The sequence below is a fragment of the Chaetodon trifascialis genome, chromosome 1 (assembly GCF_039877785.1).
Source record: "Chaetodon trifascialis isolate fChaTrf1 chromosome 1, fChaTrf1.hap1, whole genome shotgun sequence".
NCBI classification, from domain to species: domain Eukaryota; kingdom Metazoa; phylum Chordata; class Actinopteri; order Chaetodontiformes; family Chaetodontidae; genus Chaetodon; species Chaetodon trifascialis.
The window spans coordinates 3,394,426-3,521,146 of record NC_092056.1 but is presented as its reverse complement, the minus strand read 5'-3'; the positions used below and the strand labels follow the sequence as shown (position 1 = coordinate 3,521,146).

Below are 126,721 nucleotides of genomic sequence, written 5' to 3'. Positions count from 1 at the left end.
TTAATTGGAATAATCAAGTGATGAACAGACGGGATGTGTTATTTTCTCCCAAACAATTATATGTGAGCAGCCGTGCAGAGCGGGATGGGATTAGATGTTTTTGTCAAACTGAATTAGAGCTGTTATCAGACTGTTAAATTAGAGGAGATGAGGATGCAGAGGAAAACGCTCACAGAGCAGAAGTCCCTGCAGCAGAGGACTCTGTTCACTTCATGGTCTGTCTTAAATTATCCCTTCGAAAAGGTTTTCCAGGAACCAGCATGAAGCTTTTCAGGTTGAGATGCAGCAACGTGATGGACTTTCTGATTTATCTTCCAACACCTTCAATACTAACAGTAATAATAACAGTAATCATCTCTGGCCAGGACAGACAGAAGACTTTCACATGTGGCGGTCGATGCACAGACATGAGCTTTCTGATGGAGCTGAGGGTGAAATCAATGCTGCTGCATCTAACGTCTCCTCTTCTAAACACAACTCTGCAGCCAGTCTGGTGAAACTCTTTAATATTCAGCTGTTTCTGAGACTGCCGGTCACTGCAGAGTATGTCCTTTGTGGTGTAATGCAGTGAGCGGCATGTGTTGACGTGTTCTCCACGCTGCCACTGTCATCGTCGGCCTCTTGCAGCTGGATGAAGAGCAGATCTCTGTGACTGCCATGGCATGACTCTGCTGAGACCCCTGCAGGTGGTGCATGCTGTCTTAAAGCTGACTGGCCAGGTGGGGGCAGAAGAGCTCCACAGGCACAAACACTGACAGCATGACAGCGTGCTGGCAGTTCACTGCTTATGAATCCAGCACACACACAACAAAATAATCATTTTTATGAAGTATATATGAGATGTATTAAGATTCATCCTGAGAATTGATTTGCAGTGTTAAAGCTAAAGAAGGGAGCAGCCATCAGTGGATTAAAATGAAGCACTAACAGCTGATGTTCACATGGTGTCATCGGCAGGTCAGCTGGGCTCCCTTTACAGGAAGCCAGACACAATCTGGAAGCAACCAATCACCTCAGCGGACAGCCTGCCTCCTGTTTGGATCCAGATGTGCACACACCTGACGTGTCACACAGTCTGTATGCGAGCTTGTTTTGTAAAAAGTCGAACTACGGACAGCTGAAAACTACAACCTGAACCAAACAGTAAATGTGCTGTAAAACCAAAACTATGAGCTAAAAGAGGCGAAACTGCCCCCCCCCCCCCCCCAGGAGTCCACCCAAAGCCAGTTAAAAAGACAGGCACAACATTGCTTTATTGAAGTACTATAGTGGTCATTGATTATTAAACACATGCAACTCTTACAAAAGTCATAACTGTTTTCCATGTACAAAGATCCTTTTTTTCCCAGAACAGATCATAAAAAATAGGCTTGATGTGTTCATAAAAAACATCTCAAAACTTCAACTACAATTTAGGCCTTTAAAGGTTCATTTGACCCAAATTTAAACATGTTGTGATTTCACTTACGTTGGTCAAGTATAAGGCAGCAGCAGTCTGTACAAAGAGCAACCGATTTCTTTGCTTTGTGTTCCCCGACTTCTGATATTACATAGAAAAATAAATAAATACACTTTGTGCTTTTGGTCCAGAACCACTGTAAGAGACTGAGCCTTGACCCTGAGCGAGGGGCGGCGGGGAGGTCAGACCATGTCGGTGTGTCCGAACGCGGGCTGGTCGCGGCTGGGCGGGAACTGCTGCGTCCAGTCGATGACGGCCGGTTTGAAGAGGCCACAGCAACGCAGCTGGAAGAAGGAAACCAGGTTCCGCACCACGCCCAAACTGCAGACGGACAATCAGAGAGCATTCAGAACGCCGCTTTAGCACATCAGACGCCTTAAGTCATTTCATTCATAACCAAACTCGCAGCCCAGGAGAAGTCCAAACCTCGAGCTCATCAAACCAGATTTCATGCAAACACATTAACTTTCTTTCCGCTGAAGTCCACGTCCCGGGAAAAGTCCCATCAGTTTGACTCCCAGCAAACTAAGAAACTCATAAAAACTGTGTCACCTCCTATCAGACACCTCAAAGCACTTTGAGTTTTCCAGATGTTCCCATTCTGGGCTTCAAAGTTCCCGGCTGGCTCGATTCTTCTTTCAATCCATCATTGAATGCAGAATGAAATGAAACCTGAGAAGCAGCTCATGTTTCATGTTACTGATACCATTTCACGTTACTCTAGGTCAGACTTTGAGACATGCTGAGAACGAGTACTTATACTGTAACTGAGCCACTTTCAGATCCAGGTACAAACATCAGCTTGAACATGTTCGATATTATTAGATCCAGGTTTTCCATAGAGACGAACATCAGGTTTGGCACGATGGCATCAGTAATAAATCAAGCTAATGCACAACCAGACGTTCATTAATGCACAAGACCATGACTGAACAGCATAAGCTCGCCCTGCATCATCATTACAACACAGACATTAACTACAGACATTAATCCTCTGATGTCAAATATTGATCGACCCACTGACATAAAGGACAGAGCAGCATAGAGCTGCACTGATGTGCAAAATAAACTTTGATTTAAAAGGCTGTGAGCTTGCAGTCAGGCAACAATATGGATGCCAAAGACGAATTAGTTTATCAGATGTCCAAAAGTAATGCACCAAATACAGACGTCGCATCAACTCACTTGTATGGATTCTGTCTCAGGGAGACGGATTGTCGGAGTTTCATTTGGTGGAGTGTCAGGTTCATGCGCTCTGCCGTGGTCAGTCCCAGGAAGGCAATCTGCTCCGGCACAGAGGAAACACATCGGTCAGAGAGGACAGAGACGTCAGAGAAGGCGAGGAGGATGCTCAGGAGCGTATAAACACAGCAGATCAGTGGACCGTAACCTGACGCTCATAAGCTGAGCAGGTGGGTTTCCATGACTGGACAAGTTCAGGGACAAAAAGGGGCTGAAATAAAAACAATTCCTTATGTTTCATGCAATAAAGGTGGAGAGAAAGTTTCTTGACACAGCTTGAATCCTGCCTCATTTCCTCAAATGACCCATCGTGAGAGCTTTAGGAAGCGCTTGGCAGAGTCACCTGGTAGAGCTGCAGCACCAGGGTCAGGCCGGACCAGCAGGTGTGATAGAAGGCCAGCAGGAAGATGCTGAGCAGCCAGGGCGAGCAGCTGACCAGGCCGGAGACGACGCCCCACAGGCCCTGCTCCTCGTAAGGCAGCGCGCAGCGAGTCGACCAGTCTGAAAACACACACAGCGCAGGCGCGTGAGTCCAGCGTCAATGTAAGGCTGATTCTGTTACTGCCGCCAAGTCACTCACACACGAGACAACCGTAGAACATCCAGGCCCCCATCAGCATGAGGGACAGCAGGAAGAGGACGAAGTAGTGGTGGTTCCTCGCGCCTGGAAGACAACAAACGTGTCTGATGAGAGATCGACTTCAGTGCAGCTCGACCTCAATAATAATGAGTCACATCCTGATAAGTCAATTGGACAAGGAACGCATATTTCTTATTGTTAGGGATCAAATATTGCAAAACCAGACATTTTCATTCTCCTGAACTCATTAACTTAAAGGACCAGCGTGTCTGATTTAATGCCATCTAGTGGTGAGGTTGCAGATTGCAACCTGACTCTGACAGAGTCCCACTCTGGTGAGGAAATATTTTCAGTTAATTCGATCAAATGACAAGTTTTGAGGGTCGAAAGCCGCTTTTCCTGTTGCGATGTGTCATACCGATGCAGCCGTTGGTCCACATCGAGTGGTGGTCCTGCTTCGCCACGCAGGCATCACAGGAGAAGCAGTGGTTGGCTCTCACCGGTTTCTTTGTCTGTGAACGAAGCGGTTCGTTAGCATGCAGGCCGCCGCAGTCTGTGTTATGGAACAGTGAAGGCTGTGGGGTTAAATCTCACCATACAAGACGTGCAGAATATTCTGGGGTCCAGACAGCCGGCCTCAGCCAACACCAACACATTCTGACGACACAAACCAACAAAACTCCACTCATTCCTGCACTAAACATGTTCACGTAACATCATTTAGAGTTTAACTTTTAATGCTCCTCCCACCATTTTCTTCTCTTCTTCGGTTGCCTTCACGAAGCCCGGGTCGGTCCGGCAGGTGCGGAGGTAGTAGTAGAGCAGAGCGGTGGCATTCAGAGTGAACAGGACCTGAACTGTGGCGCTGTGCCCATGTGGGGTCAAAGGTTAAGAAACTCATCCTTCATGAGATCAAAAGGCAAACACACCACACATTAAACTGAAGGAAAATCAGCTGCTAGGTTTGCTGACTGTTGATCACAGTGAATATGTTGCTGCACTTTCATCCAGCGGTGTTCATTCAGCTGTCTGATCAGTCCTCTAGAGGCCCGACCAGACAAGAAGAACCCTCGTGTGCAGGGAGAAAGGATATCAGGCAGGAACCAGAGGCACCAGGTGACGAGCATCCAGAAGACCGACGCCATGAGAGCTGTGGCAGGCAGGAGGGACTGAAAGGCTGGACCTGGGACGTTCCTGTTTGGACACAAACATGTCTTATTAAAAGGCTATTAAACTCAGAGTGGTCAAGAGGACAGCTCAGCGGGAATGCGTCCTCACCTCGAGGCCACATTGATCACGCCAATCACACAGGCCAGCAGGATCCCTTTGAGCAGCCAGGACTCTGAGTTCATATCAACAATGGCGCCCACACTTCCAAACATGGCGGTGCAGAGCAAAAACTGCAGAAAGACCTGGAAAACGCAAAGAGGATGAGGTTTCTAGAGATCACTGGAGACTTTTTAAGTGTGACTGGACGTTTTAGGCAGGTCTTTAATAAGCGCACACCCTGTATCTGTTGATGATCCGCAGGCAGCGCGAGTTGACGCGAATCCTCTCCTGTTTGATGTGGTTGAGCATGTGGATGAGCAGCGGGCTGTGCACCTGGTGGGCCAAGTCGATGGGCGTGTGACCCTGAAGAAGAAGCATTAAACACACCACGGAGACAGGCATCGTTACTCACGCCATTCAAAATGCAAGGAAGCAACGAGTGTTTGCGATTGTGCTGCTTCTGAACACGCTGTGACGAACTGAACCGGTGGGTCGCCCTGTCATCCTACCCAGAGCTCAACTCTCAGATTTAACGTGACATTTTAGGTGCACTCAGATTAGCGAGCTGTCATGGGTGTTAAACTGAGATTTGAGGCGAGCACAGAGAAGCGTGTCGGCTGCAGCAGAGCGTGAAAACAAACGGCCTCGTAGTGTCAAACTGTGCTCGCACAGCTCAAACATCTGAGTGAGGCAACAACTTTTTATCTCCCTTTTTATCTCTTTCAACCCAACTGTCACAACTGTGACATAAAACCAGAGCTTTTGGGAAGATGATTCCCATAAGTGTTTGAAATAAGAGTCTCTTGCAAAACGTTCATGGCTGATGCCAGATGGTCACACCAGCACAGCGACGTCCACTGTGTCGCTCAGACTTTCTCTGGTGCTGACTGCTGGCGTGTCGCCCGCAGCGTGACAGCAGACTGACACCAACACTCCTGCAGCAGGAGTTTTGTGTGGCTCACATTGACGTTTTCTGCGTCTACGCTGGCCCCGGCCTCCAGCAGGATGTGGGCGGCGTCTACGTTTCCTGCCAGCACGGCGCAGTGCAGCGGAGTGTTCCTGTTCACTTTGTCCACAGCATTCACAGAGGCGTTATTTTTGATCAAGAAGTTTGTGGGTTCAGGCCTGCAACAGAAGAACAACGTGTGCTGTTTGCTTCTTAACCCAAAAGGCATTTTTTATTAATACATGATGACTGAAACATGCGGACAGACGACAGAAAATCCATCCATCACTGTCAAAACTCAGCAATACTTCACATATTTTCTTACCCAATGATCTTCTGGGCTGCTAACATCAGCGGCGTTTGCCCGTTGCAGTCAGGCCCATCGACTTCCTGCAGGCAAAGAGGCAAATGTGAAGATTACCAACCAGGAAAGTGAAAAGAAAATAATGTAATGCAACGAGGAAAGACTTGAAACAAATAAAGGTGTTGCAGAGACAGAGTGTGTGGGGTCTGACCTGCCCCTTTGCCATGAGATAAGCTGCTATGGCCATGTGCTGGAAGAGGATGGCCAGGTGGAGCGCACGGTAGCCTTCTCCGTCCGCGATGGAGGGGTCGGCTCCATACCTCATCAGCTGGATCACCATGGGGAGGTGGCCCTGCCTCATCATTGACAAAAGCCACAGACAGCTTTAAGGAGGAAGCACTGGACTGACGTGTTTCACAAAGCGCTTCGGCCAATCAGAAACAAATGCGTGGCTCGCCTTATGTTTCATTTATTTATTTTTATATAATGAAGAAGTACCTACTTATTCATGACAAATGCTTTTGGCCTAAAGCTGCTGAAAATACATTTTAACAAACTGAACCCGGATTCATTAAAATGTGGAACAGCAGAGCAAAGCAAACCCAAACAACGAATCCCTTCACGGTCATTCAGTCACCTTATGGCCCAGTGAAGAGGAGTCGAGTTCAGGTCTCCTCCAAGCTGGTCCACGATCGCTCCTTTAGACATATAATACCTGTCAGGAAACAGCAGGGAAGACACAGAGAGCAAATCAGCTTCAGCTGTTCTGAACGCAGCGTGCTGGAGGTTCTCGCATTTCAGTTCAGTCGCCTCGATTTCTTTTCTGGATGATTTTATGAGGCAGCGTGTTATTGATCAAAGCACTGTGCTTCATCTAACTATGAAAAATAAAAGAAATTAAGCCCCGGAGGGACCGACTGCACTGAAGCTGTTGAACCGACAGCAGCAACACTAATCCATTTCATTTAATTTACTAAATTCATGCCATCTATGCTAACATACATTACAGATTGTGACATGAAAACAGCTAAAATGATACTAAATAATCAAACTGTACGTCTGAACAAATCAAAATGCAAGAACGATCTCCAGAAATGACGGAAACTTCATGGGCGTGGATACAAAAGTCTCATGAATTTACACCCAGAACAACGCCCCAACATTACTGACATAATGACAGCTACTCAGGCCAGACGCCTCTTGCTCTGAATGTGGTGAGTAAGCTGCTGAGGAATGTTTCTGCGTTCAGGTAACAGGTTCCTCGAGTCTCTCAGGGGAGTCAGCTGTAGTGAGATGGAGGTGATATGTGCACGTCTTACTTGACCAGCTCTAAGCGGTTGTTGATGGCCGCCCAGTGCAGCAGAGTGACGTTCTCTTTGTCCGGCTGCCTGATGTCATATCCGGCTTCCACCAGCTCCTTACAGCGCTCGAGGATGCCGAACCTGACAGGATCGCACAGAGAAAGGAACACACCGTTAGCCATAACCAGCAGACTCACGCTTCAGGCTGCACTGTGCTCCAGTAAATAATACATCTGAGGCAGGGAACAATTAATGAAAAACTACAAGCCAGATGACAGAGAATAAACTCTCAACTGTGAATGAATGAAGCTCATTTAATCACAGTTTCAGACCGTTAATAATAAGTTCCAGCACTTGTGCACAAAGCTCCCGCTGCACTAACAGACCAGACGGTGGCATGAACAGACGGACAGGAACGGCTCAGCAGAGAAGGGCGACCTTCGCTCTGCTGCACCTCGAGCCAGTACTTCAGTTACCTTTACATACTTATCGGCTTCTTTCAAACTGCACAAACAAATAAGTCATCGCAGTCTGTCAGCTAATTAAACACACAGCGCAGGGAGCCTTTGCACATTGCTTGAGTTTTGTTGCGCAACTCCTGTGCAAATACGTTGGTCAAATACTCGTCACTGCTGATATTCATGTAAAGAAACAACGTCTGTGGTTACGACTGCGCCGCACACTCGAAATACATTTGAAGTTTATATGATCCTAAAACACAGTAAGAATTGTTTTACTATTTTACCACCGTGGAAGCACTGCACAGGCCTCAGCTACTAGGTGAAGAGCTGCAGCACAAAACCTCTAACACAAATAATCAAGGTGAGAGACACAATGTCCACTGTGGCTGCATTGGTTAAAGGGAAGGTTTTAGCATGCTACATCTGAAATATACCTTGTTATACTACTAACTAGCTTGCCATTTGCGAATCAGTCCATCAGCCAACACCACGACGCTCTCAAAGCCAGACCCACGCTGCACAACCAAGCCAAAGTGAGCCAGCCAACCCCAGTTTAGCTTAAGTAACAGCAAGCCAGTCGGCCATCTCTGCCTTTCATCACGCTTAGCTAATAGGAGGTAAATATTAGTTATGCACCTTTACTTTGGACCATGACAACGTTTATTCTTGAAGAAATTGGGCAAGCCAGCGAGCTAACATTTAGATAGTGTTTGCATTGACAATCGTGGCACTGCATGAAATGGACGCACACACTGAAGTGTCCAGCAGCTGGCGCAGAGCTAATGTTCCAGCACTTACTGCGATGCCTTGACGATGTCCCAGCTGCTGCTGTCATCCATGTGCGACCGTTTCTTCGGCTGCTGGCTGAGGTTCATGCCCTGATCCGCGCTTTTGCCAAACTGGCCGTGGAAACCCGTCATGAAGGGGTGCGCCGCTCTCGGCCCGTGACTGTGAGAATGACCTGCATGTCCGTGGTGACAGCTGTCACGCATGTGGCCGTGACCCTGCGACACAGAACACAAAGCGGTCCAAAGCGGTCCATGTGGAGACACTGAATTGGTGGAGAACAGTAGCGTCACCAAGTTAAGTCTTGGTTGAGTGAAAATGAATTTATCTGAGGAAGCATGAGGATGCACAAAATCACCGGATCAAGCCCGACCAAACACCCACCTTTGCTGCACATCTTCCCCTTCGCCCCTCGCTCCCCCCTCATTTCCTGACACCTTCCAACTGCCTCTAAAATCCCGCCATTATACTTAAACCCACCCACCGACACCAGACGTCCAGTTATTTGAGATCTTACACTTCCAAGATTCAGTGGAAGTAGATCAACTACTTGTTTCAGCACAGAGTTTTACTGATGATTGCAAGACCATCAAACACACAGCAGGTTAGTGTCCACAGTGCAGTCCTGTGTTCTCCTATTCCCATAAACTGTATAAACCGTCCATCATGTCAGTCTCCGCAAACAGCTGGTAGAGCCTTATCAAACCTCTCTGCAGCAAAACAACTGCAGTGTTCAAAAGTAATAAATAAGGTAAAAAAAATGCTGACAGCTCCAAAACATCTGGATTAGGCAATGTGACGACATACGTGACAATGTGCAGTTTTACAATATATCAATATAAAATTCAGTGCTGAAACAATTAGCAAAACTGATCAGTGACAATTCTGATTATCGATTGAAAAACTGACGGCATCTCATTGGGCTTTATGGTGACAGAGGAAAATATTTCACATTATTCTGGAGCTATAAATAGAATTATGAGGAGGCGCATACGGAAATACTAGAGGTATACTGCTGTGGTCGGTGGTTCTACATATTTCAGTGTAAATTTTACTGCCATGGATGTGCTTTAATGAGTTAATCTTGTATTTATGGGGTGTCTTGGAGCTTATTTTTTTTCAGTCTGGCTGTTGTTGGACATGCTGGGACTAAGCAGCCACCCTCCGGACAGATGGCTAACTCAGCAACATATGGCACAAGCTAACCGCTGTAATGACTACAAACACATGTGGATGTGGACAAACACACGCAGCTAATGAGCTGCTATCAGCAAAAAAACAAAAACAAAACTGAGTTAAGCTTTAATCGAGGATGAGAAAGGTAACTGCGCCGTGAAACGGTTAAACACACGTCGGCTGTCAATGCATCATCATGTCAATCAGACTTATCAAACCGACTTTCCATTACGTGGACATCGATACCTTTTAGCTACACGTAGATCATTAGCTAAATCAAACCTATGAGCGTGATGACAGATTAATTAGCCAGCGCTGTGTCACATCAGGTCACTAGCAGCAGGCTAGCTACACCCACTGAAGCTATCTGACTAACTGACAGTTGGTTCGTCAGTGTCAGTGCGGACAGGTTATTCCGCCTTACACCAACTTACCGACGTGCTAACATTAAACACTAAGCTAGCTAGTTAATGCTAACAACCTGCTAAGCTAAAATTACGAAAAACTACGACAACCAGGTCTCCAGCAGATGACAGAATGAGCCCACAACAGGGGCAACAGAGAAAGCAAATGAACATTACACCGACTTACACTGTCATCCTCACTCCAGTCCATCTTGTTGTGAAGGAACGAAGCGAAAGTTCCTGCCGCCGGACAGGCCAGAATCAACGTACAACTTCCGCTAGTGGTTTTTCCAAAGTAAAAGTCGCGATGAACCACTGCGAGATAATTTGACGGTGAAAGTGCAGGAAGGCACATTCATGGATTCTTCAGAAGTTGATAAAAAAAATTATTTCTGCAGTATTTTTGTGCATTCATTAATGTCGCCTTTTTGTTGGTGGTGTGTGCCCGTATGTGCTGCAGGTTTAGCTTTGTAGAGTCCAAGATTTGTCATTAGTGTGCTGTGTGGTTTCTGCTATTTGCATTACAAAAATTTCAAAATCTTGTCAACAGAAGAGTGAATGCTGCTGTTGCATCATCTTGAAGCCCATGGTTGATTGAAATAATAAGGCAGCCACTACTGCCACTTCTTGTTAAAATAATGCAAAGTTGATGTTTTATTTTGAAGGCACAACCGTCAAACAGGAAATCTTGTTTCTGGCCATTTTCATTTCCTTGATGAGTTTTTCTTACTCTTTTCTTCCTGGAAATAAAACGGTGCTTGTCATTGGACCATTGTTTTCCTCCCTCCTACAGGCCTTTGCTGCTGTCTTGCATTATTCAACAATGAAAATCAGATTTTAAAGCTTCAGTGTCCCAGTGGAAACACAGAGTAAACCAAGGTTTGTTTTAGTTGGAAGAAACAAAACATTTGTATTCATTAAGGAAAACTCATGAACGAGATGGTAAATTCATCAGAGACATTTTGGATCTTGAACTGTCTGAAAACAAATCTGTGCAAATACAGACTTTCTCATAATAAATTTACACTGAGGAAACATGCTTTGGTGTTTTGAGTGGATATCTAATCGAATAACTAGCAGTTTCTGTTTGTAAAATCACCACTTTTTAATATTTTCTCCTGCTTGCAGAAGATGTCCTCTCACATTTCAACAACTAATAGTTCAATCTGCTGCAGTGCATTGACTTTGAAACCGGGATATTAGAGACACAGTATTACACATTTCTGCAGTGTGAAACATAATGCAGCTGAGATCCATACATGGACATTTAATCCAAACCTCTGGAGGCAGCAACGGCAACAGTTTGAGCTTTAGTTTGGGAGCCAAGAAACTGAAACATTGAACGGCATAAACTGAAATTTACAGTGATGAAGGCTTTCAGTTATGGTTATAAAGGAGACTTTTAATGAAACCGTTAGTTTAGAGTTCGATGGTAAGCAGACAAACCCACCCACATCACAAAAACCTGTTAGTCACTCAGTGCTACAGGATGTCAGCCCCTTCAAGTGTCATTCACACCTTCATTATAGATAGGATTGAAATTAGATTAAAATACAGATTGAATTACCAAATGCCCCTTCAAAGTCAGACTGAAATTTGGCTAAATGCATATAAAACAATGCACAAAACAACTACGAATATGTCCATCTGATGTAGTGGCGGAGTCATAATAACACATATTTACTCAATATAGAGTCATGTAGCTTCGATGAAATGTTAGAACACCATAAGGAAAGGAAAGCCTTAAACCTCATTGCTGCAAAGTAAATGTTCCAGTCAAAGATTAAGATTAAGATTAAGATTAAGGATGCGTGAATTTTTAAAACAGAAAATGCTTCCAGAAACCTCGAATGCCCGGTCTTGCACTTCCAGGTGAGATGCAGCAGATGGCGCCATCATTCAGTCCGTGTTGTGTTTGTGCGTCAGTGTCTGTCCTGACATGATCATGCTGAAGACAGTTTTTATTCTGTGGTGTGACAAATGAAGACATCACACTGAACGTCAGATCTGCTTTAACTGTCACATTGCTGTTGCATGAGGACGCAGACTGATTTGAGACGTCTGCGCTGTGTTCCCGCCCGGCTTTCAGGCCTTAAAACCTCATTCCTGTTCCACTGAAACTAAGAAAAAGGTAAACATCAAAAATATCATAGAAAGCTTTGCAGCAGATGCTGTTATTGTCTAAAAGAAACCAAACAGGTGAAACACATTTCAGTGTGTGCTGCCTTCAAAGACAAAGCGCGGTACATTTTATAATTTAAAGAGATTTAGTCTCAGAGTGACTGACCTGGTTAAAGAATCACTAAATGAATAAGTAAATAAATACATTCATAAAATAAGACGCCACCTGTCACGTACTCTACCTTCTCATTTCACCATCCATCTGAGTATTATCAGCCATCTTTTTGGATGATCCTGCCCAGAGTTGTTTTGTGATTGACTTTTAATTAAGCATTTTTTCTGTTGTTTTTTCTCTTTCTCAAGTCTTCCAAGACTTGCTCCTGAGATAAGGTGAGCTTAAATTTAATTACAGTGCACAAAAAATGCCAAAAAAATAAAATAAAATAAAATAAAATAAAATAAAGTTCATCTGTCAAATGCTGATTTTTGTTTCTTGTTAACAGGATAAAAGTCAGAGTTGACACAAAGAAAACATTTTCCTGCTGATCTGTGCCACTCTGAGTATTCATTTTGAACCTTTTTTGCAAATTTAAAAGAAAAGTTAGTTTATATTCATTTAGCTTTCCAACTAAAATCTGTGAAATACACACGGCGTACACCTAGATACTACAGAGCAGCTCAAGTGCATGTGCCAAGCAGAAGTAATTGAGCTGTCAGGAGGAAGTTATAACTGTGAAGAGGACTAAGGGTCAAGCTTAGATGTGAAAGCAGAAGCTAAATGAAAAGGAATTACAACGTTTTTATGAAAGGAAAAGGAGGATTGCACATTGTCATCAACACATATTGGGCTTTTACCTTCGCCGTGGGTCCGTGTTCTTCAACCAGCCGACACCGGGGTCACGAAAAATGGAGTGATTAAGGAAGCAATGCCGTCCAATGATAACATGTAGAGGATGTGTGTTTCTCAGCTGATAGAGCTGCAGAGCGGATCTGTGTGAGCGGACTCTGCTCCTCTTAAAGCCTTTGTGGAATAATACAGATGTGTGAAAACTTCATTACTCCACTTTGGTGGATATTTGTACTGTTTGTTGACCTTGTGAAACCCTTTCAGAAGGTTAGTGAACCAACCTGTCTGACATCAAAAGCTTTTCTTAAAGGTCCACATTGAGTCAGGAATGGAATATAACAGTCATAAGTACGTTTTCATTAGTTTAAATGAAAGGGAAGGTGAGGCGAGGGCTGTTCAGCTGGTTGCAATCTGCAACCTCACCACTAGATGCCACTGAATCCAACACATTGGACCTTTAATGCCTGAGCAGCTGACATTTTGGAGATGCGTGCTCTATCTTTGAGTGTGAAATGATCAGACGTCCTGCAGCTGTGAATGTACGGTCCTTTTAATCCATGTAAATATCTTAAAAGCTGCATTTACTGATGCTTTGGTCATAGTGGGGGAAGCAAGGGTTTTTCACCCCCAAATCATTTCCACTGTTCCTTAATTCAGTTTGCACTGTCAGAATTCAGCACAGGGGGAAATGTTTGCAAGTTAAGAGCAGGTGGAGTCCTCCGACCTGCCTCACGACAGAAACCTTCCCAATACCAAAAACAAAAATATACACACAGTCTATTCACTAGACATTATACAAGCAAACAGATATTTACATAGCGTTTGCTTAAAGCAGCTGCATGATGAGAGCGGTGACACCGAACATTACATGAAAAAACAAACACAATGAGCTGAAAGAGGCTAAAACGCTCCGTGGAGCTGCGGGGAACAGTCATCCTGCTTCACGTTACATAGCGATCTGATTCATTGTTAATGTAAAAATATTGCTTTGTGCATTCTCAAGAAGACAAAGCTCGCTGCTGTTTCCCCTGATGAGACTAAAATTGAAGGGATTTATCATTTTTCAGAAGGATCACAGTTACTTGAGAGCACATCTCATCGTGAACTTGACACCAGACTGTTTTCTCATAATGAGAATGAATAAATCATCAATATGCTGAGCAACCTGCTGTGTTCACACTGAGCTTTGCTCAGACTCTCCAGAGATACTGCAGATATGAAAGTGAGAAGACCCCAGCTGATGGAAGTTAATTATGGTAATAAAGTGTGGTGGCCGGTGGGACTGAACGCCGCAGCTCTGTCTGTTGTGGCTGTCGGACTCTCTGTTAGTCGCCTCGTAAAACAAAGGAGGGAAAAGAACCTCAATGCGTTAATTTGACCGGGAAGAGCATCAGAAAGTCCGTAAAACTGAACCAGGACTGTGTGCTTCAGTTTCTTCAGGATGAGTCACTAAAATGTATCATATCTTTTCTGATCTTAAAGGGAAAATCTGCTCCACAATAGGCTCTGAAAACAGCTTTTGGTTGAAAGAGATGTGAGACATTTGAAGCCTCCACAATAGACCAGAAGAATCTCAGTAATATCTAACATCACTCACTCCAAATCCAAAAGCAGAGGTCTCTTCCCAAGCTCGAAAAACTGTCTCTGCATCAGATCGTGCAACACCCAGTGCTACCATATGCCACCATAGTTTATTAATTTCCAATGCTAAATTGGCTTGAATTATACTAACACACTCAAGTTGCTTAATAAGCACCGTGATGCAATTAGTGAAGTCGAATTCAAGCAAATTCATTAAGATTAGAGAGACTTTCTGAAAGAAATGAGTCCTTTAACCAAGAGGACGCTGTTTATTCCATTCGGGACAACAAGTACTAACCTTTTATACACAATTAATTTGTTTTGTCAGATATGTTTTAATGGGAAATGTAATTGCAGTCTGAATTATGTCCACTGGCAACAGCATTTCCAGTGAGAAAGGCGGCGTGGTTTTTTAAGGAGGGGGTTGGGGTGCCTGGTTAGGTTTATCCCGCTTTGGTTTTAAATACCCAGTCTTCCTACGTCGCTTTGATAACTACTGTAAAAATCTTGATATGATCCATATAAAACAAACAAATTTAACATATCTGCAGTCTGCAGAGACGTCACACGTCAAGCTTTCATTCTGCTGACTGGGCTGAGCTTCATCTCATTTCCGCTAAAGGAGAGTTGCTTGCGAGCTACTGCTGTGCACTTGCACTGTCCATACATCCACCTGTAATGGACTGCAGCTGAAACACATTCCTTCTCAGGGCATTCTGGGAAATGTAGGAATCTACAAACTGAAATAGAGGTAAGACAGAAGTCCCTCCTAAATATCTGACTGGATGAATAACTAAACTCAGATGTCGACGGCGTACGGTGGAACAATGAGAGCAGAGGCAGCGGAAAGATCAGGTACTGTAGTCTGTTCCTCTCACCCTGCCCCCCCTCGCTGCCACTCCCCCCTTTGGGAGTTCAACGGCTGGGTCACGGTCTGCATTTGAACCCGAGGAGCAGCGGTATTCAGGGTCAAAGGTCGGCCCCGAACACTGCCAACTATAAGAGCGAAGGTCACTAACTAAAACCCTGCTTGACCTCTCCAGCGCCCTGCATGGTAATACTGATGGAGGGCCGGAGGTTGGGGGGGGGTCGTGATGCTTAAAATGAGCCTGTTTTAACAGACAGTTACAGACACATGCAGGAGTAAATCAGTGTGAATGTGGGACGTTAAATGTGCGTGGAATGAAAGATTTACAAGGCCAGAGACGATAAATGAAGCCAGAAAATCAAGACACTTAAGAGTGACACTGGGTGGGAGACACTCAGGGCGTCAGCCAGGGTTGGGGGGGGGGGGGGGGGGGCTTTGTTTGGCTGTTTTTGCTCTCTGAGTTCAGGGACAGAGTCAAGCAGCAACATTACACGATGGGTATGATGGGATAGGATAGGTCAGGGAGCGACACTCAACAGAGGCTCCGGCTGCCGTAAAACAAAGGCTGCTGCAGCTAAATCAGATGCATATCAGCTCGAACGCGAAGGTTAATACGTTCCATCATATTGAAGAAAGACGCATGATGGAATCCACTTTAACGGGCGGCTGATGCTCTCTGTGGTGTCACATCTCAGCTAAAGCAGCTGCGAACAGTGAGTTTGTTGCAGGTCTTCATCAGGAAACAGCCTGATCACCCGCCGTGGGATTGTGGATGATCAGATTTCGCTTTATTTCCGAGCATTTCGAGGACTTCTCGTCCACGTTGGACTGAGGAAACTCCATCTGCTGGTGGCGATCGTGTCATATGATCAGAACAGCTGCTAAACAGACCCGGCGGTGAGTTTGTTTTCTCAGGCGGTAACTGTATTTTGCTGCTATGTTTGCATTCTGAACGATATTTTGGTGATAACATACCATCTGTGAGAAGTCTGAGGAAAAAAAGGCACAAGAAAACATAAAAAACTCATCTTGAATTTCTTTACTTGGCGGCAGGGTGTCTCAAACATCTGAAATTTTCAGGAAAGTTGGCAGGCAGATCGGCCCCCCGCCAGCAAACCAACCATTTGATTTTGGACCCGTGATTTGTGCCGTGATTACGAAAGCGACAGGAGAGACTTGACTGCAAACCCTGAGAGGATGTCTGCAGATCCGAGCGATGGATTCAATGTGAAAATAAAAACAACAGCACTGATGTGTTCGGCCGTCGCAGGAAGCTGAATCTCATTTGCTTCCTAACCTTCAGTTACATTGGTGATATGAATCACATATTGACGCAGACCTCAGAGCTTAAAATCTCACCTCTGTGCTTCCATTTTGATTCACAGGAAATCACTGAACGCCGCTGGCTTTAACCTGGATTCACCTCGTCATGTCCTTCATTAAAGAGAGAAAACACCTCCATTGTTACCGTCCGTGTGTGTTTGGCTGAATTTGCGTGTGCTGTGAAAGGGAGGTTTTCTGCTTTCAGCCAGCCAGTGGACGGCCTCTCTGTAGCGGTGCCAGGGCCGGACGGGCGGGTGAGGAGGTGAGAGGAGGGGATGCCGTGGGAGGGGTTGAGTTGGCGAGGGACGGACATCAAAACAAAGGTCGGCGGGGGCGATAATCCCACCTAATGCCCCCTGTCTGCCCCATGTCTGCAGTGGCTCTCTGGTGAGTGGCAGATTGAGTGCACTCATGCAAAAGGTTACTTGGGTGATCAAGTGCTCTTCTCAGGGGTGGGGGCAGCACGAGGCAGCACGTCTTCAGCGGCCGCCGTGGGCCTCAGAGCAGCGGCGGCGCTTTTCTGCCGCTGATTCAGCAGAGCTCGGCCCGCCATGTCGCCGGTGGTCATGCATTATGTAACAGGCCCTGTGCTGTCTGGACGGTAAACGCTCGCAGACACGACACTCGGGTAGGTCAGGGATGAGGCTGTGGAGGGAGTGTAGTCCAGTTTACACAATTATTGATCCTTCAGCTTGAAGCATTCTCTGTCTTCAGTCTCTGTTTACCTCCAGCCGTCCTGCTGTCACATGAATACCAGAGGAAAAATTAACCTTTGACGCTTTAACCCTGACGGTCTGTCTGTGGTCCTGGAGACCCCCAGCCCCTCTTCAGCAGCTCAAAACACACACTTAACGTTGTTTTACCACAAGAATACCTTTTCTAATTTCATGAGAATTACTTACAAACCTGATTTTGTACTTATCATTTTAAAAAATCCTCTATAGAAAAGGACATATTACTTATAGGGAAACCTGCATCTCTGCTGTCTGATACTGGAGATTAATAACAGGGAGTTAAAGCTCTCTGAGGTCTAACTGACCTAAACATAAGGAAATACATGTTAATTGACATGCTGCACAACGTGAATGACATTTTGGTAAACAAAGAGAAAATGTATTTGAAGATGAAACGCCCATATGCCATAAAAACATGAGATATTTATGGTGTTTGTCACCTTCAGCAAATGTGCAAGTTCAGTTTGTGGCAGTTTGTGGGAAACATTTATAACCAGTGGACACAAAAAACTGTATGTGCCTTCTTGGTATAGCACTGAGGATATCAAGTGGTTAGTGAAAGGCATTCTGGGAAATGTAGGACAGACATTGCAGGCTGAGTGAAAGCAGGTAGAAAGAAAATTAAACATGGCTTCTAAAGTAACTTCTGGAGCAAAGTGTTTTCATTCCCACGTCGTCAAATAACGTTCACGTCACATCGGTCGGCATCTCATACTGACGCAAAAGGTGCATTTGCAGCCTGTCTGCCAGAAAGCCTTTCTGTCAGAAAGCCTGTCTGTCAGAAAGCCTGTCTGACAGAAAGCCTGTCTGACAGAAAGCCTGTCTGCCAGAAAGCCTGTCAGAAAAGAAAGACACAAACGCCGATCTCGGGTGAAAGTCCTGCGTTTTACCCGTATATCCATGCCGAATTCTTCTTCATGAAATTAAAGGAGCATGTGAGCAAACTTGCATCTCCACTGCGCGACTGTACCTCGACTTTTTCACTTTTTAAACTACGTTTAGCTCTGAGCCTTTAATGTTGCTGTAGACAGGTTTTCACTGCAGTTTGCTGAAATCCTGGTGCGTCTCACATCGATGCTAAAGGGCACCTTGTGCATCTGCATGTACGAGACGCTGAGGGGTGTCTGATGACCAACAAACACCTCACACCGATGACAGCGCAGTGCAAACGTCACCTGCTGCAACCTACATAACAATCTTTAAATCTATGTGTTGATAAACAGCTCATTATAAGGCCGGAGGACATGAACCCACTCAGTGACGACTCCCATTAACACGCGAAGCAGCCAGAGATGAACCACATGACACTGTTGTCATATTGCTGCCTCGTCTGCACGACGTGCTTTGAAACAAGCTTCGTTTTGTGGATATGTAAATCCTCTGCAGCGGAGCAGACTGTGCGTATGAGGTGAGCTTAACTCGAGGGTTTTTAAATGCTTTCTGTGAGATAAAGGAATTTTTAGCTGAACGATCTCAGTGAAGGTTTGGCAACTATCTTCGCTGGGCGGCATTCAAGTTGTGTTTAATCTGCTCATGTGAACTCGGACGCCGCGGCCATCTGCCACAGCCACAAAGGCAGAGCACCAATGCAGTTCGGTGAAATATTCAGATTTCTCACATCAACACCAGTGGTTTCATGAAGTGGATGTTTTCTGTCATTATTCCCTCGCCCACACAAACATGGAGGCTTTGTTTTGGCAACTAAAGGAGAAGCGAGCCAACGCTTTTCATGGCAGCGTAACACTGCCATTGTCGTGCAGAGAAACACACGATTTTGTGAATAAGATTCACATCATAGATGTCGTTCAGACCGAGAGCAGGACAAACTGTGGAAGCTGTCAGGCTCAGGTGGAAAATGAAAGCAATACACTTGCAATACTGGTATTTTCTCTATTTATATAACATTAATAACATCATTATTTTAGCTAACAGAGAGAGAAACAAGGCAAAAATGAACAGTTTGTGTTGCTTCCCTCCTTCAGCTAACTCTTGCTAATGAAAATGCCAATCAACCAAAATGCTAAAAATTAGCAGCTCACGCCTGTTTCCTTACTGGTGGATCAAAGTAAATCAATATGTTTTCACATGTTCAGCAGAAACTCGGTTAAAGTACTGACAAACTGAGCTTTAGCATCAATGCTGTCTGTCGTGGTCAAAACACACGGATCACTAAACGAAGCCGCGCTGATCTGCTGAGTTTATATTAGCAGCTGTGTTTCCATCCAGAGGTGGAGGAAGTACTCACATCTTGTACAATCAGTGTAGAAGTACTCCGTTAGAAGTAAAAGTCATGCATTTAAATCCTTACCTAAATTAAATTTACCTAAATTACAAAAGCATGAAAACACATCAAAAGTACCAAAAGTAAAAGTACTAATGATGCATATTATTGGATTATAAGCACTGATGCATTCATGTGTTCATCCCTTTCATGTTGAAGCAGGTAAAGGTGGTTTAACTACTTCATGTGGTTTATCTGCTGGGAGGCTTGTGAACTTCCCTCAGTGATCGATAAAGTTTTATCTTAATCTATAACACTACATCATAACTTATTTGTTTTTTAACATTAAACTAAAATGCAAAGTAACTAGTAATAAAATAACTCATCAAATAAATGTAATGGAGTAAAAAGTACAACATTTGTCTCTGAATTGTAGTGAGGGAAACGTAAAAAGAGGACAAAATGGAAATGCTCAGGTAAAGTACCTCAAAGTTGTACTTAAGCACAGTACTTGAGTAAATGTACTTAGTTACTTTGGACTGGAAGGGAGGGAAAAACTGAGCGGCCAGTGATTAGCCCACCTCAACTTAAAATATTAATTTTTTTATTTCAGATTTGGTATTTTCTGTTGCTTTTTCTCCATTTTGACTCCTGCGTTGCAGACTCTGGTATTTCCTGGAGGTCTGCAGACCAGCAGTGTTTCTCAGCGATGGGGCGAGGCTGCCGGAGTCAGGGGAGCCGTAGATTCTCACTCCGGCCACGACTCTGCGACTTCAGGCCATAACTCCAGAAAACAGAGCAGCCAGAACATGGCCGCCGTGTCCTTGATGGGTGGCTCGCCTCCACCTGGTGAGGCGCGCAGAGCGGCACGCCGTGGCACTTTATGGCGGATCGAAGGTGCTCAAGTTTAATGTGTTTGTGGCTGTCGCAGCTCTGATAAAGGGTGCAATACATAACAGAGGAGTAATAGAGGAGGACAAGCCAATCAATACCCAGAGAGGCTGTTTGACCCGCGCTTTAAGAAGACAAATCTCCAGCCGTGCATCACCGAGAGCGTCTCTGCTTTCAGTCAACAAGGAGGCAAAATAACCAGAGTGGATGCGAGGAGGCCTACAGCTGACGTGTGTGTGTGTGTGTGTGTGTGTGTGTGTGTGTGTGTGTGTGTGTGTGTGTGTGTGTGTGTGTGTGTGTGTGTGTGTGTGTGTGAAATCTCCATTTCAGGTTCAATCTCAAAAAGTCCAAACTGGCGGTAAGAGTCTTGTAAGTAAAGACTGGGGCTTCACCTGTGAAAGAGGCTTTTGTCGAAGCCGCCTCCTGTTTCCTGGCAGATAAAGCACATCTGCTTTAGCGGGAGATAACACCGTGCATACACTCACACATCCCCTCTCGCTCTCACGCTCACCTTTTCTTTACCTTTCCTGCCTCCCACCTCTGCTCCTCATTCATATCTATTTCTGTAATTCCCTCCTGCCGGAGCGCTCCCCTCGTTTTCTTTTCTCCCTCCTCCCCTCATTTTCTTCTCCAGTCATGTACCGGAGCTCCAGCTGCTCCTCGCCGGCGTCGCCCGCTCTGTGATAACGTGCAGCCTCTCCTGCAGTGGCCTGTCCTGGAGATCAGATGCAGCCTGCAGGATCAGACCCAGAGTGTGTTTTTGCTCCGGGGCATCCAGATAAATCCCTCAGAGGAAACTACCTGCTGCTGTTTGACCCGCTGAATGAAACCTCTGAACTGTGGGCCTTTTTTCTCAAACTGTTTGTCCTGTGATCAAACCCTAACAATTCATACTTTGCATTTCTGAAACTCAAAAAGTCAAACTTATTTTGCACATTTTGTTTTATGTTTCAGCTCTTTGTTTTTGCCAGTTTTGCTAGTGTTTGCTAGCTAGTGTTGCTAATGCTAATGTACATATACTTTGTGCTGCTGTAGCATCCCTGTATACATCCCTGTACTTAGCTTATCTTAGATGAATCTTATTTAGAATGAGTCTCTTTTTAATTAGAATTAGACTTAAATGAAAATGCATGTTTTGAAGCAACAAATCATTTTTAACCAAGGTGTTGTTTCAACTGCAAATTCATCAAATCACAGATTGAAGGCAGCAGTAAAATGTTGCTTCCTGACATCAGTGCAACCACATACTGACATTTCATGCTTGCAGGGTGGGGAGTTTGATCACCACGTAATTAAGATCATTTGCATCGTCCATGCATCCTCTTTGAGTTAGTTTACACTCTACTGCAGTGTGGAAATAAACGAAAGAACAAAACAGGAGCAATCACTTATGGAAACGTGGACTTCCAAAGCAATGAGGTATTTTGAGAATATCCAAAGAAGTTAACACCTGCAGCAGGCATAGAATTGTATCATCTGGTAATCAGGTAAAAGATATAATCTGTGGTCTGATTTAAGAGAGCGATAAGAACATGGCGGCCGCAGTAAATCCTCCCGAGCTGCAGCCCCTCTGCAGGACATTTACTATCAAGCTCCTTTTCTAAGAAATATCTCGTCTGATGCGAAGCAGCAGCTCGTCTTTTTGTGAAAAAAACCTCCTGTCCCGCTCCTCCTCCTGCTTTGTGCTCGGTATAGATTAAAGAGGGAAATCAATACGCTTTTGCCTGGATTCACCTCATGTTGCAGCATCTTGTATTTTAAAGAGCAGATTCAGTAACACCACCAGGGTTTGGACTCTGGAAACTTCCGCTTCTTGCAGAATTAGCCCACGTTTCAGCTCACGTATTTTAAGAAAGAGGAAAGACGAGGACGTACTGGTACGCTTTGTGAGTTTACTATTGGTCTTAGGGTCAGCGCAGGAAGATTTTACCTGAGTTTTACCCATTTTGACACCAAAAATGAGGCTATAACATGCAGACTGTGACAGACATGAGGACCTGCTGCGACACCACAGTATGTCTGCTTTGATCGTACAGCGAGCATTTATAATTTGGTATATAGGTCAACCTTTTCTGCTAATGACGTAATGGAAGCATTTTTCATATTTTCCTCTTCTTCCAGCAGCATGAATATTCCAAATGCGCTTTCAAGTGAAGCTCATCGTGGGTCAGCGATGAAGTCTGGAGTCGTTTCAGGGCACTTGATTTGATTTTTCCCGCACAGAATAATTTATGTTTTTCTAATATTGCCAGAATGATTTGGCAGAGTAACACGCATCTAAAATTGATGGACTTCTTTTTCAAATCTCAGCGTGTTTCAAAAGGAGAAATACGGAAACGGTTTCTCTTTGCCTCGTCTGAGGAGAAAGCTACAGCAGGGGACACAGAGGGACATGTCAGATAGAATAAACGCAGCATCAGAGCATAACATTGATTTGACAAACAAGACAGAGGCAGAGCCATTGATTAGAAAATCCACTATTAATGACTTTGCTCAGCACAGTACACAGTGTTACTGCTGCAGAATCACAAGAGGAATCAAATCAGACAAAAGCAAACACAGTTGGGTTTGAGTGACTTTCACTTTCAATAAATATATATGTTCATATTTAAATGAGAAAGTGTCTGTGCAGCAGTCTTATCGCTCACACTGCACGGGATTGTGGGTACTTGGCGTCTTGCTTTCACTGTATGTAAATACGTTTTAGTGTAAATGCAGGTACTGCAGGCTTCCTGGTGTACGATGTTGTGATGGGGGATGGAGAGAGGGCCAAGTGTGAATGGGAGGGGGGTTGAAGGTGGTACTGGGGTGGGGGGTGGGGGGGTGGTTGGAGAAGCTCATTCATCAAGTCATTACGGGAGGTGGCTCCTGTGGTATTTCAGCCTGTCCATCAGAGGAGGAGGAGGAGGATGGGGAGCGATTCCCAGAGGAGGGCTGGGGCTCCGTCGTCCTTCCTCCATCTTCCTGCGCTCCCACTCCTTCCTCCCCCCACGGACGTCCCTGCCCTGCTTCTCTTCTGACAGCTCACCTTCTGACTGCTATTACTCCCCCTTCTTCCTCTCCTCCATCACACGTCTTCCACTTGATCTGCCACCTCTATTACATCTCTCTCTCTCTCTCTCTCTCTCTCTCTCTCTCACACACACACACACACACACACACACACACACACACACACACACACACACACACACACACACACACACACACACACACACCATCCTCCCTCCACATTCTCAGTACTTCCCTCACTCTCTTCCTTTTTACATTTCTCCCGGGAGGCAGCCCTTGACTCTCAGATGTCCCTCGCATGCCAAAAATTACTATTGACATTTCAATTCAGTGGGGTTTTTTCTCTCACTGCTCTCCGCTGATGCCTTATAGCAGGAGGACATTTACATGTCAATGGGCCAGACAAAAGAGAGGCAGAGTGTGCCCGCTCCCGTGTCCTTAACACAGTGGCTGTAACACTGAATTTGTGGCTTCTGCGGTGATGAAGAGGCTTTTTGTGCTGGATCTCTGCTTTATTAAATGGATTATTAAAACATAAAGTGTTCAACTGGCCCACAGTGCAACACCACTTCCAATAAAGTATCATCAGCAATTTGTGGCTTTAAGTTTGTGAATCACATTTAGCAAAACATCAAACTTTCAGAAGGAAAACCAGAAGCACAGTACGGCAGCAAAAGTACAAAAACAGCAATTAAATTAATTCAAACTTTAAGAAAAATTAAGGTTCGGGGGTGTCCGGGTTGCACATGGCTAAAACTCTTTTCAGCATTGTTTGTCTGAGTTTGTGGATGGCAAGCCGGTGAGGGATCATGCTCTTGTTCCTGTGCTGTCGACTCCTGCAGGTCGGTCAGGCTGCTTACAAAGACGTATCAGGATCTGAGGGGAAAGTATTGTCCTCCCACATGTCTCAGCGACGCTTCTTGCCGGCAGGTGAGAGGAAGAAGCAGCAGGTGTCACAGAGGTAGCACGTCCATCTGCAGCCCCCCAACAGAAGAGCAGCAAAGTGAAGCTGCCTGTACGTTTGCATGGCAGACAAATGGACATTCACACCCATTTCATGCAGCAACCGGTCAGCTGTGTGGAAGTATCCCATTATCCCCACATGCAACGATGACACATCTCCTCTATGACTCTGTGACAGCTGGATTTTGACAACAGAAGAGCTACTGTATGAACGCCAAGATGCAACCACGATCAACACTTTGACTCTTCCACATGGCAAACATGCAGGAGGAAATAAAGAAAGATGGAGGAGCCTGAACGTGACACAGAACGGTTCAGATTTGCACAGAGATTCTCAATAAAAAGAGAAAATAAATACCTGCTCCAACCTCTGAGGGAGGTTTTACAAATAAAAACCTTTGTGGAATAAAAAAAAAAACATCATTCAAAGGGTAATGATTCACCTTGTTTGCAGTGAGACATGTCCAGTCGACAGTTTGGTAGACATCTTTTTAATAATGGTGGTCTATGGGGAAAAAAGCTTCTGTTGCAGTACCACGGTTCACCTTTGGGGCTGACTGGCTGTTCCTGTTCCTACGCTTTTCAGACCTGCTCCTGGTGGGAAGCCAGTGAGGGATCATGCACATGTGTATGAAAAACCACCTGGAGACACCGCTGGACTATGTTTGTCCATGTCCCTTCACAGGACAACAGTGGAGACAAGAACTGCTGTGCAGAGGGATTGAGACAAAAACATTAACAGTGTGTCCAATAAAAGAGAAAAAAAAAGCATAAAGCTGAATAAATCACCTCCAATCCGTCTCACCTGAGGCACCGCATGACTTATGTGGGGCAAGATAGGGATTAAAGATATTGATTGCTGGTTGAAGATGAGTCGGGGGTGGTGAGCTGTTTCTAGTTGTGTCTCTGCACCTCAAACATGAGAGGCATGATTGTGCTTCTGGCCTCTTGATGTGGGACTTCAGCTGGTTCCACTGTGTCTTTACCATAGAAATAGCCTGAAATGGGCTGTGTTCATGCATGCGAGAGCGTGTGTTTGCATGTTTCTGAATATGCACGCATATGAGCGTATTTCCCTCACAAGAGGGTTTTTCAGACATGCATCTTCATTTCTAAAGCCCCGTAAGGTATCACCACCTGACTGGTCCCGAGGCGCCCGAGGCTCCTGCCTCGCTGTGATTATCTTAAAGGAGATGCATCGCATATGTAAATGTCCTGTTTTGGAGAGAGCTGGCTGCTGCTCAAGTGAAAGAAAAAAAAGCCCCTCAGCATTGATCTGCCCTTCTGCATTTAGTCTGGGTTAAGTGTTCAGCTTCCATTAGGACCAAATTCATGCAGGGGTTTGTATAATTATGCCAAAGTCAATCCCCATTACTCCTTAGCACTATCGAGCAGCTGCTTTCTTTAATAAAAACACATGTCAAATTCAGGGGGAAGAGCTGCTGCGTGTATCTGTGTGTGTGTGTGTGTTTGCCAGCGTGTGTGCATTTTCTTGTGTTTGCACATAATTTGAATCAATGCACACAGGAAGGAGGCATTAAAGCGACTAACCAGTCGCAGGCGGCAGAAGCAGCAAACAGACCTCGTTCACCAAATGTTCTGTCGACTCCACAATCCTTTCAATCAGTGCAACAAACAACTCTTTCAACATTTGTCTCTTTCTCCCCCAGGACACGATTCCTCTTTTCTGTCTGCTTACTGGAGACCATCAATCTGTAGCTTCTCCCTGTTGCCCTTCTTTCATCATTCCAATTTTTTTTCTTCCAATGAGAGCTTTCAAGCCCGACCTTTGTGCACTTGGGAAGGACTGCTGCGGGTAACAAAGACCGTCAGCCAATCGCACATCGGTCTGAGTGGCCCTGGGTATGTGAGCCTCATTCTTAATGACAGAAGAAAGTTTTTTTTGGGTATCTGGTGCACATGCAAGCACATGCTCAAATTTCCGTCGTACTAAGGCTTTTATTTCAGTGAGTAACTGACCGCGTCATCGTCAGTTGATGTTAAAAATGGTTTATTTTTGTTTGGACTTGCTGTCTCTTCGCCAAGTCACACGGTTTGTGCCATTCATGCATCCAAGTTGACAGCAAGACAAAGAATATTGAAGGACAAGTCTGACATTTTGGAATACACTTCTTGACAGTTATCCAAGATTTCCACTTTCTGTCTGTGACACGTATGATGGAGCTGATCGCCGCCATTCTAGTCAATGCATGCAGCTCCACCAGGTGCAGCGTGTCTCTGTCCCAGAAGCGTCACTCCACTCTGCTCTGCAGAGAATACACGCCGAGCCTCTTTTTGATGGATGAGCAGATCGAGTCATACAGGAAGTCAGACGCAGGAGTGGTGGAGAATCTGGTAAATTTTCAAAATAAAACACCCTGTGAAGACTCCAGACTGTACATCAACAGACTGAGTAAACCATTAAACTATGAAGCCTGCTTTCCCATGGCACAATGATCCACTTCTGAAATGCACTCTGGAGTTTACAGGGGCGTGGAGGAAGAACAAAAACCCGTAGATTTTAGCGTGCAGGTGCGCTGAAGTTCAGGTGATGGAAGGTTCTGAGGTGAGAAAGTAGGCCGTCTTTGAACGTCTCTTTAGCTCGTGCCAGATCATGAATGCCTCTTGAGGTGAGACTGTCTGAAAGTATGCACCGTTATCCATCAGCCTCTCACCTTTGCACCGACCTTTGCACTTTAGTCTTCAGACGGGGGTGCTGAACACATCATACGTGGTGCGTTTGAGGTGTGGCACGGCTCTATTTGCTGCTTAGTCTTACCTAACAAATGTCTTGAGGTTGCCGAGCAGAGGCTGTTTTTACACGAGTCTTCTGTCTGTCATCAAACAAAATCCCAGATTTCCTGTTAACTCTGAACATCAGCTACATCAGCAGTAATGTGATAGTACTTGCATCTACTGTGTTACATTCAGTTTTCAAACAGCCTTATAAAATTTCTCCTCTCTTGAAGGCGAAGATAAAATCTAATGCAGTGTGAAAAATCCTAATTTTCCTTTATGGCGTCACTTTGCCGCTGTGTGATTGATTTAACAGCCGTAACATGCGTATCAGCGCTCAGCTGGCCTTCGGTTGTTTGTGTGGTGTGTTCATGTGCAGCTTTATATAGGAGAAACAAAGTGTTCGGGATGATCGAGCTGCCTCTGTTTGCATGAGTTCTTGAAGGATTTTGTGAAATTTGTGATGATCCTAACGGCTCTTCCAAAAGCATTTTGACCTCCAGATTCACCTTCCTGGTTTCTGGGCTATAATAAAAAGCAGAGAAACAGAGGGGCGGGTATTTTAAGTCCATATGCATGTGTTCAGGGGATTCTCCAGTGCAATATACATCTGGCTGTCTGTGTGAGTGCCTTTGCGATTATTCTAAACTGGTGGATCTGAGAAGAGAAAATTCAGATGTTTTATACATGGAAGCAGACGAGGGAGCGAGCAGAGAGGTTTCCGGGTGAAGCACGTTCAGAGTAGGTGTGTGAGAGGCGTCTTTGTGGGCTCATCCTTCCTCCCTCTCGCCACTGGAGACGGACCTGCATAGAAAGTAAAGAGCAGAGCAGCCGGACTCGCCTGGTTTTTATCCCGCTGCTCCTCCTCCTCCAACCGCTTTCATTCGTCAGAGGTTTGATGCCGCTGACGATGATGATTCTGTTTCCTTTGAGAGGTTTAACTGCAGATTAAGTAAGATGAAGATGAACAGAGCCGATGACCTAAAGGTGAACAGTGTTTGTCATTATGAAGTCGATGTAATAAATCACTACAATCTGTCATCTGTGATCTGTCATTAGGTCAGAAGCTTCTGGAGGTTCTGTCGTTTCCTCGCAGTCAGATTCCCGCCACCAAAACATTGTTTTTGTCAGGCAAATTATTGGTTGTACACATTAATATGAGGAGGCAGAAACATTTCTAAAGTCAGTTTTGTGTGGAAGTCATTTCAGCGTTCTTGTGCCACAGCAGCAGACTTTGAGTTCCTTCAGTGGGTTTTGTTTGTGACGAAAAGGATCATGAGAAAAGGCTTCAAGCAGAAAGGCAGCTGACCACAGAGGCAGGGCTGAGCTCAGACTAACGCTGGCTGTTTCCGACGCCGTGCAGGAGGCAACAAAGGTCAGACTTAAAGCAGATGCAGCAGAGTCTGGACGATAACCTCAGACCTGTCGTCCGGTGCTCAGGGAGAGCTCCTCATCCTCGACTCCAGGAGCAGGACGAGCAATTACTTTACCTCCTCTCACCCATTTTTGTTTTTAACAACCTGATCCTCTTTGTTTCTTCAGGTTAGCTAGCTAAGGCTAATTAGTGAGTTGCATAGCAACAAGAACAATGATGAACGATCCTTCAGCCGTTTGAGCTCCTGCTCGCTCTGTTGCTAGTGAACCTGAGAGCTGAGCTTTGTCAGCGAGGTGGAAAAAAAACCCTCCGATCAAATCTCAGCCATCATGATGGTCATTACACGGTCTCCCCGTCACCCTGCGGCTCTGCCAAGTATGTGATGAATGTCGTCTGCACTCATATAGATCCATACCGCTCCTGAATCTCTCTTCATTTATTTTTTCCTGACACCCTCTGCAGCGCCATAATTACTGGAGATTTAATTAGTCAGAGAACAAAGGCGACTTGACCTTCTCTGCAGGTTCAGGATAGTTGTGTACATCACACAGACAGTAAGCACATGCTTCACATTTTCCACCAGCTTGTGCTTTAACTCAAAAACCAGCTCTGCAGTCCTTGACCAAAGCTACAGATTAGATACTGTAATGCCAGCTCACATCTGAGTTATTTACCATGTTTAAATGAGGAAAAACATGATCTGTGAATGTGAGCATCGCAGGTTTGTTCACCTTCTATGAGTTTCAAAGGGGGGGGGTTATCCTGATCTCCCCTGTGCTCACAAAGAGCGTAATTACACAGAAGGCCATTCAATTAATGGAGGCCGTGCACCTACACGGCTTGTCAAAAAAAAAGAAAAAGAATTATGGCTAATTAAATGATTCAACCCTGGACTCAAGGCCACAGCACTGAGACACAGTCGTAGGCAGAGGGGGGAGACGCTGTGGGGGAGAGCCAACCTTCAGCTGAATGCTCTGATCAGCACCTGAGAGACACAACGCACAAAAAAAAGCAATTAAGAGATTTTTTTTTAGACTTGTTGTCCTCAGAAAAGTGTGCTGCAAGCCTGATGCCACCAACATCGTGCGGCATAATTAACAGGGCCAACAGTCCTGTGGAGGCTGCAGGTGGATGATGATGATCATGAAAGAAAGATACACAAAGATCCGTGTGACGGCTACAAAAACGACCAAGTTTGCCAAAATATATACAACAAGTTTAATGAGAAACGCAGAGATGCATGTAGACTATAAAACACAGGTATGACTCCAGGAGGAGCTGCCAGACAGGTAGAACCTGAGTCACGCGACCTCCTCTCAACCATGGAGGTCTGGAAGGCCACACGACCACAGAGGAGAGAGACATGAAAACCAGAGAGGAGAGGCAGACGAACTCCTGGTTTGCTTATGTGCAGCATTTACTTGATAGAATAAAGAGCTGCTCAAGAAAGACTACTTCATCTCTAATGGAGACTTCAAATACCTTCACATTCGTATTGAAATTCAGCGCGCGTGGTGGAGAAAGGAGAGCTGCTGGATAAACAACTGTGACACAGAGGTTATCATACTCAATTAAGCCGCCATCGGCGAGATAGAAACAGATCTTTTGTCATGAGAAAGCAGAGGGGCCGAGGGCGAGGTGGCGTCTCATGTCGAGTGGCTGCTGTTAACTCCCAGGGCAAACACAATTGACACTGTGTGCCAACTATAACAGCTGTAGTGCGTCTGAGTGAGTGTGTGTGTGTGTGTGTGTGCGCGCCAGGGGTCTGCGTCATCGGGGTAGAGGAAGAAACACTGGCGCCAGCTGACTGTTTCACAGGACAGAATTAGGAATTCCTCAGGACTGAAGGATCCTGCTCAGATTCTCTTATTGCTCTCAAATCGCATTGATTTTTCGTGGTGTTTGCAGCCGTTTGTGTGCGCTGAACTGCTGCTGCGTCGCTCCAGGTTTCAGGAGTGGAATTTTACTTTGACAGTTCCAGGATCAGTGTTTTTAAAAAGTACAGTAGGTTTGCTAAAATGCTTTGGAAGTCCTCGTTTCTGTCTCAGCATGGCCCTGAAAATCAGAAAAAACGAATAATTCACATTTTTTTGACAGGACAATAAGGTCTTAAAATGGCTGTAATGGTACTTGGGTAGTTTAGTCCAATCTTTCCAACCAATCTAACGTCTAATCTTTGCTTTTTTATGAAATGATAAATAATTTTACCGCTTTGAGGCTCAAACAGTAATTTAAATGTGAGAAGTTTAGAGTTGAAATATTTCTTTGCTGTAACTGTACTGCAACTTTTAACCAAATTTTGAGAAAATTGGCAAAAGAAAAAGTGAATGAGAGCTTGTTTCCATCCACGGCTGCCTTTGTGGCATGCTGTAATTAAAAAAGCAGCAGTCGACTGCAACAAAAATGTAGAAAACACTGCGGAAATATGAAATATTTCTATTTGTCTCATGTATAAATGTGAGGAAAGCTACATCAGATCTGTGTGGAGCGATGAGGAGACGTTTTAATCTGCAGAAGCTTCTTGTTTCAGAGTGGAAACAGCTGATCAGTCGTGTGAGTTTTTTCAAATTTAGCCTTTTTTCCATGCAGACTCCTGAGGCAGAATTAGTGCAGTTCACTGGTTTTATTAACAAAGTGAGATGCAGAGGCTTAGAGGAAGGTGAAACAGAGGAGTCAAAACCAGAGAGGAGTCCAACACAAGCCTACAAGGAGCAACAGGAAGTCCAGTAAACCAACAGACAGAATCAAGACATGAGGGACGCAAATGTCAGTGAGAGAACAAAGGAAGTGTCCAGTATGTAAGGCGAGTGGCTGATGATGGAATGAGCTGCAGGTGAGGACGCAGAGGCGGCCAGGTAACTGCAGTACTGATGAGAAGTGGGAACAGGTGCGTAGGAGAGGAAGGGAGGGAAAGACTGAGGGTGTCCGGAGGAAAGGTGGAGGTCCGAGGAGCGGAGGCCTGAGGCTGGGAGGAGCAGGCTGAACAGGAGGAGGCGATGGTGACGATAACGAAACGCTGTTTGAAAAGCAAAGTTCATCATCATCACGTGTTATTTATCACGTTGTTTAAATCTGGTGTGTAGCTGAATACAAATACACAGTAAACAGGGGAAATTTGGGTGAATAAAAAATGACTGTATAAAACTTTCCAGCAGTGGGAAGTTTTAAGTTTGTTTAATGACATTTTTCTCTCATGTTACCATAATATCATCCCGTAGACTGAACGTACCTCAGGCTCGGTGGTTTATTCAGGCTGAGCTGCTGTCACCCTCGATCACGGTGCAGGCTGGGAAACACTTTTCATTTAAAATATCAAGTTTTTGCCAAACCTCCTGCCTCCCCCAGCATCCCCTCTTGACCCTCCCAGTGCTGTGGTTGGCATCCTCCATCCTCGTGCTGGCTGCACCCTCCCAGTCAACGCAGCCATAATGCTCCCCCATATGGCAGACAGCATCTCCCGCTGAGGGACTCCTTCACTTCTATTAATACGCACAGTGTAATAAAGGGCTCAATTGAATTAATCAGCTTGAAGACATTAATCAGACATTAATGAAGTATTGACCTCTGCACCGCACTGCTGTTCACGGTGTCTGCCCGCCTATTTACGTCTGGAGTCGTATCGACCTGCTGAAAGGTTTTCTGTTGATTGTTGAGAATCTCCTGCGTTTCCCCAAACGGACGAAAAGCTGCTGCGGTTTCCTGTACGATGAACCAACAACAACCCCAAAAAACAATACCAAGAGAATCCAGTTAAAGGTGATATATTTGCATTGAGTAGTTTGACAAATTTGACAGATTTTTCTTAATTCTTATGGTGCATTAGACCAATTAGCATAAATGCAGATTGCAGGTTTTTAAATGACAGCAACATTACTTTTCTTTCATTGTTATGTCTATAAGTAAAGGTTATATTTATAACTGTGATCACCTCCTCCTGCACAGAGCAGAACATCTTGTTCATGGGATGGAGGATACAGAGAAGGAGCAAAACTCAAGCCTGAGTTGAACATCATTCAGACATCTGTCCCATCAGGTTACGTCAGTCATTCGAATCAGCTGACTCTTCTGAATTTGTGAACATAGGTGGTGAATTTTGAATTTTGGTGGTTTTCAAGGGAAAATATTTTTGCATTAAATTCAGCAGTATCAAGCTTTCAACTTTAAACTCAGTGCTGATTAGATTTGACAAAAACTCAAATTTTACAGCCTCTCTTGGCTTTTATATGTATGACATCACCTGGAGCAGATCTGGGGATCAGTGAAATGTGAAGGATCCTGGACGGGAAAACGAACTGCAGGAACAGTCAACGCATTCGTGAACACCAGACCAATGAAGCCCAGGTGCTGAAACCGAGCTGCTAGCTGTCAGTCAAAGCGGCAATGCCTAAAATCATGCATAACTTTAAGCCTTAATATAAGTGAGTCGCATAAAAATTCACCTCTGTACAGTAGCAGTAGAGACCAAAATCGTTCTTTGTTCCAGGATATGAACATGTTTATTTCTGCAGTAAAGTTGGGCATTTTAACATGGAAGTCTATGGGAACTGACTTGCTTTTGGAGCCAGCCTCAAGTGGCCATTTGAAGAACTGCAGTTTTTGGTTCTTCCACGTTGGCTTCATGTTACATGGAGAACGAGAGGAACATGCACATACAACACCAACCTTTAACAGGCTGCCCCCACCTTTACATACACACCACGTACAATCGCTTGTTATCACCGAGCTAGCTCCATTCACCGATGAATACTGTGCAATGTGGAAAGCGGTTAAACTGAGCTTTGAGTTGAGGTTATTTGATCACACTTAAAACTACTCTTTACACTACTTTCAATTTTTACTGCCTATTGTTTAAGTCCTACATTTATACGTGAATAAACTTTCTATTGGCCAGTTTCTGTGGACTTTGGAACAATGAGGTGTTAAATCTATGTTTACATCTAATTATCTTCTCCAGCAATGTGAAAATGAATTAACCTATTGTTGGCGCCCAGTATTTTATGATTTGTTGTTGAGGAGATTTTACCATCAGAGGAAAAGCTACACTGACATCCAGTTGTCAAGGATTTTGATTGTCCATTGAGCAATGTTCTTGATTAGTGAATAATGGAATAATGGTGCCCCATAACTGTAATTACGTTCATTTCCCAAACTCCACACAACTAATTAATGAGTCACTTACAAATCAGCAGTAAGAAAAGAGAGAGACAGGAGAGTGGGAATCTGGAAGGAGGTAAATTACGTACCATTGGACAAATGTAGCTTTTGTCTCGGTGGTGATGTAAAGAAACAGCGGAGGTACTAATCATCTCCCGTCATTCAGCCGATCCACTCGTGATAATCATGCATTGTTACCCAGGTTGGAAGGTCAATTCTCTTCCACTTCAATCAGCTCTCAGAGATTCCTTAAAAACTCCAAATGTAAAGAGAAATGACAGCATCAATCTGCTTCGCAGGGGAAATAATTGTGTTGAAAAATAATTAAGAAAGCTCCATCATTAGCTAATGAACTTACAGTTTAATTCAATCAAATTTTACATTTGGAACTGGCTAAATTAAAACTGAACCCGTCTGATTTGCATATGGCTGCGTATATTCACAGTACTGTCACGTTTCTGTCAGAAAACGCTAAATTCCTTCCTGATTTTATAAAATCTCTCCGGAGCTTTTTATCTCCATTTCCAAACATCTTCCTCAAACAAACCCCAAATAATGTAAACTGTAATAATGAAATATTTAGTCTAAAAAGATGTTAAGTAAGACCACATGGGAAAGATGAGCGCATGGAAAGCATGAGTCTGCATGACTCTGATTCAGAGAATTATTTCATAGCAACTCCACTTGTGCCAAATGAGCTCCAGATTACAATAATACTGCTGGCGGGCAATTAAGTCCATATAAACAGTGCATGCAGAGTGCTGGCACCAGAGTAAGCCCCCCCCCATCTGAACACACACACATACACATACACACAGGTTGATATGGGCTCAGACTCTGTCAGCCTTCACCGCGTCTTGCCCCGTATCCATCAGCAGCAGTCGAAGGCTAACCTGACAAACACCCAACACCGCCAGCAGCTGCCTGTGCAGGGATAATTAATACAGCCGGCAATGTGGCCGAGCTATAAACGTCCTGACACTGAGACATGAGAGGGTGACGGATGGAGAGACTATCACTAACAGAGAAGGCAGGAGAGAGAGAGGAGTGCTGATAATCCAGGAAACATGACAGACTGACGCTAATAAAAGCAACTTCATTGTCTCTGTCAAAGGAAAAATCCACAGTTCATTTTAGCAATAGGACTGTTGGGGCACAAGTTTACGAACATTCACTTCTCTTGGTCAAATCAGTGCGAAAGATGCTAACTGTCTTAGCATAATCCAACGTAAAAATCTGTGTCAGTGACGTATTTGGCAGCAGCATTTAAAATGTGTTCAGTTAGCATGTGTGAAAGTTGGCAAACATTTAGCATAATGTTTAGTCTGTTAGCATGTTAGCATTCTGATGTTTATTGTGTAGTTTAAAATGTTAGCATACTAGTATGTTAAGATTAGTTTAAGTTCAAACTCATGCTAATCTTAACCAGTGTTGGTCAAGTTACATGAAAAAAAATTGATCAACTATACATAAGATGCTAAATGTGTTAGCATAAGCCAGCGGATGTAAAAATCTGTCTCTGTGATGTGTTAGCCTCTACAGGTTTGGCGGCACATTTAAGATGCGTTCAGTTGGCATGTTTCAAAGGTTGCAAACATTTAGCATATTTTTTAGCTTGTTAGCACGTTAGTATTCTGATGTTTATTGTGTAGTTCAAAATGTTAGCATACCAGTATGTTAAGATTAGTTTAAGTTCAAACTAACTCACATGCTAATCTTAACCAGTGTTGCCAAGTTACATGAAAAAATTGATCAAATATGCATTAAAACTTATACAAATTATTAACTCAAAAATGTTGAAATGCTGAATTTCAAATTGTAATCCCTTACACTACTGAAAAAAGTAACTGTTTGACTGCCAAACACTGATTTTAACTAACATGCTAATGCTAACATGTCTGCAATTAGCCTGTTAACAATAAGCATGCAATGTGTTTTTAACTTTTAGCTTTTAGCTTATTAGTGGCATGTGTCATATTACCAAGCTAGCATTTCCTGCTTCCTTGTTAGCATGTAACACTGACATTTCTAGCATGTTAACATGTGTACAGTATGCTAACAGTAAGATGTTTAGCATATAACATTTAGCATGTTAGGGTGTGTAGGCTGTTTGTCGCTCTGCAGGGACACAACATGTGCAGCGTTAAAGTGGCCGCATGCATTCACACCCACACTAAGAGCCAGAGCAGCCGTGTCTCCTCCTGCTCATCTGTGGCCTATGTTAATATGATTAGACTGGATTATGGTAATGTGCAGGGGGATCTGGTGGGTGTGGGGCGATGCTTTGCTGCTCTCGTTTCGGGGAATAGTTAATTGGTTGGGTTGCTTTGATGTTGTGGTGATGAGAGAAGGGGGTTGGTGGGAAAGGCTGGCAAAGGCGCCCTACAACTCAAGCCCATTTTATTTTTGGCCTACGAGGGATCTGCGCTGGCCAGCGGTGAAAAGGAATGAAACCTGATGAAACCAGTGAGAAATGATGCAGATCTGCAGGTGCAACATTGTGAGTGTTGAGATCCCAAGTATGGGAGGAAGAACACAAGACGTATATTTACCCTCTCATGCTGAGTGAAGCATGTTGGGTCAACTGTTGATCTGCTCTCATTGAGTTTCATTTATGATCTGTTAAAGGTTCTTTGACTCTAGTATTGATCGGCACAGTTACAGTGGATGAAAATGTCCTCCTGTGCTCTGGTGAAAAGCTTGCCGGGTGGCACGTATCCTCGCTGACAATGGAAAATAATTAGAGATTTTACACCGTATTTTTCTACATGAAAATTAATAACACAAAAACACAGAGCACTGGATATCACATCACCAGCATCTTCAGCTTTGCAGTAGTTCATATAAATAAACAGCAGCCTTCCACAGCTGCAGCTCAAACATCGTCATGTAAATAATTTCAAATAGCCCTCACAGCTGGAGAGGTCAACAATGTGCAAAGACTTTTACATTTCAGATTTAACAGTTTTTATCCACAGTCACAGCGGGGTAACAATGCCGCTCTGCTTTTATATTTATCTGTGGACCAAGACTTTTAAACACGGTGCTCTGCTGGCCTCAATGCAATCAGGGCCAGCAGGTGTTCTGCCTGAAGAGGAGAAACACCTGCTGGGATGTTGGGATGTATACGTACTTTGTAAATAAATATATTAAGGGTGGATGTAAAAATATTATTGATGAAAACGCATGTGAACTGAAAAATAGAGGGAATCTGCTTTCAACATATCACAAGTGTTTTAATTCAATTGGATTTAAATTAATGCATGCATGCATGTTCATCACCTCCAATTTTATTATTTCCTGCTACCTCCAATCCTCATTTAAGTATACAAATGGCTCTCATAAGTAGGCCAAACCTGCTTGCAGCTGTGTCCACTCAATATTGCATGCTTTCACAAATTGTAAATGTACTAATGTAAAAAGAGCAAAATGTCATTGTGGTGGTTATTCTATCAGCGGCTGTCAGGCAACTTGTAGAGAAAACCAGCATGTTTGGCTTCCTTTAAATGGAGGTGCATCAGCCAGGTTTGCCACATGACTCTCATACAGCAGTGTTTTCCAGAGGACGTGCACTAAAAACACGACTTGGACGCGTGAATCTGATGGCTAAATGAAAACATACTCGCAACCTCATATTGACTTTAACACCAGTGAATCATGACATCGTTTGGACTTTAGCCTTCTGACTTGGAAACACGGAACAACATGTCATAAAAGCCTTTGCTGTGAGCCAACTCCTCCTTTCCCCTACAATGGATTCACTGGGAATCTGTTGCTGACAGCAGCCCGTCGTGCTGTGCGAGTGGGAGGGAAAGGTGCGTTTGGCAGCACGGACCAGATTAACAGTCACAGTCAGGTTTAAGGGCTCTGCAGTGGTCAGCAAAAAACACTCGAGCAACATGCAAAACACACCAGAAATTACAAATGATTGTACTTTTGGTCACAGAAGAGGAACAAAGCCCATTTGACTGGGGAAACTCTGAAGCCCCGACAGTCTGAAAAAGGTCCCATTTTGGCTGAAAGCTCATTTGTCCATCAGCAGGTTACAGCCTGTTATGTCAAAAATACACATTGGTCTAATGTCTTTGTGTATTGGAACATGCAGGTTGCAGTTTGGTTAATTTTAGGCATCAAAGGTATTTCGTAAAGAAAGAAAAGGTCGTGGTTTAGGTTAAAATAACGACTTTAATTACGTCAGATAAGTGTATTTATGTGTATTTTGGGGACAATGGGCCTTCAGACCACTGGAGTAGCAGGCTGTTGGACAAATGGACTTTTGGTCCAGTGGGACACTTGTCAGATTTGGGATTTTGGAATAATAAACTGCAAAAATGATGAAAAATTTTAAAAAGAATTCATTATTTTTGTAGAGTTTCTGCAGTCAGTCTAAAAATCTAAAAACAGCATTAAATTTGGTGGAGGACACATAAAGACTCGTGTAGGACTTGTTCGTTAATGCAAAACAACCGCTTTGACCCACCTTTCTTCTTCTGTGGTGGCTTTGAGGATGCAAAAAGCAGCTTTTCTAAAAACCAAACGAAGCACAGCAGCAGCTCAGAGAGCTTTGTTTTTATTAAATAATGTCTTTTGAACCTCAGGGCCACCATACAATTAAGATGGCAGGATTTCCAGACACACTGTCTTCTGAGATTTTCACAACGAGCCAACTTGGTCTGCGGTGCTGAGGAGAAAGAAACTCAAAGCTGACGCTGAAGAGCCGTCTCATTAAAAACCAAGACAGAGCTTGATAAGTAAAAATCTTGCAATTTTATTTGCATATAAAGGCAGCTAAATATATCACAATGAACTGAAAGAGAGAACTAACATTTCCATGAAGAGGGATACAATCAGAGAAAGAGCGAGAGAGGAAGAGAGCACGAAAGAGCATTTACAGCGGCAAAGTTGAGACAACTATTGGCAACATTTTTTTTGTGCTAGCAAGATTGCATTTACACACAGTGCAAAATTAGAAAAAAAAAAAGCAATAAAACACAAATACTATCAGATTTACACTTTAAAGGACAACTTAAGCATGTTTAGGCAGGCGTGCTGTGGGGGACAAGCAGCACCTGTTGGATTGTGACTGACAAATTTTCCTCTCTCATCCGAAATGAACGTCTACCCGACCGAAGAGTCGATAGAAAAACATTAAAGAAACCTCTGAAGAGCATCTGATGGGAACATTAAAGAAACGTGTCAATCATACTTCAGGTGCACGCAGAAAAAAAATGCACCGGATCTTCTTTTTTCCATCAAACACAGCTTTTAGTACAGATGTTTTACAACATGAATATATAATATATATATATATTTTATACATACATTTTCCAAATTAGATCAGAAATCCTTAACGGGATGTTACAAAGTTAATTTTCCGGGTTGTAATTTGATAACTTCCTGTCCCTGCGTTCCTCAGGTGTTGTTTTGCGGGGATGATGGGTAATAAATAAGGACTTTTCTCTGAGCTTGCAGAGAGTGGGGCTCTAGCTGAGAACATTAAAGCTAGTTTAAGGCAGCGTCCCTGTCAGCCAATAAGAAAAGAGGAACTGACGAGAAAAAAAAGACCTAAACACAAAATATCAGATGATACAACATAAAACAATGGCGTCCACTGTCTGGCCAACGCAAACCAAACATGAAGAAATTGTACAAATTCACAAAGCATCATTTATCTTACAGATCTGACCAATATTTATCAAGAGCAAGATTGTTTAACCACAAAATCCCTCTGAAAAAGGAGAATACCGGCGCCTCTCGTAGCTCACGTGGACGTTCCCCCCAGAATTCTGCATCGCATGCTGCACTTATTTATGCTTTAACACTTCAAAATAAGCCAAGATGCGGATGTGATGGTACTGATGTACGGAAGGCCAGGAGGACAATAAACGAGCATTTTTATTTTTTAATAATCATAAAAAGCCAGCAAAAAGTACTTTCCTATCATAAAAAAACTATTTGTGACCTCAAGAATATGAGCTTGCTGTGTTGAAAAGGAATTGAGGGATTATTTCCTGGATGAGGATCCGTTTCTTTCCTGTCTGTCAGGTGATTAACAGGAAGTGGAGCGTCACACCGAGCAGCACTGATATAAAAATGCTTGAAAGCAGAAGATAAAACGTGTCTTCGCGCTGTGGAAGCTGTTTTTAGGACCTGATATCTGCAACTTCGCTGACAAAACTCTGAGAGGGAAACCTGCATCGTTGGCACAAATAGAAAAAATAAAACACCGGTATTCTCCTTTAACCCTCCCAGACAAACTCCCCCCACGCGCCCCCCGCCCAGCCCACGTCTCCAAACCTCCTCAATCTCAACAACAGCTTGGAGAAGACCAAAAGTTTTCAAAGAAACACTTAGAATTTTTTTTTAAACTTGACATATTTATAGAAAAAAAGTAGTTTATCCTGCCCGCGACCCCCCCACCCCCGTCCTCTGGTCTCAGGAGCTGGAGGGGTTGGGCAGGTCGAACACGATGGGGGGGTTGGTGGGCTGGAAGCTGACGGTGCAGGTCGACGCGTTGATAAACGTCGTGTAGCCGTCTGTCATGATCCCGTAGCCTGGGGGAGGAACAGGAGTCAGCGACAGCCAATCACGACCTTTCACCACCTTTACCACCACTGATTGGTGGTAAACAATAAACAGTAATTCTATGGATGTTAAGACGCTGAACATTTTGAATGTTCGAGTAACGTATTATTATAATAAAGAGACAGAGATATGAGTTCAGGAATTAGTTACTTGATGGGGAAAACATTTCCCGTCAACAAGCAGCAGCACTTTGTGGGTAAAAGATCCTTTTCTGTATTTGTAAACCTAAAATCTATGATTCAGACTACAACACCAGCTCCAAACCATCGTGTAAAAGGTGAATAGAAACAGAATTAAACCACAAACGAGCTGCGTGTCTGGTCTGAAGCTCTGGATTTCAGTCTCAGTACCTTCATGAATGCCTCCGAAGGCGTGAAGCTTGGGTCGCACCCTCTTCTGGACCGTGTTGAGCAGCTCCACGCAGCCGACCCGCTGCAGCTCCTTAGGAACCCAGTCTCGGAAACCTACACAAACACACACATTCACATTCTCAGTTCCCCGGACCGCGTCGAGCCCGATCCGTCACGAGCGATGGATGTACAGAACGGGTCGATGGGCTGAGCTACAGTAAAGTTTACTGGCTGCGATAATGTGTCGTCACCCTTTGTTAGCCGTCATCTGAGGCTCACAGACTCCAAGTTTGCTGGTTGAATCTGAGTTGTTATAAAAGGTCCATGTCTGCCCAGACTCAGATAATGAGACTTTGAAGGAATTCAATAAAAGGTATTAAACTGTCGCTATGCTTCATCACATGGTCCGTCATTTGAAGCTCAGTGTTGGCAGAACCAGCTGCAAACGTGGACGCTTCGCACACACGTTCAACCCGGCGGCACGGACGATGTACATCAGCACAGTTTCAAGATCAGAGTCACCAATTCAGGATCTGAAATACGGTCACAATCTGCCTGCTGTTCCTGAGTGATGGTTTGAATAACGGCCAGAAAAGCGTTTCTGCACAACATTATGATGACAGAGTGAAGCTGACCTTTGACCTTTTGGATTGAAAACGTCATCACTTCATCTTTTCACGCTGTGACACATCAGTGTGAAAACGTGTCATAATTAGCATATGGGTTCTTGAGTTATGGCCAAAAATGTGTCTTGTGGGGTCACGTTGACCTTCGACCGCCGAGCTCTAATCACTTCATCCCTGGAAGCTCGTGGACGTTCGTGCCAGACGTAACGAAATCCCCTCGAGGCGTTCCTGAGATATCAGGTTCACAAGAGGGAGGCGGACGTACAACCCGACAACACGATTCCTGCAGACACAGCTGTCGGTGGCATAAAAAACAGGTCTTTATATCTGCTGCAGGAGACGCCTCGTCGTAGTGGACGACCCCCCCCCCCCCCCCCCCCCCCCACCACCACCACCCACCACCACCCCCACCCTGCACTTTAGTGCAAAGACGGTATTTTTGCTGCGTCACTCCATGCTGATCCAGCTCTTCCTGTGGTCCTGTGGTTGTTAACTAAGCCACAGTTTGGGTGCGTTACTGAATGTAAACGGACGTTTTTGAACGCACTCCCAGTATTTGCAGCCTTTTCTAGTTCAGAACCTCTCTTGATAGTGAAGCCTGTAAATAAGCGAAAACCTCACAAATGTACTGCTTTTCATCTGAGTTGAACTGTAATCGAAACACATCCCGGCAGGTGAAACCTGTTCTTGATATTCCTTCCACAGTTGTGCAGTCACAGATTTTGTTTTTCCTTTTTGTCTCTTCCAGTTTTGAAGAGCCACCTACATCTTTAACTGCCCCCCCCCCCCCATAAGCCCCGCTCTGCTCTCCCATGGTCTCTCTCCAATTGTTTGCAGCGTCTGTCACACTGGTGCAAAATCGAGTTTCCATGCAATCAAACGGCCACAGCGGCTGCCGCAGCAGCAACGGCAGCAGCAGCCCTCCGTAGGCGAGAGGGAAGGAAATCACTCAATAAAGCCAGATGGAGAGCGCAGAGAAAAAAAAAACAAGCTGGGAAAAAACAACTGGGGCCAAAACAACTAGAAGGAAAACTGAATCAGTCTGCAGTGAAAAAAAAACAAACAGTTATGCATTTTCTTTTTCATAAAGCCAAACACAAATATTGAATCACAGAGCGTGTTCAGGGTGTTTGCTCCAGACACTGTTGGATTTACATGAAAACAGTGTTGACTATCACACACACACACGCACACACACACGGCCTGCTGCGACGCCTCCGGTGACTTCATACAGGTTTTGAATAACGAGGCACAACCTCATTAGATATGCTGATGTGGGGGCTGTGATTGGTTAATTGGACTCACCGAGCGGAGGTCCGTGGGTCATTAGGATGTCGATGCCTTCAGGGACGAGGTTCCATTTATCCAGCAGAGACTGACCTCGAGGCAGGTTGAACCCCCAGCCGTTGAACCACGGGGTCCTGCAGAGACAGAGGAGAGAGCGCATTAGCTCCACCGTGATTACAGCGAGAAGCTGAATTTGATATCCGGAAGCAAAAGACATCATCTCCTCCTGCATGCCATTTCTTAAAAGCTGCACGTTTTAATGCTTGTTAGCCAGTGCCCTTATTTATTAACTTCAGCAGTTTTCACAGCTTCATCTAATATCTGATTTTAAACCAAACAACTGCAAATGAAACTGAAACGTCTCCACGTGACGGACGCTGATGCACCTTTAGGAACGAACAGGGTTTTTTCTGCCAGGTCGTCGGTGCTTGTGTCCCCGACATGAGCGGAAAAATTCATTAAAATAGCTTAAATCTATACATGAAGAATACATTTAAAAGCATCACAAACTTCACCGCAAAAGGCTGAAAGGTAATGAAACTGGTGATGGCTTTTATTGTGAAGAGCTGCAGGAAGTTTTAAGTTAGCCTCAAACATAACTTTGGTTAGCGCCTGTATTGTTTATCTCAGCACATGCACGCAAGCGTCCACTCATGCAGGTGATGCAACTTGTTCCTGCTAATCTACAGGTGGCGGTAACACGCCGAGATGTGAAACAATACGCCACAAAACACAGAAGAGATTGATGCTTGCTTGATTATAGCAGCTTTAAGGCTGTCAATGGCTGATGTGCTTAAGACTAATAGCAACAATAGATCACCAAATAAGGTTTTCTTGTCTTGTTTCAGCTTAATGTGCATGAAACCTGAAATAAAACGACGCCACAACATGGATGTGTTACTGCTGTACACTTGCAGGTTATCCACACTATGTCGTGACAACACACGAGGTGGTTAATCACCACACACTTGAAACAAACGCCATCGATTGGTCAGACTACCTGCGAATAGGAGCGCTTGGTTTGATGCACCAGAGCCACAATCAAGTTGAATTAAATTTAGCAGCAAAAACTATATGGCTGACTGCGCAGTGCAACTAAATAGAAAAAAAAGTGCATTTCTAAACAGCAGGGAGCCACATCATGTGTCAACCACCATTCCCTCTGCAGCACGGGCTGCAGGTTGATTGACAGCAGCCGGGCCACCTCCGGCAGCCTGGATGGGAGTCTGCAGCTCCAGGGTGACAGGCAGCATCTCAGCCTTCCCCAGCAGACACAAAGAAAGCCTCGATCTGGCTGAGTGGGAATAAGGGATGGATGGATGGATGGATGGATGGATGGATGCGGGGGGTGAGAACAGATGAAGAAATAAAGCGAACCATGCAGAGGTTTGATGTAGGAGCGGGGGTGGGGAAGCCGAGGGGAGAAGAAGAAATCGAGTAGAGGCTGCTTGATAAATTGAGCCTTCATTTATCACAATAGTGGTAATGGCAGAAGAAGGCTGACAACAGAGGAAAGGAAGATAGATTATTGCCACATAATACCTCAGTATATAAGCTGACCTGCTGCAACAAGGCTAGAAAAAATCTTTTAATTTCAACTTGAGTTTAGCAGCGCAGAGCAGCAGAGAGTTAAACACGAAAAGAAGATTTTGGCTTCGTTATTCCCGGGTTACTTTGGGACAGAGCGCTGACTCCAGAGCAGCTTCCAGTCACTTAGCCACGCTGCTGCATTTGGTGTTTGACCGAGGGGAAATCAGGGCTCCACAAATATCAATTGCTTTGTTACAGTGAGGGATGAGGGATCAATACTTCCTGTTGGACAGGAGCGCCGAGCGGGGTGAACCGGAGGCCAAGCAGACTCCAGATGTGTAAAACATCTCAATCTCTGCTGGTTCACTTCAAAAACAAGCTCTTTAAGGACGTCTGCTGAATATAAGGCACAAAAAGAGAGAAAGCTCATTAATTCAGCACGGTGAGAAAGCAGAATTATAATGCGGTCTAAGCCCGTTCGGGTCTGGCGCTCGAACAGTATCGAGTGTTCCTGTGCTCGGGCAAAAAGGCGGCGGTGGCGGCGGCCCTGCAGCTCGCTCTTTGATTTGCTCGCTCAGTCGTTGCCTCGTTCTCTCGCTCGGTGGAGAGCTGAGAAATGAGGTTAAAAATGAAATGTGAGGAGCGTGCAGGGGAGTGAAGGCCACAGACTGAACTGATTAATTAGAACTAATCACACAAATCGGAGCTAATGGAAGTCTAATGGATTACTGGGAAGACGCGCCGCTTCTCACATGGAAATAGCGCTGCGGCGGCGGCCGCGGTGAGGAGAAACTTCGAAAGCAGTGAATCAGAGAGGAGCCGGCCCGGTCGGCTGGCTGCACACTGAAGGCACCGGCAGGGCATTAGTCTGGCTCTAGTTTTGACTAATAGCGACATGGCCAAACTTTGAAAAATGGCCGAACGCATTTATTTTCCCCCCATTCAGAAAAATAAATCGCGGTCTCTCGCAGCAGAAATAAATAAACAGCTGGAACGTTGATTTTGCTCCGTGTTTCACATGTTCTCTCCCGCATAAACACATTCATCTGGGAGATGAAACATAACCCCTGACATGAGCCGCGGATCCGGAGCCAACCAAAAGGTCCTGACTGAATGCAGAGCGGGACGCCGCCGCTCCACGCCACAATGGCCCCATTGTCCGCTGTCTGCCTATGAAATATACCTTCCATGCAAGTGCATTTGTTAACCTCCGCCAAGATTAATGACATCCCGGTCACATAAAGGAGAGACTGTTTCCTGTGTGGCTGTGACACAGGTTTTATTATACTGTACTGCTGAGTGTGTGTGTGTGTGTGTGTGTGTGCGTGGTGGGCAGAGTGCAAGTCCAGCAGCATCTGAGTAGGATGTGTGTCGAACAGAATGTACGCTGCCAGTGTCTCAGTCTGTTCTCAGTGTGTGTATATATGCAGAGCAGTGTGTGTGTGTGTGTGTGTGTGTGTGTGTGTGTGTGTGTGTGTGTTGTGACAGGACTACATTCGGAGCCCGGTCCTGCCTTGACACTCGCCATCTGGAACGCGTCGCCGTGGCAACAAAGGAGAAGCGTCTGGAGGCAGGCACAGTGGGAAGTGGAACAACATCACAGAAATAGAAGCAGAAGTAAGAGAAAAAGAAAAAGGAGGAGGAAGGAGGTGACGAAGAAAAGGAAGGTAAAAAAGAGGGAGGGGGTGGAAAGACGAGGCAGGAGCTTCACCTGACAGACGTCATGTGACTCCAGAGGAGGAGGCGTCCAAGTTAATATCGTCAAAGCTCCCTGCAGCCAGCGAGAAGAGTCAATGTACCAAAGTAAAAAAAATACTGTCTTTAACTCAAACATCCGCAGCTCTGAACAACGCCCCCCCACCCCCGGTGGAAACAGGTTAAAAATGTGCAGCTCGGGCTGGCGGCGGAGGTGAAGCAGACAGAAGCCATTTAGCCCTCGTGTGCAGAACGTCAATATTCAATTAGGCCAGTGGACATCATTAGGACGGCGGCGCAGCGTCTCTCCGGGCCTGACACCGCTCTTAACCCCTCTGCACCCCCCGAACTGCGCTCTGTAGGTCCCTAGACAGGCTAAGATCCCCCCCAGTACCCCCCCACACACACACACACACTGAATGCTTCACTCCTCTCATTACACCTTTTAATTTGACTCCTCCCTCCCTTAATGGATCATTTTAACCATTTTTTTTACACCTCAAAGAATTGAAGGTTTAGAGGATGTTTTTGTATCACTGATCCCCAAATTATTTCACAGGGCTGAGCGATAACTCGACATCTTTTACTGACTACTGATATGATCCATTGTGTTACTGTGTGACCAGATTCTGTTGTTAAATTAATGTGTCCAGTTACGTTGCAAAGGAAAGCAAAGTGGAAACATTGAGTTCATTTTCAGGGGAAAAAACGACAATCGGTTGTTTCAGACGGAGGGCAGGAACTAAAAACTAAGCACTAACTTCTACTCTAGAAACCAAATGAAAACACAGAATTATTAAGGCATGCAACCTTGGTGTTAGCGGTTAGGTCCACGACCTCGCTAGCAAAGTGCTCGTAGCTTTTATTGTCCTGTGGATAAACCGAGCAGCAAACGTTCAGCGCCGCAGTCTGACTGTTGACGTTTACGTTACGATTGTTTGCTTGGTTAACCACTCGCAAAGGTCAGCTGAAAATGAACTTTATCGTCTCAAAACAAGACAGAGTTCGTCATTTACGTTCAGCTGTCTTATGTGAAACCGTCAACGCTGATTTAACCAGCGTTAGTTGTGTTGCTTGTAGCTGTTCCACCATTATCCGACTCGGCTCCTCCAGGGCTGTACGCTTACTTTTTTAGGTGGTAGCACTGGTGCTAGCAAGTTAAAAATGTTAGTAGCACAAAGAAAAATTTAGTAGCACACACAGTCGGACAGTTAGTTAATGTGTTTATTGGCTAAATTAATTTGATACCAATGAGAAATTCTAACAATGTTGAAAAACAATTAAACTGATTCTTTAACCTTCATTTGTCCTCCGCCTGAACACAACAGGTTGAATTTAAACATTTTTAAACACGAAAAATCGACAGTGTTAAATTTTCAACGCGCATCAGTGAACTGACTGTGCTGGCCATCCGCTCGCCTGCCGCCATACAATACGTACAAAACATTGCCTTTTTGCTCTGGTCGTATACAAGCCAGGTGAAATCTTTTAACCACTGAGGGTTGAATCGATTCATTTTTGTATCTGAGGAGACAGGCCGGTCTGACGCGACGAGTGACGAAGATTCAGCGAAGTAGTACTATTTTCCTCCAAACGGCGTCTTTTATCCTCGTTGTCGTGACCTACCGAGGTAGAAACTACAGAAAAATACCTCTTCATTTCACTTGAGTCTTCTTGTTGTTCTTAGTTGTTGCGGTTGGTTTGTCACAAAAAAAAAAAAAAATTTATACAAAAGTCGCGGATTCCCGGCACAGATCAGCGAGGGCGGGAACGTCTATCCCGAAATGTAGTTCTTTTGTATTCGGATTGAGAAGGACAGTACACACAGAACTGCAACTCCCATGAAGCATTGTTCCAGCAACTGACGGATAGGACAAGGGACGGTAATATAGCCTAGTTTTCCCCACTACTTTTTTAGACATGATACCAGTGCAACACCGCCGCACTTGTGCTAGTGGTTGCATGATTCTCTTCGCACAGAAAGATTTTTAGTAGCAAATAAGACGGAAATTGTCGCACTGTACAGCCCTGTCCTCTTGACCGTTTAACAGTTTTTTCCGGCATTAATTTCTTGCATTTTTCACTCTTATGAACAACAGCGTTTGGTATTCAATAGAAGCTCTTCATGGTTTCCCCGGTTTGATCGATCTGAGCCACCTTTCTTAATATTGTGATATTAACGTCCTCAGAAGCACATGACTGTTTCTGGACCATTTTAAAGCTGCACAACCAAAGACCACAAATCCATACTGCATGCTGTTTAATGCGACCAGTATCATCACCCCCATTTGCTGAATTAGTATTTATGTGTTGCTTCTTTGGTATTCATGAACTGTTTGACTCAGTTTCTTGGACATTTTCTACTCCAGATATTTTCTGATCATTTAAATCATGCAGCCATGAGCCCTAACTACTGGTTATTTCTCTGGGAGGCTGTGGGGTTAACGAGCTCAGGTCCACCTCGTTTATCCTGCTCTTGAACCGACACACACTGAGGTGCCTTCGTTTACCTTGTGCAGCGCAGGATGTTTACCAAACACAGTGCGGACTCTCCTCACCTCTGGCTGGCTGACGCACAGCAGCACAGAGGTCGCAACAAACCTTTAGAAAGACGAGGCAAACTGTCGGTATCACTATGCCTGTTAAGACCCTAAACACATTCATTTTAGAGCCGCAAACACAATGCAAAAAGCTTTCAAGTCCTTCAAAGGTCACTGGAGTGAAGGGTAAAAGGTCATTGAACTAATCAGGAAATATCCTCTGGAGACCATGTGTGCTACCTAATGTCACGGAGGTCTGGCAAGCGCTTGTGAAGATAAGCTTCACTAAAGTGTCGGACAGACGCCAGCTCAAATAAAGAGCATCAACGCTCAGAGTTTCGGTGTCAGTCCCTCAGAAGCAAAGGGACAGCCTATTTTTGCGCCCACGTTTGCAAGGTTATACAATCATAGAGGCAGGAGCTCAGAGAACAGCCAGCAACCAGAACGGCAGGAAGTGGACCAGAATGCAATGCAGCCAACCGTAAGACTTGCTTAGATGAAGAGGCTGTCTTCATTATAGGTGCTTATGATCCCCCAACACATAGAAGAACTGCTATTTTCTTTCCTCAATGTCTCACTGTAACCAAATCTGGGCAACGGAGGAGCTGTAAAATGTTACTATCGACGGGAATTATGTCCAAATCTATGAAAATAAGAGCCAGAGTGCTGGACTGACCCTCAGCTAGACCCTAACAAGAGTGAGAACTGGCAGTAAACCTCACATTAGAGGGGTTCCCTGGTCTCTGTGAGCACATTTGGTCTGCAGAAGAAGAGAGCAAGAACACACACACACACACACACACACACACACACACACACACACACACACACACACACACACACACACACACACACACACCTACAAGACATGTTCCTGCAGGGCGAGACAGTGTGTGTGTGTGTGTGTGCGTTGGCCGCGTTCAGAGCAGAGATAAGATCGAAACATGTCTCAGGTAAAGTATGATCCTCCACCTAAAAGCTAGAGAACAACTGCACCCTGGGATATCAGCCCGGCGCTGAACACATGGCGGGACGAACAAGCTGCACCGTGACCAGCCCGGAGATAATAGGAGAGGGAGGGAGGGAGTGGAGAGTGTGTGTGCAGGTCCAGCGATCCATCGTGTCTGACCTCTGAGTCACAGCGGCCCCGGGGTCGGCGGGGGGAGGGGTCTAATTGATCAACCTGTCAGAACCAATGAGGAGGGCCATGTTAATGGGACTTTTATAAGCCCCGCGGGACGTACCACCTGACACTCAGAGCTGTATGAGTATGTGCAAAGCAGAGTGCATGCCCTGCGTGTGTGTGTGTGTGTGTGTGTGTGTGTATGTAATCCCAGAGCCCAGGTAGCCTTATTAAAAGGAGCCAAGTGGAGACTCTGGCTGGGTTTTGACAAATGGCCTCTCAACACCAAGGCCACCTTTGCAAACTTTGGGGACGAGGTAGAAGGCGAAGTCACAAGGGTGAAAGGGGCTATGTGTGTGTGTGTGTGTGTGTGTGTGAATGCTTGTATGGTTGTGTGTGTGTGTGTGTTTGCGTGTGTGCTCTGCTCTGCTCGGCCCCAGCACTAATAACCTGTGCCCAGTGACTGATGGAGTGTGGAATGGATTAATCTCGCTGCAGTCATGCTGCCAAACGCAGAGGCACTAAGGGTTAGCCACCGGACTTAGCCCGCTTAGGAAAGGCTACAACCATGGGGACGGGCTGGTTCTCACACACACACACACACACACACATGCACGCACACACACAAACACACACACACACACACACTCTCCCCAGGGTTTGTCTCCACGCTGAGATGCAGCCAGCTGCAGTTTGACCTGCAGGCCGCTAATGTAAAACAACCGCTGCATCAGCCAGCAGACACTTCGCAGCAAACACAGCTGCTCTCCACGACCCGGCAGCTTGCAGCGATTCACTACACACAGGTCTGAGCGCATGTGAAGACACGGAGGCAGCGGAACGAGTGGAAGAAAGGAAAAAAGAGGAAGAGAAGTGGCCGACATTGTAGCAGGAAATCAAATGAGAGGGGAGATATTCAGTGTATCCTCTGCCATCATGACATCTAAGGGACTTAGTCCTTAACCATCCCCCACTAGCTTCAACACACACGCACACGCACACACACACACACACACACACACACACACACACACACACACACACACACACACACACACACACAGTCTCTGCAGCCGGAGATACACTGGATTAGCACAGACATCAAAGCCATCAAAGACTACAGTAACTGAAACTGCCTGTCTGGAGAGTGACTCTCTGCATCGTGTGTGTGCGTGCACCCGTGTGTGTGTGTGTGTGCATGCATGTCTGCGGCAGCCGAGAAAACGTAGTATTTGGAAACAGGAAACAGATTTAAAACAGAATAGGACTGTAAACACAACTGGAGCAAAGAAAACCATTTCCAGGTAACCAAAGAGCAAAATGATAACAGAACATTGAAACATCTGCGCTGCATGTCTGTACATTTACCCTCACAGCCACCTGACATTTAGCAGACCGCCACAGGTAAGACAGGTGAACATCGCTTTCCTTCCAGCCACATTTTATGGCCATTTTTTGAGACGGCATTGCCAAAACTTACCACCACTCCTAGCTCTGCTCTGAAGCACCTGAAAGCATTACACAGGCTCCAGCAACTTTCACCGAGTTTGTTAAATTTTTCTCTCGTCAGAATCATTAAAAAGTTGTTCTAATCTCATAAAAATCTTTGCATAGAAGCTTCAAGGATGCAGAACAAAAACCACTTCAAAACAAATTGACCCTGTCGCCAAATTAGCAAGAACCACAGGTGGTGAGGAAGAGCTCACAATACCTGAGGCTGGCAGGGTTTTGAGCTTTTGTCCAGGTATTTGTCAGAAACTGCTTTAAAACAAACACTTGAGGTGACATCAGTTTGGTCTCCCTCTTCAGTCGGTTACATAACTGACGAGACATTGACATTCGCTTTTCACAGATGCACCAGTATCAGTTACTAAGTTACTCGAAGTTAGACATGAATTTTAGCATTCTTGCTTTCAAACAGAAACATTGTTATTAGCCTGAAAACTTCACAATCAGCTGAGCTCTAGTTTAACTAAATTCAACAGAAGTCTCAACCTAAGAAAGATTTGAGTGTGGATGAGCTGCATGTGTGATTTAATAAAAGTCTATAGGAGAAGTACTTTTTGTGGTAGCACTAGTACAGAGGTGGAGGTGGCGGGTGGGGTTTGGGAGGAGCAGTGAGGTGCTGTGGGAACGCAGATGCGTCTGCATGTCAACATGGAATCTAAACACTTTGAAATATGGATATGGAGCAGCAGGAAGTCGGGCAGGTCTGAAGAAACTGGAGACCAGGCTGATATAAAGAGGGGGAATCAGGGTCCTATTCAAAGAGCCTGTATGGGGGGCAGGGGCCGAGAACCATTCGACCCGACCTGAGACACAGGGACAAGGGTCCCATTACTCTCTTCCAGCCCCGACCTCCACGAACTTGATCCTGGAGAACAATGTAAGAGGGGGGGAGGGAGCGAGAGGAGGCAGAGGGGAGGATAATATCTCTGGGAAATAAGTGAGCTTTCCTCTGTGACAATAACTGACAGGCAAGGTTTCATTTTCCAGCTCTGCTCCAAGGGCCGGGGCCGCGGCCTTTTTTTTCTATGGGTTTCAAACAGGACAAGGTGATCTGAAAATCGAATGAGCGCATAGGTGTGTCTTTCAGGCTGCTCCCCCTCTTACTGCTATTCTTCCTCGGCACAAAGACTACAGCTCCAGGTCTGCAAGTTAATTGAAAAGAAGAGAGAAATATTGAAAAAGCTGTTTGAACATCTCAAACTTTCATTTATGACGTACAATACTGAAAGCAGAAAAGGGATGAAAGAAAACTATTAAAAAGGACCCTTGTGTGTTTTGGCCTCTGCTCGTCATTGTGCCGATTCGGGCCCAGCGCTGAAGGTCTGCGGCTCTTCAGACACAAGCAGATTTTTAACAGAAAGAAAAATATTCTAAACAAATTCAGACGCTTTGAGGGAGATTAGCCCCGAGCGGTGACATTAGCAGTTTGGGGCATTCAGACATCAAACCTCTGTTACTGTAATAAAAAGCCAGACTGTGTCCGAAATCATTCACTATTCAGCACAAAGTCCACTTTTCTCTCGTCTTCAGTGGAGAGAGAAAGGTTTCATTGTGTTCGCTTTCCTTTCCCGCATTTCAAAGAGTACCCCACCTATTTAGCATCGCTGGCGATGAACAGTTAAAAAGGAAATCAAAATCGATGCAGCAGAACAAGAGACAACGTCTTTTTTACTACACGCATTCTTCTCCACAAAACTTCTGCTACCCACAAAGTCGCGGATTTTATGCTAGCAGCGGCTAACGTAGCCTCGAGCCTCGAGCACAGATGAGGAGCCTTCATTTTCAAACTTGTGCTCTTCAGCTGCAACCGAAGCTGACTCGAGTGACATCACCAGCTGACTCGAGTGACGTCACTCTGCAGTAGCACTCCCCTGTAAACACACTTTTCCTTTAACTATTTCGCCGTATGAGTTCATAAGTGAAGATTAATCTTCAGCAGTTTTAATGCTGTGCTCTGACACCAGAAGGTCCTGGCTTTGTTTCTTCTTGGCTTTCCTCGTCACAGTGCGATGAAGAGGAAAGTACCATCATCAATAAAGGACACGGCAAGCTGCTAAATGTCGTCTGATGTCTGCTCTGCAGAGGGGAATCGCTCTCCTCCTGGGAATTATGAGAAAAGACAGATTTCTGAGGAGCACACCCTGCCTCCGCCCGACATGACAGGCCAACCAGCCTTTGCTGCAGAGGTCAAAGGCCAAGGGGGAGGACGAGGACGGGGCGTTAAAGGCAACAGGAAGGGCCACAGGGTCAAGCCAATGTAGATACGCGGCACTCTGTCCGCGGCCATTGTCTCGACCTTACAACGAGTGCATGCTCGCGGGAGCACGGAGAAACACCGACAACAATAGGCACAGGAAGGCAAACAAACTGGCATTGTTAGCCTCGTGGGTTTGTACACAAAGAGCCGGAACACAGACAAAACCAAACACACGAGGCTGAACAGGGCAGCCTGTACGAAGGAGCTGAGGAGCTGCACCCATAAAATACAAAGCAAAAAAACAGACAAACACAAAGCTAATTCAAAATGCAGGGAACAAAAGATGTTTATGAAATATCCAGCAGCTAACTGGCTGCTAACTGGTGCTACTTTTTAAACACTGATGAATCAATCAATATTAAAATAGCATCTTTTACCGAGAAAAAGTGATGACATTTGCTGGTCATAAAATATGAGGATTTGTTGCTTTTCCATTGCAGATCACTGGGCGTTGAATTTTGGACAAAACAAGCTACTTAAGGGGGGAAATTGTGGCAAGCAATTTAATTTTCAGATATTTCACAGACTTCATGGTGAATCAGGAAGTGATCAATAGATCCACCGAGATTCCTTTGAGTACATTTCCTAAATTACACAGAATTTTGTTTCGACTGTTGGTTGTTTGCCTGACACTCACTGAAGGAGGCCACACCTTTTTATTTACGACGCTTCATCCCCGCTGACACCTGGGTGTTACTACCACCCACGGCGGGTGTCTAAATCCAGCGAGCGGAGATAAGCCGAGTCCCGTCCTTGCCACTGAAGCTGTGCAGAGGTCAGCAGGAAGGAAGGGAAGTGCCGCAGGACGGCGTGAATGCTATCGCCGCTGAGCAGAAACGAGTAGGTAGGCCGCCCTTCTGTTTATGGAGCTGTCGTTAGCGGCGTGATTGATGGCTCGCTGCAGACAATCCACATCTCCCTCACGGGCCGCCCGGCGTTGAGGGAGACGATGTCGGACTGTGGGAGAGTCTGTTTGTGGAACAATCTGGAAAACCAGTTCCAGCAAGACGGAGGTGACGTCCACTTTCCAGAGAGACAGTTTGCCGGTTTTAAGTCAGAACTTTAAATATCAAGTTCAGAATAACTGAAAGGAACCATCAATTAACTGCTGATGTGATCTTGAACATAATCTGCTGCTTTAGCTCCTCCACTCGTCTGGGGAGGCTCCGTTCAGCAGCATCAGTGAGGTCCTTCACCGATGTCTTTCCACTTCATCCCAAATACTGGATGGGCCCAGGCCAGTCACGTCCTTCCACACCAGTCCAGTTCTCTATGGATCTGGTTTTGTGCAGGGGGGCTGAAGCAGGAGAGGACAAAATATCCCTGCACGCTGCAGCTCCCTTAACTGGAACGAAGGGGCCCAAACCATGAAAAACAGTCCTGGACCCAGGACACACAAACGCAGTATATATGGACAGCAGCGTCCACACATATGGTTTAATTATGAATTCAGTGTAAATCCTCACCCGCTGTGATATACAGCATACAGAGGGCCGAGCCTGAAGCGTGGGCTGCTTTAAGAGGATGCCAAGTGCAGAAAATAACACCTTGAACGCTCCGACGGAGCCTTTGCTCATCTTTTCCAATTTCACTCCCTCATCTTAAATCATTAATGTTTTCTTCCCTCTAAAACTTGCAAGAAAAACTCAGTGGAGCTTGCGCCTCTTTTTCTCTCGATCAAAAGCCGTCCAGCACTTAGCATCTCTGCTGTCGTATGCAGACCTGTTGTCGTTGATGGTTTTACTTATTCATCTGAGCTTCAGCTGCGCCAGCACTTAGGTTGGTGACCTTTCACACCAAGCTCTGCGCAGAATAATGGCCAGGACAGTTAAGACACACTCTGAGCTGAAATCTATGTTTAGGCAGAAAAAAAATAAGTCACTATGGTAGAAGACAGCTAATGCAGGGCGTCCGCACCTCAGGCCACAGCAGCTGGGGACGCAGGGCTTCCTCTGCTTTTCAAATATTTATCCCCTCATAGCGTGAGACGCAGCATGGGACGGAAAACAAGATGGAGTCCTGCTGGGCCCGGGATCTGCCAGTGTACACACACACACACACCCGGACAAACAGAGCAAAGGAAAAACAAACAGATGGGCAGATTCAGATGTCAGAGACATACATGCGCCCCCTTTGTAGCAGCCACGGTGAGGATAATGATGGAAACCCGCTGCCGGCTGCCTGCAGTTTTAAGCGTGGTCTCTGCTGAACGAGCAGGTAGCCTGAGGTCGGGTTCAGGGCTAGAGCAGGGGACCGTCTGCTGACAGATCGCCTTTACTCCCTGGCTGGCTGCTGAGCCATCTTGGGCTCCCTTCCAGGGGATTGTGATTGCATTTTATAGCCTCGAGCAGCCTCCTCATGTCATGAATCCCTCCTCATGTCGCAGGCATCTGGTTAGCTCTGGGCTCTTCTGGTCTCCCTTGCGCTCCCCGCTGTGCTAGATCGTTTGATTAAGCCTGCATCGCTCGTAATCAGGCTCAGAGCTCCTTCCATCCCCCGTACCTGCAGACCTGCTCTCTAACTGCCTCAAAGTCATGTGACGACTGCAATTTGCTTCTCTAATTTGACACATTTTCAGTTTAGGCAGGAAGTTCGGGCGGGACGTAAGGCGACTGAAAACAGCCACAAGGAACAATCAGGAAACAAGGTTTTCAATTTATGGCTTAATGTTTTCCAAACGTGTGTTTTTATTTACAAGTCAGACAATGACAGTGTATCATGAATATATTATTAAGGCGCAGGTAACACATGTTGATCGCCTGTTTTTCACTTTGTTTTGCAGCGGCAGCACACAAACAGATCATTCCAGACGCAGCTAAATGCTCACTTTCTGTCATGCACCTCTGTTGTTTTACATCTATTGTAATTTTTGTGGCATCATTGCAAAGGGAGCCTGCTCTCGACGTCCATCCCTTGTCTGTCGTTTTTACTCGTGCAAACACATTTTCGCTTCAAAACCAACTCGAATCGCTACTCTTTCAGCGCAAATTGCACATGTCACCAAACAGCGTAGGATGAACTCTGCTTTTCATTTGCATTCGCCTGCCTGTTAAATTTTGAGCAGCATGGATCCTATTTATTACTGCTTGCTCACCTGCCCCATCACTCAGCTATTCATTATCAAGGTGACTAACCTGCACAGCCATTAGCTGCAATACTATTCATATCCTGTTAGTTAGCGCAGGTATGCTGTTAACGGGTGACGTGCCATTAATTCTGCAGGTACAAAGGAAGACGTGACCCCGTTTCAGGGAGCTGCGGCGAGCCTTTGCGCCGCCAACACACAGCCGCCGTGTGTTTAACGGGCCTCATAGGGGAAAGAGACTTACAGTGTGTTTACACAGTGGCATCTCTGAGCTGGTATTAATAATAGAGCCACTTAGCATTCAGAGGCACTGGTCTCAGCCACGCTGTTTGTTTCACAGGTCATTAAATTTATGCCGCAGCCCTAATGTTCATTACAGCAGCAAACTGGCCAGGGGTCTGTAACACTCGCTCACTGTCTTTAATCCCCCGCTGTATTCCAAACACTGGCTTTCTTTTCATCCCTCGCTCATTCTGCCTCTCTCACATCTCAGTCCATTTGCTTGACAACAATCTTTGCCTGGTTTAATTAAAAGGATTGCACCAGTGTTTCCAGGTTTCTTGTCTTTTTCCCTCCCCGGTCCTGACTGTCCTTTTCAACCACTGCACGCAGGCAAGAAGCATCACTTCAAACAAACGCCAGGACAAATATTCTAACGTGGATGAAATGCTGGTGCTTTAGAAAAACTACACCCTTCAGAGATGGAGTTCTTCCACGTGTGAAAGCTGTAGCCGCTGCCCAAAGCTGCTGCTGTGAGGCCAGTTTAGCCAGTTTCACCTTCGTAGGCGATGCTGGCAAGAGGAAGCCGATCCCTGCTCAGGCTTAGCGGCTGGTAATTCCACTTCCACTGTGAACACACCAAAGTCACCGTGCTGCAAGCTAACAGAGGCTGGAGGTCAAAATGATAGACAAAAGGCACACACAATGTGGAAACTAATTAAGGGCTTTTACGAGGATTTTAGAAAAGTGACGAGACCGGAAAGCAGCAGGGATTTACACAAGCTAACAGGGAAACATGAAGAAATGGCTTTATGAAGCTGGCAGGTTCTTCTTTCCCCTTGCTCATTATTTTCTTAAAAATCATTAACCTTCTCTATATTATTCTTCTGTTCTCTACTAAGCATCTTTTCTTTGCCTCTCATCAGGTGCTCAGCAGAAAAGCATCAATCTTAACCATCGCAAACATCAAAAACATGAGCGCGCTGCCATCGGGCAAAGGCGGCTAAACACAGCAGCCCAGATTTAATGCGTGGACCAGGCGGGGGGCACGTTTAACATGCGCACACACTGTAAATCAACACTGCGTGGATTCACGTTGCAGTCACAACCAGCAGCCTGGTCCCACAGGCTCCAACCGCCCACCAATCCCTTCATTATTCCTTAATGCGACTGATTATTCTCTTTAGAAAAAAAAAAAAACCCACCGCCACACAGCCCTGCAGGAGAAAACACAAACACTTTAAGGAGCGAGCAAACACTCTGTTTAATCTAATTAATCCTCTTGGAAATATCGCGCACTTTGAAGGCTGACCGTGCGGCTGCTGGAGGAGAGCAGCAGTTGGAGGGCAGCGGAAAGCAGAGACGACTCCTTATAGGAAGAAGTTTTCAGGTTTGGATACTGACTGTTCGTGCCAACAGTCGAGATCCCCAAAATAACCTCATAAAAAGTCTGAAATACATTAAAGCTCAGTCTCCAATCTGAGGTACATGATACAGGATGGACTAGGATTCGCATATTCACTATCCGCTCTGAAGGAATATTTCTTCCTCACATAACAAAAATACGAATGACTTCAGGCAAGAACCAAAACCAGACACCTGAAGCTAATGTCTCTAACCTGCAGACTGGACAAAGTCCTACAGTCTACTCCACTGCTGCAGGAAGCGTCCTCTCCATGAGGATTAGGTAAAACATCTGCAGCAGTGGTAATATTACAGCTCCTACTGGGCATTAGCCTGGTTAGCCAATCATCAGCCGCACTGACCAACAATAAGTGAAGCTACTTTAACAATAAACCAGTGAGAAACTAACAACATTAAATCAAAACTGTGTCTTTACGTGAGAACATGGTGATAAAAGCAGCTAAATCCTCAGAGATGTCGCTCAAAACACAACGGATATTTTGTTCCATATTCTACCCAATATTAGTTAGCTGGTTAGCTAGTTGTGTCCTGCTGGATGTCATTCATAAAAATGGCAAAAAGGAGATAAAAATATGGAAAATGTTTCTTTAATTTTGTCGTTTTAAATCACTTATACCCAACAGACTATGAAAAAGGTGTTTCCTCTTCAACATATTTTGGTTTCTTTGAGAAAGGATTCAAACCAGAATAGAGAAACTGTACTTATAAAACTGAAATTATCCCAAATGCGTGTCTTTATGTCCCCCCTTGGGACATGGATTTTGTGTGTGTCCGTCATTACATGCATCTGTCGTCCCTTCTGCCCGGACCGGCCTCAATCTGAGGGTTTGCAGTGGAGGATCAGGGGCTCTGCAGAGCGTCGTCATGTGCTTCTCTAATTAAAGCCGACGCTGCCACTGAAGCCTGCCAGCGCCTGGGTCAAAGGTCACCACGCAACCACCGGCACGAGCAGGTAACGGGCTGAAAGGCAAGTCGCCACCGCCACCGCCAGCCTCCACCTCCTCAACCCGTCCTCCTCCCCCGCTGCGTCTCCTTTCCTTCAATCCCCTCCACTGCTCCACTCCAAAGTTCTGTCTTCTCAAGAAAAAATGCACCCACCTCCACACATTTATCCACTCAATGACACGGGAGAGAAAGAATAGAGGCCGCAGAAAAAAGAAGGAAAGGCTTTCAAACAGTGGCAGCAAAACATCTATAGGAAACTTGCACTTCAGAGGCCTTTCAGCGAGATTAAAGAGCGGGAACGCCGCTGCGAAGGCACAAAGCCATCATCGCAGGGCCAAGCATGTCACTGCAAAAGAAAATACTGTAGGTGGAGAAGTCAAGTTCCCCGTGTACCTCTCATATGAATGACGCTATCTGTTCACCAGAATAAAGGCGTGCTGTTGACCTTTGGAAGTCCGTTCTTTCAGAGCAAAGTGGAACCGGACCTTGGTGGGTTTTCCTGCAGATGCAGAAAAGGAAAAAAAAAAAAAAGGTCTTCAAGGACGCTGGAGCTGAGGTGGAGGGAGCAACAGCGCCGGAGAAAGCCATTTATCATGCTCACAATACAAGGAAAAAAAGGTCTCGAGCAGAGTGAAAGAATCCCTTGATGTATTTGGTCAAGTACAAGTGAACCGCAGCTTGTAAACAGAAGTCACGCCGACACCGAGGCCTCTTGTTTACAGATCAGAGTTGTAGCAGCACGTCAACCCCGGAGGTCAAGACGCTGCAGGTCGGCAGCGTAGTCCCCGCAACTCCATCCAAGGCGCTCTCAGGCTTCATTTTGCGCTGCTTGGCTTTCCGAACACGAGGAACTGCTGTCTGTCAGATGTCAACATCCTCCTCCTCCTCCTCCCGCTGCTTGGAGAGCCTCGGTTTCCTGGAGTTGATTGGCTTTCAGCGCACATACTCCTAACAAACTGTGCTGCTGCTCTTCTTATTTGATATGGACACACACACAAATACGCACCGACAAACTGAACGCACAATTACGATGCGTGGCACCAGATGTGGCGCTTATGTGTATCTGAAACACTGATCCCCTGCTGGAGCTTCAGCATCAGCGTTAATACAGAAAACACACAAGAATTTAAATAGAAAATATGTAATTTTACAGACTGTGGACCAGAACAGAAAACTTTTTATTCAAATTTAAAGTCTGGCTAGTCTGACTAATACTTTCAGGGGTACCAAAAACAAAAAAATGGAGGAGAATACTCAGCAATCTTTGTCATTTTAGTCTGTGAAAGATCAGAAGAAGACAAACATCTCTGGTCATACTTGAACCAAATTAAGCTGGAGAAGAGACGCGTTCCCTTTTAGCCTGGAGTGAAGTGTCTCGCTGCCACAGATGGATGTGTGTTCTTCACACTTGTGAAGGAAATCTAGGGCTCCCAGATAAAAGATGGAAACCGCATTAGGTGATAAGAGCCGGGCTCATATAGCTGCACATTTACGCCACAACACGCGGACAAAGAGCAACAATTCAGAGCCTCGAAAACATCCTGTTATAAGAGACAGTTCGAGCCCTTTTTCATGCACGTTTTATATCCATTAGCTTGCTCACACAGGTAGAAGGAGAGACGCAGCGCTCCATATCTGTCTCTCTGCGTCCCCATCAAAGGGACGAGGCCACGGACGTCTCAGACGGAGTCGACCGAGCTCTCGCCACGCAAACCGACAGCAACAATTACACCTTCCAGCCGGAGGCTCTGCGTGCGCGGTAACCACAGTGCGTCCACACCGTCGGGGACAAGCGCCGAGCCGACCTCAGAGCAGTCTGCTGCACAACTGGAGAGCAGAAACACACCGCCGGCTGGAAACGCAGCTGTCTCTCTCCATTATCTCACATTATTCCTTTTATTCACAGAGTGCTCAGTCTTACATCACACTAAAGGTGGGAAACCTCGCGGGAGGCCGAGCTGCTGACACAAACAGATTAAAGACTTAAAATTATTCATTCCCCTTTGATAATGCTGGGAGATGAGCAGAGCGTGAGGTCAAATCACCCACAAAGGCCCTTTTGTTTCTTTAGCTTTCTGAAAATTTGCAATGAAAAAAAGGACAAATGGCTACAGGGGAAGACGTCCAGCACCCGTCCAAACCGAAACAACCAATACAGTCCAAAATCCTGACATCTAGAGCTTCCGAATCAATAGCGAACTAAGTTACTAATCTCTGTTTTATTGGATCCACCAAAAGTGTCGAGAAAATGTCACCACAATTGTCAAAGTGCCTTGATTTGGAATGGGGAAAAGGCGAAAGAGAACAAAGCAAAAACTCGATTTTGAGAAGTCGGTAACAGCAGCTTGATCTGGACTGCCCTCCGAACACAAACCCCAACAACAACGCCACTAAATGACTTAATAAACTGGTCCGTTTCCCTTTTTTCTGGCAGGAAATTTGTGGCCTGGATCCAGAGCAGGATTTTGGCTGCGTCAGCCCGTTTCCAGACTCGGGAGTGTTTGATGGAGCTGCTGGCCGTCGTGTGCCAGACCTCTGCCTGCCCAGCCGGTGACTGATGCACACGAGGCCACGGAGGAGAGCTTTATTAAACGACGGCGAGGACCCATCACTCTCCTTCTGACATATATGGGGCTCACCTTGGGTTGGGGGGGTGGAGGGTGCACCGGGGGGCGTCGGGGAGATATGAAACATTTAGTCCGCCTGCATTAACGCGCCCTGTGATGATGTATCGTGTGCGTTTGCTGGTTTCCAGTATGTTGCACTTTTGAGTTTTGACTGCGTTTCATATTTTGGTTGCATAAGGGCCATTTGAGAAACGTGTGTGTGTGTTTGTGTGTGTGTGTGTGTGTGTGTGCGCGCGCGCAGGGTGACTCATTTAGCAGGGAACGCTATGAGCCGTCAAACTGCAGCGAGCGAGGGCGCGTTGACAAATCCATCACTTAACCCTCTCATTCACTCCCCTGACACACACTGGGGGAACTTTACACACACACACACACACACACACACACACACACACACACACACACACACACACACACACACACACACACACACACACACACACACACACACACACGCTACAGCTGCACACACCCCCTCCTCTTCCCCCCAGCCTTCATCACCAGCTGCAGAAGGCTCCATACAGTCTGAGCGTCGCTGCATCTGTAACCTGATGACCACCTGCAGCTGCACCAGCGCCCATGGGCGCACCAGGCCGGGCCAACAACAACAACAACAACAACAACAACAACAACAACAACAACAACAACAACAACAACAACAACAACAACAACAACACCACACAAACAGCACAACCCGGCCGCGCTGACAGATGCTTGACGATTTTCATTTTATGCTCCATTAAGTAAAGGTGTCACATTTTAACATCAATAAATCATTATCTCATTAATTCTGAAATATTACCGTAATTAATGTCACACCGCTGTCGACTGAAAACGTTTCATTTCAAAAAGGTTTTTCAGGAAAACAGAAGAAAAAAAAAAACTTCCTCGCTGTAGCTCGACACCTTTTTTATTAATTGGTTTATGTGATCGCGTTCGGAAAAGGTTTCCTCCGGCACAAAGGCAGTAAAACTCCGTCAGTAATCCTCCACGAGGGACAAAGAATAATATTGATTCAGTTATAAATCTGCATCTTATCATCGTTTATTTATGTTGCATATTCTTCTGGGGCTGCAAGTGATTGTTTTTCTTATAAAATGTCAGAAAATAGTGAAAAAACGCTCATTATAATCTCACCTAATGTATTCAAATGAGCTGTTTCAACAGATCAAAACCCAAAAGATTTCAGTTTACCATCATATGATGAAAAAGCAAAGGACAAATAGCTGCTTATCAAAATAATTACATTTCAGATTAAATTCATTTTCTTGACTAATTGTCACGTTTTATATTTTTTAGAGAAAGAAATAAACTTCATGTCAGTGGCGTATTATAAAACTGACAGAAAACATGAAAGAAGAGAGTAAAAACTTTGTCACACAGGATGGAGATTATTAAACTTTTTTTTAATGAGTAAAACAAAAAAAAAAATGCAATTTTATGATTCGATAAGATCACAATTTCCTTGTGAAAGCAGCGCAGTGAATGTCTAAGAGGAAAGAAGAAAAGAAAGACGACCCCGGCTCGCTGATCGCTCCGTTTTGACCATAATGTGACTCTTCAGACGCTTGGAAAGTTTCACCGAGCAAAGTTTCTGCAGAGAGAAAGAAACGAGGGCAGAGCAACCACGAAGCCCTTGACTTCCTGGTGACGGACATTTGTCAGGGCCCATTACCTCATCGGAGGTAACGCTGCCATGTGCTCACACTCTGACAGAGAAAAGGGGGTGTGTGTGTGTGTGTGTGTGTGGTGGGCAGACAGCCAACACAAACTGACAGAGGCTGGCGCCGGTGAAGAGGTGACTTAGGGGTGATTAAGCTAAAAGCGGCCGGCACAAACGTCAGATCTCAGCGACACAAACAAACAAAACAACGTCAACTTAAAGACGTTTGGATTTGCTGTCACTCGTGCGTCAAAGAGCCGCTCAGACGTCCCGAAAAGAAGCGTGAAGGCAAAGCCAACACGCCGGTAAATTAACGCTCTCAATGTTTCTAAAGCCACATAAACGCAAAGATCTGTTTTTAGACACACGATGGAAACAGGTGGATGAGATATTCGATCTCTCAGATGCGTAAATGTTTCTTTTGTGACGTCGTTTTTAATTTGGAAAAGCTTCAAAATGTCGGTTAAAAATACAATTAAATAAGTAAGTATAAGTCTGATATTTAAAGAGTTGGAGCAGCTGACGAGATTTTGTTCTTTAGAGCCGTGCAATTTTGTTCTTGTAACACACAAAACTGTATTTACTGCATGTATTTATCATCCATATTGGCTACAGTATTTTTATAAAAGCTACATATTGTACAAAGTTGACTTTTTATTCTTTTATCATGCATCCTCCTTATCTTGACCCTTCTATGCTATTGTTTTTGCTTTTAAATTTTTCTTACACACACTTTATATATTAGTATTTATGAGTGTGCGGGTATGGGTGTGTGCAGTTGTGTTTTTGTGTGTGAAGTTATGAGTGACTGTAATGTACGTGTCTCTCTTTTTTCAGCACTTTACTAGAGGAATAAACACATATTCTGTACAATGACAATAAAGGCAATCTTGAATCTTTTTTTTATCTTACCTTAAGCAAATAAATAACAAATAAAAGCACATGTCTGAGATGTATGAACAGACACGTCGCCTGTCTGTACTCGACTGGAAGTCACTTCAGTGAATATCAGAGAAGAAGAAGTGGACAGACTGGAGGCGACAGCGCGCCGTGGTGGAGGTGTGACCGTCACGACGAAGGTCCAAATAAAGTTTCACCGTTCAAAACAGTTTGTTTCTTTGTGGTCTCTGGTTGTTTTGCTTCCGTCTCATTTATTGTGCGTTTGTGTTGTTTCTAACGAGGACACGACTCGTTTTTTCAGATGAAAGATCGAAGTGTTTTCGCATCTTTAGCAAAGATTTTAATAAACAGTTAATTAAAAGAATACTGAAACCTGACGGCCTCGTCTTTTCAAACGGCGTTTTCACAGGAGTGTGTGTGTGTGTGTGTGTGTGTGTGTGTGTGTGTGCGTGCGTGTTGAGGGGCAGAGGTGGACTTTATTTTACAGCATCAGGATGTGTATTCAACAAAAGGCCACTTCCTCAGAGATAAAGTGTGTGAGAGAGAGAGGTAACAGGAGCGTACACTAATATACAAAAGTATATGGACACCCAAATGTTGCACCTATGTGTGATTGTTGAACAAGATAATCCAAAGCCATGAGCATTAATCTGCTGCTGTAACAGACTCCCGTCATGTGTGAAGTTGCTGCAGCTGATTTGCTGATGTTGGGTGATAAGATCTGGTTCATTCAACATCATGTCTGAAGTGTTGCGTTGGCTGGGGTCGAGGTCGAGGGTCTTGGACCTGGGTGAATATTTCTTTATGGAGCTGCTTTGTGCTCGGTGGTATTACCATGCTGAAACAGGAGAGGATGAGACTATCATCTCAAATATAATGGCAGATTATTTTTCCCTAACTGGCCCTAAACTGGCCCACTGACTCAGGGGTGTCCACATACTTTTGGCCACGTAGTGTCAGCAGAGAGACAGACGATGGCAGGAGGAGGGTGAGAAGGAGCTTGGAGGAAAACAAACCTCGCTGATCTCTGCCCCCCTCGTAATGAAAACAACTGAGGCTAAACGTGGCGATATTCAAACATCACAGCTGTGTATCACTGCTGTCTCGCTCCCTCTTCCACACGCACACGCACACACACACACGCAGACAGCTGACCTTTACAGTGAAAACTGAATACATGAATAAAACTTAAATCTGCAAATGACAAATCTGCATTTGGCCCTCCAGGTTTCCCCTGAGGTGAGCTTCAGAGTCAAATGAGGGCAGCTGGATTTAATCTGCTGCCTCTGGTACACACGCACACACACACATGCATGCACACACACACACACGCACACACGCACGCCAGCAGACTGATTTGCTATCAAATAAAGCCACCAAACACTGATGGCCATTTGTTAACGGGAACCAAAGTAAGTCCTGATGAAAAGAGGAGCAGAGAGGGAGGAAGATGAGATGGTGGGGGGGAATACAAAGGAGAGGAGAGGAAGCGAGGAGGAGGAAAGAAACTCCCCTGTGGACGAGGCAGAGGAGGGCTGGGCTGGGAGGAGGCAGCAGAGGGAGCAGCAACAGTCTGACCTTCGACCAGGCAGGTAGGTTGTGGTCAAGTCCAGAATGACAAAGCGGGTTAAACCCCAGAGACACGGCGTCTTTGCTCCCGCTCGTCCTCCTCTGGTCTCAATCCGTCAGCAGAGCTTATCAGCGTCGGCAGAACCAGCAGGATTCCTCACATATCTGAGCCCAGCCTGCGATCGCTCCCTCTGCACTGCAGCTAATGACCGTTTTCATGATTTCCTCTGATTGATTCGCACTTTGGTCTGTAAAATAACGACCGCTGCCCATCGCCGGCTCCCAGAGCTCAAAACGAGGCCGTCAGAGCTGCTCATTTAGTCCGACCAGCAGTCCGGGAATCAAAAAGGATTCAGTTCACAATGACGGGAAACAAAAGCAGCAAACAGTCACACTGGAGAAGCTGGAAAAGCAAATGATTGGGAACGACTTCTGAGGTGCAGAGAATCGCTGGATTTGATGCAACCAACTGCAAAATGACGAACATGACAAAAATGTGGATGCTGATGATAAAAATGAGGGATTTTCCTCTTGTTTTAGAGCTCATCACTTCAACAAACTCACGCAACCACATCAGCAAGTATAAGTCAAAGATTTCATGGCTGCATGCATGAAGTCAGATATTCTGCAGGAGTAAATGAAAAAAACGGTGGTACGGCGAGTCGGAAGTGACCAAAATTAAGGAAGCTGTTGTTGCTTATCGTAGCTGCGCTGCCTGATCCTCTATCATCCTCCCCTCTGAAGACTTCTCCAGGAAGGATGAAAGGTTTGCAGACATTTAAGAAACACGATGCCACAAATGCAGCTTTTGACTGAGCCTCACTGTCCTGTTAGCAACCGAGCTAACTAGCTTCGAGAGGATTTTGCCTCTTCAGTCACTTCATTAAACGCCGGGTGAAAGAAAACACTGCAGTACAGAGGAAAGTCTGACCACTACTACAGATAACGACAAAGTCTCACCTGCTGCAGTATACAGAGAAACCAAACAGAGCTCATGTTTGAGAGGCCGTGACGGGGAAATATTTCAAAGTTGATCTCAAGTGTTTAACCTAAAGCAAACCTCTGGCGGAGGGGAACAGCACTCGGCTTTTTACCATTTAAAAAAGCCAAATGAGAGGAATTCATACTCTGCGTTAGAGCAGGAGATTTTAGACAGAAGATTCAAAAGACTAATAAACACATTAAATGGAAATTTAAACTCAGAGAAAAGGACAGAATCTTTCCTGGAGTGGAAAGAGTTAAAATCAGAAACTGTCCAGCTCCAAGAGACCTTCAGCGCCTCTTAACGAGGTTTGATTGACAAGGTGCAGAAGCCTCCTCATCGTTCCGCTGTGTGTGTGTGTGTGTGTGTGTGTGTGTGTGTGTGTGTGTGTGTGTGTGTGTGTGTGTGTGTGTGTGTGAGAGGAGGTTTAGGTATTCGGTCTGTTAAGCATCTGTCATTAAACAGTGTGTGTTATGTGTCTTTCACGCTACGCTGCTTTCACTCCACGCAGGAGTGAACCCAGTTTTCCTCCATGTCTCGAGCTCAGTATCAGGAGCAAACGAAGCTTTTAACTCTCGTCTTCGTGCCTGTTTTGTTCAGTAGTGGGAAAATGAGTTTTAAAACTAGATGAAAGTGATGATCTCTCACCGCTGCTTCGTCCTTCAGGTCATAAACTCATCCGGAAACAAAAACTGAGGCTCAGATTTCCAACATCTGGGGCAAAGTTTCTCTTTAGATAACTGCTTTTTCACAAACTCTATTGAGATTAATTAACTGAGGCAACTTGTTGGCACAATTTCAACGCAGACACATATTTAAGTAACCAAAAAGCTGCGTGTGAGAGCGCTCGGCCTTGTTCAAATCCACCTCGATCCCCGAAGAATCGAGTTCAGAACAGGCTTAACTTCCTCAAGTTTGAGGGAAGAAAGTCGAGCGTATTGGCGTGGGAAAGAGCAGATCTTCGCTGGTATGATATGAAACCAGGTTTGGGTTTGTTTTCTTAGACCCAATGTGAGGACGGCAGACATGTCCGATTCTGTCAGATAAGATAAGATAAGATAAGGCTTTATTGATCCCATACCAGGGTTACAACCAGCAAGTACTACAAAAAGCAAAAACCAGCTGCACAGAAGGACCAAGATAAAAAGTGCACAAGAAACAGAATAGGAAAACAACCATGTATATGTACATTTGTACAGATTATAAAAGTACTACTGCCCATAAAAATACAATATTCTTATGAGAAAACAGTGTCACATGCTGTACTACACTTGGAGTCTATGCATATGCACAGTGTCTAAAAATACTGTGGCCAATATGGACAATAAACAGCTCAAACAGACGCTCCTCGGTGGCGCATCCAAATCTTTCTGCTGTAAACGGCCACGAGCTGAACCGACAACCTGCTGCTGACAGTTATAAAAGGGATTACGTTTGAAAAGCACTGCAGCAGAATGTCATTTTTATCCATAAGACCTTTAAAACAGACATTAAAATGATGGATCGATTCTTAAAAAACAGGGAGCAGCAGTGGAAAGAAGGGTGCGACGTTTCCAATCAGTCAATCACAGCTGAGCAGATTAAAACCCGCAGTGTCGTCGTGTTTAATTACTGTGTATAAACTGCGTCTACTGCACAATTTACAGGAGAAAACTTCAGTCCTGCTTGCTGTTGTCATAGAAATCTAATTGATCCAGAAGTTAATGTGTTTGCAAAACAAAAATAGTTATTTTAGTGGATTTCATAAAACTGAGGGGCTGTAAATACTGCAGTTTGGGTTGTAATATACACCGAAACGGCCCTTTATCGACATTTTGTTTCTCTCTGTGACACTTTTCAGTTTGAGCTGGACGTCGACGGGACTGAACTCGATTCGAAATGTTGACAAAGTTGTAAAATATTTATGGCATTTGAAGTAGAAACGAGCAAAGAAACAAGCAGCTACTGGCTGGTATTTTTCTCCTGTATAACAGTTACAGAGCAAACGGTTTGGACGTCGTGTAAAACATAAAACAGAATGTGATCACCTGCTGACAACTGAAAACAGCACAAAGTCAAGATATTTAATGTCTGAGCTCATCAGCTTCATTGATTTTTATCAATATCTGCTCATTCTGTTTGGATCTTTCTACAGGTAAACAGGTTACCTGGTAACAGGTGAGAGTATCACGTTTGAAAGGCTCATACATTCACGAGCGAGGATGGTGAACACATGATTGGATGAAGGATGATCCTACAAGCTGCTGTCAGTAAAATCACTTAATTCAGTTTAATTTACATTTTAGGTCTTTTTTAAAATCAGGGTTCAACGCTGAGGTGCGCGCATTACTTCCAGCTTGGGAAACTTTATGTTTCTACTATAAATATTGTGCTTAACGTCATCATTTGATTGCTGTAAATCACCACTTAGCCTGCAAAACAGACCGCGAGCTCATAAAACACCATGCACTTCTGCAGCTGAAACGAGCCAACAGCGCACGGAACGGGCAGGCCAAACACTACAGTGACTTCCTGTATTGCCAAAACATGCTTTTAATGTTTGGGCAGGTGCGTCAGCGAGTTGATCCTCAGAAAAAGGAAGATAATTAGCATTTACAGTGCTGATAGTTAGCATTTGCTTTAGTCCTGCAGGATAACTTCTAAATTGTGGTTATTATAAAAACAAGTCGATCCTTTTTGATCCTGAACCTGTTAACATGTTATTTCGCTGAGTTTTTAAAGCACCCGCAGCCCACAGCAGCGTTTATCGGGTGCTGGTTTCACGCTACATTTCCTGAGCGATGCCGCTGTGTTCCGGCCTGCAGCGGCAGACCGCCGAGGACTCGCAGGAGCTCGGCCACCCAGGCGGCGAGCTGTTGATGAAGTGAGGGGTCACTGCAGGGCTAAGTGAGACCTCACACTGGACAAGCAGGCCAGACCTCGGGCCACGGTGGCATATGGGTGTGAAGGAGGTAAGGAAACCGCGGAGGAGCGGGGGCAGGGGGGGCGCCAAGCTGTCCACTCCGCCTCTCATGAGACCCCCAGCTGTCACAACAGACACTTACCAGCCCTCACACTAAACACCCATCAGGGAGAGGGGGGGCGGCATCCTTCCTCTTTCAAACAGGAGGATGGAAGAGAGGAAGGATGGAGGGAACAGAGAGGGTAATCTCTTCTTCCTGCTGCTGTGATGTCTGAGGAATGCTGGGATCTGGCCCCGACACCGTCCCCCGCCACTTCTGAAGCCGGCCGGCAAACCTGCTAATTATAGCCGCCAAAGGATGAAGGTGTGACCTCAATAGTTATTTTAAGTCTGGAGTTGTGAGAGGGAGAGAAGAGGCGGCCGCAGCAGAACGGAAGAAGTTCCAGCCTCGACCGCCGAGCCACAAAACATGCAGCCGCAGCGCAGGCAAGCCGAGGTCAGGCCGTAAAACTGACGACGTTGGTTCAGACTCAGGCTGAACCGCGGGGGGGGGGGGGGGGGGGGGGGTGTCTTTACGCTGCACTGTTTGAGCAAAGGAGAGCAGAGCAAAGTGAGGAACCACACAGACAAGAACGAAGGATCACTGCAACAGAAAACTGTCAGCGTCGTTGCAGAACTAATTTAGGATTTCAGTGATTGTTGTCTCAGTTAATGATAAAGCTGAAGTTATCAGTCTTTTAAAAGAACAGTCGGTCTATCAATGTGGAATAATCCATTCTAAATTTGATCACAGACTTAAATAAATCTGGTTATTCAGACTGGAAAAATATGCTAATTTTACCTTCGCTAACAAGAGGAGTTGCTATGATATTTGTAGCAGTAGTTAGAATATTTTTAACTGTTCAGCCCTACTTTCAGTAAGCAGTACTGCAGTATTACTTACTGTACTGCACACTGCAGCAGTGATGTTTTAACCACTGATGTGATTTTGCGTGGTAAACTTTTAACAGGCTGGTATTTATCCCACTGCTTTCATGTGTTTTATTACGTTTTGTGCGTCTCGTCTTCGAGTCTGTTCAAGTTTTATCTTCTGCCTTTCTGCAAGTTTCATTGTCTCTACAGTAAAACAGGCAGCTGTAAAAACTGTTGTGCACCTGCGTTTTTTCCATTTTTGTGTGAAATGAGTGTAAAAAACAACTGGATGTTCGTTTTGCTTATAAAATCACATCTCTGCAAAGCACTTTCTCCCAAACAGTTCCTTTAAATAAAACCATAAAACTGCTGTTTCTTGCTTGAAGGTGCCTGCAGTTACCCCCAAGAATTAATTTTAATACCATTTCTAACATTATATTTTGTGAAATTCTGCCCTTTCCAAATAAAACTGCATGAGAACGTATACACCCATGAATGATGCAGAGATCTCAGGAGTTTTCTTCCACTTCTCGCTTTAACAACACTTCCACCTGCTTCTGTTTGTCGAATACATGCTGCTCGCACCGTCCCTCGACCAAACACGCCCTCCACCCCTGCTTTCTTTCCACACCTGAGAGCCTATTGACAGAGCGTCCCGGTAACACGCGTATCACTTAACCCCGTGTCAAAACACAGGTGTAACGTAAGCCCGGGGAGCAGGCGAAGGTCCTGAGCTCATAAAGGAATGTGCAAGCTGGGAATGGCACCATGCACGGAGGTGAGGCCCCCTCGCTGAGAGGGTACAGCAGAGTGCAGAGTTACCACAGGGACGGGGGCTGGAAAACAGCCAGACACACCTTCACCTCAGGGATCCACAACACAACAAGACAGAAATGTGACTCAGCGCTTACGAGAGACAGAAAGTGATGAGAGTAGTTTAGGATAAAAGAGGGAAAGCTGCAGTGCTCTTACCACGGCGCCCCGTATATCCGGAATCCCTTTATGGTGACGTCCGAGTCCTGCAGGTACACACAGTTTGTGAGCAGCGACTGGACATTGTCAAAGTCCTCCGGTTTGAGTTTGGAGACTGAGGGGAATCGGTAGTAATCCTGCTTCACCAGCTCGGCCATAAAGTCCTTATCGAAGGTCAGCTCGTGGTTCCCGGCGATCACCACCTTAAACTCGTACGGGAGGCCACCTGGAAGAGACAAGAAGCAGGGAGAGGGTGGTTTCTGAGCCCGAGTCTACAGGTGTGCACACATGCTAAGCTCCAATACGCAGAACTGAATCGTTTGAGTCTGCTCAGCACAGCGATGTCGCACAGATGCCTTTAACCTGTCTGCGTAACGTGTTGCATTATCTGCAAGCAAATAAAGATTTAGAGCAACTCTTAGCTCAGCTGTAATTTATTTTATCATTCCTATAAAACTCAGGCTGCTGCAGAAATGTACACAAACGTTCAAATCAGATGCTTGACGAAACTGTTTCTGAGTTTATATTTGTACATATCTTACTGCACGCTGTCTGCACATATATCAGTATGTTATTGAGATAATTCATCACGCTGAACAAGTCTTCACACACAGCACATGCTTCCTCCATACTGTGCAGCTCTGCTCTGTTTTTTACTTTATGAAATCACACAGGGTTTGTTCTTCCTCGCCGCTCGGTGTACTTCTACAGGAACAGCAGGTTGTCCTAATGTTTTGTACATGGAGCATACACTCCCTCAGCAGCTCCCTGTATACCTAACCCTGAGCACAGATCAGGGCTGGAAAGAAAGCTCAGATAAGTGGAGGGGAAAAATACCCTCAATTCAGACAGTCAGAGGGGTTAGAGCCACAGCTGACGGCTCTGCTTGACCCTCGCCGACCGCCGTCCATCTCTGGGAAAAGCATGAACCTGAACTAAATAGAGAAGAACATCTATTACAATTCTCATCCCCTCATCTTTCAACTTCTGCTGCGCCCTTTTCGCTCTCCTCTGTCGGGGTGATTTGTCCGGTTCCCCTTTGCCATCAAGGAGCTGACTTCCTACTTTATTCCAGCTGATTGAGCACTCAGTGAAAGGGTCTGGCCTTCATCACCTCTCCATTCTCTCTCTATATTTCTCTTCTCCCTCTCCTGGATTCTGTTGGGCTTCCTGTTGATCTTGTTCCAGTCTTCCTTCCTTTCTGTGTCTTTTAGCCTCTGTAGGTTCTTTGCAGGATAATTTATGTGCAGAGTTAGCTGAGCCACAGCCACGGGAAGAACGGGCGCTGAGGGGGCTGCAGCACCTCCTCCCCCAGTTACTGCACCCTGAACCCAGGCAATATAATTTATGCCAGGGCTGCATCTAAAGCTTATTTTCATGATTGCTTAATAAGCAGATTACTTCCCCAATTCATCTATCAGTCGTTTGGTCTATAAAATGTCAGAATACCTAAAAAAAAGTCACAATTTCTTCACTTTCAACTCATAAAAAAAGCATTAAATCATCACATAAACTGGATCTACAAATGTTTGGTGTTTTCAGTGTTTGGTGAAAATATTCCTCAATTGGTTTTCTATCAATCAACAGCATGAATTGCTCCAGCTCTGCTTTATAACACCGTGTGGTTTGGTTTTGGTGTTTGGTCGGCGTTGGTCTGTTCTGGAAGCTGGCAGTGACATGAATTAATTCATCCTGATGGCTAAAGATCATTTATTAACATACTGTCATTCTGTTTGGATGGTGTAATGTTAAATGCTGCTTTATGGTATTTACAGTACTGCATGGACCAAAATTTTAGAGGTCTAGAGGACACACAACTTCTGCTAAAGGCTGGCATACAGCTGCAAATTGAAATCCTCTACAGGCTGAACATGACGGTGTTATTGCATTGTTTTCACGTGAGATGCCTGCCTCCACCTGCAACACCGAGCTGGACTGTTAGGAAGAATGCATCAGCTGATTGGCCCTTTCTGTGGAGCGCTTCCTGCTTTCTGTCCCTCTGCTCCGCGTTTCTCTGGCCAAGAGTGGCAGAAGGTTACAATGCATGCCGAGAGAGAGGGCAAATTGAATCAAACGTTCAATAAAGAATCCAGTAAAATGTATTTGTTGAATAAAAATGCTTCTGACTCGCGACAGTAAGTGAAAGAAAAGATGTGAGCGGCTCAATTTCGCAGCGCCGAAGTTCAGAATTGGAAATGAAACTAATAGAAACTGAATAAAGCAGAAATTCAGTCAGGATACGCTGCAGATAAATAAAAAAATCCCCCCCTCATCCGTCTAAAGCGTGTGTGTGCACGCAGGAGAGAGCGTGTGTGTGTTCCCTAATGCTGAAAATGAAAGAATCATGGTTCCCCGGTCTATAGGTTTCATTCCCGCTACTGTAAATTAGCTCTTGTCGCGTCTCAGGATCATAAATTCCAGTCTAACCTTATATGAGAGCGCAGTCTCTCAGTCCCCTAGCACTCTAACTGGATCACACATCCATTTACACACACACACACACACACACACACACACACACACACACACACACACACACACACCAGAGTGAATCATCCTGGCAGGGAAAAGGTGGGAAAAAACATAATTACCATCAAACAACTCCATCTCCATTACTCTACTGGGAATTTCTACTGCTTTTTATTGCCACCGTGATACATCTTACAGAGGGCTGGTGGAGCGATACGCCCAGATTTATCTCTTCCTCTTCGCCCACAAACAGGGGGTATGAAAGACAGGAGGGGAATCAAACCGAAATCTCTGCGAGGAGCAGGAACAGCGTGTGTGGAGAAATGTTTTGTCATCCCACTCGAGGAGGCAGACTTACGTTTGTGTGGGACGAACGGAGGCAAAAACACACCTGCATGCAGTGTTTTCACAGCGGAGTAACACAAAGACGCTGCTTCCCAACAGGGTGAGCAGGAGTATCATTAAAAAAAATACAACATTTTCAACATTGCATTCCTTAAATTAAACAGGTCACGTCTCCTCCGACGAATCCTTGAGAACTCGCTGCGGACTGCTCGTTCTGCGGCAAACAGCGGACAGAGTTAGCGACTGGCTGCTGAACACTCGAGCGTTGAGCTAAAAAGACAGACAGACTGCAGGAGTTGGTGGACACCATAATGTGAATATGGTCAGAAACATGACTTCTCCACATGTGCTGCCTGTGTAAAGCCACAACTAAGGAATATTATAAATATCAGATAATCTGACATTCATTTTCTGGATTAATCCGTCAATTGTTTCATCCAACCAACAGTGAACAGTCAACCCAAAGATATTCAAGTTTATTATCACATTAGATGAAGGTGACCAACAACTTCTCCAGCAGAAACTGGGTCATCTGGGCCTGAACCATCTTTAAACTGGTCGCCAACACGCCACTGGGGCGTTCAGGACTGTTGCATTTCAGTCGTCCTCAACCAGTCTCGAAAAGTAGCCGACTAGCTGTTAATCGCAGGAAATGCATCTTATTTTTTCACTTTTTCACTTTTTTAATGCAGGCGGGACAAACCCAAGGGGGAGGAGAAACAGCAGAGTCCTTGACTGGCTCTGAGAGGCTGTTTACAAATGAGCTGTGATCTGATTGGTCTAAACCCTCAGCAGCTGCAGACTGCAGGAACAGCTCGTCTCTCCTTGCCTAAATAAGTTCAATTCAGAGTATTAAACACGGCATAATGTTGAAAATGACGTTCAAACAAGTCCGTGTGCTCTGACACAGTTTTCCCACGCTGCTGGTTGGAGTCCAGCATCGTGACTTACAGCCATATTTCTCTCTAACTCTTACTCCTGCTGCATTTCTGCTGCTTTAGCGCTCCACACTGCAGCGCTTACGCCACGCATGACAACTATGACTATTAACAACTACCCACAGCGCCCCCAGCTGCATATCTGCTGCATGCGTGACCACTAGCCCTGTTAAGATTGGTCAAAAATAACGGCTGCCTATTCCCTTTAAATAAACACACAGGTTCAAACCAATCAAATGTCTATTTTGCACATTATGCCCATAAGAGGGTAGAAATAAAATAACGTCCTGTATCTGAATTATTTGCTCGCATCAGCTCGACCTACATTTCATTTTTAATCAATCAGTCAAAAATTATTTGTATCAAGGACACTTTTTCCCATGTTTTTGTGTCTAAGTGACTAATGGGGGCAACATTTTTTTAAATTGGTCCAGTATTGAGCCTGAGTGCTGCAGCCGGCAGCCGCCAAATGAGCTGCAAGGTTCATCCCTCGGGGCGTTTGTGCCGTCAATGCACGTCCACTAAAAGTGTTTGTTTTGGCCGCTGACAGGCTCAGATTGATATTCTAAGTGTTTGACAACATTATGGAAAGGACCCCTACAGAGACAGACCTTTTAGTTCAAGAGTAATGTCTTCTTGTTTAGCCAGAAACAGCCGCCACATCGCTCTGACCAAAGCCACCAAACTCCATTTACAGAAACAGTCATTTTACCACGGCAGAACACACGTCATTCAAACTTGACAGAAACAAAAGCAAACTCAACAAAACCATCTTGGTTTGTCTTTCGCTGCTGCAGCAAGCATCACTACCTCCTAAATAAACCCTTAATTGCACATATGGAGAGAGAGCAGCAAGGGAAACCAGCACACTGTCTGAATATTTTCTAATTAAGTATTATTTTGACCGAACATTATGACCAAAGAGATCGGCCAGCCGCCAGGTAGAGCTGCTTTTTTTCCACAATCAAACATGAATTTCCTCCATCGAATGTCTTTTTTATTTTTTATAATTCAGTTATACAATCAAATTTTGAATATTTGCGCCATTAATGCCACTGATTAAATACTGCACCGCGCTAAAACCACATATGAACGATTAGCCTGCGACAATGCAAAGTGTCCTCTAGTGGTTCTGATAGCTGATTGGTGGACTGCCGTGTGAACCTCCTATGAGCTCTTGGACTATTTGCTGACTTCACAAGGTAATATATATGTACGGTGAATACTGTTTACAGCTTGCTCCACAAACAGAAAACGAATGAAGGATGTTTAAAACCCATCTCCAGTGATGCAAAAGAGGAAGTTTTCACTGCTGAACACATATAATAAACTCCTGTATCTACAGACGTTTCACATCTGAGCTCAGACACAAACACGCAGAAGCTGCCGAGGCCTCTGGGAGCAGCTTAAAGCAGCAGATCAGAGCCGGAGCGCAACCATCAGACACGCTGGGTCAGGGAAAGCTCGTTCCTCTGCATCGATCTCCAATGATTTCCCTCAACAGGCCAAACATCAGTCGATGGCCCGGACAAACTGCTGCCTCCTCCAGAGTCTGAGAGGCAGCACAAACACACCGCGCAGTTTACAGAAGCTTTGAATCTCCAATAACAGCCTCATCCAGCACAAAGTTTAGACTGTGAGTGTGAGTCAGCCTTCATGCTCCAACCAGAAAAGCATCAACGCACAGCATCAATTACTGAACTAATACGCCTTCAAAATGTCACTTTCCCATGTGATTCTCATCTCGTGGCCGACTCCTGACCTCCTCCATGTCTGACTCAGTCTCCTCCTCTCTGAGTCTCTCTCTGCCTTCATCAGCAGACAAAAAATGGCCTTGGAGGGAATATGAACCTCTCATGTGAACTTGGGTTTTCTTTATTGGAGCCCATTCTGCATGTAAAGCTCACTCCGACTTTGTAAAATCCACAACATGCGTACCTGCAGACTGCTGAGAGCTGGCTGAAATGAAAGATACAGGCGTTCACCGACTGAAGGAAGTATTTTATACTTTACTACAATTTCATCAATATGGACATTTGAAGCCAGGACAGACCAGTTTAAATTCCTAAAATCTCTATACCCTCTTTATCCTTAAAATCTGGTGAAATTACAGCTTTAATACCCAAACTTAACACAGAAAATGTTTTTTGTTTGTGGTATTTTAGTTAATTTCTTGCCCTCCGCCCACAGTTTGATAACCAGGTGTCAGCTCCACACTCACAACCTTCAACAGGACATTAGCAGGCAGGGCGCTCCCAGCTACACCGAGCCATTTTCCACTTTGCTCTGCATCGATTCCCCATTACGGCCGATATCGCTGTTTTCACCCCGGCTTAACAAAGTACAAACACACGCTCGCAAACACACACGCTTGATGCAGCTGTCCGTGTTGATGGATGGAGGAGTTTGAAGGAAAAGCTGACCGGTGTGTCCTCCTGCTGCTGCCAGGTGCTGCGTTTGCGGTGACGCTGCAGAAAAGAGGGGGAAGAAACGGGGGCACGCGTGCACGTGTGTGGGGTTTTTACCCTTTAGGTTTGTGTGGAGAATTAGGGCACAGCACCTGGCAGTACAGCCTGGAAAAGTGGGTTCACTTACTGCAGCTGACCTGAAACGTCAGGATTTAAAGGCTGACATATAAAGAGACTGTTTGTTGAATCATTGCAAATACACAGCAAACCTGCATCAGGCTGCAGCAGCGATCAGACGCTCAAACACCCCTCGTGTTCGTCCATTATTGCGTTAACAGGCCGGGATCAAGCTCTTAAACATCTTGTTTCTTCCATTCAGGCCATGCCGGCATCTAGCAAACGCCCTCCAGAGAGGAAGAGCAAAGAAGGAAGGAAGAGGAAGAGCAGGGTTTGACACGGCTGTGCGTGAGGATTGAGATGTTTTAGCTTATATCTGGGGGTACTGAGCATAAGGAAGGACAGTCAAGACTGTGCTTTGGGAAGTTTCTATAAAACTGGATGAATCCGCTGTAGCTGCTGTGAATGCAGACCGTCTGCAGCTGCTTTCGTCTTTGGAGAGGCAGGACTCTGACAGCCACCTTTCAGCTCTACAGGAAGTGAGCGTTTCATACTCACAACACAGATTCTGAGAGCAGCACAGCTTTAACCTGAGGGGGGTCTGTGGGTTCGACTAGAACAATAAAAATAGGTCAGACTACTAAAATCAGCTGTTTTCTCTATTGTAATTATTCACTGTTTAATCTAACATAGTTTTCATGGTGCTTAAACGAGACCCGACGCCCCGAGTCGGGACCTGAAGCTGGATTTTGAAGCTGGATCACTGCCAATCTTCAACTCCCTCAACGCTTCTCCAACATCAAACCGCTTCCTGTTTCTTGTCTTCATCCACTTTGTGCAAAGCGCAGAGGCGTGTCCAGAGAAAACACGACTTTAACCTCAGCCGCTGGACTGTCTTTGCGCTCCCTGTTTATTCGCCTCCATCAACCAATGGGAGACACGAGGAGGGACAAGCTAGCATCATGCACAGCGTGAGACAGTGTGACAGATCAGCTTCTGACTGATTTCAACACCCCGGTGTCCTTTTCACTCTCGTCTCCGTCTGGAGTCGTGAGGCTTCGGGATACGCGCAAACATTTTCAACTCACGCAGACATGTCTTCGCCTCCATTCACGCCACCCAGGGCGCTTTTGTCCACTTGCGTCTTTCCGTTTGCTTTCCATGCAGTTGCAATGGCGCTAAAATTTTCCCTGCATTCAGTCCTTCAGAGGTTTTCAGAATGCACTTTAGACGTCGCGCTCATACCGTTAAAGGTTGTTTTGTGGTGTCTGTTGAGGGCTGGGACAGAGACAAAAGAACTGACATGTTTTCAAGCGTTGCAGGCCAGTGTGGTGGGTGGCACTTATTGATTCATGCACTTGGTGAGAGGGAACGTCAGACTGGGAGTGTGTGTGTGTGTGTGTTTTGGAGAGTGTGTGTGAAACATGACCACGTGAGAGGGACAGAAATGCTTCAGCTCTCGCCTGGAGGGGCCAGAAATGAAACACAGGCTGCTGGGACACACACACATGCGCGCACACACACGCACAAGAGCCGAGCACTCCCACCCACAGCATGGGGCCAGAGGGAGAGGTCAAAGGTTAACTGAGCCAGGGTGTTAGGTCAGAGGGGTTAAACTGGACACTTTAGCACAGCAGTTGTGGGGTCAACGGGGGAGGGCTGGGGGGAATCACTGTGTGGTCCAGTTACTGCTTATGCTTGCGACACGTCTCGTGCCTCGGCCGCCCCCCCCCCCCCAACGAAAGCCTGCGCGAGTGTGAGAACAATGCGTGCGTCCAGCGGCGCGCGGGCGAATGTGCGTCTGAAGCGGCTCAGTACCTAGCCAGTCGTTGAACTTCTTGACCTCGGAGGGCAGGCCCAGCTCGGTGAAGTCACCCATGTGAAGCAGCACGTCGCCGTAGGGCATCTGGATGCCGTCTGTGCGCGAGTGTGTGTCTGACACACACACAAACCTGGTGTGTCCTGCTGGCTTGGGAGTGTCATAAGGAATGGGGTCCACCCTGAAGAGACAGAGACAGAGAGACTGTTGAGAGCGGGGCTGGACAACGAGACCTAAACTTTGCGTTCATACGCCATCAGTGGTGCCTCTTAATTCTCACATACTTATTTTGATTAATTATCATCTGGCAAAGAATTTCAGCTGCTGCTCAGAGTTGAATTCTATGAGAATTTGGCTATTTATTTATTAGAAAACCTCTGATAAGTTAACACTTTACTGATTAATTAAAATAAATGAGGGTGTTACAGGCCGCAGGAATATAAAAGAGAAATACAACATACACATTCTATACAACTATAATATTGCTAATGGGAAAAAATGGTTAGTGTTTCTCACTACTGCACAGCAGATAATAAAAATATGCAACACAGTATATAACAAGAAGTACATGCACAGGCGGTGGCGGGTTCGAGTCTGGACGGGGGCCTCCGTGGCGTGGCGTCCCCCTCCCTCGCCCTTATGTTGCAGTCGCTTTCAATAAAGGTTACAAAAGACAAACTGGGAAAAAAGCAAACTGTAATACCAGTAAATCATGCATGGCCGGGTCGAGATTTATAATGTCAGTGACTTCATTTGGCTGAACTCAGGTCAGTTTGTTGTGCAGCCCGAGCGAAGACATGTGCAGCGTCGTGGACTTACACCTGTCTTATTGTGCTGAGTGACATCAGTGCTGCAGCTAGTTTTGCTCTGATCTGTCGATCACCTGCCGGAAACACTCCTTTAACAACATGCAGTGAATTTCATGCCATGTTTGAGTAATGTTAGTATTTATGGAAACTGCAGCCGCACGGGTTACGGATTACAGACGGACACTGTGAAAAGAGACATAAACTGACTGTAAAGTATATGTATTATTGCTGAGGTGCAGGAATTGCAGGTGTTTACCCTCAGCTTCACAAGTTGTTGACACGGTTTGTGAAGATTTTCAGCTCTTCAGGTCATCTGCAGACATCTAAAAAACGTCCTCAGCACCTCAGCTGTGACTTCCTCATAATCTATACCAGACGGCCCACACTGCAGCTCGACGAGATCAATCTGAAAAGGGCTGTATAAATTCTAAGAAACTAATTTCTTACCCATCAAATGACGCCGTCATCAGTCAAGTATGTTTGATTCCTTTTCATCGCCGACAAAAAAAAAGACCCAACTCGACCGATCTTGAAGCAATGAAATTTTCCACTTATTCATAAGACGTCTGCCCTTGGTTTCATTTAGCCATTTTATAATTTTGAACATTATTCCCTGTAAAAAGAGCTGCAATTCAAAGAATGTGCCCTTTTCCCTCTTTGTGATATTTTAAAAAGGTGCACTCGATCCAGAAGCATATTTTTAGGAAATGTATGCTAATTTCATACCAGATAGCAGAGGGGACGCAGCTGAAGACTGGAACCTTAAAAAGATGATTTGTTGTGCAAAATAAATTACATGGTCTGCAGAATAATGCGAAATGCATCTGGAAGAAAACAGTGAGAAATGTGCGGTTTGGGGCTGGAAAAACAACCAGCGCTCGGGTTGATTTGTGCACACAAGGAGGGCAATGGCTGCTTTGTGGCATCAGCTTGGCTAAAGAGACGGTGAATTAAGGCATGCCATGTCCTTTCTATCCATTATCTAAAGAAAAACACTTAGACTCAAGTCTGGCTGGAAAAAGCCTTTTCTTCAGCCTTTTTGTTCGATGTGAGCACGTCTGTTAAAAAGGAAGAAAAACCTGTACTTTTTTCTGACTGAAAGGAGGGAAAAAAAATCATCTCGTCTGTAATTGAAGTCTACAATGTGCAATCTTCCAGCACTCTGCCACTAGACCATTATTTCATTAGAAGGGATGTCACTCTGTCGACAACATCAGACACATAATCAACGCTGCAATCTCCAACCTGACAAGCACACACACACACACACACACACACACACACGCGCGGTTAACTTGCATGTGTGCACAAACATGGCATAAAAACATCCGCAGAAGACGACGAAATCAAAAGGTTTCAGATGGGAGACGACGTCATTAACAGAGACGGAGAAAATGGGCACCTCGGCACAAAAGGAAATGTTATGGGGGGGGGGCACGTTGCATTTGAGGAGTTCTCATTTGGGAAGCAATTTTCCTGTTTTTCCATTTCTAGGGCATGCTGAGCCGAATATTAGACACAGGAAGGCTTCACGAACAATAACAGAGAAGTAACGAACACCAGGGGTCGTCGTGACGTGTTAATCGCTGGACGTGAACTCCAGAGGGACGAGATGTCGAATAAAAGAAACGCACATGAAGCCAGACTGCGCAGCACTCACAAACAGCCTGGGATCTGTTGTTGTTCTGTTTTGGAGTTGAACTGTCATCTGCAAGGTCTTGTTGTTTGTAGGACAACGGTGGACAAGCTGGCGACCATCTGCAGCGTGTAGTCACTGTGTGCAGCCTGGAGTCCAGCCACCATCTGCAGCCACTATCTGCGGTCAGAAGTCTGCAGCAGGGGCGGCGATTCGGATAAAATCCTCAGTCGTGATAAACAAACGGGCTGTTGGTTCGCAGCAAGTCTGCAGAACAGCTTCAGCGCTCAAAGAGTCGAGGAGGGAGATGTTCCATCATCTGGTGTCACGGTGAGGGCGTTGAGGAGCACTGGCTGATGTTCCCTCCGCTGTTCAGATGAGTTCATCTGGCGACTGAAGGCCATTTTTATTACTTTTCCTTTTCTGTCACAACAATTTACCAATTGAAATCGCAAAAATCATGTCAATCACACTCACTGATTTACAGCACTGACCTGACCCGACCAGCGATGCTAAAGGGATCGATACCTCAGTAGTAACAGCAGCCAAACCTAATTGACAAACGCCGCCATAATCGCACAGCTCTCGTCTCGGTCTAACCACTATTCGCAGTCGCCATCAGGAGCTGCAGACTCGCCGCATCTCGAGTCGTCCACAAGTGCCGCTTCTGCCTCTGCACAACTGGATGAATTGAAAGCTGCAGGGCAAGAAGAGGTCTGATTCTGACACGCTGGCTTCAGACAGACAACAGCGCTGCTGAGAAACACGCAACAGCCACATTCGTCTGGACGGAGCCAACGCAGGCAGCTCTGGCAAAAACATGCAGCATCGTCCGGCTAAAAAGTTTAAACTAATTCAACTTTTTGCAGCAACACAATGTGACATCATCCGGCAAAGCGCTGCACTGGCCGATCACAATCCTCTTATATATTATTAACCACCATGCAGCTCTTCGGCATCTCATAACTTCAAAACTAATGGATCTGTACCTCCTGGATCATATCTTACTGTATTATTTTACTGGCACCTCAAGCAACACGAGCTGTTTGTCTGAACACCTGAACAGTGAAGGCATAAGAAACTGATGCAGCTAAAAGCAAATGCTCCAAAAGCCTTTTACGTTTAGAAAAGACCGCTGGACTGATCTGTTTTGACGTCCTCATTGATGCATCTGAACACCACGGATGAGCTGGAGCAACGCTTGTAGACTGAATTTGTAAACCCGGTTTGTTTGTGTGACTCTGTGTCTGTAGCGTTCAGCCTGTGGCTTGTGTTTTCCCGTCTGTAGCGGGCAGTCAGCGCTCAGTATTTGGTCGTCATCTTTCACAGCTTCAGCTGGAAGATCTCGGCTTTGCTCAGAGATGCCGGAGCCCAGTGAGCAGCCCCGGACTCCATATTCAACACGCTGGACAAAATGGAAAAGCTAGCTGCAGAGAAAATGATATTTACTATTGACTGTGTGCAGTAAATATGCCTCTGCGCTCGTATACGCACGCACACATTAACGTGAGCCACCGGAGCAGCGCATGCAGGCCGGTGTAGCTGGTGATTAGATTTGGTTCTCCGCTGGTGCCTGGACGTCATGCAGCTTTACAGGATTCGACAGTTCCCGTCATGGAGGAAGGACGAATGCAGAACCACATGGGATGACAGAACACCGGCTACACACACATATATATACACACATATGCAAGCATGCATATTAAACAAAGCCAGGAGAAAAACAACCTCCTTCTCCTCCCCTTCCCTTTGAGATTTAATCCACCCTGAGAATGTAAGTAAATACCAGCAGCCCCTATCAATTAAAGCAGGTCCGGGCCAAGAAACCTTCATGATAGTGCTGCATAGGTCTCTCACACACACACACACACACACACACACAAAGAGAGAGGGCCCCTGTCCTTCCTGTTAACATATGACTGTATAACAATCCAGAGGTTCATTAGTAATGTATACAGGAGTTCAGGAGTTCAGCAGTGCAGCACAGAGCCTCTGATCTATTGTAAACGGAGACAGTGAAAATGAAAAAGTCTCCTTGTGCTCCAGCAGCAGGTAAGAGAATATTCTCCAGTGACGGACTGAGCTGTGTTAGCAAGGAGGTTCGTGTTAACATGTCTGAGCTTCGGCGTGACATCAGAGGGAAGACTGTGGAGGGAAAAGAGTGGGGGAGAGGAGAAATGCTAATGCGCTCGAGGAGGGCAGGAGCACACTCTCAAATCCGCCATGACATTGGAGCTGACACAAAACCGAGGTCTGCGGCTGCAGAAATATCTGCTGGATGAAGAAACGTCTGTGATCCCGCAGAAAGCCCGCTGCATTAACTTCTCCTCACCTACGGCTGCTGCAGCACCGCGGCATTACAGGTCTCTGATCAAAACCAAGACGGCTAATCGCGTTCATCTTCCTGCATTTCAGGATGGCACTAATGCATCTCTGCAACCGCACGTTCACTTTCACTGTGATCGTGAAGCCGCCACCAGCCAGACGCTGCTGTGCTCTTAATCACGAAATACAAAGATAAGAGAAGATCTTCCTCGTTTGGGAGCCAGAACGAGTTTTCTCTCTGAATATCGAGCCAGTTTGCTCTTTTTCTCTTTGCTTGCTCTGCTTTAACATCTCAGACTGCCGTTTATTCGCATCACACGATGCTTCACATCCAAATGCTACGCTGCTTTCATGCGAATTAGAAGAAGCCCTCGATATCATTTTATGGTGTAATTATTAACATTACAGTCTGCAGTAATATCAAAAAAGCCCATTAATCATACAAATAGCACATTTAAAATGCAAGACTCTCAAAAAAGTTAGATGCTGATGCTGGGATTGATCCCGTGCGCAGTTATTGGTTGCATGTGTCATATAGAGGAACATAACATTGAGGGGAAGTATAAATCAGCATGGGAGAGGCAGGAGGAGGGACGGGGGAGTGCTCCCTCACGTCTGTAGGAGGATATTCAATTTGACTGAGCGCACTTGGCTCCGTGGCCTTCTGGAAAACACACAAGCCGACGGGGTCAAAGTTCAGCCCGGGCTTGCTTCTTCAAACGCGACACTTCACTCGCAGCAGATAAGGTCGCCGTTCATGTCACGCTCCGTCTCCCCGAGCTCTTTAAGCAAGCCACATAATCGTTGTGATTGATTGCAAAACGTCCTCAAGTTTGTTCTGAACCCCCCCTCCGAGTCTTCACGTCGCCCAAAACAGGCTGCGCAGCCAAAAAACTGTCCGGCTGAAGAGCTCTTACCATACGTCACAGTGTCTGTTCCACTGAAAGGCTGCTATGCACCACTGTAACAGATAACTTCATGCTCTGCTGTGCCTGTGATCGACAGGCGGTCTATCCAATCAGCTGCCAAGCGTCCGCCCCTTTTAATTTCCAGGTACGACTTGGTTGCAGCCCTGCTCTACAACACGGCCAAAAGCACATGAATAATGGATGAATGAATGTGAACGGCTGAACGTTGCCTCCATACATCATCCTAAAACTACAGGCATTAATCTGCTGCTCCTCCTCTCTTCTGCAGGGATTTGCTCCCATTTAGCCACAGGAGCATGATGACGATGCCTGGCTCCAGTTCATCCCCCAGGGTCTGAATGGGGTTGAGGTCACGACCAGTCAGGCGCTTCCACAGCAAACTGGGAAACCCATTTCTTCATGGGGAAACAGGAAAACAAAAACCAGCCTCAGCAAGCTTGCACCGCAGCATATTGAGACTGGGTTGAATATTCTGGCCCCCCTCCCACCCGAGTCCTTAACGGGGTCAACGACCTCTGAGCTGCCCACTTGTCTCAGACAGAAACACATGTCAATCACAGACTGGTCTGGATCTCTACCTGCTGCCACCTGCTGCACAAGGATTAGCCCCCAGCTCCTCCTCCTCCTTCCTGCTCCTCCATTGTTAACGGAGTCGACCTGCTAATGATTTCTCATCAATAAGGCGACCAGCGGGGCCGCGGCCACCTAAAACGTCCGGGGTCAAAGGGGAAATAGACTGCTAATCAACTAGAGCTGCCCTGTCTATACATGAAAAACAGGATCAAGACTCGTAGACTCGCTGCTTTACAGGCCATCAGGAGCACGAGGCTGGGATCAATGGCACTCTATCTGCAATGATTATTGGAGTGTGTGTGTGCAGCTGCAAACTTACACTCCTCAAAATACCATCATTCTTTCATGTGCATTCATCAATAAACATTTAATATTCGTTCAACACATACAGCAAAGGTTACCATCACTGGATGTGAGATGAAAGTCAGATTTGATTTGACAAATCTCAATCAGAGACTGGAAATTTTGGGAAGCAAACACAAAATTACTGTGAGTAAATCTGAAGTTAGCACAAGCAAAAATGTTCTTAATGCTTCGAACAATCTGTCAGTTAATCAATTATTAGATTCACAGAATGAATGTGAGGATGTGCAGCTTTTCTGATTTATTTATATTTATTTTAGCCAAATATCATAATGCAGAATTACAAAATTAGGACGTTTCACTGTGGTTCAAATGCATCAGGCTGCGCTGACAGAAAGACGATCAGAAGTAAAATCATGGCAGCCGTACGTGGACGGCTGTACTTGAACGTCGAACTTCCCAGCAAAGACTGTCGGAGAAGATTTTATGTTTGTGTCCACTACACTAAAAGACTGGTACGTTTAAAAGACAATCACAGCTGAGCCCGAGACAAAATAGCTCCTGTTGTTCAGCTGAGCTCACGCTGTCTTTATCGCTCTTTCAGGAGAAACATCAAAACACAATGCTCCCCATTTCCTCTGTCTATAACCTCTGCATCAGCTCCCCTCCCCCTCCAACACACTCACACTCACACTCACACACACACACACACACACACCCACCGCTCACTCATCCACGGTGCAATACCATTTCTCTGAGAGGAGCAGAGAGAGCGCCTCTCTTATCTTCTGCATTTCAGCCGTCTGCGCTAATTCAATAAACTTCAGAGGAACAAAATGAACACAGGAATAACGGAGAGGCGGTGGCGGGGGTGGGGGTGCACCAGGGAGCAGAGAGTGAGGCAAAGGTGGGAGACGAGAACAAGCAAACAAGAAAAGCCGACAGGAAAAAGGGCAAGAGCGCAAACAGGTACAAACAGAAAGGGGAGAAAAACGCAAAGAAACACGAGTACACTGTAAAAAACATGCAAGTGAGAATTAATTTTAAAGAACGGTGACTGATGCCCCCACCGCCGCTGCCGCCCCTCCTTACTCCATTTGCTCAGGCAGGGTGCGTCCTCCTCATCCCTCCCATAATGGCAGAGTTAGGCACACAAAGCCTGCATTGGAATATCAGCACCGGAGGAACCTTCCGGCGCTGCGCTGGGAAATAAATTGCTTCTGCTAATGCCCCTTTCATTACGGCACAGCCTTTAATTGTGCTGCTGACAGTCCACCTGGCTGCAGGGCTGATGGGAGGGAGGCTGAGGACCCCGGGGCCAGACACCAAGCAGGGGAGCGCTGGGAGAATAAACTGGTGGAGGAGCATTCACCTGGAGAGAGACTTTAAGGCATCGAGCGACGGCTATTCAAGCGCTTCCTGCAGACATATTTTCTTCCATCCAGGTGTAACTACTCACCAAAAATACAATCATGCTTTTAGAGGATACTCTCACACAATTAGGATCGAGCATCGAACCCCAACACTACTGAAAAGTGTGTCTGAGCGTGTAAAGCTGGCAGCGAACGTCTCATCAGACTCACGATCTTCTTCGCATGTTCGTGCACAGCTGCTTGTGTTTAGACACTCTTTGAGGCTTCTTTTGTTAAACAGAGGAAAGGGCTCGTAGGACAAAAGTAAAATTTCCTCTTAGTGCTTCAGGTAAGGATTATTTTGACTGTGCAGCGTGCACAAACGGCTGCGTCATGAAGCTGAATTATGAAAGCTTGATGAAAATCATCCCTTGTCTCTTTTTCATCAAGGTGAATCTAAAATCCTCACAGCTGCTTCGGATGGAAAATGTTCGGGCCGACAGAGTGACAACAACTCCCAACGCAGCAGAGATTTAATGATGCACCTCCATTTCTGAAGGCGGGATTTGGGAGTCGCCATAGATCCAATGAAAACACCGTTGAGACGAGTCACGTGTATTATAAACAGAACGCTGATTGCTGGTAAAGGCAAACGCGCTTTAAGCTGCACAAGCGGAGGGCTTGTCAGGCTGAGAAGTTCCAGGCTCGGGCAGCGTTACCGCCGTTTCATGTCAACCGGGAGGTGACATCATCGGATCGTGCCCCGCGATGCCAGGCGTCGAGGCTCCGAGGCCAAAATCTCAAAGACATCAAAAGGGCTTCAATCTCCACAACAGCAGACCTGTCCAATGTCAACTGTCACTTAACCCCCCCCCCCCCCCCCCCCCCCCACAACACCACCAACTCCACCGCCGCTACCCGCCGGGCTCCAGCAGCAGGTCAGGGGTGGAGAGGGAACTTAATCAAGGGTTCTCCTGTTACAAAAGCCCCTCCACTCCTGGTGGCGAGCGGCGGCGGGCGGACAGAAACAAAAGGCCACGAGATGGGGCCGCCGCTTTGTTCTCACGAGAGCCGGACGGCTGCAAACCGATTGAGAGGAAAACACGAGGCCGCACTATTAATTAGAAGAGCTTTTTTTTTTTAATGCACAAATGATTAATGGCCACAGATTTTCAGGCTTTTGAGGCGTTTTCAGCTCCCAAAAACTCTGATTGTAGAACATCAACAGATTGAACTGCTGCTTGGTTTTAAGCTGATTATTGGCCAGTTTCTGGTTGAGGGAGGAGGTTCTTTTGCTCTTGACGTATCCGTCCCAACGTCACTTTCAGCCCATGACAACAGCTGGAAAGTTAACTTAACGTTTGTTACGCTGATGAGGGAAACATGTCGATTTAACAGTCTTTATTTCTAACAGTCCGTTATAGCTCATCCCTCTCAGACTCATCCCGCCAAAAAAGCCGACTTTCTAACAGAGCTGTTCTGTTTGAATCCATCCAATAATGGAGGATTTCGGCTTTAGAGGGCTCCACTGCAAACGGCCAATCACCCAAACAGTCATCGAGCATTATGATGAGATCATAAATATGTGTGGGGAATCAGCAGCACAGACCAGACAAAGGTTAGAGAACAAAAGCCCGAACATGTTCGAGCTCCTAAAAGTGGATCATCTGTCATCTGGAGACACTTTGCCTGAAACCCAGACGACCACAAACAAGAGCAGATCCGCGACCGAGTTTGACTTCAGGTTGGAGCTGCACCACAAGCTAATAAAATACTGCGACAATTACAGTAAAACAGTAACAGCCCAAACCTTTTGACTCTGCGGCTGCTGCTACTCTGGGAACCGCTGCGCTAAAAAAGTAAAAACAAATGTTTGAGCTCAGACATTAAATTCAATATTGTCCCCCTGGTTTCTCCCAAACCGAGACAAATGAGCGCCGCTTGTGGCTGCGATGAAAATATTTAGCAAAATGAGAAAATAAGTGGAGGGAGCGGAAAGGCACGAGGGTCTCAGAAATGTCCACAGTTCAGCCTGAAAGTCACACATTTCCCCACAATTACATAATAACCTGAGGGTCTTCATCGTCCCCGCTGCTGGTGTGCAAACAAGGTTTTGCTTGTTCATTGGTCCCTTCCTGTCCGGTCGCCACACGACCTGTGTGATTATCACCTGAGCGGCTCGGCCGGACCGATCCGTCACGAGCTGATGTTCGTCGTGCACGTCCTGTGAAAGCAGAATACTCCCACATTCACAGCACGGCCCCGCCGCACAAAGAAAACAAGGACTGCTCTCAAGGAGTTCATTAATAAAAACCGGGATAAAGGCGTTAAAGGTGTGAAGGCCGCGTTCTGCTGCGCCGCTTCCTCGCAGCTCGTGTCAGAATATCCACGCATGTGGATGCAGGCGGCGGAGTTAAATGATTCATACTTACGAGCTCCTCAATTATTCAGAGGGCGGGAATAATTAACAAGGCATCTGGAGGAGAAGGAGTTTGTTAAATGTGGATTTTTGGGGGGGGGGGGCAAAGAATTTCCATTTCCCGGCATTGAAATGTTCTGAGCTCAGGCGTCTTCATGGAACGACGCTTTGGAAAGAATAAACAAGCATCTGACGAGGAGCATTGTAACGTCCTCCACAAGCTCACCATGTTTTCAGGACGCAGCTTCACCTCTGAGCTGACAAGTGAGGCTTGGGAAATGCTCATTTGTGATTGGCTGCTGGGTGTCCACATTGTATTGGTCAGTAGTTTTCACACTGTTCTGTGTCCAAAAAGGAAAAGGCTCTTTGCTTTGTCACCACAGAGTCCTAAAAGCCTGAAATGAGTTAGCGTCGCTGCACCTCCTGCTCCCTCGTCTCCAAATTGGTGCGGTTTTTTTTAATACACTTTTGGTGAGATGAATGAAATAACAACAACAGCCCAAGCTTAAAGAGTAATAATAATAAATAATAATTAATAACCCACTTACGAATTCTGAAGCTTTCACGGGTCTTATAAAAGTCGGTTGCTAACAAGTGGCTAAATGAGACCACGGAGGTTTTCGGGAACATCTACTCGCTCGTTCGCCTTTACAGCCTCGCTGTGTTTACGCTCCTGCAAGTGACCCTGATTCAAAGTTTCCAACTTGTAGATTTATCAGTTCATAGTCATCGTGTAGCAGGGGGCTTAGCGGTGGTGATGCTAAAGTTATGCTCCTCACGTTAGCGTTTAACTTCTGGCAGCTGCATTCACACATTTATGAAGATTATCTTGATGAACAAAAAGCTTATTTTCCAGGAAAATCTAAAATCCAGTGGAAAATCCAATTGGCCTCTTGTCGAGGGAACCGGGCTGATGCTAACTTAGCGTTGGCCTACAAAAACACGTCATCCTTGCAGCACTCTTCTTCCTCAAACCATTTATGTGGGCGAATACTTTCTCCATTTAGTGTTTAATTCCTTTGAATCAGGCCGCTCTTCAGCCAAGTACAGAAAACCTCTGAGTGTTATTTATTATTTCATCAGATTTAAATCATCAGTATTTATTTAGCCAAAGTTGTAGCCGCTTTGCGTTAAGACAAAATTAAACAAATTATTCTGAGGGTCTGTTAGAGAAAAACATGTCTGTATTCCTCCTGTAATAAGGTTTGCTTTGGCATCAGCACATAAACTAACGCATCATCAGTGAGAATGAAACTCTTCGAAAGCGTCAAACATCAGATTTTAATCCCCAGTGAACGATCTGACGCGGTGCACTTCTTAGCTCCACGTTATTTAGGCTTTGGATCAACTCATGTAGCCATTTTCTTCATAATTTCAACAATATTTCATTTAAGCAGCTGTCTGAACAACTGAAATACTTAACAACCTTCATCTCTATTAAGATTTGCACTTAAATAATCAATTAACAATAATATGCCAACAATTCTCAAACACGAGAATCTGTCCTCCGTCACTGTAAACTGAACGTCTTTGAGATTTGCAGGACAAAATCTGAAGACGTCTGTGAGAGATCAATCGAGAAAACTATCAACCGAGTAACTGATAAGAGGCCGATTTGACAGGATGTTTTAAAGCTATGTGGCTGCAGATCCTCCAGCTGATCCGTCCATGAAGTCAAGGTAACGTCATTATGCACCTGATTTATATTTCAATTAAATTCAGCTTTACTCGTACATTATGAGCACGATAAGGTTGTTTCCTCATTGCCGACTTTGAGGGAAAATAAGAGCTCAAACAATAAAAATCAGGCAGTTTGATGTTCAGTTAGAGATTAAATGCATTAATAACTTTTTTTTTACAGAGCTTCATTAATCAGCCATCATCTTTTTCCTGCTGCGAACGGGCCTTTAAAAATCCACCTCGATATTGATATTGACAATAATCACCAGCTGCAGCCTCGCTGGGATTAAATCATAAGAGGAAACTGATGTTCTGAAGCTCTGAGAATATGACTCCAGTATGTCCAAATAATGCATATGATGTCACACGTTAAGATTTCTTCATTTCTTAAATTCTATAAGTTCTCACTCGACTTAAGGCCCCTCTGCTTTCAGCTCACCGTCCGTCTGTCTGTCTGCTTCTGTGTCGCAGTCTGGCCCAGATCCTGCTCAAATTGGATTTGAAGCCATTAGCGTCCCAACTCGAAGCATATGTTCCAAGTTGCTGAGCATTTCATTTCACGAGACGACGATGAGGGGGCAGAAAAAAAAAAAAAAAACACAGACGGCGCAGAAAAATAAACCAGGCGCAAACAGGGCCGGGCCGAGCCTGCCGCTCGCTCGCTCACAGACAGAGACCCCCCGAGTCAAAGCCCACTCCGAGGCCACGTTCCTGAGCCTGTGCACGTGCACATGGGCGTGTGCACGCTCTAAACGCATGTTTTCATATGCGGTTCAGACGGCGATGCCTTACACGCCACACAAAAGCCGCTGCTGTGCTCCATCACAGAAATCTAAATATTCTGTCGTTTGGGTTGGGGCGCATTAGAGCGGGGATTGTATTTCAAAAGGCAGGCAACCCCCCCGAACTTTTTTTTTTCTTTTTTTTTGGCTTTCAGAGAAGCAACAACTTTATTTATGCCCAAACACTGTGGATGCAGTGAGCGAGAACCCCCGAGCAAGTCGGATCATTATCTCTCAAAGCTAAACAAGCCTTTACTTTCCCAGAACAGAGCGTGTATTCTATAAGCACTTAAACGTAGCGGGGGGATGGGCTCATAGTGTGTGTGTGAGTGTGTGTGTGTGTGTGTGTGTGTGTGTGTGTGTGTGATCCCGGGGTTCCCAGTCTGAGTTTAAGAATGGCAGGGTAAAACACTGCAGGCTCTGTGGAGGCCAGGAAACAGCCTAATGTATTTATCCAAACACATATCTGCTGAGAGGCCCCACGGCTTCGACACATCCCCTTCCTACGGGGGCTTCACCTCCAAAAACCGCCGCAGTGAAAGTGGAAAAACCAGCAGGGCTGCCGAACACGGGCAGCGAGTGATTGCACTGATTATTTAAATGGTTTTATTATTTGCTCCAAGTTTAACAGCGTTTCTGCAGCTTAAACATACATCAGCGTTAGCTTTTCCGCTGCCGCAGGACCCTGAATGCATCGTTTTTTACTAAACACACCTAATAAACCGCTTCCTTTTTACAAGGCAAACATCATCAACAATCTGCTCTGGTCTTTCTGGACTAAAACTAAACCGTCTCCAGATGACAGATCCACTTTTAGAAGCGTTTTCAGGGTTTTCCTCTCGAACACAGGCGAAGAGATTTCATGTCAGGTTTCTCTGCTGCTTCTCCGGCTGAGTTTTGCTTATGGCCAACGGAATAAAAGGCCGAGATGAGCCACACCGAGACTTTACAGGGAGCTGAAAACAAAACCTGTCAATGCCGATCACGAAGCACGAAATAATCACAAAAAAACGGAGAAATTTCAGCAAAAACGCAACCTTGGCTTGCGGAGGTCGTGTTTTAAAGCCTGAAAATATCGTTTGTACCATCTATTATTTGCCTTGTCAAACAGGGAAAATTGAGGCAGCCTCTTCAAACAACAAACCAGAAGCTGCTCCGGCGACTCCTGCGCTGTCTGGCATGTGTTAACCTTGATTCATATTGAAGCATTTGGCCTGATTTATCGCCGTCTTTGTCAACCATTAAAATGGACTGACGTAACACAAACTGCTCGGTGACCTCGTCTCCTCTTCCACATTCATCGACGCTCGTCGTGCCGACAGCTCTGCTCGTGGCCCAAAAAATCCCAAAACAACACAGTGGCACAATAACGTGAAGCACCGGGAGGAAGGTAGGAGTCACGTTTGGCTGTTTACACGAGGCCATAATTTGATCATCTCCACAAAATAATCCTGTTTACATGAGCGTGATTATCCGGACAGAACTGCAGGAATCTGAGTGTTTGAAGTAAACAAAATAAAAACAACTTGTTCGCCAGATGTTGTTGCTCTCAGCCTGCAGATTTTAAGCTGCTGAACTTTGTCTGAAGATGTCTCCTTCATTACGTTTATGCATCTGCATGATCTCACGCCGGCCCAGACGGCCGCCACTGGCTCAACTCGAAGCAGACGCCACTTCACGTCCGCCTCGAGGTAACACACCCGAGCAACTTCACAGCGTCTCCGACCTGACGTCCATTAATGCCAATTTAACTACAGAACTCCACGTTTGATTCGGATTTATTCATTTAACATTAGCTTTTATCTTCATTTTCAGTGAGATCACAGATAAATGTAATTATGCACCAAGAGATGCAGCAGCTCAACTGGTGTTACTCCATTTAGATTTAGGGATTTATTGGAAAAAATATGCAAACGGCTGCTGTTTTCTGAGTTTTAAACTCATAGTAGTTTATGCTTTATTTGGGCCTCATTCGCTCCTACAAAGCGGTCAGTTGTCTTCCTGAGGTCCTCGTTAACACAGCAACAACAAAAAATATTAATTAATAAGACTAAAAAATGCAGGATAAGCCACACATAAACGTCAGGAAACTAATTTAAAACAACAAACAACAGAACCCAATATTAAAAAAAACTCTAACATCAATAACATCTATGATAGATTAATCATCTCGTGCTTAAATGTTTTTTTTGAAGTTGATGTTAGGAAGCAGGCTCAGGCTGAAGAGGCTCCTCAGAGAAGCACCAGGTGCTGTCAGGTAGGCAGAATTCACCTGTCGTGCCGTATAAACATGACAAAAACAGGCACGTGCTGGTTTTGCACAGAAGAAGAAGTGTGCTGTATTATTCCACATGACAGCTCGCGTGAAAAACAAAGAACTTTGTTTTAATTCAGCTCCACAGTTGGCCGGGACGTTCAGCTCACACACGTTAGCAAAGAGCTAATCTGGCAGCTCTGTTCTGTACAATCATGAGTGAATTGTGCGTGTTTTTTAAGCTAATTTGACAATCTGTGAAGTGACCGTTTTCCCTTTCTAACGAGTTCAACAGCAGAGTTTTTCACTCTTATTATGTGTCAGGAGTTCAGGATTGCAGCGTTGTTTTAACAGCTTCCAAATTTGTCTATGACAGACTATAAATGGCACTCATGTAGTCGGCGCGTGGTGTTAGCATGGGCTCCATTTCCTCACATCAATGCCTGTTCGGTGTGTGCGTGACTGTCTCAAACTTAAATTAAAGCTGTTTGTTTGGAAGCGTAAAATCACCACCGACATGCTTCAGATTTAATTATTTTGGTGAGATATTTAATCTATTTGTTGCACTTGTAATACAGAAAATGTCAAAGAGAAACTGACAAGGCAGCAGGAGTGTGTGCAGACGTTTCTCCAAAAATTATAATTACCCGGCAGAGCACAAAGTTCAATCAAAGAGAAAAATAAAGCCTGAATCATTCCCAACTTTTCACAGCAAACAGAAAAAGTCTCAAGCATGAAACCGCAACCAACAGTCAGTCACAAACCCTTTGGAAAAGCTCCAAACAGCTGTAATTAGGAGAAGACACAAAGCACAAACATGCAGCTCTGTGTTAGTATCCGTCCACACGTGAAACACACAGCGCTGTGACGAGTGTGTGCGTGGCGAGGGCTGACAGGTCGCAGCGCTCCGACCCACTAATGAGAGGCCGAGAGTAACCGCATCAGACAAGAGCTGCGCTAAGTAACTGGTCTGATAAATAAATAAGGAGAGCGCCCTAATGCGGACAAAGCGTTCATGCACCGCAACGACAACATGGCACAGATGATAACAGTCTCGGGGTGACCGCGAGGAACGGCGGCGAGCCGTCCGCAACACGCGGCGGGCAGGAAAAAAAACTCCTGAGTCAGAAAAGCTTTGAGTCAAACGTGTGTGAAGCGTTCGCCGTTTGACCTCGTGGTTCAAACCACGCGGCTCACCGGACGAACTTCAACAGAAATCTTCACCACAGCACAGCCTGAGCAGCTTCTGCACTCTGAAAGTTTGTCCTCGCTGGCCACCGTACACTCTCTGAGCTCAAGCCAATTAAATCAAAGCATAAGCAAAGACTCTGCATCAAGCTGGATCCTGATTGGCCTCCTGCTGCAGCTAAAAATGTCTTAATTTCCTCTTATTTCCCCTCTCAGGCTCCATTCTGGATTCTTCAGGAATGAGTTTAAAAGAAAACATAAAAAAAATTAAATGTGAAAAAAACTAATTACAAAATAAATAAAATCAAGATAAAAAAAGACTTGAATGAGTGCATCTTTAAAAGCTGCACATTTAATGAAAAGCACATAATTTATTTTGGCGGGGAGAAAAATGTAGTTTACTAGCTCATGGCAGGTGATCCACAGTGTGTGTGTGTGTGTGTGTGTGTGTGTGTGTGTGTGTGTGTGAGACGTGCACTCACATGTGGACGTGTGGAGGTTGGAAGCGGCTCTGGTTGATGTTGTAGTGTGTAAAGGCCTGCGTGGGGTTGGAGCTGTACTCGTCCACCGTGATGGTCACTTTGCCATGAGCCATCCTTCCGCCGTTTGGACATGAGACGCCGTTCGTTCACCGGGATTCAGCAGCGAGCCGTGCAGCGGTCATCCTTCAGAGCCGCCCCAGAAGCCCAGGAAGTCTCCCAGCGGCAGCGGCAGGGACCCAGCCGACCAGCTCGACCACGACACACTGCAGTCTGCACCGACGGGAGCAAACACACACACACACGCTGCTTTAAATGGGACCAGCAGCCTCTGAATACACTGACAGCGAGCTCTTAAAAATGACCTTTTTTTACTGTTCAAAAACATAAAATACACAAGAAAAAACTGGTGGCTTGAAGAGCTGAAACGCCTCCGGGCTGAAACAGTGGAAAGACACAAAGTGAGGAGGTGATCCTCCTCATTTAGCATCTCATTTATACACACTGTGTGTTGCATTCACAGTCCCCCTTTTTAAAGAAGAAATAAAATGCTGAAACCAAGCGACGCAACTTAAACATAATTAGCAGATTTATTCTCCCTTTTCAAACAATAAGGCATTTCGTTAAGAGAATAAAAATGATTTGAGAAGCTAAACGCCGGACTGTTAGGGCGACGATTTACAATCTGGAAGGTTTTTAATTGCTGCTCTGCTGCTCATAACCCAGTTGGTTTTAATGCAAACTAATATATTCAAATGTAAAAATTACTGCAGGCACGGCCTCGAAGGCATTAGCATGCTGAAATTAAACCAAGCAGAAAAAAAAGCTGCATGGGGACAATAAAAATATTCACAATTCATGCACAAAACAGGTCTGAAAATTACCCAAAAAAAGAAATAATGCAAAGTTCTGCTTTTGCTCTTCTCGAATGCTGCAATAACCTGAACGGCTGCGGTACAATAAAGACAAAATCAGGTAAAAAAAAAAAAAAAAACTCCTTAAATCCTGTCTGGAAAAGCAGCCAAAACGCTGCACAACAAGTGTGGATTTGCATCCTCAGAGCTCACTCACCGGGCTTCGCTGTGCGCCTCCTCGCACCCTGAGCCTCCCTCCTGTCTGACCTCCCTGACTGATAGTGAAGTGGCCACGGTGGGCTTGACAGGCTTTTTATACAAGACCTCCTGATGCAGCCAGGAGCACGAGGAGAGGGGGGGAAAAAAGGGAAAAATTGCCCTCAATTTAACAGGTCTGTCATCTTGACTTCAGCTGATGCAGTGAGTTAAAAAAAAAAGCTGTGACCTCCAGTTGTTGAATAATAAAGCAAAGAATTGTCCTATTGTCACAAAAGCATTGATCTCTATTTTCTGGGTCAGCTGGATGCTTCTTCTACGATTTGTGTAATGAATTTAAGTCAGAAAGATTAATGCCAGCCTAGAAAAAATTTAAAAAAACCTGCAAACACTCCAGACTTTACACAGCCAAGTGTGAATTAAATCACCCCGAAACCAACGAAGAAGCTGCACAAGAAAACAAGTTTGCACGGCCTTCAAAAAATAATTTCACTTCAGTTAGAAGCTGCCCTGTCAGACGCCCCGCACACGCTTCACCTCAGCGGGCTCCCAGAGCTCAAGCACTACTCCTGCGGCTCACAAAAAGCGCTCTTTCCTGCAAATGTAGGCCGAAAATCTGAGGACGGGTCGGTGTGCAGCGTGCTCCCCGGTCCCCTCGCTGTGTGTGTGTGTGTGTGTGTGTGTGTGTGTGTGTGTGTGTGTGTGTGTGTGTGTGTGTGTGTGTGTGTGTGTGTGTGTGTGTGCCTGTCTCTCTACCTTGTGGCTACAGTAGCAGCAACTAGCTCTGTAGCTTAGCCTGCTAAAACCTGCCCTGGCAGTGGATTTTTATTATGCAGGCTGTAGCTTCGCACTGAGCTGCTTCTCTCAAACGGCGCTGCACACACACACGCACGCACACACACTGTCAGTCCCGTCGGTGAATATATACGGACACACACACACTGATACACACCGTGTAGCTAACTTCACCAACGGAAATCACTCCGGTAAGCGGAGGGGGTAAAAGGCGAATAAATTGACCCTCTCTGATGCCGTGCATAGACGCGGTGTGTGCTATGCGCCGCTTGCTGCAGAAATGTACACAAAAAGAGGAGTCGGCGCGATCCTGAACTCTGCTCCTGGAATAATAAAAATCACCCAAAGGTGGTCAGTGTCACCGCTCCGCCGCGCTAACCTCCTGCTCGTCCCCGTAAATGACAAGCCACCTTTTAACCGACGGCTTTGTGTCAAGAATTTCTTTTTTCCTCCCCGTCTCCCCTCTCTGCCCTCCCTCCCTCTTCGGTTCTCAAAAGCAAAGCGGAAATGTTGCTCTACCTTCGTCGTGTGGGGTTTTTTGTGCGTTTTTTATCTGGCCGGAGAAAGAGTCTCGGGTCGGGGTCGCCCTCTACGCGGCGGCGGTGGCGGCGGCGGCGGAGGGACGCGGGTCCATGCGGCAGCAACAGGGGAGCGGGCAGGTTTGTACGCGGCAGTCCGGGGGTTGCGGCAGTCTGGGCGGGTAGGGCAGAACCTTCGACCCGGCGGGACCTCGGCTGGCTCCTGTGGAAAGAAACCAGACAAGAGAGCGAGGGGGAGAGAGCCGGAGAGGAGGGAGAGAGACGCTGACAGACAACACGGAGAGAGAGAGAGCAGACTCGGTCTGACGGAGGGGGAGCCGGAGTGCAGTGAGTCGGAGCTGCCACTGGGGTCAGAGAGCAGAGAGAGCAGGAGCGAGCACAACCCCCCGCCACCTCGCGAGCGCGCGCCCTCACCGGCGGGCACACGCGCGAAGAGGCGCGAGAGGGATGGAGAGAGGGAGGGGGAGGGAGGAGGGCGCTCGCGCAATCCCGCGCTACGTCCATGCTGCGTTCACTTGTCATCGGAAATGACATTTCAAGCAGCGACTTGAGGCAAAAATTATAAAACTGACCCCATGTTCCCTCGAACTAGATATTAGTTAATAAAGCCAAAATGCTGATGTACACAACCTTGAAATAATAACACCACTGTCTCATAACATACTTGCATAAAGGGTTTATAAGATAGTTACGTTATGAGGGGGTCATAAGTTGCAACTAATAACTAATATGTTGTAATAGCTTTATTAATGGTTAATCGATTTTAAGTGCCCCCAAAATTAGTTCGTTACTTAATAAAGTCAAAATGATTAGAGCTGCAACAATTTATCAATCATTTAATCGTCTATTAGATTAATTAGCCATTAACCATTTTGATAGTGATTTTTTTTTTTTAATGAAAAAAAAAGAGTCAAAATTCTCCCATCCAGCTTCTTAAATGTAAATATTTTCTGTTCTTTACTCCTCTTTGACAGTAAATTGAATATCTTTAAGTTGTGGAAGAAACATGACATTTTAGGACGTCATCTTGGGTTTTGGGAAACACTGAAACACTTTTCTCCATTTTCTGACATTTTATAGTAAACAGCTAACTAATTAATCCAGTAATTAACTGACAATGACAATAATTGTTGTTGCAGCCCTAGATTATGTACAACTGAGTTGTCATATGTTTCCTCTTTCAATAAATAAATAGTACCATTTACTAATAGCACAGACTTGTTGAAGAATTTATAAGTTGTAATCAATACCTAATAATTATAATACATAAAAAATGCTGAATAAATCAATTTTTGATGATGACCCTGTGATAAAAGACTATAAAACCAATATTATTACACACCACTGAGCTGTCACATATTTTCACCAATACTATAACTGATAAATTGTGAGAAATGCTTCTATTAAAGGTAAATTAAAGAATTTTGGTGGCGACCCAGCGTTGTCTGGAAAAACCTGTAAGTCTATGAAGCCAGAGTTATTATGCACGCTTCAGTTGTCATGTTTTCTATTTTAATGACATGTTAAAGGGATTGTAAGTCGTAATGAATGGTTTTATTAGTTAATAAGTCATTTAATCATGCCTATAGATTAGTAATAAGATGCCATTATGAACATCTGGGTTGTCTGGTTGTAAAAACAACACCTGCTCACCTGTCTATCCTCCTCCAGACTCGCCTCATCTTCTCAGCTAAATCTTTAGTTTATACTCCAATGGACTGTTTATTCTTTCTGAATAAGATTTATAATTGCATACTTAACAGATTACAGTAAATAGCCATGACTTATTAAAATGTATAATTACAGATATCTTACTAACATTTGCTGGGGGATGTTGAACCTCAAGGATTTTTCACAACCTGGCAACCAAGTCTTATTACTGATCTATAAAACATTTATTCACCATTAATAAAGCCATTATTTACAACGTACAAAGCCTTAATAAATAGTGCAGTATTAGAAAGCAGTTGTATCTTCAACTTGCCTTCATTTTTGTTAAAAACATCAGTGTGTAAATGAAGTTTGAGTTCTCAAATTTGACCACAACCCCAAGCAAGTCCTTCAGCATCCACCCCCGTGATCACTTCTACCATCCTGGAAACACTGAGAACAAAAACATCCACCCGAGCTCTCAAATTGACTCTTTTCTTCGGTCTCTGCGTGTCTCCTGTTGGCCCGAAGAAACATGTTCGTGTTTAAGGTTTACTTCAGGCTGTGAGGCTTCATGACATGGCATAATAACAAGGTTATTGATTTTATCCCATGAAATGTTATGCAGTATTCAATATTTTGGCTGCTGCACCTTGAACTCAGCATACACTGCCTCATTTGTAAACCAGCACATGTGCTGAAGCTAATTGATTTTCTTGGTCACGATGGAAGTGAAAGTCCTGATACAATAGATGCATTTTAAAATTGGATTTATTGGAATAATTGGGGCATCTGAACACCAAAGACTTGAGCTGACTGTTTATTGGAGCATCAACTAACATGTTCCCGTATCGAAACACTGCACATTAATTCAGCGCAAATGCTGACCTGGAATATTTCTTCATAAGATCACAGATGTGTGGGAAAACGGTGCCAGAGTGAAGAAGGTGCTGTAAAATCTGTGATTAGAAGACAACATGGCCCCTTTGGGTTCAGAAGTAAACAATACTAATGAGTACCTGTGGGAGTCCTTCACACAACCTGAAATGGGGCAGCACAGTTTACAAACTGGGGAAAACCCTTCAACTTGGATGACTGGGTGTAAAAACAGCATCCTGATCATCAGGGTTTAACTCGTTGATGATCAATTCACTAAATTATATATGAAGTCTGGGAGAAAGCTGGTCTTGATTTTGTCTCACAAGTGTTGAAATGTACTGTGAAATGAACAAACTTTGAACTCGTCATATAACTGGGTCTTTTCTCTCAGAGTGCAGGGCTGCCGTCTATCACTTAGCTAATAACAGAGGCTCATATCAGAACAAGGTACTTGTACTTGTAACACTGCAGCTTGTGTAACAAAATATTTTAAGCCCAGAAGGTTTTTTTTTTTTTTTACTAGTTTTCAGACCTTTTGGGTGCCTTTCATCCTTTTGACTTCAGGTTTACTGTGATGGAAATGCACTGGATCCCAAACTTGGGAGTAGCAGTGTCTTCTTTTGAACCCTCATAATCAGTTGCATATATCTACCAGTGGTGACCAGTTCAACTGAGGAGTGCTATTTTTCTTCCAATAGTTTTGTCTGAATAATAGAAGTCTAGAAGCACGTAATTATCCAGTAATCTCCCATGAAAAAGATTAAAGAGTCTAAAAAACAGGAAGTTTCTGACTCTCCGACCCCAAGATTGGGAACCATTGACCTTACTGTATTGTGGTTATATTTTACAAAGTCTTTGTCCATGATTTCTAGGGATGGTAAGTGGGTCACACTGTCTGCATTCAGTGCCTTGAAATCTTGTACAGGAGTTCATGATGCCCAGAGGATGAAGCCTGCTGGGTTTGATTCCCTGGAGGCTTCCTCTAACACTACCAGGAGGTTGATATTTCTGGGTTTGGATGGACTGCCATGAAATTTGGTACAGATATTCATGGTTCCCAGATGATGAATCCTGAAGGACTTTTCAGTTAGTGCCACCACCAGGTCAAGGTTTTCACTTATCAAGAGAACTATCTCAAAATCGACTTGATGGATTGGACCAAATTTTGATAAAGACATTCATGTTTCCCAAAGATAAATCATAATGACTTCATTGATCCCATCTGACTTTCCCTCCAGGAGGTTCACAGTTGTGGTTCAAAGTGAAACATCTCCACAGCTGTTGGAGGGATTATTATGCAATCTGGTGCAGACAGTCGTGGTCTTTGTGAACTTTGGTGATTCATCAATACAGCAGTTAACAAAGCGCATTACAGCCTCCCACAGTCGCTAGCACGGCTATAGACTCAACAATGCAACTGTCACATGTCATACACCTGTCCAGGTGCGGCCCTGCCTTTCATTATACCAGCAGAGATCTTAAGATCCTGGATGGTTTGGTGCTGAAGAATTTGACTCTGGATTTGGTTGATCATTGAATGTGATGATAACTGAATGAAACAGTTGGCAACCAATCAGCGTGACGTAAGCCTGCCAGCTGGAAGCTATTGTCTGAAACATAGAGGCGCCCCAGTGGTGCCATAGTTAGTGATGCACCATATCTACAGCACATCCACAACTGCTCCCAACATGTGCATCACACATGCATAGGAAAGCTTTGAACTTAAGCATGCATAGTGCCCAGCTCTTCCTCTCTGTAGACAGTGGAGGGTAACCAAGAGAAATCTGAAGTAGCTGCTTTAAGTAGCATTAAAGTGCTAAAACAAAGAGTATGACTGGATATATGTTGATCTGCATTAGCTTGATTCCAGAAACTATCCATCAATAACTCGCTGGAGAAATCAACGTAATCATGGATTGAACAAAGTTTAAATAACGGACGATAATTCTAATGACATTGACCTCACAAGGTGTCCTGATATAAACAATAATCTTCTGTTAGGAGGAGATGCCACTCTTCTTCTCCTCCTCCTCAGGAGTTGGATAATCGCTCGCTTGCATCAGGTGAAAGTTGACCCTGCTTATGAGCTCATACACACAGTGCTCATTTGTCTGCTGTAATCCTTTAATCCTGTAAAACCTTTTACTGAGTGTTACTGCATGAGACCTTCGCTGATAAAACAGGAAAACAATGCAAAATGAGTTTTTTCCCCAAAAGGACCACAGCTGATTCTAAAATTCTCACACTTGCTGCACACAAGGCAACTGAAATCCAAAGAATAGTGGTGCTTTTTAGGAGCTTACATGCAATTTACATATTTAGATGCACGTTCAGAGGACTCATTGAAGAACTGAGGCATAAAAAGCATCACTTCCTGGAAATGTTTAAATGCAGACGATGCAAACAAATGTTCCTCATGTTGAGGAGTATGTGAATATGTGAGCATCAGATAACAATCATGACAAATAGTTTTGATGTTACAATGTCTTCTCGCATGAAAACCTCATGAACATTAAAGTTTATGCTGACAGTGTCGAGCTGCATGAGATAAAACATGATAAAACTGATATTTTCAAATGACGTTCTCTCTTTTTCAGATCGCATCAGCACAATATTTGTTAATGTCACTGATTTTAGGAAGCACAGTCGTATTACAATGAATAAGTTTTTCTGTAGGGTATTTCTCTGCTGAAGGGAGATGAATGACAGCGCTGAATTGCTGCCCATCACTGAGTTCAGCAACGATTCAAATCACTGAGGAAAAAAGAGGAAGAAAGAATTAATTTGTCAGTGCCAAGGCTATACCTTTTAATACACTGATGGGATTTTTGATGAGAAAAGGCTGCGTGGGACGGTCCATAATGGACTCATCTGAGGGGCTCTGCCACATTTACATGTCTGCCAGTCGAGGCAGAGCTGGCTTTTTCTAATTTTACTGACACACTTCAATTTCCCAGGCCCCATCAGCGCACTCCCCACTGCCACAACAGCCCTGCGAGTCATTTCCATTTGACTTTTCTCTTATCTGCGCAAAAAAAGCATTTCCATCTACTAGCCAGCGGGTGTTAATGTGAAAGCAGGGTTTGAATTTTATGTGGAGAGGCCACATTTAAACATTTGACCAGCGTTTGTTCTCCTGGCTGCTTATAGAAAACTGATGATAGATAGGGGACCAAATGTCACAGAAGAAATGGCTTTTCCCATCAATGTTTTATTCAGGCCTGTGTCGCCGTGATCACATTCATACAATAGAAAATGTAAATGTAATGCAGAGCGTTAAAAAACACTATATATTTTATGACCTTCTATAAAAGAGGGCAAAATGACTTTCCATCCAAATAAGGCAGAAATGAAACACATATTTAATGGGAGTGGGAAATAGGAGTGTGAGCTCTTTCAGGAGGCTGAGGGTGATATTCACTTAACCTGCCGGCCGAGGCGGTTCAGCGGCTCTAACCTGCCCAGATTTATTCCTGTCTGTGGCGAAGCCTGTCTCTCTGTGGATAAATAAAACGGAGGCCTGTCTGTCTGACAGGCCCGTCCACAGACAGGCAGGAGTTGGGTTTTTTAAATGTTAATGTCATTCAGATTTATGGGAGGCAGATAGATGGTTGCTGAGGGTATGGCGGGCGGGCTGGATGCAGTTTATGTCATTGAAATGCACACAGACAAAAATGTTTGCCCCCGAGCCTCGGCGGCTCCCTGAAGAACAAGCCGCCGCCGGCGCGAGGCGCGGGTTCAGAAATGAACGGAAAATTGAGTACAGTTCCAGATTCAAGTTTTCTTTCCTGGCTGTTGTGCTCAGCCTGCTTGTTATCAGCTGGGAAGAAAAATCAAAGCTATATACAAGTTAATTTTATTAGCACACAAAGTGCTTTTGTCCAGCGGAGCTTGAAGAGACAGAGAGCAGGAGAGAAGAAAGGCGAGGAGAGAGTACACTGGCATGAAAGCCAAGTGTATTAATTCTCCTCCTATTCTCCTGCTGTGTTGTGATAGACTGAGTAATATGCAGGCTCACTTTCTATGCCAAAGGCTAGATGAAAGCTCACAGGAGAAGACTCTCTGACTCAGTGTCTCTCTGCCTCGCTTGCTCTCCGGCTCTTTCTTTCCAGCCCTTTAAACTTTAGCAATGTTAAACTGTAAAAATAAAACAATCCCGTAGTTTTCTCCTGAGATCCAGATTTACCCACAACCATTCAGCACTGCCTGCCTCTGCCTCCTCTCCTCTCTCTGGCTCTGTGCATGAGGCGGTCAATACAGTATAAATTAGGAGAACGCTGAGCCACGCTGGCGTCCGTGTGGAGCGACTCTGTATTAAATCACGTTAACTGATTAGCAGAAGTTCAGGAGAGGACAACGCTGGATTGCGCTCGGTCCTCAGCTGCTCTGTCCAACAGGCTCCTGCTCGTTTCAGGTGACGACCTGAACACATGCACTCCATGTGGAAAACCAGGACTCAAAGCCTGAATGTACATATGCTGCACACAATGCTTCAGTGCTGCATTTAAGCCGGAGAAGAACTGATGCTCACAGTCGGATAATTAATAAATATTGGATGTTCATCAAGTCTTTTCTGCGTGTTGCCTTCAATGACAGCACACTGCAGCTGTCCAGAGTTTCAGTTTGATTGATGTTTGTTGGCCCACATCTTGATTAAGGAATGTCATAGTCTCCCTGCAAAATCAGTGTGATGAAGATGGGCACGAAGGACACGCTGCGCTGTGTTCGTATGGGTGCAGAGCGTCACAGTGTGTGACACAGTGTGTGACACAGTGACAAGCTTCATTTACACACCCGTGGAAATGTCTTAATTGTGCTTAAGAAATCTTTATTTGATAGGGAATCTGTTCAGAACCTTCAGGTGGCTCATAACCACATCGCTATTAATAGTTAAGTTGACATTTAAATTTTTCATTCTGTCCACTTCCTGCATGTAAAAGAGGTGTGTGTGCATGTGTGTGTGCATGCTAGGTTCAATACCACGCTCCTGTCTGCTAGAAGTGGAAAGAATAGGAGAGAATAACGATGGAATAAAAGCATGTCAGCAGGTCAGCTGGTCAAGCAGTGAGGGCTGAACTTCCAAACACAGAGACTCACCCAGAAAACAGAGCGACAGAAAGAGGGCAGAGACATCACATACAAGACAATGAAGCAGGAGGAGGAGGAGGAGGAGGAGGAGGCACTCAATGGAGAAGAGGAAAGGCAAACAAATGTGAATAACAGACAAATTCACCCTTAAACTTATGAGTCCACTGTTGTTTGGTGTATCGCTGTTCGAGATAAATGAAACGCAAACGGTCTTATGCCATCAGTGGAAAACATCAACAGGAAACATCAGCGCCAAAGGTGGAGGAGCAGACCAGACCATAACGCAGCCTTGAGATCAGTAAAGAGTCACTTTTTGAATGATGAGGGTGTATTAGACGAACTGTGCCGTGCCTGAAATCCCTCCCATGGTTTCTCATTCACTATTCCCTCCATGATCAGCACTCAATAGTTTGAATCAGCAGATGCAGCATAACTGTAATTTTCTAACAAAAGCATTGCATGATGGGATTTCGAGCAAAAGTAATGCTTTTCATTTCAGTGCAAGAATCCCTTACGTCTGGTGCAAAAGCATCGCTCAAACAAACCTTTTTGTATTCAAAGAAAGTGCCGTTTAGAGCAAAGTGTTGTTTTTCAGGAGCTGTTCACACATTCAAACCACTGAGCAGCTACTGGAGCAGCCGCAGGGAAAGCTGTTGCTCAAGGGCACCTCAGCAGTGGTAACAATGGAGGGCTCAGCAGTGCTTTTGCACTTTCCTCACGTGACTGACACGACGCGACAACCCCATCTTCTAGAAATTATGTTATATGGAATTCATTTGCAACAGTAAATACATTTTGATGGAAACACCATACCACCTGGATCACTTTCTAGAAGCATAATGACCAAATGTTATAAATTAACATATCTGACAAGGTGCAAAAATGTCATTAAAATGTTCATTAACAACAAATTTAATTTCTTCTAATAACACGATTTGCACTCGTAGAGACTGCAGCATCATTAAACTTTGTGATGATTATGTTTCTACACTCACAGCATGTGGTTGAAGGCGGAAGCCGTGATCTTCTGCTTACTGACATGCTTCTACTGCCCAAATCCAACCACAGCTGGAAGTCAGACTTTGTACATTCATTCATTCAACCAAAAGAAGATTTATTTTGCATTATTGATATATAAACTAAATTTCTGAGAGATGGGGTTGCAACAGTAAATATGGTTTAAAAGAAATGAAAAGCCACTTTGAATTTTAATCAATATTAATGATCATTTTAGGTGTAATACCACGGTTGGCCACTAGGGTAGATTTGTAGCAGAATGCATCTTTGGTTTTGAGTAAGAAGTTATACATCACACTGTTTTCTGGGCTGGAAACCGATACGACAGGGGAACAACTGTCATCCTTCCAAGAAAAACTGTGGTCAAAAGCAGCATTTCCTCAGAAAAATGCTTCCCGTGAATGCAACATATTCATTTGTGGCCTCTATTGGCGAGGCTTTCTGGGTAACAGGCTGCATCATTATCCGCATATGATACGCCTGCTTCAAAGAAAGTGGGTTCACAACAAAGTGAACTGAACATCACATGAGGGAAAAATGTGCTGTTAGCAGATTTATTTTACAACTCACTGGAGCCAAGTGTCAGCCAGGACTATGAGGGCCGCTGCTTGGGAAAAGAGCCTTAAAATTTAGAGAATTAAGTCATAACATTGCAAGAAAAAGCACACATTTTTAACAAAAAAACCCCCATAATTTTGACTGACTTCTTGAAATATTAGGAATTTGTTCTTTTTACGCTCCAACTTTCTCCTCAAAATTCTTGACTTTATCGTCATAATCTCGACTATTTCCCTCAGTGTGGCCCCACAGTTACCTGAAGAAGCCATTCCTTGTTTCAGACCAGGGACAAGCAGAGCGCTTAGCTTAGCCTGCAGCACGCTGCATCCCTGTGTGGCCTGCATGAGTGTGGCCATCGTGTTGGACTCTGATAACCTACAAGCTTTCTGAGTAAATATATCCACAGTGTGTGTGTCTGAGTGTGAGCCAGGTACGACAGTCTGGGATGTGTTTCATTGCTCTGTTCCCTGCTGTGAAAGTTGATGGGGTTTTCCATCGAGGACGTGTGAAATGATCCTGGCGAGTGATTTGTGTGTGTGTGTGCGTGCGAGAGAGAGAGAGAGAGAGAAAGCGAGGTACACTTTGCTGTGTAATCTCTGGTGTTCTGTGTGTGTTGTGAGTGTGTGTTACAATTATGCTTGAACAGGTGAGATAGGCAGCGAGTCTGATTGAAAACCCAGGCGACGCCGTCTCACGCTGCGGCTCTCATTTTAGCTCAACTGCCTCGAAAACCCATTTGATTGTTGCTGTGTGACTCATTTCAATGTCTGCCAATATCTGAAACTCTCTTTTTTCCGTGCAGACGCCCCTGATCTCGTCCAGCGCACCGCCACTTAAGTAAGCGTATGCAAAAAAAAGGTCAATGCACGCTGACACATGATTTGCTGTCCTCCATCGCTCGTCAGTGATGTTGGAAAATGAGTGAAGGATGTTTATTTTAGCATATTTACACAATGTCAATATTATTTATTGCATATTCGCAGATATATTAATAACGGCCTGTGTGTCTGAAGTTTAGTCAGTAAGACGAAACTGCAGTACAAAAATGAAGCTATGCTAATGCTATCACTAGCGGTTTTGCTATCAGTTCTGTGTCTGCGGCTATCTGGAGCAACTTCTGAGCTAACGTTAGCGGAGATGAGGTGTTCTAACTGAAGGACGCGTCTCTGTAGAGGAGACATCAGCGGAGCTGTTAATACAAACACTTAGCGAGCTTGTGTTAGCTGTGGGTGATAAGGCTAGCCTCAAAGCTAAGCTAACAGGACGAAAATCTATAAATCTATACTCAACAACTACTCCCATAAAAAAAAACTCAAGTAAAAGTGACTACTAAATTACTCAAACTGCAAGTTACTTTCTATCTAAATATTTTTTAGGTGTGTGCGGGCCTGTGCAAAATAATGGAAAAAAAGCATTTTGGCTCAACCGTCAAAGTAACGCTAACACTGCAGTTGGCATTACGTTAGAACTAAAGCCCAACAGACTGCCAGCGACAAGACAAGTTAACGTCATTATCGTGTCATCAAAGATTAATGTCAAACATGAAAAATTAATATCGCTAACGTTAGCTAGCTAGCTACATTTTCAGCTAGAGTATGCACAGCCAACTTCAATGCAGACTGGGATTTGAAAATAAGGGAAATTTTCTGGGTCGCCCAGCACCCTCACCACTGTCCACACGCTCATCACATTTAGACAACTTGACAAGGTGAAGCCTAAAATCATCACGTGCTTTAAAATATCAGAGCGACAAAGATTGAGTTAACGAGTTCCTGCAGTTGGGTGTCAGAACGTGAAATGCTGTGAACACCCCTGCATTATAGAAATGGAAACACAACAGGGCATACAAATTCAGCACTTGGTTTAAATATGTATTACTTGAGGAATGTGTTCACATTATGCTCCAGTTGTGATTCTGAGAGAGGCTACTGGCAGGTGAGGCGGTTGGTAGCAGAGGGTGGTTATGAAAATGGATGTAACTACAAATGCAGTCATTGGTGGAGAGTGTTTTTGCACCTGTTCTCTCTCCGTGTGATCCACTGAAATCTTTCTGACTTTGTCTGACGTTGCTCTTCATGAAGTTCGGGTAAGCCTCCCATTTGGCGAGATACTTGTACAAGCTTTTAGCCTTTTTGGCAGGTCCTCCATCCTTCTCGTGTTCATCCGTCCTCTTCTTCTTGTTTTATCAGTGGGCGCCGTTTGAGTGAATCGTCATTAGATGTTACAGCTGATGCTCTACACACTCCCACCTGCTGCACCTGAGGGGAATTTAGCAAACACCTCAAACTGGCGGTGTTTCCTCCCGTCAATGTTACAGCCTTTTTGTGGATTTACAGGAAAATATTCAAAGAGGAGGACAGCGGGAGAGAGGGGAAAAATATGGGGGAATTATGGGAAAAATGGAAACTGCCTCTTGTTCTGTTTCTTCACTCAGTCCGGCATTTACAGCCGACGAGCCATAAGGAGGTTTAAATGGCAACAACCCACTACCAACTACTACCCACCCCTGACAACAGCGGACACTACCCGCTAACGCTAACATTGATTCATAAGTAAAATAAATAAATCATTGACACAATTGTCAGATATTTTTCTTTCCACTGTGCAAAACACTGTATTCATCATCCATATTTGATCATGTGGAATTCAACATTTATTTAGGCAACAGTATTTTTCTCACGTGCAATTCAATACCAGCATCAGTATTCTTATGATCTTGTACTCTGTGTACATAGTATTTTGTGTGTATATATATATATATATATATATATATATATATATACTGTAGATACTTTGCTGGCGGTAACAATTTAATTTTCTCAGTGTGGGATTAATAAAGTTTTATCTTATCTTATCTTATCTTATCTTATCTTATCTTATCTTAAGTCTAGAATGATCTGGACTCTTGGTTTGTTCCATTTTTGTGTTCAAAAACAAATATTGTGGATATGTCGCCATTACCAGCATGAGGTGTCTTCGGGTCTTCACAGCAAGAAAAGCACATGTGCAAAGAATAAATTGAATTAAGTCTGAATTCCATTTAGCTGCCTCAGTCTCAGGGTCCTGGTATTGTGCACGTTCGGCTCCTTGTCACCCTGTCACGGCTCTCTGCGACACTTGAACAGAGCAGAGCTATTGTTAACATTATTAGCAACACCTGTGCTTTTCCTGCTGCAACAAGTCAAAATCTCTGCTTCGAGGAGGACCTTTAAAATGTGCAGTGTTGGTTGAAAAGAGCAGCAACACGTCATTTTCCCTGCATTTCATAGTTCAAGTTGTCTGGAAAGAAGCACATTGTGTCCCTGAAACCTGACTGAATGCAGTTTGGGCCCAGCCTGCTCAGGCCCCAGTCGGGTCTTGGCTGTAAGATGTGGTGAAGACTTCTAATTTGGCTTCAGTATCTTTTCTTTCTGTTCATATTTTGTGCATTTTTCCATCCACATTCTCCTGCTTTAAGGTGTTAGTTTGAGATGATTAATGTGCAAACGAGACCGTCCACTCCCTCTTCGCCTCTCCGTGGAGGAGACGGTGTTTCCTGGAGGAGAGGGAGAGCTGGAGGAGGCGTGTGGAGAGTCCGCCTGCCGCTGCATGTTTTATCTTCTGTCACTGAGCTTTCAGCGCTGCGCTCCGCCTTTCAATGATTTACTGTCCTACGGCAGCCTCGTCACTGCACTGAGGAAGTGTGTGTTTAAGTGCGTGTGTCACAACACCAACAGAAATTGATGCTGTGAGAGATATATGAGAATATATGATGTGAAGAATATCTTTTTAGGGACAAATAATATCCTGAGAAGTTAATTTAATCGACACCTGTACAATATCGACTATCTGGACTTGTAAAGTGTCATTTTGCCAAGAGAAGCCGGCTTCCACTCGGGATACAGTCCCAGAATTAGATTTGATTTCATGCAATTGAAGGCGAAAAAGAGAATTTGTATCTCATATAACACAACTCAGTTATTGTGTGATTATTGAATCTGAACCAATCTTTCATTAAGCTGAAGGACAGAGACACAGACGGTAGCCATGATGTCACCCGGAGACAAAAATCCTGGAGCTCCTCCATGGATGGTGAATAATGGAGCAACGGCAAGGACACAGTGACAGCAGCCGTAGTGGTTTAACTGGGACGAACCCTCCATTCAAATAAAACTCACCAGGATGGAAGAGGAAGCGTGGGCAGCTTTATACCAGCCAGTAACGGCTGATTTGATTTCTCCTGCGCACAATGTTAGACGACCGTGAATGCAATTTAACATATACAGCATATTTTCAAAAGAAATCTAAAAACTTCACTTCAGCCTTTAACGAGCCATGACTCCCCCGATGCAGCTCTGAAACTCTCGTGCTTATTCACCGCTGTGCCTCTTTTAAATTGTCGTATTTTACTTGATTTTATGCATTCTGTTTAATCTATTTCTACATAGATTTTACCATTGTATGCTGTGGTTTTGTGCAAATGAACTTAATTAACCCTGTTTTTATGTCTCTTCTGTGTGAGGCACTCACTTGGTGTGGGTGATTTCTTGTTGTAAAGCACTTCCTGTATGAACGGTGCCTTACAAATCAGGTTTATTATTCTTATTATTATAACTATTAGGAGCCAAATAAGAGAAATCATGGTTCAAAAGAAAAACATACGCTCTTATGTGAGTTAAGTGAGTCCACAGAACCGTGCAACAAGGAATCCTGTAACTGAGACGGTCAAAACTTCATGGATAAAAGCAGCAATTTGAAGTAGTGTTAATACTTTCAATAAGTTTATTTTCTACTGGCTGCACCTATCAGGCACTGCTGTATGTGGTGAAGTCCCTGAGTACATACACTTACCAACTAAACAGATAATTACAACTCAGGTCGCATATTTGGAGTTTGGTCCATCACGCCTATCAGTTTTGATAACATTGTACTCGCTGACCGCTAAGTTTGGAGAACATTGCTGACAAGCCAAGAAACTCCAGACAGAGTCAGACAGTTTGAAAACAGATTATCTAAACTGTTTTATCTGGAGCTAAAAGGTAAAGTGAGGAAACCTGAAAACAGCCATAACCCCTCATTGTGTACCTGCAGCAAAAACATGGACAGTTTGGGTCTGATTTTACAAAGTTTGGCTTACGTGCAGGTGTGTTCACAACATCGTCTGACTGCTCGTGATGTCTTTTAGTGTCTTTTAGAGACTCTGCTGAATGTCTCCAGAGAAACTCACTTATATCCCCTTTTACTAACTGAAGTGAAGAATCTGCTGTCTTCTCTTTTTCCATTTAAGGTTTCATTCATTTTTCATTGTTCTGGCACATTTCTCTTAATTGTCTTTTCAGTCAATTCTGCAGCACTTTGTAACTTTTGTTTTGAAAAGTGTTTCATAAGTAAATAAATCATTACTTACTGACTGACTTTGAGATCAATTCATGACTCTGGTGCAGTGTTCTGTGCCTGTGAATGGACAGGCTGGTAGTTTGTCATTTCCTGTGGCAACGGCTGCAAACCGGATCGATAACTGTGTTATTGATTACAGAACAAAAACATTCACATCTCAGGGAAAGAATGCAAGTTTTTTTAAGGTGGACATTTTAAGGTGATATGTATTTCATGCAGTGATTTTGGAAGGAAACATGCCAGACGCTGTATTTCCTGTGTTTTCATCTCGGTTTTTCAGGGTATTTGCTGTGTTTCCTCACACATGTTGCGCATAAAGCATGTGATACTGTAACTAACTGTGTTCAGGTTTCTGTTTTCACACAACATACATGTCTGCTGCACACAGTCGATGTGAACTCCTCCAGCCCGGCTCCCAGTGAATCAGCTGCCCAGCCCCCATGAAGGAGATTACACAAATTTATGCAAAGCCTGTAAATGATTTATACTGCAGAGCACAACAAAGGGCTTTTTTTACAACACCGCGGACAGGACGAGGAGAGCGAGGCAGCGAGAGACACTGACACCTGCAGTAATCCTCACATTCACCACCACATACGTCTTACTGTGCCACTGCCAGCAGAGGAGGCGCAATAAAACATGATGGAATTTGTGCATTTTTTTCATAATAAAACTAAGAGCCTGCATTCAAGGCACATTCAGCCATTAGAGCTGCTCCAGAGGAAATGCAAGGAAGCGCGTAGCACACAGAGCAGCCATTGTGGCTAATTCTGCCGTCGTACAGGCAGCAGAGTGCAGCGACGGTGGAGCTCCATTCAGGACCACAGCACTCACTGTTGGCCTTGGGTCTATGTTTAGACAGAGCTTTTAAGCACTCTGATGTCTTGTGTTCACTGCAAAAGGAATCAAACAGTGCGTGTGTGCATGTGTGTGTATTTGTCGTGTGCGCTGCACTGTATGTTTGTATAAGTGGGAGTTCTTTATCAGGGAGGATAAAAGGCAGAAATGTGTTTGAGCTCTTCCCATCTCCCATGGCAGTGTCACCCCCCCCCCCCAAGGATCCAACGCGTGGCCGGGTTTATACACTATTCATAAAGACCACTGTGTGGGAGAAAAATGGGCCCATTATTTCCAAGCAGTAATGGGATATATTTGTTTTGTGGCCCTGAGTGTAGATGTAGTGAGTTTGTATGCATACATGCATGTCTGCGTGTGAGAGTCACATTCGTAACATATTTGCATGTTCAGACCTTTATAGTACATATCAGGCACTCAATTGAAAGCCACAAGTACTCAGACTGCTCATGGTAGAGCTTAATTGCATAGTGTAAAATGACTGGGTGGATAGAAGGAACCAGAACATCAAACCTACGTATATATATACTGTGTAATGGAACGTGAGAGAAAAATATGAAATTTGCATATAAACTCAGCATCTTTAGGTCAAAACAATGTGTAAGCTTCAGAGTTTAGAGTTGTTGGAAAGCCCCTTCTTCAGATCTAAGATGGCATTCTCCCACCCTGTTTTGGGACTGTCTAATCCAGTCTCAGATGCATAATGCTTAATTTTTATATACATTTTAGCTTTTCCTCTTGGAAAAAACAGCTCTTTGAGGTCCCGTAAAGTATAAATCTCATTTTTGCGGGGCGTGTCCAAGTAGGTTTTCTCCTGCAGCCTCTTCTTTGCTTCTCCTGTGCGATGAACTTGAAAGGACTCACTGCTGCCCCCTGTGGCTGTTGGAGGAAAACAGCAACTTTGGTTTGCAGAATTAAACAGAGGCAGTTACAGCGGCTGTTTTTGCACTTGAAAACATCCTTGGAAAGTTGAGGGTCTCTTACAAACATGTGCTAAAAACTCCTGCTGGCAGGAAGGTGGTGGGTTTTGGGATTCTGACTTTCTAATGGCAACTTCCTTCATCCTACTTCCCCCTCGTTTCTGCTCTGCAGTCCTGCTAATGCTGGTGTCCTGGTTCTCAAACTGGTACTTGAGGACAGGAGAGAGCATACAGAGACTTTGAGTGTCTTCCTGGTTTCCTTTAAATCCGCCTGCGGTTCTCCCAAGGACCCCCACAGCCGGGGAAAGTCCGCCTCAGGTCCCGCCCGACATCAGCACTGCATCTTCGCCTCCGCGCCGAAACACTGCCATTACTGACTGATGGACTGTGACCACCCCACCCCCCCCATTTCCACTTCCCATCCATACACTGTTACCAGGTGCTGAGCCCCCCGCTGTCCCTTCTGGCCCGCCACCCCTCCTCTCCCTCCGCCCCTTTAACCCTGTCCTTCAGACAGCATTGTCTGGACGAACAATGGGGTCATTGTTACCTCAAGGTGGCGTATTGTGAGGGGTGTTCACGAGGGGCTGCAGAGGTGACCCTGACACTGTAACTCAGCACCCATCTCACCTCCCCACACGCACACACACACTCACACACACACACACACACACACACACACACACACACACACACACACACACACACACACACACACACACACGCTCTATAGTTCCCAAACTTTGCTGCTTTATTAGGGCTTCAGGTCACAGGGGACATTCAAGGTGGGGTGCAGCGTCCATGTCCTGCAGCGCAGTGTGAGTTTGTATGTCTGTGTGTCTGTGCGTGTGTGTGTTTTAAAACAGCAACCCTATGCATTCACACTTTAATAACTTACCATAGCTATTCACACTGTTATGCAGCAACTTTTAAATCAGTTTTTGCCCTCTGTCTAAACCGTACTGCCATTTCTGTTTGACTCTATTCTTGCTTCATCTTTAGAACGACCTGCCTGAGGAGATCAGGGCTGCAAACTCGCTTCTATTAAATCACTTTTAAAAACTCACTTTCTAAACATTACTTTAAATTCCTTTTTGGTCTGTTTTATTCTCCTTTTTATTGTAAAGCACTGTAACTGTGCTTGAAAGGTCCTATATGGATAGAGGTTCTTATTATTATTGTTATTACTATTATTCTCATCAGCAAAAAGAACGCTTTTTAAAAAAAACACTCCAAACTGAGAGCACAGACTCATTTGAAAAGTTTGCCCTGAACCTTTGATGCACTCCTGTGTGGGTGAAACATCAGATGTTCAAAACATGGACTGTATTCACTGACCGGATAAGACGCTTTTAGCAACTCTTGCTGGCGACTGAGAGCGCTGCAGCTCCTCGTTAAAAGCGAATTAAAAGACCCCCAAAGCCACAGAAGCAATCAGGATCTGATAAGCCTCTCATAATCATAGGTTGTTGAGCTATCAACCTTGTGTATAGAGCTTGTACAGGCGAGCTTTGAACTCAGCTGAACATGACAGCTTAGACGAACGTACGGCAGAACTGAAGACAGAATCAGTGCTGAACGTGTGATGCGTTCACTGCACACACTGTACACAGAAGTTTCTGGTTAATACGTGCTGCAATGCTGTGCAGTGATTTCAATTTAAAAAACGAGTTTGTGCAAAATTTGCTCTTAATATCACTTAAAATCTGTTCAGGAATACCTCAAACTCACAGCTGAATAAAACATATTAACTCCACTTGACAAAAGGCATTCTGGGAAATGTTGGAAATCATTAAGGAAATTCAGCAGCGCACATTTAATTACTACATCTCTCTGATCTCACCGTGTTAGCTTATCATATATTATGTATATATAATATTTAGTTTTTATGAGCGGAGTCTGTGAGCTCTCTCAAGCTGTGTGATGAGCTTTCTGTGGGAGCTCCAGAACTAAACCATCGAAGAAGTCCCCTTCTTCCTGCCATGGATTTTACCAGCTATGCAATCTTGAATAGAAACTCAGATAATTAAGGAGCTCTCACGATGAAGTAAACATGGAAGCAGCCCTGCAAAGCAAACCAGCCTGGACGTCTTTCTCCTCAGGCGCTTCCTCCACCCTCTCCTGGGGGATCTTCAGGCATTCGCAGGCTAGATAGAATATATAATCACTCCAAGGTGTTGGTTTGCCCCTGAGTCTTCTCTCACTTGTACGTGCCCAGAATAATTTCATAAATCCAGTTCAAGAGCCCCTGAAAACGCCCCTAAACTTACTCCTGATAAAGACCCTGTGTCAATTAGTTTAAATGGGTAAGGACAGGTGTCAGTGGACTGACCAGTGGCTTCAGGGAAAAAAGCTAATGATGTTTTCTGTAAATATGTAACGTAAGTAAATAAGTAAATATTCAAGCCCCTGAGAACTGGCCGTCAAATCTAAAGTAGTTCTCTTTAATAATGTTCGCCATGTTCATGACTGCATGAGCAACCCTGGGAGTTAAAGATCTGAATTAAACATTGTTCAATATTAAATATTAAACACATTAATTATTGTTGCTATAACAAGCCAGATTAGGCTAAATGAAGCAGAAATGAAGCAGAATGTGATCACCTGCTGATCCTTTTGGACATAAACTCACCTGGAAACAGCACAAAGTCAATATATTCAAAGTTCGAGCTCATCAGCTTCATTGGTTTCTGTAAATATCTGCTTATTCTGAATCTGATGCAGTGACATGTTTCACAGACTGGGAAAGATGTGGAACGCTCCAAAAACACCTGTTCGGATCATTCCACAGATAAACAGGCTCATTGGTAACAGGGGAGAGGATCATGGTTGGGTATGAAAGGTGCGTGAACACATGATTGGATGAAGGAGATTAACACATTGACTCAGAGAGACTTCAGTATGTCTGCAAATGATTGACTTTTTATTTACCTTTTACACAACTCTTATTGGTGCACATCACCTTTTTGGGCCTCGCCCTCTTCAAACCGGCGAGCAGAGCAAAGACACGTGAAAAACAGTTTTGACTTTTGCAGAAACATTTGTGACCCTGTAAGACGCCGTTACTATGAGCGAGAAGCTGATTGATAAAAATAGGTCAATCTTAGATCATTCTAACACTGTACATGATGTATAGGTGCCTGTGAATATTCTCATTCATCCAGGTGATGATGTATAGGTGGCATTAGCTTCATCTTAAATTAATGCATGGCCTCCTTTAGGTTGATATTATTACCCTCCAGCACATCCCGGCCTTAAAAACTCCGACAGCGAGACAGTGAACTTGTATTTCATGAAATGGAGTTAGTCAGTCTAAAGCAACGTTTCCCCTCTCTTGTTATCTGTAATGTCAGGGTGTGGATGGACAACCCATCTGTCCGTCTCCTCTCCCTGAATACCAGCCTATCATCTTACATACACACACAGCTCGCTGTCAGTCGGTCTCCATCTTCCCGTCTGACGGAGGACGAAGGGGAAACAGACCAGCCTTTGTGGAGTTATATCTGGTTTGGAGGAGGGGGGTGGCAACTTACTTCCTGTGTTCGGAGTTTGGAAAAACAAATGTTCACCACTCTGCAGTGAAGAAGGGAAGATCTTTACTGCAAATTAGAGCAAACATTAAAGCTGTGGTCCTTAAAGGGATAGTTCAGCTCTTTTGAAGTGAGGTTAGATCAAGTTCTTATTGTCTGAGTCTTATCGAAAGTCGATGGCTCCAGTTTGGAGAAGCAGAGCTCAGTACAGCACAGCACACCTTTGAATTAAAAGAAAATTATTAATGTTTTCTTTACCTGGCCATCAGACAGCCTTTTCCTTTGGCACTATATCTTCTCAGCCGTAGAACTACCGTATTCCTCCGCGCGCCGCGCACGGTGTTCTGCCACAGATCAGCTGTTTGGGTCAAAGTTTGTGGAAGAGACAGCAAATACAAGAATATAGAAGTACACAGAGGAGGAGCAGTTGCAGATCTTATCTTATCTTATCTTATCTTATGCTGCTGACCCTGCCCACTGCTGACTGCAGCAGAGCTGTATTACATTACTTCTGATGAAATTTTTTTACTGATGCTTTTATTGTGAAAAGGTGCGAGTGTCATTTTTGCCATTTTTGTCATTTGTGGTGCTGGAGCACTTTAAAATATTGAGGTATTATTAAATATTTATTGATAAGTAATGGAAGATGGAGGAGCTGCGACAGTGAGCAGTCTAACCGACTGTACTGCGTCAAAGGCAGATTTCTGACTGACGTCTTTAATGACACGACATGAATTTTTTTGGCTGCACTGAAAACAAAAGCAGCTGCTGTTCTGTTGCATTTCAGACAAAATAAGATAAGATAAAACTTTATTGTTCCCACGCTGGAAAAATTGAGTTGTTACAGACAGCAATGATAAAAAGGAGACGTGGAAAAAGAGCGAATTGATCATAAAAAGGGATACGAAACGACTTGAAATGGAACATCTTTGAATTGGGTAAGACACTAAAATGCAGTTTTTTGCACTACTGCAGAAGGACTTTGATGTTTGAGCTTTCGGACTTTTAGACTTCTTAGTCTCCTTATTTTTTGTCAAACAACAGAAACGTGCAGGGGTTTTCGTTCATCAGTTAGAGACAAAAAGAGGAGAGTGACGATCGCTGATGTCAGCAGACATGTGACCTCTGCGCCGAGGTCGGCGGGGTCACGCTGGGTGTAAGGGTTGGCGTGGGAGGAGACGAGGTCAATTGCTAATTAGAGCTCTAAAACACCGGGCAGGTCAGAGGGTCAGATGACATCACCGGGACAAGTCAGCGTATTGTAAGAGCCGACTATTGAAGTGGGCTCCGCCAGAGTCCCTCTGACCTTTGACCCCTGACAAAACAGGTGATTAGTAAGTGTAGATCATAAATGTGCAACTACATCACTGAGTATTATTGTCCACTAACTGTTATTGTTTAGTTTTTACATCAGATTTGTGGTAAAAATGTCGTATTTTTTTGTTTTATTGATCAAATTGTGATCAGTTTGTTAAAGACATGTTTGTTTCGTGAGAGTTATTATCTGGTAGCGTCAAATAAAAGCACTGTTGTGATTGATACACAGCTGTGAAATGAGAGTTTTGGACCGTTTCATACAGACAAAGTTAGCATGAAACAGAGACATCTTATATTAACAACAGAGGTACAATCTTGTCCGTATGAAGACATGAAGGGAAACATCCAATCACAGAGCTTCTGTTGTGCTCTGCTAACGGTTAGCAGGAGCTAAAGATGCACTTTTAAGAAACCTGATGAAGCGTTCAGCAGTTTAAACATCAGCCCACCGTCAGACTGTCAGTAACTTAAGGATAAAGAAGAACTATGGTGATGCATTTTCTTCTTCTATGAAGGTCTGAACAAGTTGGACAGTGAAAGCAGCACCAGAGCATCAGAGGAGCTGCAGCCTTTTGTCAGAGTGTACACAGGATTCACTCAGCATCCAGCACGCAGTCAGTGTATTAATGTGAGCTAAATGAGAGCAGCACGTTAGCAGAGCAGTGGCTGTAATGCGTGAAAGCCACGGCTGAAAAACGCGACTGAAGCGCCTGCTTCGTGGACGAGCGCGGCCTGGCTGCTTCGCCATGGCAACAGTGGCAGAGGATCGTGGGATTCGTACTATTTCGAGCCGTCCTCCGCGCCAGGCTGACACGGGAAAACACGATGACTCAGAAACAAAGTCCAAACAGTTAGAAAAAGTGGTGGCTGTTGTCTTTTTATAGAGGTTTCTTGTTTTTTGGACTTGAATGAGCAGCTGGCAGCCACAACCAAGGCTTCACAGCATGATTTCTACACTTAAAGTCATCCGTTTCTGAATCAAATCAAGAGTAGCACCAACGTTTACATGAAAATCCAAACGTCTCAGTCAGGTAATAAAGTTTTAAAGTCAGTTTCTATGTTGATTTTACTCCATATGTGCCTCTCAGCCCCCCTCTCTCACGGCTGTGAGAGTCACACTATTAAACAGCCTCTCACCTCTTTTACAAGACCAGCCAGCCCTCAGCCGGGTTCATATGTTCCCCATCAGACCGAAAATAGAATTACACTCTCCACATCCCTTTAAACTCCTCTGTCCTGCTCCAAATATGTCTCAGTTTGCTCTGCCGGTGCAGGAGAAGGCAGAGGATGTGTTCATTAACCTGAAACAACAACTGGCCATCCAGCAGGGGGGCAGTTATTATACAAACAAAGTTAATCTGCACCAGGAATTAAATTTACTTTGCATAATTTAATCTGATTTAATCCCAGCTTCACAGATTTCCTACACGCTTTAAAAAAGGCCAAAAAGCCTCTAAACAGATAACAGAAGGCAGTCTCTCCTCACTCAAACCCACCTGTATTCTCACATCTGGCGAATCTCATTTTTTACCCATGAGACTCATGTTTTGGAGCCTGTGCTAGCATCTCTGGGCTGCGAAGGGAAAATGTCACAAGGCTGTCACACTATCAGAGGAAATAAAAGGTCCACTGTAATCCTAGCTGCGGTGATAAAATGTCAATGTACTGCAGAGCTCGCCGTCTAGATGCAGCAGCTGAGCTCCTGACAGCTCTGTCAGCAGAGCTGGAGATCACCGGCCGGCAGCAGACGAAGCACTAACACTCGTTTTCATCATCTCCACCTGTGCTTCGGGATGTGAGGAGCTGGACTTGCAGCGCTCCTGCGGCGCATGAAGGCAACACTCTTTCTTTGGTGGTGGTGTTTAGAGAGCTCCGGTTTGACCGCGTTCGCTTCACTTCAGTTTGGTGTTCCTGCAGGAAAAGTAGAGGCCTTACTCGCAGCTTCAACAACGGCTGTGCTCGATTCAACCGTCCCAGACAGTTTGGCGGCAGCGCGACCCTGAAGCCGAATGGAATTCAGCCATCATCCATTTTTATTAGTTACACCTGTGCTTTTCCTACATGTCAACACGTCCTGCGTGATGTGTAATATCACTGTGTCAATGAGGAACAGGGTCCTCATTTATTTCAATGAGGCAACAACAGAGGCACCGCGGAGGACTCACAGGTAAAAACATGCTTTCCAACAGCTGCTTCAGGATGAGCCAGAGGAAGATATGTGACTATTCACAGATTCATTATATTGAACTCCATTGTTTAAACCCTATTCATGGTGTATTCAACAATAGCCATTCAATATTTTCCACTGTGTAATCGCCTTTGTGTATTTGTCCTCATTGTTACATGCTGGATGTGACGTGGAAGAGCGACCTGCCTCCTAGAAATTAATTTGCTTTCATAATTAAGTGCAGGACTGTGACCAGAATTCCGGGTTCACGTCCAGACTGTGATCAGGTTTAGGCAAAAAAAGCACTTTGATTAAGGAAAGTCACAAGCTGTTTTTCAGAATAAGGGCACATGATCTTCATTTTATTTTGTCTCAATCAGATGGTTTGTTATTTGTCTATACATTTTGTTCATTCTGACCTGATCAGATATAGTGTTGGGTTAAAACAGACCACGATCTTTCCCAAATATCAACAAAATGCTGCCAGTGCCTAAACATAACCACAAAAAAGTTCAATTTATTAAAAAAAGTCAACTTTATATATAGGGCTGCACGGTGGCGCAGCAGGTAGTGCACATGCCTCACAGCAAGAAGGTCGCAGGTTCGATTCCCGGGTCGGTAAGTTTGCATGTTCTTCTCGTGCATGCGTGGGTTCTCTCCGGGTACTCCGGCTTCCTCCCACAGACCAAAAACATGCTCATTAGGTTGATTGGTGACTCTAAATTGCCCCTAGGTGTGAGTGTGAGTGTGAATGGTTGTGTGTATGTGCCCTGCAATCGGCTGGCGACCAGTCCAGGGTGTACCCCGCCTGTCGCCCGTTGACAGCCGAGATAGGCTCCGGCCCCCCCGCGACCCCGAAAGGGATAAGCGGCATAGAAAATGGATGGATGGATGGAACTTTATATATACGTTCTATAGAAGAAAAGGCATATTACATAAGGATTAAGTACAGTGTTTTTCACTATTGCACAGTAGATAAAAAGATATGTAGACTGGTTATGAAAAAGATACAAAAAAAATGTAATATTGTGCACAATGTTGCATGGATGTAATGGCAAAGGTGTTGAAACATAAAAAACATTAAACAATATTAGAAGTAACAACATTTCCTCGTTATGTTGCTAATTAGCTGTATGCTCACATCATGTCCTGGAGACAGGGCTGCAAAGATGAAAGTATGTAATGTGGGAGACATGCTGAACCCTGGCTTCATCATTTAGTTTCAGACGCCATCTTTGTCTCTGAAGACAAAACGACGCGATGAATCTTTTTAGTCTTTATTTGTCTCATTCATTGCATCTGCTGCAGTGTGGCTGCTGAAGGGGTGTCTGCTGCCCCTCAGTCGTGGATATATGTGGTTTTTCTAACAGAACTGTGCGACCGGTGCTCGTACAACACACCACTACTGCTCATCACCTGTAACAGGGCAGTGGCGGCATTAGATCGGATCCCCAGAGCTTTAGCGCGGCCTTTAACCTGCAACCTCTCCGGCTACGACGTTCAGACACCTTCGGATCAGACTTCGCACCCGAGCAGCTTCCGGGTGTGAAGTGAACACCTGGATGAATAACGGATTGAAGAAAGTAACCACAGGTGCTGCTAACTTACCCAGCGGGTAATTAATTCAAGCAATACAAAGATCACATCAGAGTGTCTGAAGGTTTCCTGTGCTGGCTTTGATGTGTGGAGCCGTCAGTCAGCTGCATGAAGACACAAACCACGCATCACCGTCGCTACTGATGCATGCTTCTGTGCAGCAGGTGCCACTTTTGTCTTGTCCAGCACATGACTGCATCGCTTCCTGTGAGCAGTAACTCTGGAAAACTCCATGAAGAATGAAAATGCATTGACGTGCTGTCGCTGAAATGTTAAAGATGATCATTTCAGCTGTCTAAATGTGTTTAAAAGGCGGATCAGTCCTCAAACATCCACAAAAGACACGTGTCGATGTCTGTAATGATGGTAGAAACCACAGGAATTCTCTGTTAGCAGCACATTCTCCCCCCTTATCACACACACTCACACACACACACACACACACACACACACACACACACACACACACACACACACACACACACACACACACACAACAAAGAGAGCTGCAGTGATTGGTATTGCAGTAAATGGTATTTGAGCAGCGGGGCTGTTTGACATAGCAGCTATGTGTAGGCTGTGGCCTTCGCACAATAGCCTCGCCCCCCTGGGGAATCTGGATCCCATCTTTAGTTTGAAGCTCATTAAGCCGATTATTCCCATAATCTCTCTGATGGCAGGCGGAATAAAGAAACACACACTAATAATTGCCTGCTTACATTTTGCTCTGTTTGGCCCCGTCGACTGCTTAAATGAGAGACACACACAGTTTCCTGCGTTCGGTGTTTGTGTGTGTGCTTGAATATTTGTCACGTTTTCGCCTTGAACAAAGCGTGGACGAGGCGATTTAGAGAAAGGAGAAGAAATTTGGCATCGAAGCCAAAGATCGTGGAAATTAAAAAACGTAAAATGCTAAATTTAAATGCTCTCCATAAATCTTCACAATATTTGTTTCACTTGTGGCTCTTTACTGCACAGACGAGTCAGTGTGTGTCAGCTCTCCACACACACACACACGCACACACTCACTCCTTTGTCTGTCAACACTTCGAGACATGACTGACAGCTGTGACACCACCAATCAGCTGCGGCTCAGCAAGGTCACCCACTGTTGCTAGGTTCTGATTGGCTGCTGCGCTTCTACCTGTCGTCCCTGTCTGCTTTGATCACGGCTCCAATGCTGGTGGGCTTCTCTGTGTGGTGTGTGTGTGTGCGTGTGTGTGTGTGTGTTGAGCATGTGTGTTTGTGCGTGCATATGTCTATATATGTGGATATGCCCACAGTATGATTCCCTGATGCGTGAGAATGTATGTATGTAATGTGATGTGTGTGTGTGTGTGTGTGTACATGTGCATGCATGTGTGTGTGTGTGTGTGTGTGTGTGTGTGTGTGTGTGTGTGTGTGTGTGTGTGTGTGTGTGTGTTTTCAAGTGGGAAATGTAATGGGGTTAAGTTGGGATGGGAAGGTGGGTGGTGTAAATTCAAACTGAGACAGGTTGTTACCGAAGGTAATTAAATCACAGCAAAGTCAATTAAAAGTGTGCGTGTGTGTGTGCATGTGTGTGTGTGTGTGTGCGTGTGTGTGTGTGTGAGAGAGAGAGGCTGAATAGATTTAGTGAGGCTAAGCGGTTGAACAGGCAGTATCACTGGGAATCATTTTTAGCTTTTCACGCTTTACGCTGCCACCGACTGATGCCTCCAAATGAAAATGTCAATTAATATTTCAGTAAATTTAATTACTTATTGCCTTATCAAGCAATGTTTCGCTGTAATTTCACGCAGACTTATAGAAAACAAAACGGGTGTGCTGCAGCATGGTTTGTTTGTAACCTACAGAAGTCCCTGCTTTGGGCCACAGTCACTGGAGGGAGCACAGGCCTCCAGTCTGGACCTGTGGAAGTGATTGATCACTGAAGTCAATTAATGTGCTCATTGATCAGCAGAAAACATGTAATGTCATTTAATAATGAATGAATAGTGAAATAAGTCAGTCCATCACTTTAACTTTGATCATTTATTTTCTCCCTCTTAATCTGATTAATATATTATTTGTCGGTTTTATTGTTTTTAAATCATCCTAATGAAGTTTTGAGGTCATGACCTCTGCCCGCTGTAATGATGTGACGTCACACATGTTTTAAACATGTCATCATTCATTGTTATGAATTTATTATCTGATATCTTTGAAGGAGAGGGATGTTTTTGCTCATGCACAGTGCACATACAGTGATCTGTGCTGCAGAGCAGCACACCGGGGAAAAATTCAAAAAGCCTTCCTTTCATGCTCTCTCACCCATCAAAGTTTCATTTCCTCAGTAGACACACACACCGCCTTGGATTCAATTACCCATCAGGCCTTGCAGAGCGGGCCACAGCCTGCGATCAACTCCCTGATGGCCGACACTAATCACGTCTGGTTAGGAAGCAGCAGGATCTGCTGCCAGAATCTCCCTGTCCCCCGCTACTGCCTTGACCCTGTGACCCCGCTGGCTGACCTTTGACCCCTCACCACATGATAAGTGTCTGTGACCTCTGACCTGTTTGGATAATTAAAGAGGCGTGACCTCGGGGAGATTGCATTGGCAATCTGTCGATGATGATTAGTGACTTGGGATGAGGTAAGGGGGCACGGATGAAGGTGCCACCTGCTTTTAGGAATGTTGATATGGTGTGTGTGTGTGTGTGTGTGTGTGTGTGTGTGTGTGTGTGTGTGTGTGTGTGTGTGTGTGTGTGTGTGTGTTGATCCTGGTCGTCAGTTAAACTGGGAACAAAATTCAGTGAAAGTCTGCAGAAACACTTACACTTTTTTAATTATTTAGATTCTCAGTCATTTTTGTCACTTGAAGGGAAAAAAAATTGCACATTTATTCATTGCACATATGCTATGATCGTCTGATAGTGTGTGTGTTTTGATGCACGTGCAGATTCATCCCAGCCGATGGATGGATTTTTGAGGCGTTTAGCTTAAAAAAATCCATGAAAGATATTTGATTTTTTCACACTTACGTACAACAGGTTTGATAACGACCTCTTTAATTAGCTTAATGAACAGTTATGCAGGACATTTTACAATTGAGAAACAG

General features: G+C 44.9%; 2 protein-coding genes across 4 annotated transcripts; both read right to left on the bottom strand.

The window, feature by feature from the left end:
* Positions 1 to 1,223: 1,223 nt before the first annotated feature.
* Positions 1,224 to 10,196, bottom strand: zdhhc13 (zinc finger DHHC-type palmitoyltransferase 13). The gene is made up of 17 exons (XM_070960554.1): positions 10,116 to 10,196; positions 8,361 to 8,566; positions 7,120 to 7,242; positions 6,438 to 6,515; positions 6,012 to 6,156; positions 5,822 to 5,886; positions 5,513 to 5,675; positions 4,788 to 4,913; positions 4,560 to 4,693; positions 4,375 to 4,475; positions 4,032 to 4,156; positions 3,876 to 3,938; positions 3,700 to 3,793; positions 3,282 to 3,365; positions 3,045 to 3,202; positions 2,645 to 2,742; positions 1,224 to 1,780 (listed from the first exon to the last, which is right to left on the bottom strand). The coding sequence occupies exons 1-17, from the start codon at positions 10,137 to 10,139 to the stop codon at positions 1,642 to 1,644; spliced, it is 1,926 nt and encodes a 641-aa protein (XP_070816655.1). The 5' UTR covers positions 10,140 to 10,196; the 3' UTR covers positions 1,224 to 1,641.
* A 28,304-nt stretch (positions 10,197 to 38,500) lies between these two features.
* mpped2a (metallophosphoesterase domain containing 2a) lies at positions 38,501 to 99,094 on the bottom strand. 3 transcript variants are annotated; one of them, XM_070959181.1, is made up of 8 exons: positions 98,667 to 99,094; positions 98,305 to 98,470; positions 96,286 to 96,555; positions 79,553 to 79,734; positions 71,458 to 71,683; positions 42,621 to 42,736; positions 40,690 to 40,803; positions 38,501 to 40,308 (listed from the first exon to the last, which is right to left on the bottom strand). In XM_070959181.1, exons 3-8 carry the CDS (start codon positions 96,396 to 96,398, stop codon positions 40,190 to 40,192), a joined length of 870 nt encoding a protein of 289 aa, XP_070815282.1. In that variant the 5' UTR covers positions 96,399 to 96,555; positions 98,305 to 98,470; positions 98,667 to 99,094; the 3' UTR covers positions 38,501 to 40,189. The 3 variants fall into 3 exon arrangements, with proteins under 3 accessions (XP_070815282.1, XP_070815267.1, XP_070815274.1); XM_070959166.1 differs by lacking the exon at positions 98,305 to 98,470; XM_070959173.1 differs by lacking the exons at positions 98,305 to 98,470; positions 98,667 to 99,094 and adding an exon at positions 97,354 to 98,247.
* Positions 99,095 to 126,721: the final 27,627 nt, after the last annotated feature.

Excerpts from the sequence above, each read along its gene's own strand:
- zdhhc13 (XM_070960554.1), bottom strand. The coding sequence starts at position 10,139 with ATGGACTGGAGTGAGGATGACAGT. Across the intron at positions 4,476-4,559 it reads GTGATCAATGTGGCCTCGAG|GAACGTCCCAGGTCCAGCCT; the intron begins GTGAGGACGCAT and ends GTGTCCAAACAG. Across the intron at positions 2,743-3,044 it reads TGGTGCTGCAGCTCTACCAG|ATTGCCTTCCTGGGACTGAC; the intron begins GTGACTCTGCCA and ends GTGCCGGAGCAG.
- mpped2a (XM_070959181.1), bottom strand. The coding sequence starts at position 96,398 with ATGGCTCATGGCAAAGTGACCATCACGGTGGACGAGTACAGCTCCAAC. Across the intron at positions 42,737-71,457 it reads CGGATATACGGGGCGCCGTG|GACCCCGTGGTTCAACGGCT; the intron begins GTAAGAGCACTG and ends CTGTCTCTGCAG. Across the intron at positions 40,804-42,620 it reads GACCCACGGACCTCCGCTCG|GTTTCCGAGACTGGGTTCCT; the intron begins GTGAGTCCAATT and ends GTGTTTGTGTAG.